General features: G+C 41.9%; 2 protein-coding genes across 5 annotated transcripts; both read right to left on the minus strand.

Moving 5' to 3' along the window:
- Positions 1–5,125: 5,125 nt before the first annotated feature.
- Positions 5,126–34,477, minus strand: LOC122787039 (E3 ubiquitin-protein ligase RNF31-like). 3 transcript variants are annotated; one of them, XM_044053587.1, is made up of 7 exons: positions 34,318–34,477; positions 33,593–33,791; positions 28,235–28,381; positions 26,724–26,879; positions 24,637–24,693; positions 13,219–13,417; positions 5,126–5,193 (listed from the first exon to the last, which is right to left on the minus strand). In XM_044053587.1, exons 2-7 carry the CDS (start codon positions 33,788–33,790, stop codon positions 5,147–5,149), a joined length of 804 nt encoding a protein of 267 aa, XP_043909522.1. In that variant the 5' UTR covers position 33,791; positions 34,318–34,477; the 3' UTR covers positions 5,126–5,146. The 3 variants fall into 3 exon arrangements, with proteins under 3 accessions (XP_043909522.1, XP_043909531.1, XP_043909539.1); XM_044053604.1 differs by lacking the exon at positions 5,126–5,193 and adding an exon at positions 13,729–13,787 and having other exon boundaries at positions 13,350–13,417; XM_044053596.1 differs by lacking the exons at positions 33,593–33,791; positions 34,318–34,477 and adding an exon at positions 32,812–33,586.
- A 3,896-nt stretch (positions 34,478–38,373) lies between these two features.
- On the minus strand, positions 38,374–56,168 carry LOC122786952 (potassium voltage-gated channel subfamily B member 2-like). Of its 2 annotated transcripts, XM_044053525.1 has the most exons (4): positions 56,029–56,168; positions 55,888–55,972; positions 53,759–54,467; positions 38,374–41,305 (listed from the first exon to the last, which is right to left on the minus strand). In XM_044053525.1, exons 3-4 carry the CDS (start codon positions 54,341–54,343, stop codon positions 39,308–39,310), a joined length of 2,583 nt encoding a protein of 860 aa, XP_043909460.1. In that variant the 5' UTR covers positions 54,344–54,467; positions 55,888–55,972; positions 56,029–56,168; the 3' UTR covers positions 38,374–39,307. The 2 variants fall into 2 exon arrangements, with proteins under 2 accessions (XP_043909460.1, XP_043909458.1); XM_044053523.1 differs by having other exon boundaries at positions 55,888–56,168.
- Between the last annotated feature and the right edge of the window lie 88,011 nt (positions 56,169–144,179).

Here is a 144,179-nt window from a genome sequence, read left to right on the forward strand (position 1 = left end):
TTTATAATTACTGAGCAAATGAAGAATGCTGGAACTTCTAATAATAATAATAATAACAATAATGATAATGTACTTTTGATTTGAATGAAATGTCCCTTTAAAGTTCACATTATCATCATCAGTTTCCATAGCAACAGGAGTTCTGCTGCTGGTTGTCAGGTTGGTGTCTGTGTGTTTGTTTTAATCATGGATCGGTGTTCTTCTCCCTCTGACTCAGTCACGTGACTCGTTTCCATGGAGACCACATGTTTGTGAATTTAATCCTTAGTTATTTAAGTGTTACATTTTTATTGTAATTTATGCACAAACTTTTAATAAATTTCAACAAAATATTTTCTTAGTTGACGTCACTCAACTAACTTAACAACTGATCTGACTTACCCACTTTTAACTCATTTATTTAACTTCTGTTAACTTAAACTTAAGTGTATAATTACTGATCACTTACTTTACTTCCTTATGTATCTTACTTACTGTATCACTTTACTTAGTGATTTACTTAATCCTAATCTGTAACTTTACATATTAAGTTTACTTAACTTTACTCTGTTTATGTACTTTATTCACTCACTTACGTACTTTACTTACTTATTTTATTGACTTACTTGCTTTATTTAGACGACTTCCTTACTTTACTAAGTCCATTTGATTTAGGAACTTACTTTGCTATGTGTACTTTATTTAGGAACTTTATTTACTAAGTGTACTTGATTTAGGAACTTACTTTGCTATGTGTACTTTATTTAGGAACTTAATGTACTTCTTTACTTAGTCTGATTGGTTTAGGAATTTACTAAATTGACTTCCTTACTTTACAAACTTACTTTACTTAGTCTGATTGGTTTAGGAACGTACAGTTTATGTACTTAATTGATTTAGTCTGTTTACTTACTTTACATCTAACTTAACATCCATACTTTATTCTATGAGTACACTTACTTACAGTCACTTTATTTTGTTGACTTGTTTTGTTGGTTTTCTAACTGTAACTGAGTCACACACAGTGTGTGTTCATACACACACACACACAGAGCTCTGTTTTGGTGTGTTTTCTTGTGTAATGACATCACAGAGATGAAGTGTGTGGACAGTGGTGTGTTCATGTGCTGATGTCACTGATGTTGACTGAGTTTTTCTTCACTCTGTGGGAAAAACTCACAAAGTCAAAGTGATGATGTCATGTTTCAGTCTGGACACACACACACACACAGTGAGTGTATTGATTTGGGGGTTTCAGTGAGACACTGACCGTCACTGTGATTGATGTCACTTCCTGTCTGTCTCTTCATGTCACAACATGTCTCTTATCATCAGTAATGTGTTCACACTGTCATATGTTGTGCTTAAAAAAGAGTGTACAGTTTGTAAAGCACTCACTCTCTCACACCAAAGTCCAGAGAGAAAACCAGTGATTTTAGCTGCGGGGGACACAGGAGCTTCTGGTCCTCTGCTGCCTCGTGTGGTCACTCTGTGTCACTGAGGTTAATCAGAACAAAAGATTTCAAATGCCGAATTTACAAAATAAGACGTATGAACTTAGTGATGGAGGCAGCAGTGTGTGTGTGTGTGTGTCTGTGTGTCTGTGTGTGTTTGTCTGTGTGTGTCTGTGTGTGTCTGTGTGTCTGTGTGCCTGTGTGTGTGTGTGATGTTAAAATCACTGTTTTTTCCTGTGGGCTTTGGTGTGAGAGAGTGAGTGGTTTGAGTCTCTTTAGTGCAGACATCATCAGCTGCTGAAACACAGTCATGTAATCTGTCTCTTTACAGTTGCCTGTCTCTCATCGCCGTGACGACCGCGTGTGGACGAGTGCGTCTGTCAACAACCGCACTGGAGACGGCTCTGTTAGAGCTGAGTGACATGAGAGGCCGACATCTTGTTTTTACAGCCCTGAACAGTTGAACCAGCCAGAGTTTGTGTTTTGTGATTTTTAACAAACATCTGCTGGATCCAAACCTCGGGACCTGATCTCAAACATCTGCTGGATCCAAACCTCGGGACCTGATCTCAAACATCTGCTGGATCCAAACCTCGGGGACAAATCACCCAAAACACAAGGTAGATGATGCATGCTCAATATGATGGCGTAGAGTTACATGATGCTGCCATGGTAATGATGCAAAGTCGGATTTTTGCGACAAAAAAACAAACTGCTACAACTTTGCGAATCCTAGTCCAATCTGAACCAAACTTGCTAGGATTGATGATAGTCCAGCCCTGAAGACGTCTATATGAAAATATTCACTTTCAAAAACAGCACCCCCTGGTGACGGAGACAATATGACCTCTGGTATTTGGAGGAATTAATCCTAGAGTTCTTGTGCGATCACCTTTAAACTCGGTGAGGTCACTGTGAACCAGTTGAGGAGCTTAAGTTATCAAAAGTTTTTTAAAATGTCTCATGGTGTACGAGATAGGGGGCGCCAAAGTGGGTGTAAATTCCTATTTTTCAGAACAAAAAGCAAAACTCTTATAACTTTGCGATGGAAGATCCAATCCCAACCAAACTTCCTATGATTGATAATGGGTAGTTGCTGAAGGCGACTATATTGCCTAAAACAATACATTTTGAAAACAGCGCCTCCTGGTGGTGGTAGAAAATACTACAAAAAAAAAACTGTTACAACTTTGCCAATCCTGGTCCAATCTGAACCAAACTTGCTAGGATTGTTGATAGTCTGGCCCTGAACAAACCTATGTGAAAATATTTCAAGTCAAAATCAGCGACCCCTGGTGAAAGTGGACGGGCCAAAAAACTGCTCCACCCCCTAAAACCTGTGGTCCTGAGGAGCACGTTTAATGTACATGCACAAAACTTGGTACACGCGTTCCTTAGGTCACGCCGGTCCAAAAAGTCAGCGTAGCCTAAGCTCTAAAACGAACAGGAAAGCCGCCATCTTGGATTGAAAGTAAATGCTTTGCTGATTTTGGCCATTTTGCACCAATGATATTTGAACAGATTTGTCCTAGAACTTTCATGGGATCACCTTCAAACTTGGGGAGGTCACTTTGGACAAGTTGAGGATCCAAAGGTATCAAAATCTTTTCAATAGGTATTATGGCGTAAGAGTAAGGGGCCGGCAAAGTTGGTGAAAATTTTAATGTTTCGGCACAGGCAACAAAACTCTTATAACTTTGCGATAGAAGGTCACATCCCAACCAAATTACCTAGGGTTGATGATGGACCATTGCTGAAGAAGTCTGTGGAAAAACTGTACATTTTTAGCACAGCGCCTCCTTGTGGTAACAGAAAATCCAAAAAATAAACATTTCTGTAATAACTTTTACAGAGTTAATCGTATCAAACTCAAAAATTGGGAAAACATTCAAAACACATGGTCGATGATGCTAGCTTTATATGATAACAAATCGTTCAACGCTGTTGCCACAGCAACACTGAAAAGTCAGATATTTGTGACAAAAACCAAACTGCTACAACTTTACGAATCCGAGTCCGATCTGAACCAAACTTGCTCTGATTGATGATAATCTGGCCCTGAAGACGCCTATATGAAAATATTCACTTTCAAAACCAGTGCCCCCTGGTGACAGCAGACACTATGACACCTGATATTTGAATGAACTAATCCTAGAATTTTTATGCGATCACCTTGAAAGTTGGTGAGGTCACTGTGAACAAGTTGCCGAGCATAAGTTCCTGAAAGCTTTTAAAAATATCGCTCGGTGTACGAGATAGGGGGCGCCAAAGTTGGTGTTCATTCATATTTTTCACAACAAAAGGTGAAACTCTTACAACCCGTAAAACTTGTCCTCCTGAGGAGCACGTTGAATGTACATGCACGAAACTTGGTACTCACGCGTGCCTTAGGTCCAGACGGTCAAAAAAGTCAGTGTAGCCGAAGCTCTAAAACGAACAGGAAAGCCGCCATCTTGGATTGAAAGTACATTTTTTGCAGATTTTGGCCATTTCACACCAATGGTATGTGAACGCACTTGTCATAGAGCTTTCATGGGATCACCTTCAAACTTGCTGAGGTCACTGTGAACAAGTTGAGGATCCAAAGGTATCAAAATCTTTTCATCAAGTATCACGGCTAACAAGAAGAAGGGCGGCAAAGTTGGCGAAAATCACGATTCCTCGCAACACACAACAATCTCTCATAACTTTGCCATGGAAGGTCAGATATTAACCAAACAAGTGACAATCGATGATGGGCCCTTGCTAAAGAGGTCTATGCAAAAACTGTAAATTTTGAAAACATCGCCTCCTGGTGGTGGCAAACGCTATGAAGTCTGGTATTTCGCAACACACAACAAACTCTTATAACTTTGCGATTGAAGGTCAGATCTAAACCAAACTTGTGATGATAGATGATGGGCTTTTGCTAAAGATGCCTAAGCAAAAACTGTAAATTTTGGAAACAGCGCCACCTGGTGGTAACAGAAAGTACAAGTTCACAATTTCCCTTATAACTTTAACAAATTTCCTTGTATCAAACTCAAAATTTGGGAAAAAATTCAAAACACATGGTAGATGATGCGTGCCTAATATGATAACAAATTGTTCAACAGTGTTGCAATGACAACACTGCAAAGTCAGATATTTGCGACAAAAAACAAACTGCTACCACTTTGCTAATGCTATTCCAATCTGAACCAAACTTGCTAGGATTGATGATAGTCAATCCCTGAAGATGCCTGTATGAAAATATTCACTTTCAAAAACAGTGCCCCCTGTTGACGGCAGACAATATGACGTCTGGTATTTCGCTACAACAACAAACTCTTATAACTTTGCGATGGAAGGTCAGATCTTAACCAAACTCGTGACTATCGATGATGGGATCTTGCTGAAGATGCTTATGCAAAAACTGTACATTTTGAAAACAGCGCCTTCTGGTGGTAACATAAAATACAAGTTCACAATTTCCTTTATAACTTTAACAAATTTCATTGTATCATACTCAAAATGAATGAAAACATGTAAAACACATGGTAGATGATGCTTGCTGAATATGATAACAAATCGTTCAACGGCGTTGACATAAGAACACTGCACAGGATCTACTCTACTGAGTGGTTCTTCAGTGCAGTAACCTTTGTTCGCCACATGATGGAGGCATTTGCCTACAAATCTATCAAATCTAACATTTACAGTTTCTCATGCTGCTCTAATTGGGATTGCTGTATTCACTTGAAACTTGATATGTGAGACCTCAAACCCGCCCGGAACATGTCTGTAAAGCAGTAATGCCAAAGTCAAATACACGGGGGGCCAAAATAAAAACAACAAGTGGAGGGTTAAATTTTTATTAAAACTTGCAATTACTGCACATATTGAACCAATACCAATACCAATACCATAGCCTATATTGCACTTAATCATAAAATTAAATTAAATTAAATTAAATTAAATTAAATTAAATTAAATTAAATTAAATAGGAAAAAGAGGAAGTCTGCCATTTTAAACAGGAAGTGCCCTCTAACTTAACACATGGACGCTGAAAATAGTCCAAGCTGAAAATAACTACTACCGCAAGCAATGAATGAACGGAAGATGAGCTAGAGGACTCGCACGGCGAGGTGGGCGCAGGGAGACCCGCGAGCCGTCAAGCTCGAACCCGTTGATTACCGCTTGCGGTACTAGTTATTCTTATTATTCCCCCAAATGAATCGCCTTTTTGAGGCCTTTCCCATACCCCAAAACTCACAGATTTTTGTGACCGCATCAATCCTGGTGTAAATTTACGTCTGAAAAAGGTTCGGGGAATGTGCGTCGAAAATTGAATGTGGGAGGGGCCAATAAGTGCGGCGCCACCTGTCCAAATTCACCATGACCAACACAAATATCGCACATGCACAAAATTCGGTACACATGTGTAGTGGGTCAGGATGAAGAAAAAATTACATTATGACCATGATCCAAACCCAACAGGAAATCCGCCATCTTGGGTTGATTGGCCATTTTTTGGCGATTTTTGCGAATTCGCAGCAATGGTATTTGAACTAACTCCTCCTAGAGTTTTCGTGCGATCCTTCAAACTTGGTGAGGTCCCTGGGGACCAGTTGAGGAGCTCACCGTATCAAAAGTTTTTTCAAATGTCACATGGCGCGCGAGATAGGGGGCGGCAAAGTTCGTGATGATTCTGATGTTTCGCATCAGAAAAACAAAACTCTTATAACTTTGCGATGGAAGGTCCGATCCGAACCAAACTTGCTATGATTGATGATGGGCCATGGCTGAAGACGTCTATGAAAAAACGGTGAAGTTTGAAAACAGCACCTCCTTGTGGTGAAAGAAAATACACCAAAAAAAAGTTTTTTTACGATTTCGGAAATAACTTTTACACAGATAATCGTACCGCACTCAAAATTGGTGACAACAGTCAAAACACATGGTAGATGATGTGTGATCAATATGATCTATTAAATCGCTTAACGGTGTTGCCATGGCAATCCACTCCAAAGTCGGATTTTGGACAAAATCAAATCCGTTAACTTTCAAATCCTGATCTTGAAACTAAACTTCTTGCTAGGATTGATGGATAGTCCCGCCCTAAAGACGCCTTATAAGGAAAAATATTCAATTTCTCAAAACAGCTTCTGGTGACAAAGCAGACAGTATGACAGCTTGTATTTCAATTATCTCCTCCTAGAGCTTGTGCTATCACCTTCAAACTTGGTGAGATCAATGTGGACGAAGTTGAGCATCAAAAGTTATCAAAAGTTTTTAAAATAATAGCGGCGCATCAGATAGGGGGCTCAAAGTTGGAGATAATAATAATTTTTCACAACAGACAATGAAACTCTTATAACTTTGCGATGGAAGGTCTGTTCCCAACCAAACTTGCTATAGTTGATGATGGTTAGCTCCTCCTGAAGACGACTGTAATGCTGAAACGGTACATTTTGAAAACAGCGCCTCCTGGTGGTGGTAGAAAATTCTAAAAAATCAAACTGTTACAACTTTGCCAATCCTGGTCCGATCTGAACCAAACTTGCAAGGATTGATGACAGTCCGGCCCTGAACACGTCTATATGAAAATATTAATTTTCAAATACAGCGCCCCCTGGTGACAGCAGACAGAATTACATTTATAGTTTTTGATGCTGCTCCAACAGGGATTGTTGTATCCACTTGAAACTTAGTATGTGGGACCCCAGACCCTTCCTCAACATGTCCGTAAAAGGTCACCTCCCTACAGGAAGTGGAAGGCCCAAAACAGGAAGTAAAGTCTTACATTGTCCGATTGACACGAAACTGGATATGTGAGTTACGGGACCTTCCCTGAACATGTTTCCGGAGACGAACAGGAAGTCGGCCATTTTAAACAGGAAGTGCCCTCTAACTTTGCCGTACATTGTCCGATTTGCACAAAACCTTATATGGGACACCAGGGACCTGTCCTGAGCATGTCCGTAAAAGGTCACCTCCCTACAGGAAGTGTAACACCCGAAACAGGAAGTAAAGTCTTACATTGTCCGATTGACACAAAACTAGATATGTGAGTTACGGGACCTTCCCTGAACATGTTTCCAGAGACGAACAGGAAGTTGGCCATTTTAAACAGGAAGTGCCCTATAACTTTGACATACGTTGCCGATCCCCCCCGAAATTTGGATCGACATGTGCGGGGACGCCGCTGAAAATAACTAGTACTGAAAATAACTAGTACCGCGCGCGGTGAATGAACGGGTGAGAGCGCGAGGCGCGCGGGGAGCCGTGGCACACGGCGACTCGCGCGGGTCGGCTCGAACCCGTTCAGAACCGCGCGCGGTACTAGTTATTATTATTCTTATTATTCCCCCAAATGAATCGCATTTTTGAGGCCTTTCCCATACCCCAAAACTCACAGATTTTTGTGACCGCATCAATCGTGGTGTAAATTTACGTCTGAAAAAGGTTCGGGGAATGTGCGTTGAAAATTGAATGTGGGAGGGGCCAATAAGTGCGGCGCCACCTGTCCAAATTCACCATGACCAACACAAATATCGCACATGCACGAAATTCGGTACACATGTGTAGTGGGTCAGGATGAAGAAAAAATTACATTATGACCATGATCCAAACCCAACAGGAAGTCCGCCATCTTGGGTTGATTGGCGATTTTTTGGCGATTTTGGCTAATTCGCAGCAATGGTATTTGAACTAACTCCTCCTAGAGTTTTCGTGCGATCACCTTCAAACTTGGTGAGGTCCCTCTGGACCAGTTGAGGAGCTTACGGTAGCAAAAGTTTTTTCAAATGTCGCATGGCGCGCAAGATAGGGGGCGGCAAAGTTCGTGATGATTCTGATGTTTCGCATCAGAAAAACAAAACTCTTATAACTTTGCGATGGAAGGTCCGATCCAAACCAAACTTGCTATGATTGATGATGGGCCATGGCTGAAGACGTCTATGAAAAAACGGTGAAGTTTGAAAACAGCGCCTCCTTGTGGTGAAAGAAAATACACAAAAAAAAAGTTTTTTTACGATTTCGGAAATAACTTTTACACAGATAATCGTACCGCACTCAAAATTGGTGACAACAGTCAAAACACATGGTAGATGATGCGTGATCAATATGACGACAAATCGTTTAACGGTGTTGCCATGGCAACGACGCAAAGTCGGATTTTTGGGACAAAAAATCAAACTGCTACAACTTCGCAAATCCTGGTCCGATCTGAACCAAACTTGCTAGGATTGATGATAGTCCGGCCCTAAAGACGTCTATATGAAAATATTCAATTTCGAAAACAGCGCCCCCTGGTGACAGCAGACAGTATGACAGCTTGTATTTCAATTATCTCCTCCTAGAGCTTTTGTGCGATCACCTTCAAACTTGGTGAGATCATTGTGGACGAGTTGAGCATCAAAAGTTATCAAAAGCTTTTTAAAATATTTTATGGCGTACGAGATAGGGGGCGCCAAAGTTGGAGATAATAATAATTTTTCACAGCAGACAATGAAACTCTTATAACTTTGCGATGGAAGGTCTGATCCCAACCAAACTTGCTATAGTTGATGATGGTTAGTTCCTGAAGACGACTGTGTTGCTGAAACGGTACATTTTGAAAACAGCGCCTCCTGGTGGTGGTAGAAAATTCTAAAAAAACAAACTGTTACAACTTTGCCAATCCTGGTCCGATCTGAACCAAACTTGCAAGGATTGATGACAGTCCGGCCCTGAACACGTCTATATGAAAATATTAATTTTCAAATACAGCGCCCCCTGGTGACAGCAGACAGAATTACATTTATAGTTTTTGATGCTGCTCCAACAGGGATTGTTGTATCCACTTGAAACTTAGTATGTGGGACCCCAGACCCTTCCTCAACATTTCCTCAAAAGGTCACCTCCCTACAGGAAGTGGAACGCCCGAAACAGGAAGTAAAGTCTTACATTGTCCGATTGACACGAAACTAGATATGTGAGTTACGGGACCTTCCCTGAACATGTTTATGGAGACGCCGTTGACCGAACAGGAAGTCGGCCATTTTAAACAGGAAGTGCCCTCTAACTTTGCAGTACATTGTCCGATCTGCACAAAACCTTATATGTGACACCAGCAACCTGTCCTGAGCATGTCTGTAAAAGGTCACCTCCCTACAGGAAGTGGAACGCCCGAAACAGGAAGTGAAGTCTTGCATTGTCCGATTGACACAAAACTAGATATGTGAGTTACGGGACCTTCCCTGAACATGTTTCCAGAGACGAACAGGAAGTTGGCCATTTTAAACAGGAAGTGCCCGCTAACTTTGCCGTACGTTGTCCAATTTGCATGAAACCTTATATGTCACACCAGGGACCTGTCCTGAGCATGTCTGCAAAAGATGACCTCCCAACAGGAAGTGGAATGCCCGAAACAGGAAGTCAACTCTAAGATTGTCCGATCTGCACAAAACTTGATATGTAAGACAAGGGAACTTCCCTGAACACGTTTACGGACGCGCATTTGACCGAACAGGAAGTCGGCCATTTTAAACAGGAAGTGCCCTAAAAAACTTCTATTAGGTCAACTCATGTCGGGTTTAACGTAAGTGAACGAAACTTGGTACACACGTTCATTAGGTGGGGACGGTCAAAAAAGTCGATGACGACTTTCCCGTGAAACCTACAGGAAATCCGCCATCTTGGGTTGATTGGCGATTTTTCGGCGATTTTGGCGAATTCGCAGCAATGGTATTTGAACTAACTCCTTCTAGAGTTTTCGTGCGATCACCTTCAAACTTGGTGAGGTCCCTGTGGACCAGTTGAGGAGCTCACGGTATCAAAAGTTTTTTCAAATGTCGCACGGTGCACGAGATAGGGGGCGGCAAAGTTCGTGATGATTCTGATGTTTCGCATCAGAAAAACAAAACTCTTATAACTTTGCGATGGAAAGTCCGATCCGAACCAAACTTGCTATGATTGATGATGGGCCATGGCTGAAGACGTCTATGAAAAAACGGTGAAGTTTGAAAACAGCGCCTCCTTGTGGTGAAAGAAAATACACAAAAAAAAAGTTTTTTCACGATTTCGGGAATAACTTTTACACAGATAATCGTACCGCACTCAAAATTTGTGACAACAGTCAAAACACATGGTAGATGATGCGTGATCAATATGACGACAAATCGTTTAACGGTGTTGCCATGGCAACGCCGCAAAGTCGGATTTTTTGGACAAAAAATCAAACTGCTACAACTTCGCGAATCCTGGTCCGATCTGAACCAAACTTGCTAGGATTGATGACAGTCTGGCCCTAAAGACGTCTATATGAAAATATTCAATTTTGAAAACAGCGCCCCCTGGTGACAGCAGACAATATGACAGCTTGTATTTCAATTATCTCCTCCTAGAGCTTTTGTACGATCACCTTCAAACTTGGTGAGATCCATGTGGACGAATTGAGCATCAAAAGTTATCAAAAGCTTTTTAAAATATTGTATGGTGTACGAGATAGGGGGCGCCAAAATTGGAGATAATAATAATTTTTCACAACAGACAATGAAACTCTTATAACTTTGCGATGGAAGGTCTGATCCCAACCAAACTTGCTATAGTTGATGATGGTTAGTTGCTGAAGACGACTGTGTTGCTGAAACGGTACATTTTGAAAACAGCGCCTCCTGGTGGTGGTAGAAAATTCTAAAAAAACAAACTGTTACAACTTTGCCAATCCTGGTCCGATCTGAACCAAAGTTGCTGGGATTGATGATAGTCCGGCCCTGAACACGTCTATATGAAAATTTTAATTTTCAAATACAGCGCCCCCTGGTGACAGCAGACAGAATTACATTTATAGTTTTTGATGCTGCTCCAACAGGGATTGTTGTATCCACTTGAAACTTAGTATGTGGGACCCCAGACCCTTCCTCAACATGTCTGTAAAAGGTCACCTCCCTACAGGAAGTGGAACGCCCGAAACAGGAAGTAAAGTCTTACATTGTCCGATTGACACAAAACTAGATATGTGAGTTACGGGACCTTCCCTGAACATGTTTCCGGAGACGAACAGGAAGTCGGCCATTTTAAACAGGAAGTGCCCTCTAACTTTGCAGTACATTGTCCGATCTGCACAAAACCTTATATGTGACACCAGGGACCTGTCCTGAGCATGTCTGTAAAAGGTCACCTCCCTACAGGAAGTGGAATGCCCGAAACAGGAAGTAAACTCTAAGATTGTCCGATCTGCACAAAACTTGATATGTAAGACAAGGGAACTTCCCTGAACACGTTTACGGACGCGCATTTGACCGAACAGGAAGTCGGCCATTTTAAACAGGAAGTGCCCTATAACTTTGCCATACGTTGCCGATCCCCCCCGAAATTTGGATCGACATGTGCGGGGACGCCGCTGAAAATAACTAGTACTGAAAATAACTAGTACTGAAAATAACTAGTACCGCGCACGGTGAATGAACGGGTGAGAGCGCTCGAACCCGTTCAGAACCGTGCGCGGTACTAGTTATTTTTCTTATTATTCCCCCAAATTAATTGCCTTTTTGAGGGCTTTCCCATACCCCAAAACTCACAGATTTTTGTGACCACATCAATCCTGGTGTAAATTTACGTCCGAAAGTCGTTCGGCAAAAATGCGTGGAAAATTGGAAGTGGGAGGGGCTAAAACGTCACACTAAAAACTTCTATTAGGTCAACTCATGTCGGGTGTAACGTACATGAACGAAACTTGGCACACACGTTCATTAGGTAGGGACAGTCAAAAAAGTTGATGACAACTTTCCCGTGAATCCTACAGGAAATCTGCCATCTTGGGTTGATCGGCCATTTTTGGGCGATTTTGGCGAATTCGCACCAATGGTATTTGAACTAACTCCTCCTAGAGTTTTCATGCGATCACCTTCAAACTTGTTGAGGTCCATGTGGACCAGTTGAGGAGCTTAAGGTATCAAAAGTTTTTTCAAATGTCGCACGGCGCACAAGATAGCAAAGTTCGTGATGATTCTGATGTTTCACATCAGAGAAACAAAACTCTTATAACTTTGCGATGGAAGGTCCGATCCGAACCAAACTTGCTATGATTGATGACGGGCCATGGCTGAAGACGTCTATGTAAAAACGGTGAAGTTTGAAAACAGTGCCTCCTTGTGGTGAAAGAAAATACACCAAAAAAAACCTTTTTATGATTTCGGGAATTACTTTTACACATCGTACCGCACTCAAAATTGGTGACAACAGTCAAAACACATGGTAGATGATGCGTGAAGAATATGACGACAAGTCGTTTAACGGTGTTGCGACTTTGCAGCAAAAAATCAAACTGCTACAACTTCGCGAATCCTGGTCCGATCTGAACCAAACTAGCTAGGATTGATGATAGTCCGGCCCTAAAGACGTCCATATGAAAATATTCAATTTCGAGAACAGCGCCCCCTGGTGACAACAGACAATATGACAGCCAGTATTTCAATTAACTCCTCCTAGAGCTTTAGTGCGATCACCTTCAAACTTGGTGTGATGACTGTGAAATTCTTTGAACACGTTTACGGACACGCATTTGACCAAACAGGAAGTTGGCCATTTTAAACAGGAAGTGCCCTATAACGTTGCCATACGTTGCCCGATCCACCTTGAAATTTGGAACGACATGCGCGGGGACGCCGCTGAAATTTTTTTTGTCTGTATCACACTTATACTGTATGTCTCCCATCTGGAAACAAAGGACGACACCGTCTATGTTTTAACCATAGTCATACATTTATGTATGATATATTTTTTCTCTTGTTGTGTAGACTGTTATAGCGTTGTATGTGTTTTGCAGCTCTGCCTCCTCACCTGGGTGTTTGTTTGAGGAGGTGGAGAAGACTTGAATGGACCTGAGACCTTGGTGGTTGGAGGACAGAGAGTGGCTGTGACTGCTCCCCCTGGTGGAATGATGGTGCAGAGGGAAGGCGAGAGACTTGCTCTGACCGTCAGAGTTGCATGAGATGGCAGAGGAGTAGTAGACCACAGCATCAGTATTTAGACCTACGTCCTGAAGGGCAGAGGTGAAAGGTCAGGGTGAACTATACAAGGGTTAGGATTAGCAATGTCACTAACAAGCATAATCTTCTACCGTTGCTATTTTCTACAACCTACACATTTTTGTTCAAACACGTGTATTTGTGGTTAAGCTTTCATGGTTAGCTTTCGTTGTTCTCCGGTCAGAAAGTGAATGGTTGCGACAACTGTCAAGCGATTGAAAACTAGCACAAAAAAAACACCCGCTACACGAATAACTGTGACTTCAATAAGACCAGCTGACACACAGCATGTTTAATTTGTAAACAAACAAAGTCTACTCACTGGTCCAAGAGTAACAGGGCCAGATCGCCATCATCATATGCACCGATCCCGTGAAAAAGCTGAGCACCGGCCGGGGGATAGCCATCAAAAAAAATTTAATAAAAACAAACTAAATAAATAAATAAAACTGCATCTTTAAAATGAACTGCACCTATCTGAAATCGCCGACGACTTCAATAGGCGCACAGCCGCCAGAAAAAACACGTTCCTCCTTCGGCGGTAGACAGCCGCCAGTGGTGTGACTGACTCAAATATTTTTTGTTCTTTCTGTAAAAGTAGGCCTGTCACGGGGCCACCTGCTTAGGGACTGTTTTTGTTTATTTTTCCTGTGTTGATCTACCTTCACTAACTCTCCTGTCATTGCAGATCTTGAGTCTCCCCGCCCACTTCCACACCTGGCCCTCATTATCCTTATCAGCCTCCCATTTGGTCTCCCTTACAAATACAACCCATTCTCATTCACCCCCTGTCAGATCGTCATGCCATACGTCCTGCTCTCATCCTGCCAGTTTTGCTCTGCCTAAGAGCTTTTGCCTGCTACTGCCAGAGGTTTTTCTGGACCTCTCTCCCTCAGTTAGTTTACTTCCTTTGTTTGCTACTTAAGTTTTTGTACTTTAAATAAAAACCCTTTTTTGGACACTTTGAATCGTGCTCTTGGGTCCAGTGTTTTTTCCAGACATTACAGTATGATCTCACCAAGAAATAGACCCAGCCGATTCAGACCCAGTACCTCATTCAGTGTTCCCTCCTCTTTGAGCTCCAGCCCTCCTCCTATCCGTCGGAGAGATCTCGAGTGGCATTCATAATCTCCCAGCTCTCGGGTCGTGCCAGAGATTGGGGAACCGCGGAATGGGAAAGGCAGTCAGCTGTTTGCTCCTCCGTTCAGCTTTTCTCTGCTGAACTGAAAAAAGTTTCTGATCACGCCACAGGAAGAGAAGCGGCTACATGTATTTCGTCTGCGCTCAACCTGGTTGGAAAAGGAGTGTTGCAGACTTTTCCATTGAGTTTCGCACCATAGCTGCTGAAAGTAAGTGGAACTCTCCTTCACTTTTTGATGCTTTTTATCATGGCCTCTCCGATGAACTGGCCACTCAAGACCCTCCTGGGGGTTTGGATGCCCTGATCGCTCTCGCTATTCGAGTGGATGGGTGCCTCAGAGAGCGAAGAAAGGGGAGAGCCCGCTCAGCTACTCCCCAAGGTCCCCCACATCTGCCTGTCGTGGAACCTGCCGCAGCCCCGCCCTTCACTTCCAGCACCTCATCTGACTCTATGGAACCAATGCAGTTGGGGCAGACTTTGCTCTCCCTGGAGGAACGTCACTTTGTGGCTTCTTGCCCAGCAAAAGAACAGGCTCACCAGTAATTCCAGGGGTGCTGGTGAGCCGAACTTCCAACCAGAGAATGCCCTCTCGTCCCCTGCACCATGGACAATTCACCGTGGCTGGTCAAACCTTGGTGGTCGTAGTCTTCATTGATTCCTGAGCCGATGCCAATTTCATGGACAAAACCTTGGCTGACCAGCTGGGGATTGGCCGGGAGCCCCTACTCAGACCTGTCCCAGCCAGCGCTCTCGATGGCCGCCTGCTCTGCTCTGTCACACACCGCACCACCCCTGTTCACCTGGAATTGTCAGGTAACTACCAAGAAACTCTCTCTTTTCACCTAATTAACGCACCCAGCATACCTGTGATTTTGGGTTATACATGGCTTAAACTCCACAATCATCACATAGACTGGTCCTCCAGAGTCATTTCGCAATGGAGCTCTCATTGCCATGCCGTTTGTCTCAGATCTGCCTTGCCTGTAACTGAGTGTAACCCCCGTTTCTGAGCTCCCAGACCTGTCAGGAGTGCCTTGGGAGTCCATGGACCTTAAGGAGGCGTTTAATAAGGCTCAGGCCACTTCCTTACCCCTGCATCGCCCCTATGTGCCATAGACCTCTTGCCTGGCACGTCTCCCCCTAGGGGTCGCATTTTCTCTTTGTCCGCTCCAGAAACCCAAACCACGGAGAAGTACATCAATAACTTGTTGGCAGCAGGCCTGATCAGATCAGAGGGGCGGTAACGTATTGTGTCACTTCCTGTGCTTCCACTGGTGTTCCGCTGTGTGTCTCCTGCGCTCTCTGGAGTTTTATATCTACTGGAACTATCGTTTCACTGAACAAACACTCGTTTTATTACTAATACTAGTACTAAGACTAATACTTTCACCCGCTACGTTTTCGTAAACTCTATCGTTTACGTAGATCACATACGGTGTTTCTTTCTAGCTAACTTTGCTAGCGTAAAGTTAGCTTAGCAGCGATGGCTTCTCTCTCTCCCTCTCCTTCTCCTGCTCTGTCCTGTGTTGTGTGCCACATGTTTAGTTACTCCTCTGCCTCCTTTAGTGATAAAAGTACTTGTAAAAAATGTAGCTTGCTGGCTAGGGTGGAGGCGAGGCTTAGTGAAGTAGAAACCCGGCTCCGCACCATAGAAGCTAAATCAGTTAGCCAGTCCCCTCTAGTCGGTGCGGACCACATAGCATTAGCTCCCCCAGCAGCTCCCGTGCAGCCGGGAGACAAACAGGGCAGTTGGGTGACTGTCCGCAGTAAGAGGCGTAGTGTTAAGCCTAAGAGTCCTGTCCACCACCAACCTGTTCACACCTCAAACAAGTTTTCCCCTCTCAGCACCACACAGACTGAGAAACCAACTCTGGTAATTGGTGACTCCATCCTGAGGAACGTGAAAATAGCGACGCCAGCGACCACAGTCAGGTGTTTTCCCGGGGCCAGAGCGGGCGACATAGAGTCTTATCTGAAACTGCTGGCTACAGATAATCGTAAATTCAGTAAAGTTATTATTCACGTCGGCAGTAATGACACCCGATTACGCCAATCGGAGGTCACTAAAGTTAATGTTAAATCTGTGTGTAGGTATGCACAATCTATGTCTGACAACGTAATCTTCTCTGGTCCTTTGCCCAATGTAACCAGCGATGACATGTATAGCCGCATGTCGTCATTCAATCGCTGGCTGTCGAGGTGGTGTCCAGAAAACAACATTGGGTTTTTAGATAACTGGCAAAACTTCTGGGGGAAACCTGGTCTCATGAGGAGAGACGGCGTCCATCCCACTTTGGATGGAGCAGCTCTCTTATCTAGCAGCTTAGGGCATTTTATTAGAAACCCATGACAATCCAGAGTTGAGACCAGGACACAGAGTTGCAGTGTTTCATGCTTCTCTGTGCTTCTTTTCGAGCAGTCACCTATTAAAAACCCCATAGAGACTGTGTCTGTCCCTCGACCTACTAAAGTAAAAACTAAAGTAAATAAAGTAAATAAACCAATAACAAACAGAAGAGGAGTTAGACATTCTAACTTAATAAAGATTAATACCAACAATAAAATAGAGTCAAATAATACCACTTTCAAATGTGGACTATTAAATATAAGGTCTCTCTCCTCAAAATCTGTTTTAATAAATGATCTTATCTCCGACAATTGTATTGATTTATTCTGTGTAACTGAAACTTGGTTACATGAAGACGATTACGTCAGTCTAAATGAATCAACTCCACCCACTCATGCTAATACCCATATTCCTAGAAGCTCAGGCCGAGGAGGAGGAGTAGCAGCCATTTTTAATACTAGATTATTAATCAATCCCAAGCCCAAACCAGGATATTCATCGTTCGAAAGCCTTATTCTTAATCTATCTTATCCTAGTTGTAAATCACAGAAACCAATTATAATAGTCACAGTTTATCGTCCACCTGCACCTTATTCAGAGTTTCTATCAGAGTTCTCTGAGTTCTTATCTGAGTTGGTGCTTAAAACAGATCAAATCATAATTGTAGGGGATTTCAACATCCATGTAGATGTTGACCGTGATAGTCTTAGCTGCGCATTTAACTCGCTGTTGGAATCAATAGGTTTTATTCAACACGTTAATAAACCAACTCATTGCCTTAATCACACCCTCGACCTTGTTTTAACTTATGGTATTGATATTGATAATTTAAACATAGTTCCTCAAAACCCTCTCCTTACTGATCATTATTTACTCACATTTAACTGTTCAGTAATGAACTACAATAACATAAATAAGAAATACAGCTACAGCCGGTGCCTGTCTGATAATAATATTAATACATTCAAAGAGACAGTGCAACCTTTATTTAACTCGGTGCCATATGTCAGTACATCTGAAGGTACCTTTTGTGATTTTACTCCCGCCCTCATAGATAACCTTGTTGATAGTACAGCAGCCTCACTGCGTACTACATTAGATTGTGTTGCCCCTCTGAAAAAGAAAGTGGTGAATCAGATGAGACGAGCACCATGGTTTAACTCCAATACTCGTGCTCTTAAACAGACGTTACGTAGATTAGAAAGAAAATGGCGTTCCAGTAACCTAGAGGAACTTCATATAGCCTGGAAAGATGGTTTTGTAGCTTACAAAAAAGCCCTACACAAAGCTAGAGTTGCCTATTATTCTTCTCTAATTGAAGAAAATAAGAATAATCATAGATTTCTTTTCAGCACTGTAGCCAGGCTGACACAGAGCCACAGCTCCACTGAACCATCTATTCCTTTAACACTGAGCAGTGATGACTTTATGAACTTTTTTGTGAATAAAATAACATCAATTAGAGAAAAAATTGATCATCTCCTCCCTCATATTGGGACTGACTCATCTTCTAGTACAAGAGCTTTAGAAGCACCAGGTGCACAGTTAGACAGTTTCTCCCCTATAGATCTCCCTGAGTTAACATCATTAGTTTCATCATCTAAGCCATCAACCTGTCAGTTAGATCCTATCCCCACCAAACTGTTTAAAGATGTGTTTCCTTTAATTAACAACTCTATATTAACTCAAATTAATCTATCCTTATTAACTGGATATGTGCCCCAAACGTTTAAAGTAGCAGTTATTAAACCCCTTCTAAAAAAAGCGACCCTTGACCCAGATATTTTAGCTAATTACCGACCGATATCTAATCTTCCCTTTGTCTCTAAAATCTTAGAAAAGGCTGTTGCCAATCAATTATGTGAATATCTGCGCATTAATGGCCTGTTTGAAGATTTTCAGTCAGGTTTTAGATTAAACCATAGCACAGAAACAGCACTAGTTAAAGTTAGTAATGATCTTCTCTTGGCGTCAGATAATGGTCTAGTTTCTTTACTTGTCCTGTTAGATCTTAGTGCTGCATTTGACACCATTGATCATGATATTCTACTGCAGAGATTGGAGCAGACTCTTGGTATCACAGGTGCTGCCCTCTGCTGGTTTAAATCATACTTATCTGATAGATTCCAGTTTGTTCACGTTAATGATAAAGCCTCATTACAAACACAAGTTAATTGTGGAGTTCCACAAGGCTCAGTGCTTGGGCCTATACTTTTTACCTTATATATGCTTCCTCTAGGGAACATTATTAGAAAGCATAACATACACTTTCATTGTTATGCAGATGACACACAGCTATATCTATCGATGAGGCCGGATGAAATAAATCATGTTGTTCAACTCCAGGAATGTCTCAGAGACATTAAGTCCTGGATGACCTGTAACTTTCTACTTTTAAACTCAGATAAAACTGAGGTCATTATACTCGGCCCTAAACACCTCAGAGAAAAACTTTCTGCCCACATTGTCACTTTAGATGACATCACCCTGGCTTCCAGTTCCACTGTGAGGAACCTTGGAGTTACTTTTGACCAGGAAATGTCATTTGATTCACACATAAAACTAATTTCCAGAACAGCCTTCTTCCACCTGCGGAACATTATGAAAATTAGAAACATTCTGTCTTTACAGGATGCTGAAAAACTAGTTCATGCTTTTGTTACATCTAGATTAGATTACTGTAACTCCTTATTAGCAGGATGTTCTAACAAGTCTGTTAGAATCCTTCAGTTAATTCAAAATGCTGCAGCACGAGTTCTGACAGGAACTAGAAAGAGAGACCATATAACTCCAGTGTTAGCTTCTCTACACTGGCTCCCCATACAGTTTAGAATTCAATTTAAAATCCTCCTCCTCACGTACAAAGCACTTAATGGTCAGGCCCCTTCATACCTGAAAGACCTAGTCTTACCCTATCATCCTAATAGACCACTTAGGTCACAAAATACAGGTTTACTTGTGGTTCCCAGAGTCTGTAAGAGTAGAATGGGAGGCAGAGCCTTTAGCTACCAGGCTCCTCTCCTGTGGAACCAGCTTCCAATGATAGTTCGGGAGGCGGACACTCTCTCTGTATTTAAAGTTAAACTTAAAACTTTCCTTTTTGATAAAGCTTATAGTTAGAGCTGGTTCAGGGAAACCTAAACCATCTCTTAGTTATGCTGCTATAGAACTAAACTGCTGGGGGATTTTCCGGTGGTACACGCACATTCACTCTCTCACACTCAGCATTTGATTATGACTTTTTATATGTCATTAACCTTGTCTCTTTCTCTCCCTAGTTTGTGTCCTTCCTTCCTTCCCTCTCTCTCTCTCTCTCTCCGTATTCTCATCATGCAGGTTGAAGGATCAAGATCCAGTTTCCGAGGCTACGCTCATCGTCACCATTATTATTATTTTGTAAATTAAAAAGTCGATATCAGTAACTGTATAAACTTGTAACCTGATACAGTTGTTGTGTATCTGCTGCTGGTCTCCCTCTCTCTCTTCTGTCTCTCCCTCTTGTCCTTTCTCTCCCCCCATTTTCTGTCCCCCACCTCTCCACTATCCCCCATTTTTCCTTTCACCCCAACCGGTCGAGGCAGATGACCGCACATCTCTGAGCCTGGTTCTGTCAGAGATTTCTTCCTGTTAAGAAGGAGTTTTTTCTCTCCACTGATGCCTAGTGCTTGCTCATTGTGTGAACTGTTGGGGTTCTCTGCTCTCCTTGATGTTGTCTATGTACAGTGCCTTGAGATAATGTATGTTATGATTTGGCGCTATACAAATAAAATTGAATTGAATTGAATTGAATTGAATCTGCCCTTCTTCGTCTCCTGCTTGGGCCGGATTCTTCTTTGTAGAGAAAAAGGACAAGTCGCTGTGCCCCTGCATTGATTATCGAGGTCTGAACGACATAACCGTGAAGAACAGGTATCCTCTCCCACTCATCTCCTCTGCTTTTGAACTGTGTCGACCTTAGGAATGCATACCATCTGGTGCACATTCGAGAGGGGGATGAGTGGAAAACTGCCTTCAACACTCCTCTGGGTCATTATGAGTATCTTGTCATGCCTTTTGGACTCACTAATGCCCCTGCAGTTTTCCAGGGCCTAGTGAATGATGTGCTCAGGGACCTGCTCAATTCCTGTGTTTTCGTTATATTGGATGATATTCTAATTTTTTCAAAGTCCAAATAGGAGCATGTTCAGCATGTGTGGTGTGTTTTCCAGAGGCTCCTGGGGAACAGACTATATGTGAAGGCCGAGAAATGTGTGTTTCATGTCTCTGAAGTGTCTTTTCTGGGCTTCATCGTCAAGGAGGGGAGCATCCAGATGGACCCCAGCAAAGTCAGTGCTGTCTTGGATTGGCCTCCTCCACCTCCCGCAAGGAACTGCAATGATTCTTGGGCTTCGCCAATTTCTATCGGTGGTTCATCAGGAACTACAGTGCCGTGACGGGGCCCCTCACGGCTCTCACGTCAGTCAACTGCCCCTTTGTGTGGTCCCCTGAGGCAGAGAGATTGTTTGGTGAGCTAAAACATTTATTTACATCTGCTCCGATACTCACCTTCCCTGATCCCTCACTTCAGTTTGTGTTGGAAGTGGATGCTTCCGATTCTGGAGCAGGGGCTGTCCTCTCTCAGTGGTCCACCAAGGACCAGAAACCTCACCCCTGTGCCTTTTCTTTCCCACAAGTTATCTCCCACTGAGAGGAATTATGACATAGGGAACCGTGAACTGCTTGCCGTTCAGATGGCTTTGGAGGAATGGAGGCATTGGCTGGAAGGGGCGGAGCTGCAATTTGTGGTATGGACCGACCACAAGAATTTGGAATAAATCCGTTCTGCTAAAAGACTGAGCTCTCATCAGGCCAGGTGGGCCTTGTTCTTCAACCGGTTCAACTTTGTCCTCTCCTATCGCCCGGGGTCCAAAAACACCAAACCAGATGCCCCGATCGAACCAGAGGGGATTCTCCCTTCTGCCTGCGTGGTGGGCGCCATCACCTGGCCTTTGGAGAACAAGGTCAAACAGGCAGGTTCTCAGTTCCCTGCTCCTAGCAAGTGCCCCAATAACTGTCTCTATGTTCCAGACGACCATCGCTCCCAGGTTCTTCAGTGGGGGCATTCCTCACCCCTAGCCTGCCACACGCACCCTGGCGCTCCTCAAACAGCGGTTCTGGTGGGCGGCCATGGAGAGGGATACCCGAGAGTTTATCGCTGCCTGTCAGGTCTGCTCCCAGAACAAGAGTCTCCGCCAAGCTCCAGCTGGTCTGCTTCACCCTCTACCAGTCCCTAAGCGACGTTGGTCCCACATCTCCTTGGACTTCGTCACTGGACTTCCTCCCTCAGACGGTAACACAGTAATACTCACAATAGTTGACCGTTTCTCAAAAACTGCTCACTTCATACCATTACCCAAGTTACCCTCTGCTAAACAGACTGCTGAACTCATGCTACAACATGTATTTCGTCTGCACGGCCTCCCCAGATATGTTGTTTCTGACCGGGGGCCCCAGTTCGTGAGTTTTGAGTCTCCTTGGTGCCTCCATCATGATGGCTTCCACCCACGGCCAAACTGAGCGGATGAATCAGGAGATGGAGACAGCTCTGCCTGTGCCTCTCGTCCAACAACCCTTCTTCTTGGTCCAAACAGCTGCTGTGGGTGGAATATGCCCACAACACCTTCCCAAGCTCCACCCCCCCTCCAGTGCTCTCAGGGTTATCAACCGCCACTGTGCCCTGCACAGGAGCAGGAGGCCCGGGTTCCATCAGTCCAGGCCTCATTCGCGGATGCCACCGCACTTGACTTCAAGCCGGCTCCACTCTGTTTTGCACATCGGGCCAGTATCAGAGAGATGCCAATCGACGTCGCGCTCCTGCTCCTCACTACACCCCCAGTCATTACATTACATTACATTACGTGTCACTTAGCAGACGCTTTTATCCAAAGCAACTTACAATGGAATTGAGTACAATCAGCGAGGGGTGGAATCGAACTTGTGACCATTGCGACCATGATGTTTTTTCGCACATAGGGTACCGGTCTTAACCACTGAGCCACTACACCCCTCAGTCAGAAAGTATGGCTTTCAACCCAAGACTTGCTCTTAAGAGTGGAGTCCAGGAAGTTGGCTCCACGTTCGTGGGCCCCTTCTCCATCGACAGAGTCGTCAACCCGGCTGCTGTCCGACTCCGTCTGCCTCGCACCATGAGGGTTCATTCCACCTTCCATGTTTCTCGATTAAAACCTGTCAAGGAGAGCTCACTTCACTTGCTCTCGTCCTGCCAGTTTTGCTCTGCCTAAGAGCTTTTGCCAGCTACTTCTGCCAGAGGTTTTTCTGGACCTCTCTCCCTCAATTGGTTTACTTCCTTTGTTTGCTACTTAAGTTTTTGTACTTTAAATAAAAACCCTTTTTTGGACACTTTGAATCGTGCTCTTGGGTCCAGTGTTTTCCCAGACATTACAAGGCCACTGTGTTAGCTGGAGATTTCATGTGTCAAAAATGGTGTAATGATGACTATGTGAGTTTGTGCTGTGAATTAATAAGTGTGTATGGTAAATAAATAAAAAATTAAAAAATGTCCCTCTATTGACGTAAACGACGTGAAGTGAAGAGAGTGAGAGAGCGAGAGAGACGAGCGGTGGCTCCTTCCCGTCCCAGGACCTTCTCTCTAGCTCTGACCTACCGGAATAGAGCAGCACCCTCTCGGTGTTCCGAGTCCATCAAAATAGGCTACATCATGAATTAGAAAAGGTTGTGGGTTTGATTCCCCGGCTCCACTATATTGTTAACCCCATGTTGCCCCTGACGGTTTTGCAGGCAGTGTGTGAAAGATGAGTGATTCCCCGGCTCCACTATGTTGTTAACCCCATGTTGCCCCTGACGGTTTTGCAGACAGTGTGTGAAAGATGAGTGATAGGCGATGCGCTGAGTAAAATGGGTAAATGGCAAAACTATAGCTTTTTGAGTGTCATGATCTGTCACTTCTGCTAAGTATCTTGTTTTGTTTCTCCCTTCATGTTCTGTCTTGTCTTCCTGTTTTATTTTGAAATCACTCACCCTTGTCTCTGTTTCAGGTTCCTGTCTACCCCGCCCCTTTCCTCGTCTGTGTGCACCTGATCCCTGATTGTGTCTTCCACACCTGCATCCAATCACTCCCTAATCAAGCACTGCTTATATTCCCCTCTGTGTCTTGTCTCATCGCCAGTTCGTTGTAGTTCATAGCTCACGTTCCAGCACTCTTGATTCACAGCCATAGTTTAGTCTACTCGTGTTTTTTTGAACCTATCCTGCCTTTTTTGACCTTGCCTTTTTGCCTGACATTTTTGTACCTCTGCCTGATCTCTTTGACCTTCCGCGTACCGAACCTCTGCCTGGAATTAAACTCTGTTACTGACTGATTCGTGTTCTGAGTCCTGCATTTGAGTCCCTTGTTCTGCTCAGCCATAGTTCATGATATTGAGCAGCTTTGAGTGAGATAAAGCGCTATATAAATACAGACCATAAAAATTCACGCCACTCAGTGTTTTGAGTGAAGGCAGCAATGTATGCAGTAAAGCAGTTGACGAGGTGACATAGGTCGTAGGGAATAGGATGTAAAGTTTGGGGAGCGAACCGAAACCACAAGTTACCACAAGACGCAGACCCTCTCAGGCTCAGATGAGGCTACTATTCAAACTGTGTTGAGTTGACAATAAGTTGAAAATATTCTTGGCGATATTATTTGAAGGTTGAAATACGGCACTGGAGAGACAGACTCTTACCTTGTGTCTCAGCGTAGCAAGGATTCTCTCATAGAACTCAGGGTGAGGGTGAGTCTCCTGGAATCAAGCCACAACACAGGTTATTCTCTCTTTCATTTATTCCATTTATACATACAGTTGCAAGAAAAAGTGAACCATTTGGAATTATCTGGATTTCTGCATAAATTGGTCATAGAATGTGATATGATCTTCATCTAAGTCACAACATTACACAAACACTGTCTTATTAAACTAATACCTCAGAAACAATTATATGTTTTCATGTTTTTATTGAACACACAATGTAAACATTCACAGTGCAGGGTGGAAAAAGTATTTGAACCCTTGAATAACTGATTGACCCTCCTTTAGCAGCAATAACCTTAACCAAACGTTTCCAGTAGTTGCAGATCAGACCTGACCTGTTGTAGTCAGGAGGAATTTTGAACCATTCCTCTTTACAAAACTGTTTCATATCAGCAATATTCTTGGGATGTCTGGTGTGAATCGAGCGATTCACACCAGACATCCCAAGAATATTGCTGATATGCCTCAGGGCCTGGACAGATTGTCATCATCAATGGAAAAATGAATTCTGAAGTTTATCAAGACATTTTGCAGGAGAACTTAAGGCCAGCATTCCGTATGCTGTATTATGTATGACCTCAAGAGAGCTCTTGAGGTCATACCATAGCATCTCAATAGGGTTGAGGTCAGGACCACTCACACCTTCTGGATCACTCCAGAAGGTGTATTCTATTGAAGCCATTCTGTTGTTGATTTACTTCTGTGCTTTGTGTCGTTGTCTTGTTGCTTCGACCATCTTCTGTTGAGCTTCCGTTGGTGGAATGCTGGCCTTAAGTTCTCCTGCAAAATGTCTTGATAAACTTCAGAATTCATTTTTCCATTGATGATGACAATCTGTCCAGGCCCTGAGGCAGCAAAGCAGCCCCAAACCATGATGCCTCCTCCACCATACTTCACAGTTGGGATGAGGTTTTGATGTTGGTGTGCTGTGCCTTTTTTTCTCTGAACATAGCGTTGTGTTTTCCTTCCAAATAACTTTGGTTTCATCTGCCCACAGAATATTTTGCCAGTAGTGCTGTGGAACATCCAGGTGCTCATATGGATGTTCCATATGAGCTTTGTTCATATTCAAATGTGCAGCAATGGGGGTTTTTTGGACAGGAGTGGCTTCCTCCGTGTTGTCTTCCCATGAACTCAATTCTTGTTCAATGTTTTAAGTATCGTAGGTTTGTCAACAGAGTTGTTAGCATGTGCCAGAGATTTCTCTAGGTCTTTAGCTGACACTCTAGGATTCTTCTTCACCTCATTGAGCGCACTTACAGTCATTGTTACAGGAAGGCCACTCCTAGGCAGAGTAGCGACAGTGCTGAACTTTCTCAATTTGTCTTACCGTGGACTGATGAACATCAAGGCTTTTAGAGATACTTTCATAACCCTGTCCATTTTTATGCAAGTCAACAATTCTTACTAGTACGGCTTCCGAGAGCTCTTTTGTGTGAGGCATGGTTCACATCACGCAATCCTTCTTGAGAATAGCAACCTCAAAACTGGTGTTTGTTTTTATAGGGCAGGGCAACTTTAACCAACACCTCCAACCTCGTCTCATTGATTGGACACCAGGTTGGCTGACTCCTGACTCCAATGAGCTCTTATTTATTATCTTTATCTTTAGTGTCCTTGCTGCTGTAACAATGTAAATTTCCCCACTGTGGGACTAATAAAGGACTATCTTATCTTATCTTGTCTTATGTTAACTGCATTCATGCACTTATTATTCTGGTTTTAGAAGTGTGCACACATGTCAACATGAATATGAAGTAACATCAGAGTACATTTTCACTTTAAATGATCTACTACATCATGTGCATGCCATACATTACCTTCAATACAGAATGATAGACAGCCAAATATGCAGGAAAAAGATGCTTCCAGTAATTTGTGATAAATACCCTTGTACCAAACATGGCAACAAGATCGTTTTCAATCATTTATTTACATTATGCTCATTACATTTAAAGCAGCAACTTTTACAACAAGCCTACATAGTTATTTTAAACTGTGTTGTTAAAGTGGGCACACACCTTGATAAGCATTTCTAGTTCCATCCTCAGACTCATCACCTCTAACGTTACCGCAGCAACTCGGCCCACATCAGGATCAGTGACATCATCAGGGAAGCTGAGCCCATCTGGCTGCTGATTGGAGTAACCATAGAGACACAACACGGCTCGTCCTCCCTGCCAGTGGAAAGATAAGGGACGTAATCCTCAGCATTTACTTTTCCAAACTGTTGGGTATGCAATGAGACCTTCGTACATATTTGCTGTGACTTCGTTTTACAAGCGACAAATACATATACACACACAACAGTGACTAGTGACTTGTAAAGCAGTTGTTTTCAGTGCAACTAAATCATTAGAATCAGTTAATTAAAAAAAACATTTGTTCAGTACTTCCTCCATGACCGGAGCACAGAGTCCATCTGACACAGTCACTGGACTGAAATACAGCAGTAGGGTTTGTGATGCCGGTCACAATCAGCAGTGGTGTCACTGAATACACCAGACTCCTCTGTTAAATCTTGAGATTTTAGACATTTCCCTGGTAAATGTCGGAGATTAACCCACGTTGTTAAGTTGTTTTAACTGTTCGGCTTGATTTCTGTGTCAGATGTCACTTCCTGTGACTGCAGTCCGACCAATCGGTGGCCGGCAGTCTGGCGACGATACGCAGAGAACCTACTCAGTGCACTTGGAACCTCGCCAGAGCACAGGGGTGGACTGGCCATCGGGAGAACCAGGAGTCTGACCAGTGTTACACTAAAGATAAATACACTATGTCCCCGGGCCTGCCTGGGAGAGTTACCGTAGTTTTCAAGTCAAGGCGCGGCAACATAATAATCCATCATCATAAACATCCATCCTTTGGCCGGCTCAAAATCGATCGGCCCACCGGGAAAACTGCCCAATGGCCCTAGGAGAGGCTACAAAGATTACACATTTTTTATGTGTAATTTTGTTCAAACTTAACCTATTCCACACTACTCCTCTACTTTTCATGTCCAGATTTGTGATAGGCAGCAGGCAGCTGTGTGATAATGAGTGATAAATAAACCCTCTCGAATCTTAAATCCTTTCTCCAGTATCCTTCTTAAGAGCAAGTACAGTAAGCAACACACTGTATATTTATCATTAATTTATTCAAGGCTCCAGAATATAAAGGGATATTGCTCAGTATAGTGGTGTTATTAAGGGCTTGCATGTTTGTTTGTACATCAATGGGGCGAGTTGGCACAGTATAGTATCAGTAGCGCAGATTATAGTTATTATTATATTATTGTCCCAGTCCACCCCTGTCAGAGCAGGTACTAAAAAAAAGTACCTGCTACCCGGTGCTATGCTAGTGGAAACACAACTAGAGTAGAGCCGGTGGAAACACACCATTAGTGGAGCCACCATAAGACACCCTGCTCTTAGAGGAAAACAGCTCATGTATTCACTGAATGAACATGTCATCAATTGTCACGTTGGGTTAATGTAACGATCCATGCAGTCATTGGTTATATTTAAGTTTTCTGATTCCTTGCTGTTACCTGAATGGCATCGACGGTGGCTCTGAACACTGGGTTGTTGTGTTTGACAGTTCTCCAGTACTTTGGCCTGTTGGGATTAGTCAGGTTGCAGCCATACTTTTCCAGGATGTTCAGTGCTGTAGACAAACGCTGCAGCGATGCAAGGGTCTGAAGATGCAGACAGAACAGTAAATGTCAATCTAAAATACAAATCTGCAGTGAACATCACATCTAACTGCACCACGGCTGCGCCATACAGCTACATCATATCAGTTGGTGAGAAGCAGTCACTTTGGTGCGCTTATGGACAGACTGAGAAAAGCTTGGAACCACTGCACCATTCACCCAATCACTGAGCCACCGTTGCCCCCTACTACTAGTCTGACCATTGTACACTGAAGATAAATACAGTATCACTTAATTTTGACATTTGCTGGTTGTGCAGTCACAGTGGAATGCTAGTATAACAATAGCATTTCATATAATATTATCATGATAGTAACAGCTGTTATACTTCAGAATACACAGTTCACACAGAATAGTTGGTCTTAGAATGAAAATTCTAGAACTGCACAACTAGGGGGAAAAATGTAATTGTGAATATTATAGACAACATTGCTATTTGAGATTTTAATATTATAATCAAACAGTGTTCTGAGATGGACTGGTGAACTGTCCAGGGTGTGACACCGCCTACCGCCCTACGTCAGCTGAGATTGGCACAGCACCCCCCACGACCCTCATGTGGAGGATAAAGCAGTAGAAGATGGATGGATGGATTAACAGAAAATTAACAGTCATCATTTTTTAAAAGTATATTTTTTAGCTTCATTCAAAATAACAGCTGAAGCTGAGTGGACAGTAAGAGTCATCTCTGAACTGCAAGGTCTCAAGTTTATGATGCTATTGTGTCTCTCATAAAGACATATTATCCAAAATGATAGCTGCGCTGGCAGCATGTAAATGTGTATAGATAAATAGACGTGCGATGGAAAACACAATGCACACACAGAAACAAATGTGGTTTAGAGTGCTTTGAGTGGTCATCAACACAAGGAGAATCTTATTGCTAAATATAGACCCATTAAGTTGAACACACAAACGTTAAAACTGAAACAAAACAAAAACAAACAGTGCAGTGCATTAGTGTTGAATATCCTACAGAGGACATTGAAAAAAAAAAAAAAAATAAACGTTTCTGGTGCGCACAAGATACTTTCGATCTCGTGCTCATGAGGAAGTATCTTGTGCGCACCAGAAAGCATTGTATGTAATTTCACGCCTCAAATGATCTTAAAACTGCGTTCGGGGACATCACGCCCGCATACAATACTTTCTGGTGCACACAAGATACTTTTTCGTGAGCACGAGATACTTTCAGAAACGGTTAGTTTTTTTTGTTTTTTTTCGATGTCCCTTTAGGGGCTCCGTAATATCCTCCTGAGAACCAAAGAAAAAAAAAGGCTCTACCAGTTTATTTTTTTGTATGATTTCCCATCTATTTAGGCCTAAAAAAACTCCTTACAATGTCCAGTGTAGTGGACAACAGCATGATTGTAGTTAAACTGACGGACTGACATAGAACATATTTGCTGACTATCCAACAGCTCTTCAGCCAGGTGCAGGTTGAATAGTAGGTACTGCTTGGTGTTCGTATCGGGTCGATTGAGCTCTTTCCTGTCAGACATTACATTACATGTCATTTAGCAGACGCTTTTATCCAAAGCGACTTACAATGGAATTGAGTACAATCAGCGAGGGGTGGAATCGAACTTGCGACCATTGCGACCATGATGTTTTTCGCACATAGGGCACCGGTCTTAATCACTGAGCCACTCCAACCCACTCCATACAGACTTGTATCAGCTCCAAGTGTTTGTGATGGCAGCATCAAAAAAATTATGGCTCACACGTGATGTCCATTGTAACATGTACGCTACCCTAGTAAGGTACAATTAGTTTAACAGATAGCTATTATTTAGATACGTTATAGCTTTGAAAGTCTAAGTTTGGGCCGGGTTCAGAAGAACAGGTCTGACTCTAGGAGTGGAGAGGAAGACACAGAACGCAGTTTAAGTTTGGGGACACCATATAATTGTGAACCATTACCAGAAAATATTTAACAAAATACAAATGGCCATTCATACACAACAACAGTTGTACAGTTCAGATCATGTATATACAAATTGACAATAAATAAATTTAGGGAACAGTCTGTATTGTCGGGTGAATGTGTGTAATGTAGATGTGGGATGTTAATTGATTGTAAGCGCAGAGAGAGAGGAGCGGCTGTGCCAAGGAGCCTCCTACCAGCCCGACCAGAGCAGTGGAGGTTTCCAAGGATCTTCAAACTTGACTATACTTCTATACTTCTCGCCATCACCTGGCCTGTATGGAAAACAGGTCCTATTAAATATCTCATATGCACAAAATAATCCCAATACATATCAGTATATCAATCAATATCAATATTGTACAATATAATTAAATCAATATAAATAAATAACAATATTTGTTATATTAAAATATTTATCAATCATTTATCAATCAAACAATATAATACGTACAATATAATTAAATCAATATAAATAAATAACAATATTTGTTATATTAAAATATTTATCAATCATTCCAGTATCACCAAACAACCTAAGCATGCTTAACATTTCCTGTGGTAGGACATATTCAAAGAACAGGCATATACCGCACCAAGTAATAGGTAGCATTAGCACAACTCACCAATTCCGTGATTCATTAAGCCTAGGTCTCCTATGTTTCAACATTATGTTACCGCAATGCATTTAGTTCCAGAGTGCTTTGATTACGATATTCGGCGGCGTACTACAACGTACCTCCTGCAAACATTTCCCCAGCGTGCTCCTCTCACTGCTGCCGGCAGCGAGCCCCAACGAAGTTATGTTACGGGGCAATGTGATGATGTATCGGCGCGACGTAATGATGTAACGGCGCGATGTAATGACACACGGCATCATTTTACGCTTCACAAAAAGGGGATAATAATAACAATGGGGTTTTTCACCCGGGTTACACCATTTCTTGGTCCTGGTTAACATGCGATAAATGCATTCGGTCCACCCATGTTGTCATTGTATTCTCTGATCACTCCCGATCGTCTCACCCAGACATAAGCTTTTTCTTTGTTGGAACATCTGCTGCAGTTATCTTCTGGGTCTTTCCCACACACAGTGGAAGCCATCAGAACTGATTTATTGTCAAACCATTGACTGCCAGCTCAGGCCCCCTCTGGACCACCGTTCTCTCCCCTATTTTCACAACTGCTTATCCCCTGGTAGCTGGCATGGCTTTGGTACTCAGTCAGTCATTATCTACCGCTTTATCCTCCACCAGAGGATGGAGGATAGCGGGGGGTGCTGTGCCAATCTCAGCCAATCTCAGCTACATCGGGCGACCCTGGACACCCTGGACAGTTCGCCAGTCAGACAGACAGCTAGAGACAAACAACCATTCACTCTAACACTCACTCCTACGGTCAATTTAGAGTGTCCAATTCACCTAATCCCCACATTGCATGTTTTTGGACTGTGGGAGGAAGCCGGAGAACCCGGAGAGAACCCACACACACACGGGGAGAACATGCAAACTCCACATGCAAACGCAGAAAGGCCCTTGTTCCAACCGGGGCTTCTCGCTGCAAGGCGAGAGTGCTAACCACTACACCACCGTGTGGCCCACTTTGGTACTCAATTCTTCATAATGGTTCCAGTTGCTGAAAGACCCTTTGCAAGCAAAGCATCCATGAGATTGATTGTTGTGAAATATCAATCAAAGAATATGCAAGTTCCTGTGGGACCAGACTCAACCAATCGCAAAATTGCTGCATCTCCAACTCCCAGTCTTTGGTCCTTGAATGTGTTCTTGCCTTGGTACACCTCGAAATCCAGCACCAGACCATTAGGAGAGGCAAGGACAAAGGCCAGTAGGGTGTCTGACTGGACAGCGGCCTGTGACCTTGGTAAACTTCTAGCTTAGCTGGGAAAAGATTTTGTTGTCGATATACTGCGAAAAGTACTGGACTCCAGTCTGCACCTTGATAAACAGGTAGCCCAGGTAACACAGGTGTCAATCTATTGTTATGGATGAAAAGAATCATGTTAATAATAGGAGTAAGTGTTAATCTTATCTTTAAGATATCTATTGTAACAATACAATAATAATTTCATACGATAATAGAATTGAACATATTAGCCATAAACTAAATAAAACATGGCCCACATAGCACAAGGACGTTGCTGCTCCTTCTCTGGCTCTGAGTCTGTCTCCACATTAGATTCTCCTGCATCTTCTTGCTCTTCTTCTTCACCAACTTTTCATATCAGAGGCTGATACTCATCCTCATCCTTATCCTTTTTCTCATCTGACAGCTCCAAACCTGACCCTCCCTCTTTCACTTCTTTGAGTCTTTAAATACATTAGAATTGTCCTGGTGTCCTGGTGTGTTATTTCCAAACAGAATTTATGAAACACATGTCAACAACAAAATATTGTTATTGACATGAATATACAAGCATATATACAATTATCACATTAAAAATAGCAATAGATAATATTTGACTTACCATAAAATGTGGTTGTTGGTACTGTATGTCAGCCATTTTGAAGAAAAAAAACATGACTGAAAAGCCCAGGATGTCCAAACTTGTGAACAAAATGACATTGACATTTATTGCACTAGTATCACCATGTTTTGAGGATTTCATGAATATCATATCCTGTTGATGTTCTTTATGACTCACTGCAGAGCTGAAACTGAGATGAAATACTAACAAATAAATCAAAAGCACTGAGAGAGCGTAGATCTCTACCGAGGTTTGAATACTTCAGTGTCACCAGAAGACTGTTTGGATCTGTATTGAACATTACCTGCTTATAGCTGTTACAATCTTACACAAGCATGGCAAAATTCCTCCTGATCTGTTTAAATGTCAAATATGAAATATACACATGTGAACAAAGCCGTATCAGTATGAACAAATAACACATCACATCTTGAAGCTGAACAAGTTCATTTTTACAGTTACAGATTTGCCCATTACGTGGGGAAAATGTAGATTTATTTTTGATGTCATCAGTAGGTAGATTCTTACCTAAATTAATGGGATCATACTTGGATGATCACCTACCCATCGCTAACACACAAGGACAAACAGATGACAGATAAACCCACAGCCATGAAAACAGAACATGCTTGGCATAGGATAACAAACTAACAGAGATGTTGATAATCATTCCAGTAAACCATGTATGTCATTTTACTTTTATTTACCCGTGTTTAGGACCCTGTTCTGGTCTCTGTCTGGTATTTCTGGGGATATTTGATGAAAACTTGTTCCCTCTCACCTCCTTTCTGTTGCTGCCAGAGCTATTTTCTATGACCATGGTCTCTGCAGAGATGTGTTGATATTTGGAGCAGGGTGGTAAAGGCAGATTAGCAATGGCCATCACTCCAGCTCGCACCTCCACCACCCTGCCCCCTGAGTAAAGACCCACTTCAGCCCGACTCCGTACCTCCTGGAGCTGCTCAGACAGAGAGGGCATCCTACACACACACACACACACACACACACACATACAAACGTACAATGTCAGTGAAACCTTACACTTGCTAATCAGCTTACATCATGCGATCATGTACTGGCAGAAAATGCCATGTAAATTCTCATTATTTCGATAGTTGCCGCAACAGCAAGGTGTTAATGATCAAAAAATGAAGACTGCAAATAATTAACATACAAATTAATTTGTATTGTAATATGTATATATATGTGTGTGTATATATATATATACATACACACACATATATGTACATATAGGTATATATATAGATATATAGATGTACATATATATATATATAGGTATACAGCACTGTGATACATAATAAGATGCCGTTAAATGTGTAACTGCATGTTCAGCAGCAGGTACACGATATGGAGCAATGGTTGAGCTGTAGTAGTAAAATAATACATCACGAGAGTGGAGTTTGTCTGTTGCGACGATGCTACTGCTGCTGCTGATGATGATGATGCTGCTGCTGATAATGGTGATGGTGATTTTGCTATTTTTACCTCTGCAGTGGAGTGAACGCCGTGTCTGCTCCGTCAAACAGCTGATTTCAGTCACTCGGTCACGTCTGTCACTGAATGAATCGCTGCTGCTCCTCCTCCTCCTCTCCTCACCCCCAGTGAAAACACACTGTGCTCTCATCATCCATGGCTCTCATCATGACTCTCCCCTGTACTCAGGCTCTTGCAAACATGGCCGCAGCGTCGGTGACGTCATGAACTGGCGCGCAGCTACGACATCCGTTATTACTAAAACGAACAAATCTCTGTATTTTCAAAATTGGGTCAACAAGAAGATGGTTTTGATTGAAGAGTTTTTTGAAGGTTTTTTGAAGACAATGGTGAAGTGCTGAGGCTTTTTTAACAAGGAAGGATTTCCTTATGGTTTAGTTTTCTATTCCTAACTAATGAAAGGCAACCTGTGAATCCATGCTTATCAGTGTAACTTTACATGCATGGAGTTGAATTAATGAGTAACAAATGTGCCAGAATGTCAGAAAAAGGAAAATAACACAGAACTCTCACTTCAAAGACGTCAGTGGTCTTCTTAAAATGTACTATATCGAAGGAAATGAGAGAACTTTATCTGATTTTACTCTTCAATCCAACAAATGTTTATCCAAGGATTCCAAATGTGTTTCCAGGATTTTAGATATCAGTGACAAATGTCTGTCTGTAAGATCGCAATAAGAACATGTATTAAAGTGATACAATGTAGTATCTCTAACCTTCAAATAATGTCTCCAAAGACATCTTGAATTGTTTGTGACCCTAAGCCCTGGTCATATGCTGTTAAATTAAATTTGTATACGTGCAGAGGGTGATCCACACGTATTTCTTGATTTGTGTTTCATGTTTTGAGATCCACAAATAAAAAAAACATTTGTAAATTGTATATTGATTTTTACAAATATAGATTTGTATTTTTAAATAATATGACATTTGTAAAACTGGAAATTGCATTTGTGAATTGGAATTCCGCATTTGTGGATCGCCAGCACACGCATCCCTCTCTTTCCACAGTTACGGATTTTTGAGACGTTATATTTGTCTGAATAATTCCTCCCTGCATCAGCAGGTGGCATTGTTTTACAAGTAGAATCTAAAGGCTTAGGCACATAGATGTACATAATAAAGGCTAAATCTTCTTATGTCTTATGGTGCTCTGCTACTCACATGCTTTGTAAGTATGTACTGATGTGTGGTTAGCTTTGAAACGGTTGTACATTGTTGATATTTCACCCTTCAGAGCAGTGATGGGGATAGATACAGTGCACATACACATACAGTATGTTCACTGTCCAGTGTAACAAAGGACACCATGTGTGTGTGTGTATGTGTGTGTTCATAGGTGTGCTTCTAAACTCAGACCATATTTTGAGTGTTTTTTTTCTTAAACTGCACAAAAAGTAAACGTTAATATGTATATTTTATTAAAATATATGAATGTGAATAGACAATGTGCTCTTGCATGTTAAAGTGAGTAAGCGTGTGTTTCTTTTCTGTGATTTTCTTACAGAATGCAGCGTGAGCAGTCACGACTGGTGACAACAAAATGCACACAACAAAAGAAGAAATCACATGAACATATTTATTTGTCTTGCATATCACGTCCCTAAAATTCATTACCTATCATTATGTTGACTTAGAAATAATGCATTGACTAATCATCAACACACAGGCTAATGTTTAACAAAGTAGATGATAATGGAAGAGACATTAAGAAACAAAAGAATGAGAGCAGAAGCAGGTTTGTAAGGTTGTACCTTATCTAACTGTACAGAAACAACGTTTACAAGAACAAATACAAATGGATTGTGTGGAGATTCACCTACTGTAGTCACTGCAGTGCAGCAGCGACAGAACTGTACGTCACATTGTGATAATCTGGGTGACACTGTACACACTCGACCACTTTTTATAATCGATTCATCAATCATTAGTTTCCCAATTCATTGATTAGTTGTTTGGTCCATAAAATGTCAGGAAAGTCATTATCCATGAACCGAAATGATTCCGTTTGAATGCTTTATTTGTTTTCTACAGATCAAAGAAACCGTCAAATATTCTCATTTGGGAAGCTGAAAAATCAGAGGACTTGTTTTAATGACTAAAAAACACTCAAAATGATTAATCAAAGATTCATCATTTCCCACACGTGCATATGGTTACTTTCTATATGCTGTGGTGGGGAATCAGACATGGATTGTATAGAATATTGCTGCTGTGATAAAAAAAAATTCCACAAAAACCAGAGCTTGGACCTGGTGTGGTTTTCTGTAGGAAAACTATAAAGTGGCTGAAAGTAAATGCGGTGAGTGAAGTATGCATATCTCCAGAACCACATCAGATTTTTCTACTATACAGAGACAAAAACACATGAAACAAAAAACAAGAGAGAGCAAACGAAAATAAAAGCAATCATCAGCTCATACTGTGCAGGGTTTTTTCACCTTCTCATAAATTATCTGTTTTTTTATGAAAAGGCACGCCTTTAATGTACTGAGATGTTAAAAGCAACACATGGCTCTTAGTTACTCTTATAAAAAAAAAAAAACGCAATCATGTAGTAATAATAATAATAATCATCCCATTCAAATCTTCACCTGGAAAGAAATGTCTGTGTGTAGTGTGTCCAAATGCTGTGTCATTCCAATGATTGCACAGCTGATCCTATAAAAACAGGACTGTACACAGTCCTGATGAGACTGCAGCTCCTTTGATTCAAGTACCTGAAGAATGCCAGTAGGGTTCACTGTTGTGCTACCTTTATAATACCAATACTTTGGTAAGAAACACAAAACACTCCACAGGTCAGTTAATTCAACAATATTCAACCTGAATTCTTGCACATAATTCCTTCGTACACGTTTTAATTCAACTAAAGATTTGAATGTATTTGAATCTATGGCTTAAGCATTTTGCCTAACCTGTTGTGTTGTACCCAAACTGTCTGACTGTGTTTTCAGACATCTAGCCAGCATGTCCATGTTGGCTTATATGTGGGCTGACAATGTTTGCCCACCTCAAGCCCATGTCCACAGCGTCCTCTTTCCAGACTACCTGGGTACTAAGTTGGCACCAAGTGGGCATGGACTTGAGGTGGGCAAATTCCAGAGGTCCTGTATGGTTTCAGTAACATGTGCCCCACATGGGAAGCCACAGACAAACCTGCCTGTCATCCATGTTGTCATCCTGAATATAAGCCCTCATGTTTCCAGACTTCAGAATGGAAAAGCTAAAAAAAAAACTAAATAGAAAAAAAAAATGATGTTCATTAATCAGCAGCAGCAAGAAGACCCGGGTTCACAACCCGGTCGGAACGACGGTCTTTCTGCATGGAGTTCACACGTTCTTCCCTGTGTGTGTGTGTGTGTGTGGGGGTGGGTGGGGGTTGGTTTCTCCAAGTTGTCAGGTTTCCTCCCACAGTCCATAAACATGCAGATTTGGGTAAATTGGACACTCTAAATTGACTGTAGGTGTGAGTGTGAAAGTGAATGGTTGTTTGTCTCTATCGGAGCGTTTCCACCGACTTGCCTCGCCTCGGCACGGTTAAGTTGTGTTTCCACGAGCATAGTATGTTTACTTTTTTTTTAGTACCTGCGCTGACTGCCGACCACTGATAGGTCAGAGTGATGTCACAGGAAGAGACTGAATCAAGCTGAACAGTGCCAAACTGTAGATCAGTTAAAAAGACTTAACAATCCTAAAAACGTGGGTTAATCTCCAACAATTACCAGGGAAATGTCTAAAATCTCAATATTTAACACAGGAGTCTGGTGTGTTTAGCGACAGCACTGCTGATCATGAGCGGCATCACAAACCCTGCCGCTGTGTTTCAGTCAGGTGGAGTCTGTGCTCCGGTACTGAACTAATATTTTTAATTAACTGATTCACACCCTGGAACCCTGACATAGTGTAGGTGGGTCACACCCTGGACTGGCGACCAGTCCAGGGTGTGACCCACCTACACTATGTCAGCTGGGATCGGCACCAGCATCACCCACGACCCTCATGTGGAGGATAAAGTGGTAGAAGATGAGTGAGTGAGTGAGTGAGTGAGTGGATAAAACATCTTTAATAAGATACCAGTCTCACAGAGACCAAAACCAACAATGTTTTCTTGGGTGATCTGTAAACTCTGCTGACCCTGCCTGGACACAATACTTGAACAATGGCTAATCAGTTTGTTTGGATTGAAAATATGGTTACAATGTTCACCCACATAGGAAGCGTCATTCAACTGTAATAACGGTCATCAAAATGAAGGAGGAGCCACTGACAGACAGTGTTGTTTCATTGTAGAGACATGTGCAAACATGGCTATTTCAGGACCCACAATTCATTCTGTTCTAAGAGTGATAGGAGCAAGACTGTTCTCCTGTATCATGTGCTTGTGTTTAATTTGTGTCCCCATCACAAAAAAATGTTATATTGAGATAATAGAAGTAAGCAAACCAAAGGTTCAAAATAATGACTTCTTATTGTTTTTCCAACCTTGAAAAAGATATGTCCATTTTGATTTTTGAGATTTATGAAGCAATATAAAACTGAAAGTTAGACCTGAACACATGAACTCTCCAGAACACTCTGATTCACACAAGGCTTTGTTTTTGCTCACGTCCACTGTTCTTCTAGTGCCAGACCCAACCTGAAATCAAAAATCAAAAATCAAATCAGACCGATATCTGATATCAGATATCTGTGAGACAGATATGACCAAGACAGTGGACATGTGCTCCTGACTCTCCTCCATGTCCCACAAATGCCACACTGCTTTTGTCACAATTTTGTGACAATCGTGCATGCCAAGACAAGGATTAGAGTCAAAAAGTCTTGTGTGATATGACAAACGTGCATTTCTCCACAAAAACAACTCTTCACACTTTAATGCATCTTTGTCCACAGCTGCAGAGCCCACAGATTTATTTATCATCTCTTTATCTCGCCCCTCAGCATCCCTGTTTGTAAACAAGCATTGTGACCTCAGAGGTCACATGCTTGTTTCACAGGGCGGAGACACGCTTCCATCCATAACTATGTGGTTCTCTGGTTTTCCTCCACTCTGTTCTGCTCCCTCTGCTCCTCCTCTTTCCTCCACTCCTTCTATAGTGAGCAGCTCCTGAGTGCAGTTGAGGGGGCTTGCTTTGCCTGACAGTGGGCAAGAGCTGCTGCCTGGCCCGGTGGCAGACCTCTCCATGTGATTCCTTCCCTGGTGGCTTAAACCCGTGAGCTGTCCTTCACCTTCTAAGCCCTTGGCTGCTGAGCTCTCACCTCCCCCCTGGGAGGAGCTTGGACTCACGGACTGCCGGGCCAAAGATGGAGATTGCAGGATTGCTAAAGGAGATTTAACTCCCTGAGTTAAAGAACTATGAGGTGTAGAAAACCTAGAAACGATGTCATCGTGAAGTAGCTGAGCCACTTTGGCTGAGCCTGTAGGGGTCGCCGCAGGTGTCATCACAGGCATCAGCACATCATCCTCAGAACTGATGAGGTCGACGTTTAGAGCTCTCGTCTTGTGAGGGTTGCTGTGACCTTGCAAGGAGCTGCCGATGTGATCATAGGTCCTTCCAAAGCTCTCCTCACTCTGTGGCTTTAAGTCCATATCTCCAGTGGCACTTACTCCGGAGCCTGACACAAACTCATACAAGCCCTCTTTTATGAGGGTCCCTGTCTGGACGCTGTCTGAGCCCCCCGTCACTTCCATAGCGCGTATTTGGCTTAGAACCAAAGGAGGGGGGATTGGATGTTGTCTAGATCCATTTTGATTTCGTTCAGCACTATGTTGAGGAGAACTGCTTTCTCCTCTTTTCACTGGAACGTCCCCGGTCGCGTTGGAGAATGTCTTGATAACGCTAAGCTCAGGCGAATTCTGTTGCACTTGAGTCGATGTAATTGTTTTCATCTCCAGTGACACTTTGCTGACATTTGCCGTCTTGTTGTACGCCTCTTCCAGACTTTTTGCGCTGAGGTGTTGAGGGGTTGTTTTGTTCGATGAGAGCTTGACTCGCTCCGGAGAGCCCTGCTGAGCTACTTCCTGGTAATGAGAATGTTGAGACCTGCCTGGACTGCACACCTCTGCGCTGGGGTATTGCCTCTGGTAGCTGTAGCGGCTGGGTGAGAGGTGGTTCTCCACAGGACACTTACTGTCCTCTCTCTTTTCTACCAGCACATCTGTGAGTTCCATACTACGTGCAAACGCATCCTTAAGGTTAATTGAAATAATGCTCCCGCTCCGTTTGGCCCTTTCAAGAGCTTCCCTCCTCTTGATGGCCTTCTCCTGCCTTTTCTGCTCACGGTAGAATTCAGAGAAGTTGTTGACAATGATTGGGATGGGAAGGGCGATGACCAACACACCGGCTATGCAGCAGAGCCCTCCTACTATCTTGCCCAGCAACGTTTGAGGGTAAATGTCTCCATAGCCAACAGTGGTCATAGTAATTGTAGCCCACCAGAAGGATGCAGGGATACTGGTGAATTTGGTGGCGTCCTCGTCCTTCTCAGCAAAGAACACCAAACTAGAGAAGATCATAATGCCCATGGCTAAGAAGAGGATCAACAGACCCAACTCATTGTAGCTCCTTCGCAAAGTGAAGCCTAAAGACTGGAGTCCAGTTGAGTGCCTGGCCAGCTTCAGTATTCTCAGGATCCTCATGATTCGAAAGATCTGAACGACACGGCGCACATTCTGGAACTGCATCACGTTCTTGTTGGACTCAGTTAGGCAGAGGGTCACGTAGTAAGGCAGAATAGCCAGCAGGTCAATGATGTTCAGCGGTGCTTTGATAAAATTCCACTTGTTTGGTGCAGAGAGCAGACGCAGGATGTACTCCATGGTGAACCAGGCAATGCACACAGCCTCCACATGTGCCAGGCTGGGGTTGTCATTGTACTGGCCAAATTCATCCACCACCTGCAGCTCTGGCAGCGTGTTGAGAGACAGTGAGATGGTGGAAATGACTATGAACAGGATGGAGATCATGGCCAGGACCTGCAAGACAAAGACAACATTGTAAGTTAAATAATTACTTGTCACTTTAAGGATGTCAGTGTGGTCTTGACTGTATCTTTACAACCTTTGTTCAAATTGAAATGGTTTGTCAAATTCTCCAGAAGATTAATGCTGATGATTCATTTTACATTAAAGACGACGGCTGGGTTTGGAGTTAAATATTGGACGTAACTGAGCCAAACTGGGGTTTGCTTGTGGCCGACTATTCATTAAACTGATCAACCCATTACATTTTGTGTAACTGTGATTAGCCATTTACAATTCACACATGCTAAATCTGTCATTTTTTATTGTCGTATTATATTGTTATTTGTTTTTTATGTATTATATTGTTCTTTGATTACATATGTCATGCATTTATACATGATTGTTATCTAAAATACAAACATGCACTGCAGTGCAGACACAAAATGAAGATTTCAGATAGTGTTTTGAAATATATTTATTCAAATATTAATTTCTCAGGACCATATATAACCAAATCCATTGCATATCATATATATGTATACATATATATGTATATATACATATTACTACATACACAAATCTGAAACCTATTTGACATGTTTGTGTTATGCTACCATTTATGTATCTGCATGAATATTTTGAGTCAAATGCAGACAGAGAGGATATTTAAATGCATGTCTGTCAAAGAAAGAGGACTGAGGGGATTCAGCAGGCGCATGCAAACATTCTCCATTCTAAAATGCTAACGATGAAGAAGAAGGCAAGCAAAGTGAAATCGCTGAAGCATGTGGACTCTGACTCTGACTCTCTGCAGCTCTTGCAAGGACATTTCAGGATAATTGTAATAGGATTGTGTTGCTATCTATAGAAAGGATAGAAAGAGGTTAGAAGTGGTTACTCATTCTTTCCTCCTGCAACAGGAAGAATCAGGCAACAGTCTGACACCACAAACAACAACATTTAACAGTGTAAGGATGGTATATACAGTATAATGGCTGAGAGGTGATGTTTTTGAATGGACTTTGAAAACGTTTATGTATGCTGAGACATGACGAATGTTGCATTCAAAACCGAATGGATTGATCATGAGAAACATAGTAAACTTTCAAACATTTCAACTTCAAGTGTGTGTGTGTGTGTGCGTGCGCGCGCATGTTTTTAATATGCCATTACTTCTCTGTTGCTTGTAGGATAAAAATATGCTTAATACAATTCCATTATTCATGAGCGTGGATAGTAAGAACGTTATTGATTAATCTGTGAATAGTCTACGTTTATAAAGCATATTTCTAATCTTAATGGCCACTCAAAGCTACTTTACACCACACTTTTTATATTTCATACAGTGCAGTGCTGTTTTCTATCACACATCAATCGTTTATGCAATCGATGCAACGCAAAGTGCTTCACAGGACAGAGACAATCGACAAGACAACAAGCATCTCAACCCACATATGGCTGGTATTTTGTATTATGTATTAAAAATGTACTGGGGAAGTGAAGAAGTGAGTAAAAGGAATCAGGAAAGAAGTGAGGAAACTCACAAACAGCAAAGGGAAAACAAAGGACTAAAATAATTCATTCTAAAATGGGGTAAAAGAGTTCAAATAATTAAAAAGGTAGCGCTTAAGTTTGCTTTTATAAATGTTAACATTGTCACACATGGTCCACACATGGCTCAGCAGCTTACCCAGGACAACACTGACATACAAACAAAGACAAAGACATACTTCACAATGGAACTCTTCAGCTGAGTCTGCAGGGAGGGACAGTTAACTGAAGAACAAAAACACGTGGTCATTGCATTTAAATATATATTACATACAGTTTTAAGCTGCAATGACTTCAGATGTATCTTCTATAAATTATAAAGCTTTTATGAATGTTTGATTGATTTTGTGTTCTCTTCTTTTGTTTTCTCTTGTTTTATGATGTGTTTTTTCTTCATTTGTGTTCTTTTAATTCCTTAGAGTCAGTTGGGTCACTGTGTAACCTTGATTATATCACAGCATAACGATTCATTTTGTTATTGCTTATACTTTAACATTTACTTTTGATTCCATGATAAGCTCAATGTAAATGAGAGCTTTCTTGAACTTCGGGATCCCTCCAAAAACATGTCCCAACCCATTATTTGGGAATGACATTGATTTTCTGTGTCTCACTCTCAGGGCTTTTATCAGTGCCATGCCAAAGGACACCCATCATTACATTACACAGTGCACACAGTGTTTCCACTGCTTGGTTTCCATTATTCAGACTTTGTATCAGACACATTTCCAAAAAGAAGCAGGATAAAGAAAACTGAGAGAGAGAGAAGACAGAAACCATGGCGAGTCAGTGAGAGATAGAGAGAGAGAGAGAGAGAGAGAGAGAGAGAGAGAGAGGACAGAAACCATGGAGAGTGAGTGAGAGATAGAGAGAGAGAGAGAGAGAGAGAGAGGACAGCGTCTTAATGGCTTAATGGCTGCCAAATGCTATGACATTATCACTGAGAGCAGATTGGAAGCAGTACCAGGAACACACAAGCTGCTTTAGAGGCTCTGTGCTGGAGGAGGAACGACTGCAGGGCCAACATTTAGCATTCAGTCAATCAATAACACTCTGAGTTCATATCACAGTGAGTCCCTGATCATATCTGCGTTAGGTGTTTCTTCAACCCTCCCCCACGTCAATGTTTAGTCTAATGTGACCGACTGCTGCTCTTAATAAGTAAAATAATAATGTATTATTTAATTGTGGGAGTGTTTATAACCCCCATAAGGGTCATAGTTGGGTTTATCTGTGGCCCCACATGTGTTTGTACTGAAACCCTATAGGATCTGCGTCATTTGCCCACTTAGTACCCAGGCAGCCTGGAAATGGTACAAAGTGGGCATTGGCTTGAAGTGGACAAACGTGCTTGTGACTCATATTGTCAGCGAACATGAACATGAGCCTTATGGGCCCACATGGACATGCTGGCTTTTTTAAATCTGAGTGCACAGTACCTGGTACCAATTTTGAGTGGTTTATTCAACTTGATCATACATTTAATGTTTCAGGTCAAAAATGGCCATCATACAAAATGAATGGGTATGACAATATTTTGTTTGTTTACAGTTTTTCTCAATTGCTAAAACACTAAACCCTATTATCTGAACCAAATGCTCAGTTGCCTGAACCCACTGATTGAATCAATCACACTTTTGGCAAAACCATAAGCACTTTTCACCTGTTTAGACACAACTTGCCAACACATTTTCATTGTGATGCACCTGTGCTCACCATTATGCAGCACGGGTGCATAAACGACAAACGTCAGACACAGTTAAAGCACAAGTGTCACCATTTGAACACAACAACTCAAAACTGATCACACTTGTGGCTGATGATGTGAGGGAACATATAAGCCATTTCAGAGAGCACTGGTTTGTGAGGCCCTGCAATGGATAGAAATCTGAGAGGAAGAGTTTGTGTGAGAAGTTGAGGTGGTCAGTGAAGACAAAGAACAGTAATATCTGATCAGTTCAGAGCTACTGTGATTGACCATGTTCTTGTCCATGGTATGAGCATAAGAGAGGCCGTACAAACGGTACAACCAAACACACATACAGTATACTGTAAGTAAATATATGTTTCAGTACATCACTGTACCAATGTACTGTACTATTGTAATGGAGGGTTGGTCTAACTGTTTGTAGGCCTAGTATTCCATGTATATTTTTTGTAACTGCATGTTCTCTTTTTGTAGAATTGAAAGACTGCCACATGGGGGTGGGAGGACAGGTATGTTCTCCCCACACCAAGAGACCCTAATTGTTGATATGGTCAATGAGAACAACGCCATTAAACTGAGTGAAATTCAGCAGAAGATCATTGAGGACCATTTAAATTTTGAGGATATCAACAGTGTCAGCCTCTCTACTGTTGATCGTGTCCTCAAGCGCAACAGACTGTGCATGAAACAGCCTGGATACGGCCTGGCAGAGATTTTTTCCCCGTTGCCTGGCCAGACAAAATGTGGCCTGTGATGTGGATGAAGTCCTGTGGCCTGACCCAGTACGGAGACATGATGATGTGGTTGAGTAATAAACTTATTTGTATATTTGTGTACTTTATTTTTACATGGGCTTACTGTACACAAGTGGCAAATGCATAAGATTTCTGTTTGTTTTTACAAGTGCTGCGTGTAAAGATTTCTGTTTTTTTGCCTTTTTGTACAAGTGCTAAATGCACAGGTTTTTTGTTTTGCATTTAGCCTACAGTGAACAATAAACATTTATTTCTCCAGCTTCATGTCCTGAGCATTGTGTTTTCTATTGAGCATAAGTGTTTAGTGACTGTTCAGTAGTGTTTTTAATTTTGATTGACTCGGGGCACGATTTGACAACATAGTCCAACTTAGTCCAACATAGTTTTGAGCACAGATTGAACTGTTTTGAGGTGAAAGTTTGGTTTTGCAAGAAGAGTCTGAGGTTTTGTGAACGTAGCTTGAAAATTGTTTTTTGTGTTTAGAGAAAAGGAGAGCAGCTTTCAAGAAATGTGTCTTAGCAATCGAGAAAAACTTTAACAGTGTGGCCAAAGGTCACTGAGACCTCACAAACCCTCTTTGTGGCCCTCTGAATGCATGATTTTCACAATCTTTTTAAATGTGTCACATTCACTTAGACTTAGATGTGGATCGGCAAAGGTCAGGGGTTGTGGTGAAGTCCATCCATTTATCCTGCAGCAGAAGATAACTCAGTCACAACGTAGGTAACACATGGTAAACAACTGCTCCTGTAGATTTTAACTGTTTGCTCTCTTCTTTTCAGCTGCACTGCACCAAACTCAGGATGTGAATTACAGGCCACACAGAGAGATAGACAGAGAGAGAGAGACAGAGACAGAGAGAGGGAGAAAGAGAGAGAGAGAGAGACAGAGAGGTTTGTTAAGCTATTCTTTTTCTTCAGACTTTGCATTCATTCAGACAGACTTAGCAAAGCATTATCCCTAACTTTAACCAGAACCAGTTAATGTCGATCCACTAAACTTAACCAGAAATGAGGTTCTGCCTCATTAGGACCAGGTTTGGTTTCCATGAGAAATACTGTTCCTCACAAGGTCAGTGTTTAGGCCAGGGAAGGTCTTAAAGAGGCAACAATACAAGAACACACACACACACACAGAGTAAAGACAGACAAAATTATAGTAATTAGTCCAAAAGAAGCCTCAACATTTCTGTGTGATATACTGGTGCTTTAATTAGCCAAAGCTGCTCTGCTATTAGGCGCAGAGGTACAAGCATCATGACAACAACAGCCAACCACATAACTATATTCACTTTTATTCACTTTTAAACATTTGACCACCACCACCATCATCATCATCATCACCATCACCACCATCATCATCACCATCACCATCACCATCATCATCATCATCATCATCATCATCACCATCACATCATCATCATCATCATCATCATCATCATCACATCACATCATCACCACCATCATCATCATCATCACCATCATCATCATCATCATCATCATCATCCAAGCATCCAAAACAAGAAGAGATTTTTCTTTCCTTCTTGGCTTCTCCCTCAATCTCCAAATTTGATTTGGCAGTGCTGGATAAAACATTATAAGACATTCATTTGGTAAAAACAAAGCCGTTTGAGAGGAGAACATTGCAGTAAAAGCTATAGTGCTTGATGTCTGTGAAGGCTCTCAGTCATCCAGATAATATTCTCTTCACAAGTTAGTTGCTAACTCCTGGTGATTTACATAAAACCTCTGCAACCATCATGTGGGAAACTGAATTGCCAAAGCAAAAAACTGAATCCCATTAAGTTACCATTGTTTATCATCCACCTTTAATTTAATATCTGAAAATAATGTTTCAGTAAAACTATAACAATACCTCTAAAGAAACTTTGTATATGAGCTTCAGAGAAGACAGAGAAGAACCCTGAGCTTCAGACAGAGGAGAACTCTGAGCCAGGCTTCAAACTGAGGCAAACAAGTTTCTAAAAAGTACTTCATACAGTCTGAGCCAAAGAACAAGCCTTACAGAAGAAAAAAGAAATGTTTTAACAAAGCAGAATTAGACAAAACACAACAATAACAATTTGTATTTCCCTAAATAAACTCAGATGACAAATGAAAAAAAAGTCTCACACTATCAATCACATAACACTTCAATTAAAGTCAACATTGAAATATAAGCTTCTATTTGGGTGTCATTTATTTATACATCCGACTCAAGTGCCTCCCCAGTCATGATCCTCACTGCAGGTCACTGAGTACAGTATAGATTACAGTAAACAGTACAGTATATCAGTATTTCAAGAGCAAATGAAAAACAACATTAAAGACTTTACAAAGTATGTGTAACCAGAATCAATGAGAAGTGCAATCATTTGCTGTAACATCTTTTTTTCTATATCTGTTTTGTCCGCCAGCACGTTGACTTTCCCACTTGTATAGTCCAGTGTTTACCATGGAAATGTGCAGGCAGCGTTTGTATGCCGCTGTAAATGACCTCAAAACTATTTCAGCACGTGTGCGTCCTCGTTCTTCAAAGCAATATATAACACAAAGTTGAAGAAAATCTTTACTCAAGGGTTTGACATGTATACATTATTGTAGTAGTAGTGCAGCAGCCCCCATCAGTTAGTGCAGCAGTGGTCCATCTGATTCAAAAGAGCGTGGCCACAGCAGCCATCGGAATTTTGGCGAATTTCGGCGGCTCGCCACGAAACAGGAAGTGCGCTATAACTTTGCCATACTTTGGCCTATCCGCACGAAACTTCATATGTGACACCAGACCCCTCCCCTGAACACGTCTACGAATTCGAGCTTGACCCCAACACGATGTTGGCCATTTTGAATTGCGCGTTTCGCCGCTAAACAGGAAGTGCCCTGTAACTCGCCCAAAAATTGACCGATTGGCCCAAAACTTGATATGTGAGACCATGTGCCCGCCCTGAACACATATGCAAGACATCACCTGCACACAGGAAGTAGATCCTCTGAAACAGGAAGTGCTCTTTAACTTCATCAAACATTGACTAATCGGCCTGAAACTTGATATGTGTGACCAAGGGCCCGCCCTGAACACGTCTGCAAAGTATGACCTGCACACAGGAAGTAGGTCTTTCCAGGCAGGAAGTGACCCGTAACATTGCCATACGTCGACCAATCTGCACTAAACTTCACATGCGAGATGAGTAACCCGGCCAGAGCCCACGTTATACATGACATGCCGGTAGAGGGTGGTGGCCGCGAGGTCCCGTACAACGCTGCTTGCAGCTTTAATTTGTTTTGATTTTGGTAAAATATTGCCATGGAATAAAAGTTGCACTTCAGTCTACAGATTACTTACATATTAGTATATTAGCAGCTGGAGTCGTCCTGGTGAAAGCCCCAAAAGAGATTAAGTCTCACGCTGTGTGTGTGTGTGTGTGCGTGGGTGGGTGTGTGTGTGTTGTTATAGGATTAAAATGAGGTTTAGGTTAGGGTGACAAGCATTAATACTAAGTGAAAAGCAACATATCAAAAATATGTCAGCCAAAACTAAGATGACACAGGTTATGTAAAGTAAATTAAACTAATCTCTATTACCTTGTTGAGTTTGTTACCTCTTTACTAGACCACTAGTCCCCATGGAGACCAAAAAACTGGTCCTAATGAGGCAGAGCCTCATTTCTGAAGAGCTGGTTACATCTTGGGCTAAGATTTGAATTTCGGTTAGGTTCAAGTTTGTTTGCTTTGTTTAGTGTGTCCACATGAATGACAGCTGCTCAGACCTGCGTGTGGTATCCAAATAGCAGGTAATGCTTCTATTCTAATCAGCAGTTGCACACTGAGCCATTCATGTCATCATGAAGGAGCCCTCTTATTGGTTAAGAGGCCTAAGCTGCTTCCATCCTCCTGCTGACACTACACTTCCAACACAGTGAAGACCTCTATTCACCACAAAGCTTTTCAGTTGGAACATGCTGTGGAGTCAGATAACTGTCAAAAAGATGCACATATGGCTGTGATTTATTCAACATGAAAACAAATTGACAACCGTGAGAATACATTTCAGTGTCAATGAGAATATCACTCAAAAAGTGCCAGGCTTTGTGTTTACAGCAGAAAGTTCATCCATTTTTTTTACGCTCCACAGTCCACGTCATCATCCTTGTCACGATGTCTGGGGACTGAACAAAGTGATAAAGTCTCCTCCTCCACTGAACCACAGGATGTTGACACCCAAACTCTCTCCTCAGGGAATCCACACGACATTCATAACTGTGGCATTGTGTTAGCATTAGCAAAAGTGGTCACTTTTTGAACGTTCTTCTTATAGACACTGAATCGTATTCTCACGGTTGTCAATTCGTATTCATGTTGAATAAATCATGTGCGCATCTTTTGACAGTTATCTTACCCCATACATGAACTAAAATTTATTGAAATGTATTTTTAAGTAAAATACCAAAAACCCAACTAATAAATGTATAAAAAAAATGAAATACTGTATTTTTGTATTTTCAAAATACTAAAAATCCTTTCCCACTCTCTGTCCCCTCACTAGTACACTGGCTGACGAGAGGACGACGTTTGAGAGTCAATATAATCAGTCAACAGATTAAACATGCAGACTCCCAATGTAACACTGTCTAAATAAAGGTGAAGTAACTCAGGTTCAAGGAAGTCTTCCTGAAGTATCTTTATTTACTTTCAAATATGTAGATGGCTGATGTGTTTCACGACAGTCCATAGCTGGAACTTTAAACTTTAATGACAACAACACACACACAAAAACACCTGAATATTAGGTCAGATCATTACAACAGTGTACTTGCATATATTTGAGTGATTCTCCTGCATCTAAAACAAAAAAGTAATCGGAACAAATTTGTATGGAAACAAGAGATGGAAAGTCAGATATCAGTTGACACTTATCTACTTAAATGAGATGGTCCTGACACACATTTACGTCCTCATCAACAGATTTGATGTTTACTTGACAATAAACATATTGTCAACACACAATCAAATAAGAATTGATCGTACTTGCGATCATATGTTGACGTGACCCTGTCCACTTATCGGCAGTTAGTTCATTGTGTCATTTATCAATTAAATAATGCCGTATGTCCACCGGCCAAATCACTGGAATCAGTTCATTAAAAATATTTGTTCAGCACTTCCTCCATGACCGGAGCGCAGACTCCGTCTGACACAGTCACTGGACTGAAATACAGCGGCAGGGTCTGTGATGCCACCCGCAATCAGCGGCGCTTCCCTAAATACACCAGACTCCTCTGGTAAATATAGAGATTTCCCTGGTAGTTGTTGGTGATTAACCCGTATTTTTAGGATTGTTAAGTAGTTTTAAGTGATCTACAGTTCGGCACTGTTCGACTTGATTTCTGTGTCGGACGTCTCTTCCTGTGATGGCACCTCTGACCAATCATTGCATAGTACCTACTCAGCCCGTTTGGAACCGCGGCAGAGTGGGTACTAAAAATAGTCAACAGTGGACTATCAAAATAAAGTGTTACCTTGTGTTTTTGGTTCATTGTAACTGAACTTATCTTACACTCACTCATTTATCTTCTACCACTTTATGGAGGACGTGGGGGGGCGCTGGTGGCAATCCTGGACAGGTCACCTGTCCATCACAGGGACACCTACTGTCAATCTAGATTGTCCAATTGACCTCATTTTAAAATCTGCATGTCTTTGGACTGACGGAGGACACCAGAGAACCTGGAGAAAACTACACTGTCTTACAATTATATCTAATTGTAAGGCAAGTTAATGTCCATAACTGAATGATAAATGGGTCTAAACGTGCAGAGAATCTATGAAAATTACTACAAAGATTAAATTCAGGATTGGCAATGATAACATGTTCAACACTACCTGGTGAGGTGTCACTTGGAGACAGGTGCTGCCATGTCGTGTTGGTGAGATCATGTGGGGGCTAAACTAAAGATGTGGCCACACTCTGAGCAGCCCATGGCCAAGGGGAAGGGCATTGGGCTTGAAACCGCAGGGGTTTGCCAGTTCCCCGTCAGGTCAAGGGCTAGGCCCTGAGCAAGGTGCCCGATCCCAGTTTTATCATTGTTACTTGGACACTCTTAATTTACCACATCCATGGCAGGGGTTGTGTCACAAAAGGCATCCAGTGTAAAAAAAAAAAATCTAATATGTGGATGTCCACTCTGGCATCCCCTGGAGAAAAAAATTATTAAAATTAATTACAATTAGGAAAGCTTTGTTATCATTATATGTGGCATAGAACAAAATTACATTTCATTAGATGTCATTCAGCAGACACTTTTATCCAAAGTGACTTACAAGGGAATTGAGTACAATCAGCAAGGGGTGGAGTTGAACTTACGATCACGATGTCATTTGCACACAGGGTACCGGTCTCAACCACTGAGCCACTCTACTTGTGAAATCATAAGTGCTGCCCATCTCTGCTTTAAAAAACACAATGTGACCATTCACTCTCTCAAAACAGGATAAAAACTGGACAAAAGACTGGACAACACATGGAAAGTGAGATGGGATAAAACATAACTGGAGATATTGTACATAAGGTGAACCAGTGGTAAGTAATAATATCGTAAAGAGAATTCTGCACACACACACACACACCCTTCCATGATGATTGGTCACAATAATAACACTGATGAATACACAATTTTTTTCCTGATGTTTAAAATAAATAATATTTCATATTCCAGCAGCGTGAGTAGAGCTTGACTTCACTCTCACTCATGCAGACACACAGATACATTAACGATAAAGCGTCATACCACTCAAAGCTGCTTTACACTACAATGTTGCCATTCACCCATTCACCCATTCACTCACACATTCATACTGGTCAGATATGTGCAGCCTATTTTTCTACCACACATTTTGGAAACGCAGACGAGCGGAGCCAGGACTCAAACCCACATGACTCGCTCTGATCCGCCGTCACACACATCCACGGTCAGACTTGTTAAAAAACATTGTGTATAAAATACGGACACATCTGATCTCATGTGATCACAGGAGAAACATATTACTGAGGACAGACGCCAATCGCAGGTCGGATCAAACTGCAGCTTTAAACACTAACATGTTGTTAGTGTTACTCATAAATAAGAGTCTTCAGATCATATGTGTGAATGTGGCTGATTAAAGACTAGAAACACTGACTGCACCTCACTCATCACTTACAAACATCAGACCCACTTCCTTGTCCTCCTCGATCACTTGCGTTGGTGTGTATTTCTCTTTTCTCAAATATCTGCATTTTTTTTCTTGCTCCTCTTCTCTAATTGATCTTTGTGTCAACAAGACAAATGAAGCACTGACCTTTTCGCCAAACCACTCACTTATCGAACTGCGTCTGGATTTCAGAGAGATTTGTAATGGGGGGATGCAACGAGCACACACACACACCACAGGCTTGTGTATATTTTTGTCGTTTCTCAAAGCTGTGATCAAGAGACCAACAAGATCAAAGACACGTTAGCCCATGCTGTCTGCATACATAGATTTTACATACATAGTCTTTGCTCTGGTGTTGTCTTGTGACAACTTGTGAAGCCCTCATTTTAAGAGACATCTGGTGGCCCCACGCAAAAAAGGGACCCAGGAGCAGTCCTTAGGGCCCAGCACAACCGCCGACACAGTTGCTACACAGATCACAGTTACTAATGGCGCATTTCCACCGGCTCTACTCGGCTCACCACGGCACGGTTTAAGTAGCATTTCCCCTAGCATATATATACTGGTACCAGGTATTTTTAGTACCTGCTAAGACGAGGTTCCAAGCATGCTTAAAAGTAGGTACTATGCGATGATTGGTCAGACTGCCGGCCGCTGAGTCCCATCACAGGAAGAGACCTCCCACACACAAATCAAGCCGAACAGCGCCGAACTGTAGATCACTTAAAACTACTTAATAATCCTAAAAACATGGGTTAATCTCCAACAACTACAGAAGTGTGATGTGAAGTCACGAGACTTCTTTGTCGAGACTTTTTTGTAGTGGAGATGCAACCTAATCATGCGAGTGAGCAATATTTGTATTATTATTATTATTATTACAATAAATTATTATGATTATCATATTCATTATCATTATTATTCTTATTATTATAATGATAAGAATAAGAATAATAAGAATAACAATTTTTATATATATACTTAATATATGTAAAAAAAAAAAATACATATGGACAACTATTAACAATAGTTGTCCATATGTATTATGTTATTATTTCATTTTTTATATCATTTAAATTACAGACCGGATAGTAATTGTGGTTAAGGTTAGAGTAAGTCTCCAGGAAATGAATGTAAGTCAATGCAATGTCCCCTCAAGTCATGAATGTCCAACATGCGTGTGCGTGAGTGTGTGTGCTTGTTTGTGTGTGCTTGTGTGCGTGTGTGTGTGTGTGTGTGCGTGCTTGTGTGCAGCTGTTGTTACCTTCGCAGCCACAGATGAGCTGGGCTTCTCCAGCAGATCCCAGAGCTTCTGTCTGTTTTCAGGACAGCATCCCTGCTCCTCCTCCTCACCGTCCTTATCCCTCAGTGTCTCCGCCTCCCTCCTCAGCTCCTCGTTCATCTGCTCCTTCTTCTGGTGGTACCGTGCCTGGCAGCACGACTCCAGGTAGATTTCATCGATACCCCAGTAGTCCAGCTCCTGGCCAAAGGACAGGGCGCACATCTCCTCCATCATGTGCAGCTTCCCCGTTCTGTAGAAGTTGAGGATAGAGGAGAAGGCCATGGGGTGCCGGTCGAAGAAGTACTCGTTTTCAGTGAGGCTGTAGTCATCGCAGATCTCCAGCAATGATTCATGGGTGTTGCAGTCTCTTAGGCGTCCCAGACGGGTTCGAGGCAGCCGGTCTAGTGTTCTCCAGAGAACTTCATGTGTGAGGCCTCCGACGTTGAGCCTGACCCGCCGGGAGCGGGCCTTGACGCGGATGATGTCGATGGGCTCGGGGGGGAGCACTGGAGGTGCAGCAGTAGGCCGGGGGGCTGTTTTGGGGGTGGAGCTCACTCTGTCTGTCATGTTTGCTGCCGTCTTTCTGTGGTGAGGTGTGCGAGTGTCTAGGATGTTGTAAGAGAGACTGCTCAGGCACCACCACGCTGATCCAGCTGTGTTCACACCAGCAGGCGTGCGGCTACACCCATGGCTGGAAAAACAAGACAGTATTCAATTATACAAAGGCACTGATACACAATGAGTGCCGACTGCCCTGTGAGCACCCACTGAGCCAAGAACTGTGTTCACGCTCACACGGCTGCCAGAAGGTAAAACAGACATTTTAGTCTCACCTTAAATCTATGCCCCCTTTATTTTGCTGTTAAATGGTCTTTTCAGACTGTTTTCATTCATGTTTGTTAACTGCTTACTCTCCTGCACCATGGAAGTCCATGGAGAAAACTTGAAAATTTAAACTTGCGGGGACACAACTTTCGACTGCTGCCTTGTTCAGGTATCACAAAAAACAAGACATTTGAATTTAGTGATGGAGGCAGCAGTGGATCAGTGACAAAAACAAGGGGGCAACTGTGGATCAGTCATTTTTCAACTGAGCGGTTGTGGGTTCAATTCCTGGCTGCCTCTATTAGACACTTTACCACATTTCTCCTGATGGCTACATCAGCAGCATGTGACGATGTAAATACAGACCATATGTAACAGTGAAATGAACAAGCATGGATTTTTTCCTCCATGTCTCAGATTGATCCTTGGTGCTTCAAAAAATCTGTATCCATGTATCATGTGATGGTTTATCAGGATTTGTCCTCACTCACTCATTTATGAAGACAAAATAATAAATCTTAAATCTTCATCCACATAACCACATGAAACACATGAAACACGCTACTGGCCCTTACAAAACCCAGCCTGAGGGATCATTAAACCCTGAGAGGATCAACACAGAACATGTCACACAACAGTTATTTTTAAACACAATCCTCCACTGAAAAATTAAACAATGAAACGGCTCATTTTTCACAATCCATTTCCACAGATCTATCCAGGATCCTCTCCGTCCCTCATGTCGCTCTATAAAGGCTCATGTTGCTCATTTGAGGTCCACTGACTGCAGCTCCTTTATCTGATTGTGTAATGGAGTTCCACAAAATCCCAGTAGTGGCATTAGACCTCGTCTCCCCTGGCTCAAGTCTCCTGCAGTTAATTATAGACCGTCTATCTCCTTGTGGGACACTCTTAGGACATATGTTATGTCAGGAAACAAGCTGCTACATCACAGGTTTAATCCAGTCCATTCATTGATTTATTTAGTCTAATAAACTGACTTTATACCCTGGGTTTATTATGCCAAGATTCATTTTCATCTCTAAAAGTTGAATAGGTTAACATTAAAACAACTCAACTAAGTTGTTTTGTTTGCATCCAACACAAGACTTACAGACTGACAGCAGAGATGAACAGTGAGTCCAGAAACTGACCGTAAAGTTACAAAGTTATCAAGAGATTAAAGGCACTCAGGCTTAAACCAAGAGTTTAAAAGGGTCACAGTGGGTTTGACAGAAAGTATACGTGATCAAATGTGTTCTGCTCCTTCTAATCATCAAACCAACCTCAATGTAAAGTGCTGATGTTTGGGAACAGCCGGACTCTTGCTCCTCCAGGAGCTCCCACCGCAGCTCACACTCTGCTAGCCAGCTGCCGTGCCTCATTTCCGGCTGCTGATCCATGAAGCCCCTCGGCAGCGACCACACCTGGAGATCCACATTTTTGGGCCACAAAAGAAACTAATAAATCAGAGCAAGAGAGGAAATGTCCTGGGAGGAATCATTGCTGAGCACCATGTGGAAGCACACACACACATACACACACATGCACAGCAGATACAAAGAGAGAGAGGAAGTGAGCTGGCTGTGTGTGTGTGCTTGTCCCAGAGAGGAAAGTGAACTGACCACAGAGGAACTGTGAAGGGATGAGAGAGAGACAGAGAGAGAGAGAGAGAGAGACAGAGAGAGAGCGAGAGACAGGGAGTGAAGGGGAATAATTGGATTTGGCATTCAGTACCATGGACAGCTCCAGGAGGACAGCTTGCTTCATCGTCTATTCTTTTCTTTATTATTTTCTTTTCTTTTTTAATTTCTTTTCTTTATTATTTTCTTTTCTTTTTAATTTCTTTTCTTTATTATTTTCTTTTCTTTTTTAATTTCTTTTCTTTATTATTTTATTTTCTTTTTAATTTAGTTCCTTTTCTTTTTTAATTTCTTTTCTTTTCTTTTTTCTCTTGACACATCACATTCATTTGCCTCAGAACACACATTCACCCAGAGTGACAGCTTTGTCAGCCTTTGTCAGAGAAAATAAATGTTCCACTCACTCACCCACTCACTCACTCACTCACTCACACTTATGATTACATTGCTGCTGTTATTACTGGTTCCTTTTACATATTTGGATGAGAAATTAGATATTTTTTTCACACAAAAAAGGAAGAAGAAGAAGTAAAATATACATGAATATAATCCATCATCATCTACCACTTTATCCTCCACCAGAGGGTCGCAGGGGGTGCTGTGCCAATCTCAGCTGACATAGGACGATAGGCGGGGTACACCCTGGACAGTTCGCCAGTCCATCGCAGGGCCACACAAACATAGAGACAAGACTCACACCTATGGTCAATTTAGAGTGTCCAATTTACCTAATCCCCATATTTCATGTTTTTGGACTGTGGGAGGAAGCTGGAGAATGCGGAGAAAACCCACACACACACGGGGAGAACATGCAAACTCCATGCAGAAAGGCCCTTGTTCCAACCGGGGCTCGAACCCAGGTCTTCTTCCTGCAAAGGCAAAAGTGCTAACCACTACACCAACCGTGCAGCCCCTACATGAATATAATAATGAGTGTTCACACAGAGGTCATTTATTTTTGCACGCCCCCTGGTGGCAGCAGGCCATTTATGCAGAGTAATTCCTGTTTGTGTTGAACTCAGTGCACATTTCAAAGTATTTTTATGGAGGACACTCATAATCTGCATAATCATAATCTCCTGTGGTCTGTGGTATGGTGTCCATGGACATGGAGTCAGTTATTTTTAGAACTCTTCTGTAGGCTTGAATGTTAGATAATGTCATGCTGTGTAGCCTAGTGACGATGACAAGTAGATGACACAACAAAAATGAACTGTGCCTCAATCTCTCATCTCTTTAATTACATTTTTTTTCACTTTGAAGTAAAACCAAAAAAAAAAAAACAATTGTCAGAGAGCAGTAATCGTGATACGAAGAAACTATTGCAGACATCTGATTTGTATATAAATTATATTTTATATATTATACTGAAGTTAGAATCCAGCTCTCACTGATCTATGACTTCAGGTGTCAGGATGCCAACCTGTTTAAAAGTGGCCCTCTGTGTTTAATGATTTGATGTGCTGTTGGTTTATGAAATGTCAGAAATGTTTTATTAGTGTTTCTTGAAGATTTTTTTCACCCACAACCCAATATTATTGGGTTGTGGGTGACCACCATACTGATATTCAGTATGGTGGTCAGAGCAGTTTATTCCGAGTCATAAACACTGTGTCATCCTCACAGCACATCCATGTACTTCTACACGACGACAATGATTCTTGGCTTATCTACGCCGCTTCAACTAGCTGGGACTTGTTTATAGTCTTAAGTCTCAATGTGACAAATATGGAAGTGTTTTGTTTGTTTTCCTTAAAAAAACTAGTTGTGTGATGTTTCAGTCAGATGACACTCACACTGTTACGACGACGCAGATGATCACAGCATGTGAATGACCAGGGGAGTTTTGGAACAGCTGATCAGCATTAATTCACTCAGTGCTGAACTCAGAGTTCAGCGTTGGGAAGAAAAATCCATCATCATTGGAGCTCTGATGCCACTTTTGTGGGGGGCGTGTGAAAGGGGGCGGGAGGGGTGACAGCCGTTAATAGTGACAAAAATTTCAAATGACAAATGAGTCAAGTTATTGGTTGAGTACAAAATCACAGTAATGATATTAACAAGTTAATCCTTGTCTGCTTTGTCCACGACCAAGACAAGACCGAGTAAAAATGCAGTCGATTCTGAACTCGAGTACTACAACACTAAGTCCTTCCATATGTTATATGTTATGTCATTTGATTTGATATTTATTCAGCTGTAACCTGACGAGACACAAACTGAAGATGAGAATATGGATCAAACTGAGAAAACATAGTTTACTTATGGACCTATAAATATAAAGTCCAACTGAAGTGTCCATGTTCAAACTAACTCACTTTTTTTGACTCTATTTTACATTAAAACATTTTGCTCAACACTATTTCATGACTATATTTCCACGTGTAAATATAAACACAGTCACTGAAATGCTGTCAAACATTAAGATTTTGTCTACAGCGAGATTCAAAAAGTCACTTCTAAACTACACTGAAGTTAAAGTGTTTCCAGCTGCATCAGAAATATTCACATCAGCTATAATCTTCATCATGATGTGATCTATGACAGGAACATTTCACAACAATGTCTACAGTACCAGAGAGCGTCTACAGTGATGATAAGCCGACAGTAACACACGCTAACAATGAGACATGATCTCCCCTGGAAACATGATTTGTGAGATTTTGGGGGCGTCTCTAAAATACAGTTTTTTGATTGACTTGATTCAGATGTGATGGGTGAGTGGAGGTTGGATTCGATATGTGTTGATAAGTGCTGACTTAAGGCGAGTAGACGTAATGGATGTGTTAAGTATGTACTTTTTTTGTAGTGGAGATGCAACCTAAACTGTGTTGTGCCGAGGCAAGTAGAGCCGGTGGCAATACACCACAAGTCCTCGCTCTGAGGCATGTACAGTTGAGGCCAAAATTATTAGCCCCCCAGGAATTATGGAACATTTTCCTAAAATTCTTCCCAATGTTTGCGGCATTGATAAAACTTGATATAATCAAACATTCACCAGTGCCATTTAGTAGCTTTTGCTACATTTTGGATATAAAATAAATTTTTTGGCTTGCTTTATATCATATATAGTGAAAAATGGGGTGGTCAAAAATATTAGCCCCCATATGAATTTTTATTTTCAAAACAAACCTAATTAACCAATCAGGTTTCAAACCACACCTGTGCAGTCAATTGGCTTCCTGACAACACCTGAGCATTAAATCAGCATAAAAGGAATCCAAGGAACAGGGCACATGTGCACATTGAGAGGGATTACTTTTACTCATCATGCCAAAGACAAAGGAAATCAGTTTTGAGCTCAGAAAGAAGATAGTGGAGGCTCAGGAGAAGGGGGAAGGTTATACTGCCATTTCCAAGTGTTTCATAGTGTCTAGAACCGCTGTACGTTGCATCATTGCCAAGTACAAGGAGACAAATTCAGTAAGAAACACACCTGGGCGTGGTCGTAAGCACAAGATTTCAAGAACTCTGGAGAGAAAACCTCTGGAAAATCATCAGAGATGTCAGCAAGAACCCCCAGACATCTGCCAAGATGACTGTTGCTGACCTGGCATCTTCTGGAGTTGATGTTTCAAGGAACACAGTTGCGAGGTGCTCTTCATCGTGATGGGCTTCACGGCCATCGTCTGAGAAGAACCCCTTTACTCAAAGAGCGGCACATCACAGCAAGACTGAAGTTTGCCAGTGAACATTTGAAAGGTAAAGATGAGTTTTGGAAGTCTGTGCTTTGGTCTGATGAGACTAAACTGGAACTGTTTGGGCACATGGATGTGGCGTATGTTTGGCGAAGAAAGGGAGAGACCTTCAACCCAAAGAACACAGTTCCCACAGTTAAACATGGTGGTGGGAGCATCATGCTGTGGGGCTGTTTTGCAGCCTTGGGCACAGGGAGCCTTGTTCGGGTGTATGACATGAGGAAAAAAGAAAATTATGTTGAAATTTTGAGGAACAATATGCAGAAATCTGCTCGTAGTCTATCCATAGGTGGTCACTGGGTCTTCCAACAAGACAATGACCTGAAGCACACATCGAAATTGGTTCAACAATTCATTAAGGATACCAAAACCAAGGTCCTGGAATGACCTGCACAGAGCCCAGACCTCAATCCTATTGAGAATCTGTAGCGGGTGCTCAAGGTGAATGTCCATGCTCGGAAACCACGCAATTTGGACCAGCTGGAACAATTTGCAATGGAAGAATAGGCCAAAATCCCTCAGAAGACCTGTGCCAACCTAGTAAAGAACTACTTTAAGAGGTTGTTGTCAGCTGTGGCTCAGAAATGGTACACTATTGACTATTAATGGCCAGGGGGCTAATAATTTTTAATAATGTCTCATTTTTGCCTTTTCTTGTTTCAATTCAGTGTATCAATAAAATATTCTAATCAAACTTAGTGGACATTTTGTCTTTGTCATTTTGGAAACAAATGCAATACAAGCACTTGTTGTTAATGGTAATTTCCAGAGAGAAATAAAGAGTTTTGTCTAATTTCACAAGGGGGGCTAATAATTTTGGCCTCAACTGTACAAGCATCCATCCCACAACCCTGCGAGCCCCCCAGAAAGCCATGGTATAGTTTGTACACTGGAAGTAACATCTGATTGGGATTTCAATGTTTTGAAAGACGTAAATGTCATTTGGCAGGTTAATGCGTTCTGTTAAGTGTTTTGATAGCGACTGTATGATTTGATAGCGACTGTATGAATGACGACATGACATGTTTCCCCCAAAGCATTATAGCATATTAGATCAAATGTTTTCCAGAGGCAAACCCTTCGAAAAATAAACAAACAATCCAATATAAGTTTAAGCCACATGCCAAAGGTCAGAAGTCACTGAAATAAAAATGCTCCTGGAAAAAAATTAAACAAATCTCTTTCCTGCATGACAATAATATACAGTAATTAATTCAAACGGACTTAATAAAATCGGAACAAACATGACTAATAAAATAAAAATTGTATCTATTAAAATTAATCCTTAATTGGATTTGAACAATTTTCTCATTATTATTTCACATAGATACTAGAACCACTAGATTAACACAGCTTGTTGATATGATAATTAAATAATGTCTTATATTTTATTATCAATATTGACAACTTCGGGCTTCCATATTTCCAAAAGTGACTGACAGTAATGGAAAATAAGTCAAAACTCTGTGAGTGTGTGAACTATGAACCAGCGAGTTCCCACCTCCTCAGCACAAGCTGAACCATAAATCTAACACACCAAGAGAGGCGGGACTTGAGGCAGAACAGTCAATCATCAGCCATCAGTCACACTCAAAGCGAGAAGGGTCTAGCTGCAGACCCGCAGACCACTCAACGACACACCCCTCCACGCACGACACACCCCCCCACTCAACAACACACCCACTGACACTACACGACACTCTGATTGGGTCACAGAAGAGACTGCGTCTGAAACGTGATGACGTTACTTTTATTGAATAGTGTTGACAAGCGACTTTAATCCCGGTGTGCGACAGGAATAGAGAAGAATAAACACTCGTGTTTTATGAACACAGAAATGTTCTTTCTGTGAAATTTGTGAATAATTAATGTCACTTTGTAAACTATGAAATGTTATAGCCAAACTGCTAAAATATATAAATGCCGATTGGAAACAGGCACGCAGTTCTTTCAACATTTAATTAACACGTTTACACAACATACTATCACATTTATATGATATAATTATCACGCTGATACAATATAGTATCACATTATAACGTGATACTGACCCCCAAAATTCCACTGTGAACATGCTTCTGTACAATGCAACGTTTTGAATAATTAGGGACCGAGCACTCACACAGTGTGCAAGGACCTATTGTAATTCTAGCAACAAGGACCGAGCACTCAGACAGCAGTGTGCAAGGAGCGAGGACCGGGCACGCACACAGCGCGCGTAACATATTGTTATTCTAGGAATTATTATTATTATTATTATTATTATTAGGGACCGACCACTCACACAGTGTGCGAGGACCTATTGTAATTCTAGCAACATGGACCGAGCACTCACACAGCAGTGTGCAAGGAACTAGGACCGTGCACAAACACAGTAGTGTGCAAGGACCGGGCACGCACACAGTGCGCATATTGTTATTCTAGGAATTATTAGGGACCGAGCACTCACACAGTGTGCGAGGACCTATTGTAATTGTAGCAACATGGACCGAGCACTCACACAGCAGTGTGCAAGGACCTAGGACCGTGCACAAACACAGTAGTGTACAAGGACCGAGTACCGGGCACGCACACAGTGCGCGAGGACCTATTGTAATTCTAGCAACATGGACCGAGCACAAACACAGCAGTGTGCAAGGACCTAGGACCGTGCACAAACACAGTAGTGTGCAAGGACCGAGGACCGGGCACGCACACAGTGCGCGTAGGGCGTATTGCTATTCTAGGAATTATTAGGGTTCGAGCAACAAGGTTGCAAGAACCCTCTTGAAACTGGAAGGATTATTAGGGTTCGAGCAACAAGGGTTGCAAGAACCCTCTTGAAACTGGAAGGATTATTATTAGGGACCGAGCACTCACACAGTGTGCGAGGACCTATTGTAATTGGAGCAACATGGACCGAGCACTAACACAGCAGTGTGCAAGGACCTAGGACCGTGCACAAACACAGTAGTGTGCAAGGACCGAGGACCGGGCACGCACACAGCGCGCGTAGGGTCGTTATTTTATTTTATTGTTATTCTAGGAATTAATATTATTATTATTATTTAGGGACCGAGCACTCACACAGTGTGCGAGGACCTATTGTAATTCGAGCAACATGGACCGAGCACTCACACAGCAGTGTGCAAGGACCTAGGACCGTGCACAAACACAGTAGTGTGCAAGGACTGAGGACCGGGCACGCACACAGCGCGTGTGGGGTCCGAGCCCACGCAGTGGGCAAGGACATATTGTTATTCTAGGAATTATTATTAGGGTTCGAGCAACAAGGTTGCGCAAGAACCCTATTGTAATCGTAAGAGTTATTAGGGTTCGAGCAACTTGGTTGCAAGAACCCTATTGAAACTGCGAAGATTATTCTTATTATTAGGGTTCGAGCAACTTGGTTGCAAGAACCCTATTGAAACCATAAGGGTTTTTCTTTTTAGGGTTCGAGCAACTTGGTTGCGCAAGAACCCTATTATAATCGCTAAGATTATTAGGGTTCGAGCAACTTGGTTGCGCAAGAACCCTATTATAATCGCTAAGATTATTCTTATTTTTATTATTCCTCCAAATGAATCGCGTTTTTGAGGCCTTTCCCATGCCCCAAAACTCACCAAATTTTGCAACCCCATCAGACCTGGTGTAAAATTACGTATATCAATGTTTCAAGGAATGTGCGTCAAAAAATGGAAGAGGGCGGGGCTAAAAACTGACGCAAAAAACTTCTATTAGGTCATCTGCTCTCTGGTTTAACGCACATGAACGAAACTTGGCACACATGTTCATGAGGTGGGGACGGTCAAAAAAGTCGATGACAACTTCCCTGTGAATCCTACAGGAAGGACGCCATCTTGGATTGCACGCCAAAACAGAGGCGATTTTGGCCATTTCGCACCATCGGTATTTGAACGAACTTGTCCCAGAGCTTACATGGAATCACGTTCAAACTTGGTGAGGTCACTGTGGACAAGTTGAGGATCTAAAGTTCCTGAAAACTTTTTAATAAGTATCATGGCGTACGAGAAAGGGGGCGTCAAAGTTGGTGAAAATTTAAGATTTTCGCCACACGCAACAAAACTCTTATAACTTTGCGATAGAAGGTCCGATCTTAACCAAACTTGTGGCGATTGATGATGGGCCCTTGCTGAAGAGGCCTATGCAAAAACTGTCAAGTTTGTAAACATCGCCTCCTGGTGGTGGCAGAAAATTAAAAAAAAAAATTACTTTTACAATTTCGGGAATAACTTTTACAGAGATTATCGTATCAAACTCAAAATTGGTAAAAATCACCCAAAACACAAGGTAGATGATGCATGCTCAATATGATGGCGTAGAGTTACATGATGTTGCCATGGTAATGATGCAAAGTCGGATTTTTGTGACAAAAAAACAAACTGCTACAACTTTGCGAATCCTAGTCCAATCTGAACCAAACTTGCTAGGATTGATGATAGTCCAGCCCTGAAGACGTCTATATGAAAATATTCACTTTCAAAAACAGCACCCCCTGGTGACGGAGACAATATGACCTCTGGTATTTGAAGGAATTAATCCTAGAGTTCTTGTGCGATCACCTTTAAACTCGGTGAGGTCACTGTGAACCAGTTGAGGAGCTTAAGTTATCAAAAGTTTTTTAAAATGTCTCATGGTGTACGAGATATGGGGCGCCAAAGTGGGTGTAAATTCCTATTTTTCACAACAAAAAGCAAAACTCTTATAACTTTGCGATGGAAGATCCAATCCCAACCAAACTTCCTATGATTGATAATGGGTAGTTGCTGAAGGCGACTATATTGCCGAAAACAATACATTTTGAAAACAGCGCCTCCCGGTGGTGGTAGAAAATACTACAAAAAAAAAACTGTTACAACTTTGCCAATCCTGGTCCAATCTGAACCAAACTTGCTAGGATTGTTGATAGTCTGGCCCTGAACAAACCTATGTGAAAATATTTCAAGTCAAAATCAGCGCCCCCTGGTGAAAGTGAACGGGCCAAAAAACTGCTCCACCCCCTAAAACCTGTGGTCCTGAGGAGCACGTTTAATGTACATGCACAAAACTTGGTACACGCGTTCCTTAGGTCACGCCGGTCAAAAAAGTCAGCGTAGCCTATGCTCTAAAACGAACAGGAAAGCCGCCATCTTGGATTGAAAGTAAATGCTTTGCTTATTTTGGCCATTTTGCACCAATGATATTTGAACAGATTTGTCCTAGAACTTTCATGGGATCACCTTCAAACTTGGTGAGGTCACTTTGGACAAGTTGAGGATCCAAAGGTATCAAAATCTTTTCAATAGGTAATATGGCGTAAGAGTAAGGGGCCGGCAAAGTTGGTGAAAATTTTAATGTTTCGCCACAGGCAACAAAACTCTTATAACTTTGCGATAGAAGGTCACATCCCAACCAAATTACCTAGGGTTGATGATGGACCATTGCTGAAGAAGTCTGTGGAAAAACTGTACATTTTTAGCACAGCGCCTTCTTGTGGTAACAGAAAATCCAAAAAATAAACATTTCGGTAATAACTTTTACAGAGTTAATCGTATCAAACTCAAAAATTGGGAAAACATTCAAAACACATGGTCGATTATGCTTGCTTTATATGATAACAAATCGTTCAACGGTGTTGCCACAGCAACACTGCAAAGTCAGATATTTGTGACAAAAAACAAACTATTACAACTTTACGAATCCGAGTCCGATCTGAACCAAACTTGCTCTGATTGATTATAATCTGGCCCTGAAGACGCCTATATGAAAATATTCTCTTTCAAAAACAGCGCCCCCTGGTGACAGCAGACACTATGACACCTGATATTTGAATGAACTAATCCTAGAGTTTTTATGCGATCACCTTGAAAGTTGGTGAGTTCACTGTGAACAAGTTGCCGAGCATAAGTTCCTGAAAGCTTTTTAAAATATCGCTCGGTGTACGAGATAGGGGGCGCCAAAGTTGGTGTTCATTCATATTTTTCACAACAAAAGGTGAAACTCTTACAACCCGTAAAACTTGTCCTCCTGAGGAGCACGTTGAATGTACATGCACAAAACTTGGTACTCACGCATTCCTTAGGTCCAGACGGGCAAAAAAGTCAGCGTAGCCGAAGCTCTAAAACGAACAGGAAAGCCGCCATCTTGGATTGAAAGTAAATTTTTTGCAGATTTTGGCCATTTCGCACCAATGGTATGTGAACGCACTTGTCATAGAGCTTTAAAGGGATCACCTTCAAACTGGTTGAGGTCACTGTGGACAAGTTGAGGATCTAAAGTTATTAAAAGTTTTTTAAAATGTTACATGGGTTTTGAGATAGGGGGCGCCAAATTTGGCGTTCATTCATATTTTTCACAACAAAAGGCGAAACTCCTACAACCCGTAAAACTTATCCTCCTGAGGAGCATGTTGAATGTACATGCACTAAACTTGGTACTCACGCGTTCCTTAGGTCCAGACGGTCAAAAAATTCAAAGCAGCTTATGCTCTAAAACGAACGGGAAAGCCGCCATCTTTGATTGAAAGTAAATTTTTTGCTGATTTTGGCCATTTCGCACCAATGGTATGTGAACGCACTTGTCATAGAGCTTTCATGGGATCACCTTCAAACTTGCTGAGGTCACTGTGGACAAGTTGAGGATCTAAAGTTCCTGAAAACTTTTTAATAAGTATCATGGCGTACGAGAAAGGGGGCGTCAAAGTTGGTGAAAATTTAAGATTTTCGCCACATGCAACAAAAATCTTATAACTTTGCGATAGAAGGTCCGATATTAACCAAACAAGTGACAATCGATGATGGGCCCTTGCTAAAGATGTCTATGCAAAAACTGTAAATTTTGAAAACATCGCCTCCTGGTGGTGGCAAACGCTATGAAGTCTGGTATTTCGCAACACACAACAAACTCTTATAACTTTGCGAGTGAAGGTCAGATCTTAACCAAACTTGTGATGATAGATGATGGGCTTTTGCTAAAGATGCCTATGCAAAAACTGTAAATTTTGGAAACAGCGCCACCTGGTGGTAACAGAAAGTACAAGTTCACAATTTCCCTTATAACTTTAACAAATTTCCTTGTATCAAAATCAAAATTTGGGAAAACATTCAAAACACATGGTAGATGATGCGTGCCTAATATGATAACAAATTGTTCAACAGTGTTGCAATGACAACACTGCAAAGTCAGATATTTGCGACAAAAAACAAACTGATACCACTTTGCGAATGCTATTCCAATCTGAACCAAACTTGCTAGGATTGATGATAGTCAATCCCTGAAGATGCCTGTATGAAAATATTCACTTTCAAAACCAGTGCCCCCTGTTGACGGCAGACAATATGACGTCTGGTATTTCGCTACAACAACAAACTCTTATAACTTTGCGATGGAAGGTCAGATCTTAACCAAACTCGTGACGATCGATGATGGGATCTTGCTGAAGATACTTGTGCAAAAACTGTACATTTTGAAAACAGCGCCTTCTGGTGGTAACATAAAATACAAGTTCACAATTTCCCTTATAACTTTAACAAATTTCATTGTATCATACTAAAAATGAATGAAAACATGTAAAACACATGGTAGATGATGCTTGCTGAATATGATAACAAATCGTTCAATGGTGTTGACATAAGAACACTGCACAGGATCCACTCTACTGAGTGGTTTGTCATTGCAGTAACCTTTGTTCGCCACATGATGGAGGCATTTGCCTACAAATCTATCAAATCTAACATTTACAGTTTCTCATGCTGCTCTAATTGGGATTGTTGTATCCACTTGAAACTTGATACATGAGACCTCAGACCCGTCCGTAACATGTCTGTAAAGCAGTAATGCCAAAGTCAAATACACGGGGGGCCAAAATAAAAAAAATGGTACAGGTGGAGGGTTAAATATTTATTAAAACTTGCAATTACTGCACATATTGAACCAATACCAATACAAAAGCCTATATTGCTCTCAATCATTAAATTAATTTAAATTAAATTAAATTAAATTAAATGAAGCAAAATATAAATAAAATCAGTTGCAATATTTTCTTAAGGCGCTTTCAGTAACAAATTGAAAACATTTTTCCTTCTTCTTTTTAACAGGTAAACAGCAAAATGTTATTTTCCTTCAAAGCTCAATGGCAAGATAAATGCAAAAATGAAACAGCATGTTACAAAACAAATCAGTGTGCTGCTCTGATCCTCACCAATGTTTGTCTTTTATAATAAAATTAGAAGTTAATGCAAACTTTAAAAGTGCAAAACAGTTGCAAGTTTCATAGTGCCTTCTTAAGTTATATTCTTTCATAACGACACACTGTCTCCACACACAAGACACACAGGCTTTCCTTTTACTTCGGTGAACATTATTCTGCCTCCCACCTGTCTTGAAAACCCTGTTTTCACCGTCTACTTTTCTATTTGTCTATTTTGGGGAGAGGGAGATGAAAAATGACAGCAATGTTTAGTCCTCCACTGTGACTGTGATGCTGTTCATGAATGATGACACGGGATCGCACTCGCAGTGCATCTTGGGATTTGTAGTATTATGGTGCTGAGGGCACATAATAGTGCAAGCCGGTTTTAATAGTAATTAAAAATCATCCCGTGGGCCAGACATAACTCATTCACGGGCCTTGATTCTGACATATGTGCTGTAAAGGATATCCTCCCTACAGGAAGTAGAACTCCCGAAACAGGAAGTCAAGTCTAACATTTTCCAATCTTCACAAAACTTGATATGTGAGTCAAAGGAACGTCCCTGAACACGTTTACGGACACACCTTTCACCAAACAGGAAGTCGGCCATTTTAAACAGGAAGTGCCATCTAACTTAGCACATGGACGCTGAAAATAGTCTAAGCTGAAAATTACTACTGCCGCAAGCGGTGAATGAACGGAAGATGAGCTAGACGTCTCGCACGGCGAGGTGGGCGCAGGGAGACCCGCGAGCCGTCAAGCTCGAACCCGTTGATTACCGCTTGCGGTACTAGTTCTTCTTCTTCTTCTTCCGCCTCCCAAATGAATCGCATTTTTGAGGCCCTGAACATGCCCCAAAACTCACCAATTTTTGCAAGCGCATCAGACCTGGGGTAAATTTACGTTTGTTAGTGTTTCGGGGAATGGGCGTTAAAAAATGAAAGTGGGCGGGACAAATAACTGCTCCACCCCCTAAATATTGTGGGCCTGAAGAGCATGTTTAATGTACATGCACGAAACTTGGTACACGCGTTCCTTAGGTCGGGCCGGTCAAAAAAGTCAGCGTAGCCTATGCTCTAAAACGAACAGGAAAGCCGCCATCTTGGATTGAAAATTCATTTTTTGCCGATTTTGGCCATATCGCACCATCGGTATTTGAACTAACTTGTCCTAGAGCTTACATGGGATCACGTTCAAACTTGGTGAGGTCACTTTGGACAAGTTGAGGATCTAAAGTTGCTAAAAACTTTTTAATAAGTATCATGGTGTACGAGAAAGGGGCCGGCAAAGTTGGTGAAAATTTTTATTTTCGCCACAGGCAACAAAACTCTTATAACTTTGCGATAGAAGGTCACTTCCCAACCAAATTACCTAGGGTTGATGATGGACCATTGCTGAAGAAGTCTGTGGAAAAACTGTACATTTTTAGCACAGCGCCTCCTTGTGGTAACAGAAAATACAACAAATACACACTTTCGGTAATAACTTTTACATATTTAATCGTATCAAACTCAAAATTTGTGACAACATTTAAAACACATGAAAGATGATGCGTGCTTATTATGATAACAAATGGCGCAACGGTGTTGCCATAGCAACACTGCAAAGTCAGATATTTGTGACAAAAACACAAACTGCTACAACTTTGCGAAACTGAGTCCAATCTGAACCAAACTTGCTAGGATTGATGATAGTCTGGCCCTGAAGACACCTATTTGAAAATATTCACTTTCAAAAACAGCTCCCCCTTGTGACAGCAGCCACTATGACACCTGATATTTGAATGAACTTGTCCTAGAGTTTTTGTGCGATCACCTTGAAAATTAGTGAGGTCACTGTGAACAAGTTGCCAAGCATAAGTTACTGAAAGCTTTTTAAAATGTCGCTCGGTGTACGAGATAGGGGGCGCCAAAGTTGGTGTTCATTCATATTTTTCACAACAAAAGGCAAAACTCTTACAACCTGTAAAACTTGTCCTCCTGAGGAGCACGTTGAATGTACATGCACGAAACTTGGTACTCACGCGTTCGTTAGGTCCAGACGGTCAAAAAAGTCAGCGTAGCCTAACCTCTAAAACGAACAGGAAAGCCGCCATTTTGGATTGAAAGTACATTTTTCGCAGATTTTGGCCATTTCGCACCAATGGTATGTGAACGCACTTGTCATAGAGCTTTAATTCTATCACCTTCAAACTGGTTGAGGTCACTGTGAATAAGTTGAGGATCTAAAGTTATTAAAAGTTTTTTAAAATGTCACATGGTTTTTGAGATAGGGGGCGCCAAAGTTGGCGTTCATTCATATTTTCACAACAAAAGGCGAAACTCTTACAACCCGTAAAACTTGTCCTCCTGAGGAGCACGTTTAATGTACATGCACTAAACTTGGTACTCACGCGTTCCTTAGGTCAGGACGGTCAAAAAATTCAAAGCAGCCTATGCTCTAAAACGAACAGGAAAGCCGCCATCTTGGATTGAAAGTAAATGTATTGCAGATTTTGGCCATTTCGCACCAATGGTATGTGAACGCACTTGTCATAGAGCTTTCATGGGATCACCTTGAAACTTTGTGAGGTCACTGTGAACAAGTTGAGGATCCAAAGGTATCAAAATCTTTTCATTAAGTATCACGGCTAACAAGAAGAAGGTCAGGAAAGTTGGCGAAAATCACGATTCCTCGCAACACACAACAATCTCTTATAACTTTGCCATGGAAGGTCAGATATTAACTAAACAAGTGACAATCGATGATGGGCCCTGGCTAAAGATGTCTATGCAAAAACTGTACATTTTGAAAACAGCGCCTTCTGGTGGTAACAGAAAATACAATTTCACAATTTCCCTTATAACTTTAACAAATGTCATTGTATCATACTCCAAATGAATGAAAACATGTAAAACACATGGTAGATGATGCTTGCTGAATATGATAACAAATCGTGCAACGGTTTTGCCTGGCAAAAATGCAAAGGATTCCCTCAACTGAGTGTTTTGTTCATGCAGTAACCATTGTTCGCCACATGATGGAGGCATTTGCCTACAAATCTATCAAATCTAACATTTACAGTTTCTCATGCTGCTCTGAAAGGGAAAGATGGGGCAAAAGGTACTGCAAGAGGGGCCAAGGAAAAAAAAACAGGGAAAATGGGAAGAGCAAAAAAGTAACAGAGGGAAAAAAGAGAAAATGCACCCTAAATTCTTATACCATCAGATGTTCTATCACAAAAATAACTAGTTATTTCTAAAATTCAGCTTCAATTCTGATACCATCAGTTGTTTTTCACAAAAATAACAACTTATAGACAAAATCACACTGTTAGACCTCAGACCTCAGACCGGCCCTGAACATGTCTGTAAAGGATGACCTCCTTACAGGAAGTACAACTCACGAAACAGGAAGTAATGTCTGACATTCTCCGATCCACACGAAACTTATTATGTAAGTCAAGGTACCTTCCCTAAACATGTTTACGGACACGCCTTTCACCCAACAGGAAGACGGCCATTTTAAACGGACACGCCTGACATTGCGCGGTGATGCAGCTGAAAATAACCAGTACCACAAGCAGTGAATGAACGGAAGATGAGGAAGAGGACTCGCGCTGCAACGTGGACGCACAGGGACTCGCGAGCCGTCAAGCTCGAACCCGTTGATTACCGCTTGCGGTACTAGTTATTATTATTATTATTATTCTTATTATTCCCCCAAATGAATCGCCTTTTTGAGGCCTTTCCCATACCCCAAAACTCACCAATTTTTGTGACCGCATCAATCCTGGTGTAAATTTACGTCTGAAAAAGGTTCGGGTAATGTGCATCGAAAATTGAATGTGGGAGGGGCCAATAAGTGCGGCGCCACCTGTCCAAATTCACCATGACCAACACAAATATCGCACATGCACGAAATTCGGTACACATGTGTAGTGGGTCAGGATGAAGAATAAATTACATTATGACCATGATCCAAACCCAACAGGAAATCCGCCATCTTGGGTTGATTGGCCATTTTTTGGCGATTTTGGCGAATTCGCAGCAATGGTATTTGAACTAACTCCTCCTAGAGTTTTCGTGCGATCACCTTCAAACTTGGTGAGGTCCCTGTGGACCAGTTGAGGAGCTCACAGTATCAAAAGTTTTTTCAAATGTCACATGGCGCGCGAGATAGGGGGCGGCAAAGTTCGTGATGATTCTGATGTTTCGCATCAGAAAAACAAAACTCTTATAACTTTGCGATGGAAGGTCCGATCCAAACCAAACTTGCTATGATTTATGATGGGCCATGGCTGAAGACGTCTATGAAAAAACGGTGAAGTTTGAAAACAGCGCCTCCTTGTGGTGAAAGAAAATACACCAAAAAAAAGTTTTTTTACGATTGCGGGAATAACTTTTACACAGATAATCGTACCGCACTCAAAATTGGTGACAACAGTCAAAACACATGGTAGATGATGTGTGATCAATATGACGACGAATCGTTTAACGGTGTTGCCATGGAAACGACGCAAAGTCGGATTTTTGGGACAAAAAATCAAACTGCTACAACTTCGCAAATCCTGGTCCGATCTGAACCAAACTTGCTAGGATTGATGATAGTCCCGCCCTAAAGACGTCTATATGAAAATATTCAATTTCGAAAACAGCGCCCCCTGGTGACAGCAGACAGTATGACAGCTTGTATTTCAATTATCTCCTCCTAGAGCTTTTGTCCGATCACCTTCAAACTTGGTGAGATCAATGTGGACGAGTTGAGCATCAAAAGTTATCAAAAGCTTTTTAAAATATTGTATGGCGTACGAGATAGGGGGCGCCAAAATTGGAGATAATAATAATTTTTCACAACAGACAATGAAACTCTTATAACTTCGCGATGGAAGGTCTGATCCCAACCAAACTTGCTATAGTTGATGATGGTTAGTTGCTGAAGACGACTGTGTTGCTGAAACGGTACATTTTGAAAACAGCGCCTCCTGGTGGTGGTAGAAAATTCTAAAAAAACAAACTGTTACAACTTTGCCAATCCTGGTCCGATCTGAACCAAACTTGCAAGGATTGATGACAGTCTTGCCCTGAACACGTCTATATGAAAATATTCATTTTCAAATACAGCGCCCCTGGTGACAGCAGACAGAATTACATTTATAGTTTTTGATGCTGCTCCAACAGGGATTGTTGTATCCACTTGAAACTTAGTATGTGGGACCCCAGACCCTTCCTCAACATGTCCGTAAAAGGTCACCTCCCTACAGGAAGTGGAACGCCCGAAACAGGAAGTAAAGTCTTACATTGTCCGATTGACACGAAACTAGATATGTGAGTTACGGGACCTTCCCTGAACATGTTTCTGGAGACGAACAGGAAGTCGGCCATTTTAAACAGGAAGTGCCCTCTAACTTTGCCGTACGTTGTCCGATTTGCACAAAACCTTATATGTGAGTTACGGGACCTTCCCTGAACATGTTTACGGAGACGCCGTTGACCGAACAGGAAGTCGGCCATTTTAAACAGGAAGTGCCCTCTAACTTTGCAGTACATTGTCCGATCTGCACAAAACCTTATATGTGACACCAGGGACCTGTCCTGAGCATGTCTGTAAAAGGTCACCTCCCTACAGGAAGTAGAACGCCCGAAACAGGAAGTAAAGTCTTACATTGTCCGATTGACACAAAACTAGATATGTGAGTTACGGGACCTTCCCTGAACATGTTTCCAGAGACGAACAGGGAGTTGGCCATTTTAAACAGGAAGTGCCCGCTAACTTTGCCGTACGTTGTCCAATTTGCACGAAACCTTATATGTCACACCAGGGACCTGTCCTGAGCATGTCTGCAAAAGATGACCTCCCAACAGGAAGTGGAATGCCCGAAAGAGGAAGTAAACTCTAAGATTGTCCGATCTGCACAAAACTTGATATGTAAGACAAGGGAACTTCCCTGAACACGTTTACGGACGCGCATTTGACCGAACAGGAAGTTGGCCATTTTAAACAGGAAGTGCCCTATAACTTTGCAGTACATTGTCCGATCTGCACAAAACCTTATATGTGACACCAGGGACCTGTCCTGAGCATGTCTGCAAGAGATGACCTCCCAACAGGAAGTGGAATGCCCGAAACAGGAAGTCAACTCTAAGATTGTCCGATCTGCACAAAACTTGATATGTAAGACAAGGGAAGTTCCCTGAACACGTTTACAGACACGCACTTGACCGAACAGGAAGTCTGCCATTTTAAACAGGAAGTGCCCTATAACTTTGCCATACGTCGCCTGATCCCCCTCGAAATTTGGAACGACATGTGCGGGGACGCCGCTGAAAATAACTAGTACTGAAAATAACTAGTATAACTAGTACCGCGCGCGGTGAATGAACGGGTGAGAGCGCGAGGCGCGCGGGGAGCCGTGGCACACGGCGACTCGCGCGGGTCGGCTCGAACCCGTTCAGAACCGCGCGCGGTACTAGTTATTTTTATTATTATTCTTATTATTCCCCCAAATGAATCGCATTTTTGAGGCCTTTCCCATACCCCAAAACTCACAGATTTTTGTGACCACATCAATCGTGGTGTAAATTTACGTCTGAAAAAGGTTCGGGGAATGTGCGTCGAAAATTGAATGTGGGAGGGGCCAATAAGTGCTGCGCCACCTGTCCAAATTCACCATGACCAACACAAATATCGCACATGCACGAAATTCGGTACACATGTGTAGTGGGTCAGGATGAAGAAAAAATTACATTATGACCATGATCCAAACCCAACAGGAAGTCCGCCATCTTGGGTTGATTGGTGATTTTTTGGCGATTTTGGCGAATTCGCAGCAATGGTATTTGAACTAGCTCCTCCTAGAGTTTTCGTGCGATCACCTTCAAACTTGGTGAGGTCCCTGTGGACCAGTTGAGGAGCTCACGGTATCAAAAGTTTTTTCAAATGTCGCATGGCGCGCAAGATAGGGGGCGGCAAAGTTCGTGATGATTCTGATGTTTCGCATCAGAAAAACAACACTCTTATAACTTTGCGATGGAAGGTCCGATCCGAACCAAACTTGCTATGATTGATGATGGGCCATGGCTGAAGACGTCTATGAAAAAACGGTGAAGTTTGAAAACAGCGCCTCCTTGTGGTGAAAGAAAATACACAAAAAAAAAGTTTTTTTACAATTTCGGGAATAACTTTTACACAGATAATCGTACCGCACTCAAAATTGGTGACAACAGTCAAAACACATGGTAGATGATGCATGATCAATATGACGACAAATCATTTAACGGTGTTGCCATGGCAACGACGCAAAGTCGGATTTTTGGGACAAAAAATCTAACTGCTACAACTTCGCAAATCCTGGTCCGATCTGAACCAAACTTGCTAGGATTGATGATAGTCCGGCCCTAAAGACGTCTATATGAAAATATTCAATTTCGAAAACAGCGCCCCCTGTTGACAGCAGACAGTATGACAGCTTGTATTTCAATTATCTCCTCCTAGAGCTTTTGTGCGATCACCTTCAAACTTGGTGAGATCATTGTGGACGAGTTGAGCATCAAAAGTTATCAAAAGATTTTTAAAATATTGTATGGCGTAGGAGATAGGGGGCGCCAAAGTTGGAGATAATAATAATTTTTCACAACAGACAATGAAACTCTTATAACTTTGCGATGGAAGGTATGATCCCAACCAAACTTGCTATAGTTGATGATGGTTAGTTCCTGAAGACGACTGTGTTGCTGAAACGGTACATTTTGAAAACAGCCCTGGTGGAGGCAACTGTAAGAAAACAAACTGTTACACCCTTGCCAATCCCAAACTTCATCTGAACTAAACTTGCAAGGATTGATGACAGTCCGCCCCTGGAACACGCCTAGTATGAAAATATATTAATTTTCAAATACAGGCTCTGTGACAGCAGACAGAATTACATTTATAGTTTTTGATGCTGCTCCAACACGGATTGCCAAAATCACCACTTGAAACTTAGTATGGACCCCAGACCCTTCAACATGTCCGAAAAGCGTCACCTCCCTACAGGAAGTGGTTCTTTTCCTAAAACAGTGGGGCGCAAAGTCTTACATTGTCCGATTGACACTAAACGATATGTGGGGAGTTACGACCTTCCCTGAACATGTTTCCAGACGAATAAAGTCGGGCCATTTTAAACAGTGAAGTGCCTCTAACTTTGGCTTATCGCTGAAGTCCGGTCGGAACAAAACCTTATATGTGAGTTACGGGACCTTCCCTGAACATGTTTACGGAGACGCCGTTGACCGAACAGGAAGTCGGCCATTTTAAACAGGAAGTGCCCTCTAACTTTGCAGTACATTGTCCGATCTGCACAAAACCTTATATGTGACACCAGGGACCTGTCCTTAGCATGTCTGTAAAAGGTCACCTCCCTACAGGAAGTGGAACACCTGAAACAGGAAGTAAAGTCTTACATTGTCCGATTGACACAAAACTAGATATGTGAGTTACGGGACCTTCCCTGAACATGTTTCCAGAGACAAACAGGAAGTTGGCCATTTTAAACAGGAAGTGCCCGCTAACTTTGCAGTACATTGTCCAATTTGCACAAAACCTTAACTGTCACACCAGGGACCTGTCCTGAGCATGTCTGCAAAAGATGACCTCCCAACAGTAAGTGGAATGCCCGAAACAGGAAGTAAACTCTAAGATTGTCCCATCTGCACAAAACTTGATATGTAAGACAAGGGAACTTCCCTGAACATGTTTACGGACGCGCATTTGACCGAACAGGAAGTCGTCCATTTTAAACAGGAAGTGCCCTATAACTTTGCCATACGTTGCCGATCCCCCCCGAAATTTGGATCGACATGTGCGGGGACGCCGCTGAAAATAACTAGTACTGAAAATAACTAGTACTGAAAATAACTAATACTGAAAATAACTAGTACCGCGCGCGGTGAATGAACGGGTGAGAGCGCGAGGCGCGCGGGGAGCCGTGGCACACGGCGACTCGCGCGGGTCGGCTCGAACCCGTTCAGAACCGCGCGCGGTACTAGTTATTTTTATTATTCTTATTATTCCCCCAAATGAATCGCCTTTTTGAGGCCTTTCCCATACCCCAAAACTCACAGATTTTTGTGACCGCATCAATCGTGGTGTAAATTTATGTCTGAAAAAGGTTCGGGGAATGTGCGTCGAAAATTGAATGTGGAAGGGGCCAAAACGTGCGAAGCGACCTGTCAAAATTCACCATGACCAACACAAATATCGCACATGCACGAAATTCGGTACACATGTGTAGTGGGTCAGGATGAAGAAAAAATTACATTATGACCATGATCCAAACCCAACAGGAAATCCGCCATCTTGGGTTGATTGGCGATTTTTTGGCGATTTCGGCGAATTCGCAGCAATGGTATTTGAACTAACTCCTCCTAGAGTTTTCGTGCGATCACCTTCAAACTTGGTGAGGTCCCTGTGGACCAGTTGAGGAGCTTACAGTATCAAATGTTTTTTCAAATGTCGCACGGCGCACGAGATAGGGGGCGGCAAAGTTCATGATGATTCTGATGTTTCGCATCAGAAAAACAAAACTCTTATAACTTTGCGATGGAAGGTCCGATCCGAACCAAACTTGCTATGATTGATGATGGGCCATGGCTGAAGACGTCTATGAAAAAACGGTGAAGTTTGAAAACAGCGCCTCCTTGTGGTGAAAGAAAATACACAAAAAAATTTTTTTTTTGCGATTTCGGGAATTACTTTTACACAGATGATCGTACCGCACTCAAAATTGGTGACAACAGTCACAACACATGGTAGATGATGCGTGACCAATATGACGACAAATCGTTTAACGGTGTTGCCATGGCAACGACGCAAAGTCGGATTTTTGGGACAAAAAATCAAACTGCTACAACTTCGCGAATCCTGGTCCGATCTGAGCCAAACTTGCTAGGATTGATGACAGTCCCGCCCTAAAGATGTCTATATGAAAATATTCAATTTCGAAAACAGCGCCCCCTGGTGACAGCAGACAATATGACAGCTTGTATTTCAATTATCTCCTCCTAGAGCTTTTGTGCGATCACCTTCAAACTTGGTGAGATCAATGTGGACGAGTTGAGCATCAAAAGTTATCAAAAGCTTTTTAAAATATTGTATGGGGTACGAGATAGGGGGCGCCAAAATTGGAGATAATAATAATTTTTCACAACAGACAATGAAACTCTTATAACTTTGCGATGGAAGGTCTGATCCCAACCAAACTTGCTTTAGTTGATGATGGTTAGTTCCTGAAGACGACTTTGTTGCTGAAACGGTACATTTTGAAAACAGCGCCTCCTGGTGGTGGTAGAAAATTCTAAAAAACCAAACTGTTACAACTTTGCCAATCCTGGTCCGATCTGAACCAAAGTTGCTGGGATTGATGATAGTCCGGCCCTGAACACGTCTATATGAAAATATTAATTTTCAAATACAGCGCCCCCTGGTGACATCAGACAGAATTACATTTATAGTTTTTGATGCTGCTCCAACAGGGATTGTTGTATCCACTTGAAACTTAGTATGTGGGACCCCAGACCCTTCCTCAACATGTCCGTAAAAGGTCACCTCCCTACAGGAAGTGGAACGCCCGAAACAGGAAGTAAAGTCTTACATTGTCCGATTGACACAAAACTAGATATGTAAGTTAAGGGACCTTCCCTGAACATGTTTCCAGAGACGAACAGGAAGTTGGCCATTTTAAACAGGAAGTGCCGCTAACTTTGCAGTACGTTGTCCAATTTGCACGAAACCTTATATGTCACACCAGGGACCTGTCCTGAGCATGTCTGCAAAAGATGACCTCCCAACAGGAAGTGGAATGCCCGAAACAGGAAGTAAACTCTAAGATTGTCCGATCTGCACAAAACTTGATATGTAAGACAAGGGAACTTCCCTGAACAAGTTTACGGACGCGCATTTGACCGCACAGGAAGTCGGCCATTTTAAACACGAAGTGCCCTATAACTTTGCCATACGTTGCCGATCCCCCCCGAAATTTGGATCGACATGTGCGGGGACGCCACTGATAATAACTAGTACTAAAAATAACTAGTACTGAAAATAACTAGTACCGCGCGCGGTGAATGAACGGGTGAGAGCGCGAGGCGCGCGGGGAGCCGTGGCACACGGCGACTCGCGCAGGTCGGCTCGCACCCGTTCAGAACCGCGCGCGGTACTAGTTATTTTTTTATTCTTATTATTCCCCCAAATGAATTGCCTTTTTGAGGCCTTTCCCATACCCCAAAACTCACAGATTTTTGTGACCGCATCAATCGTGGTGTAAATTTACGTCTGAAAAAGGTTCGGGGAATGTGTGTCAAAAATTTAATGTGGGAGGGGCCAAAACGTGCGAAGCGACCTGTCAAAATTCACCATGAACAACACAATTATCGCACATGCACGAAAATCGGTACACATGTGTAGAAGGTCAGGATGAAGAAAAAATTACATTATGACCATGATCCAAACCCAACAGGAAGTCCGCCATCTTGGGTTGATTGGCCATTTTTTGGCGATTTTGGCGAATTCGCAGCAATGGTATTTGAACTAACTCCTAGAGTTTTCGTGCGATCACCTTCAAACTTGGTGAGGTCCCTGTGGACCAGTTGAGGAGCTCACGGTATCAAAAGTTTTTTCAAATGTCGCACGGCGCACGAGACAGGGGGCGGTAAAGTTTGTGATGATTCTGATGTTTCGCATCAGAAAAACAAAACTCTTATAACTTTGCGATGGAAGGTCCGATCCAAACTAAACTTGCTACCATTGATGATGGGCCATGGCTGAAGACGTCTATGAAAAAACGGTGAAGTTTGAAAACAGCGCCTCCTTGTGGTGAAAGAAAATACACAAAAAAAAAGTTTTTTTTACGATTTCGGGAATAACTTTTACACAGATAATCGTACCCCACTCAAAATTGGTGACAACAGTCAAAACACATGGTAAATGATGCGTGATCAATATGACGACAAATCGTTTAACGGTGTTGCCATGGCAATGACGCAAAGTCGGATTTTTGGGACAAAAAATCAAACTGCTACAACTTCGCGAATCCTGGTCCGATCTGAACCAAACTTGCTAGGATTGATGATAGTCCGGCCCTAAAGACGTCTATATGAAAATATTCAATTTCGAAAACAGCGCCCCCTGGTGACAGCAGACAGTATGACAGCTTGTATTTCAATTATCTCCTCCTAGAGCTTTTGTGCGATCACCTTCAAACTTGGTGTGATCAATGTGGACGAGTTGAGCATCAAAAGTTATCAAAAGCTTTTTAAAATATTGTATGGCGTACGAGATAGGGGGCGCCAAAGTTGGAGATAATAATAATTTTTCACAACAGACAATGAAACTCTTATAACTTTGCTATGGAAGGTCTGATCCCAACCAAACTTGCTATAGTTGATGATGGTTAGTTGCTGAAGACGACTGTGTTGCTGAAACGGTACATTTTGAAAACAGCGCCTCCTGGTGGTGGTAGAAAATTCTAAAAAAACAAACTGTTACAACTTTGCCAATCCTGGTCCGATCTGAACCAAACTTGCAAGGATTGATGACAGTCCGGCCCTGAACACGTCTATATGAAAATATTAATTTTCAAATACAGCGCCCCCTGGTGACAGCAGACAGAATTACATTCATAGTTTTTGATGCTGCTCCAACAGGGATTGTTGTATCCACTTGAAACTTAGTATGTGGGACCCCAGACCCTTCCTCAACATGTCCATAAAAGGTCACCTCCCTACAGGAAGTGGAACGCCCAAAACAGGAAGTAAAGTCTTACATTGTCCGATTGACACGAAACTAGATATGTGTTACGGGACCTTCCCTGAACATGTTTCCGGAGACGAACAGGAAGTCGGCCATTTTAAACAGGAAGTGCCCTATAACTTTGCCATACGTTGCCGATCCCCCCCGAAATTTGGATCGACATGTGCGGGGACGCCGCTGAAAATAACTAGTACTGAAAATAACTAGTACCGCGCGCGGTGAATGAACGGGTGAGAGCGCGAGGCGCGCGGGGAGCCGTGGCACACGCTGTGCCTCACTGGAACTGTGTGTTTGCGGGACTTATTGTTTCGCCTTACTGCTCCGCCCAGTTTCTGATCCCCTTGTCCGTTTATTCGGCTGGCGATAGTGTACGTGCTTCTACCCGTTGCTCGCAGGGCGAAGCGGTTGCTTAGTAACGCTGTTTGCGATTGTTAGTGCAGCCACATCTTAAACTGTGTGTGTACTTGCATGAGAGGACGGTGTGGGAATATACAATTGATTTTGTTCTTTTCTGGTAATTTCTTTAATTTCGTTTGTAATTCGTTTTGCTGTAACCCATAAATACAATTATTCTGTTAAGTTTTGGGGTTATTATGGGTTGCATTTCAATTGTTGTCATATAGAATTTTGCTTATTTGTTATTGTTTAATCATTATAGCTTCTGTACATTTAATTCTTTGATTTCTCTTTTGTTATTAGTTATTGTTTTGTTTCATTATTTGTTCTTTTCTAATTGGTTGCTCTCTGGTCGCCCCCATTCAGGTGCTGAGCCTACGGTTGTGGATTGGTGTCCTGGTCACAGTGTCCCCTTTTTGTTGTGTTAGCACTTGGTAGCTTCTTTGTTTTGTTTACTTTTATTTGCTTCACGTGTGGTGTTCCTGGGATCCCCTTTTCTTTTGGATACGGTTTTTCGCAGTAGGTCTCAGCACTGATTGGTTCCCCTTATATGTCCCCTTACATGAGTAATTCTTTTATATTATTTTTAAAATAGAAATTTGTGTAAATAAAAGTGTTTTTGTATTATTGAACTGCCGTCTCTGTCTCGTTGCATAACAAACCTCAGTGCCTTCCTTTATTTGGAAGAAATCCCTGGGTGAAATTCCCAGGGTGGCGTTGTCTGGCAACAATTAAAATTTCTCGATGCTGCCTTAAACAGGAATTTTCCCATACCTTGTGTCGCTACACCAGCATCCTTCTACCAATATTCTCACTATCCTTCCTCTGTATGTGACCAAACCATCTCATTCTGGCCTCTCTGACCTTATCTCCAAAACATCTAATGTGCTGTTCCTCTGATTGACTCATTCCTGATCCTATCCATCTTTGTCACTCCCAAAGAGAACCTCAACATCTTCATCTCTGCTACCTCCAGCTCTGCTTCCTGTCTTTTCCTCAGTGCCACTGTCTCTACACCATACAGCATCGCTGGTCTCACCATTGTCTTGTATATATTTCCTTTCATTCTTGCTGATACTCTTTTATCACACATTACCCCTGACACTTTTCTCCACCCATTCCAACCAGCTTGAACACGTTTCTTCACCTCTTTTCCACAATCTCAACTGCTCTGAACTGTTGACCCTAAATACTTAAAATCCTACACCTTCTTTATCTCCACTCCCTAGCCTCATGGTTCCACTTGGGTTCCTCTCATTCACACACATATATTCTGTCTTGCTGCGACTAACCTTCATTCCTCTCCTTTCTAGAGCATATCTCCACCTCTCAAGCTTTTCCTCCACCTGGTCTCTGCTCTCACCACAGATCACAATGTCATCTGCAAACATCATAGTCCATGGAGATTCCTGTCTAACCTCATCTGTCAGTCTGTCCATCACCACTGCAAACAAGAAGGGACTCAGAGCCGAACCCTGATGTAGTCCCACCACCACCTTGAACTTCTCTGTCACACCTACAGCAAACCTCACCGCTGTCTCACAGCTGTCATACATGTCCTGCACTAGTCTAACATACTTCTCTGCCACTCCAGACTTCCTCATACAGTACCATCCTCTCTCTGCACCCTGTCATAGGCTTTTTTCCAGATCTACAAAGGCACAATGCAGCTCCCTCTGAACTTCTCTGTATTTCTCTACAAGCATTCTTAAAGAAAATACTGCATCTGTAGTACTCTTTCTAGGCATGAAACCATACTGTTGCTCACAAATGCTGACTTCTGCTCTGAGTCTAGTTTCCACTACTCTTTCCCATAACTTCATGGTATGGCTCATCAACTTTATTCCTCTATAGTTACTGCAGTTTTACTAATCTCTGCTACTTCTTGGTTCACAGTAGTCTTCTACCCTTTGGTCTCTTTCATTTTCCTCATTCATTAGCTCTTCAAAGTACTCTTTCCATCTTCCCATTACTTCTGTGGCACCTGCCAACACAAGTCCCTCTCTAACCTTAATCACCCAAACCTGCTGGACGTCTTTCCCATCTCTATCTCTCACCATCGTCCCCTGTGTTCCTGTCCTGGATACCAAACCTGCCCTTCACTTCTTCATCACATCTATTTCCTGCACCAACATGTCCATTGAAGTCTGCACCAATTACCAGAAAGTTTCCTTCTCCTCTAATTCACATCCCACCTATAAGGCATAGCCACTAATAACATTTAACATCACACCTTCAATTTCAAGCTTCAGACTCATCAATCAACACTATTTTCACTTCCAGGACATTCCTAACAAACTTTGTAAAGTAAAGTCTTTTCCTTGCCTTCATATTTGACCACAACACCCAGGCGCATGGTCCGATTTAATGTTAAACTTGGTGCCCATACAACCAAAAACTCATTCCACGTGGATCCTGGCATGAGCTAGTTTCCTGGTCTGTTCCACATCTTTTGCATCCAGTTGGCTGCGGCCCCTAGGGAATGCAGGGATTTTCAGTGTGGCACCCTGCTATCCACCTGTGTTGCCCATTGGAGCAGCATCCTCCTGACATGTCTGTGCCACTTGATCTGACGACCCTGTTTCCATCTCAGCTACAGATGAAGTGTTGTCTGATGGTGATAAGAATAAGAAATATTGTTGTTATACAATATCATTTCAAATCCAAAAAAAATCACAAAGTGCTGTAATATTTGTCATACAGATGCATTGATCAGTGAATCATCATATCCATTAATTCAGGGATAACAAAGTACCAAAACATTTACCTGAAGGGGCTGTATTGTCCTCGTTATTCGCTTGTCCTGCTGATGCTGTTTCCAACCAGGTGAGAGATTGTTGTTGTTTCACATTTAAGAAGCTGAAAAATTCCAGAAAGTAGAAAATATTCACATTTAACCTGAAAAATGACAAAAAGTAGAAAATATTGACTTTTAAGAAGCTGAACAATGAAAGAACGTAGAAAATATTTCACATTTAAGAAGATGGAAAATGTAAGAAAGTGGAAAATATTCACTTTAAGAAGCTGAAAAATGTAAGAAACTCGAAAATATTCACATTTAAGAAACTGAAAAATGACAGAAAGTGGAAAATATTTCACATTTAAGGTGACAAATGTCAGAAAGTATAAAATATTGACTTTTAAGAAGCTGAACAATGAAATAACGTAGAAAATATTGACATTTTAGAAGCTGAACAATGACAAAAAGTAGAAAATATTCACATTTAAGAAGCTGAAAAATGACAGAAAGAAAATATTCACATTTAAGAAACTGAAAAATGACAGAAAGAAAATATTCACATTTAAGAAGCTAAACAATGAAAGAAATTCAAAAATAGTCAAATTTAAGAAGCTGAAAAATGACACAGAGTTGAAACTATTCACATTTACAAATGTGAAAATGACAGAAATTCTAAAATATTTCCATTTTGGAAGATGAAAAATCGAAGTAGCAGTAACAGTAGAGCCTCATGTAAAGTAGCCATGTGTTTCCTCTGTGACTCGCAGCTGATTGACGGAAAACAAACAAACAAAAGCACTGGAATGTTCTGGGGGGTATTCCAGAAAGCAGGTTCAACAAACTCTGAGTTGACTTACTCTGAGTCGGGAAACTCTGAATATCAGCTGTTCCAGAACAGCTGATCTGAGTTAGTTCAATCAACTCTGAGTATGTTAACCTTGAGTTACGCGCATGCACAACCACTATAAAAAGCCATCATCAATGGAGCCCCGATACCATGAGTCACCATGACAACCGAGAAAAAAAAAGATCAACTTATTTCAGTGAGTTGGAGATCCTTATGCTGGCCTACGGAGAATATGAGCAGATATTTCGCCGCAAATGCAACACAGCTGCAGCAGCGAAGGAGAGATAGACCGCATGGGAGAAAATTGCTGCCGAGTCAACGTGTAATTTTGAATGTACTATTCCATTGACATAACATTTAACTGTAAGATCGTAGCATAGCCTATAGTTATGAATATAAGTAGGAATGAAATCTGAGTTTTTCATTTAGGTGCAATCCAACAGGAGAAAGGAGGACTTGGAAGCAGCTCAAAATGAAACATAAAAACATCATTCAAAAAGGTAAGGCATATTTTGCTAGGCTATGATTGCACCTCACTTTGATTTTTATTTTTAATTGACTTAGGCTATTAAACGTAGCGTAAATATTAATTCAGATTGCAAACATTGAGTTCTGCTCAGCCAACAGAAAGAAGGCAGAGGCCCGAAAAACGGGTGGAGGGCCACCTCCACCACCTCTGACAGAGGCTGAGGAGCTGGCTCTCAGCCAAAACAGGGGTTGCCCTGTGGCTGAAGGCATCCCCGGGGGAAGCTCATGTGCTCATGTATCATATATATATATACATATATATATATATATATATATATATAGCCTACTTTTTAACAAATGGGTTAGTTGTGGATGGTGTCATCTGCCTGGTTCAGCCTCCGACTGAAACAATTGTTAACCCTGCAGCTGTAAGTATTCCATACTCAGATCTTGCCTCAGATGGTAGTTCAAAGTATTCTGAAACAGTATCTTTTCCTGCATCACAGGAGGAGGAGGTGGAGGAGGATGATGATGAGGAAACGCTGTCTGCTGCCACAGGGAGAGATCCGGAGGGGCCTACTAAAGTGTGTCTTAATATTATGTATAGCTACTGGCACTGCTCTACCCATTCATATTCATTTACATTCTTGAGTGGAATTTGGAGTTTGACATGTACACTGAAGTGATGAGCATAGATAATGGACAAACTAGCACATTCTTGTCCTTCAACAGAACATGGCTGGGCATCACCAAGAGGAGGGTCCATCAACTTCTAGAGCACAGCTTGACACAGTGAGATTTTCGGTCAATACCATGTTAAATCTGTATGTAAAACTGCAGGAATTAAATGTCGTCCATATGTTTCCGAGTTGCCGGTAAAAGAGTTGTACAGGGTGCACCTAATGAAAACCATTCAAAAAACCGAGAAAGAAATGGTGTACCTGGAAAATCAGACTTGGAAATTCTATTACTTGAACGCCAGTTGAGATGGGTGCATTGTCATGGTGAAACAGGTCAATATGTGAAATATGTTAATAGTTGGAACTATATTACAAATCCTGACTGTTGCTTTTGTACTTTTAGGGAATAAAGAAGAACCAAATCACATGTGCATTTGTCTTTTATTTTTAATCAAAAGTGGTTTCGGGCGATGAGGTCCCTTACAGCCCTTCCATCCTGAACATCTGCAGGGATGGGATGGTCATCCTCAGAGTTGTTGATTTGTACGGCGGGTGTTGCTCTCCTCTAATAATTGCAATATTATGGAGAACAACACATGCCACAATGATGTCACATGCCCTCTCTGGGGTGACCCTGAGCTTACGCAGACACTAGAGCCGCGGTTTGAGTATGCCTGAATATATGATTTCTACATCAGTCACAACCTGCAATCCTGTGGAATTCCTCTTTGATGGCGCGAACAAGGTTTGTGTCCGGGGAACACCACCATCACTGGTAACAGGCGTTTCAGTGCGAGGGTTACTTTCCTCACAGCTCTACACACTGTTGCCTTTCCGTAATGCTCTGCATCCCCGATGTTATAAAGAAAACTGCCGTTTGCAAAAAAACATAGCGCTATGCATAAAATTTGCTCTGATGTGAGTGCTCGTCCGCGGTGTGTGAGGTTGGTGATATATGGCCAGAGAAGGTTATTGAGATAAATGATACTGTTGGATGAAAAGCGGTAGTGTTTGAAAAGAAAATCCTCGGGAAATGATAAAATGTCTAATCTGGGTCGAAAGATTCTCTCACGACGTAATGCATTTCTAATCAATAGGGCTTCGATGTCGATTGGATTTCTAATGAATGGGCAATCCATGTCTAACTGCTTTCTTCGTGTGGGAGGAGACAGGTAGAAACTCTGGGTTTCTTATAGTAAACCTGCCAGCGAGCAGGTTATGTTCCGTAGTAACAGACCCAGAGTTTAAGTTACCTCTCTTTCTGGAACGGATAACTCAGAGTTTCCCTCATCTCAGGGTTAACAAACTCAGAGTTCTCACATAACCCGCTTTCTGGAATACCCCCCCTGTTCTGTCAACTTGGACTCAGTTCACAGTGATTAAGCAACCCAAATTCAAATACAAAGTGTATGGTTTTGTCTAAATAAAGAGCATCTAACGTCACCAGCAGAGGTCGCTATCACCCACAGTCAAGACTGACACGGCTTCAAATTCCAATAATAGTATTAATAATCCTTTGAAAATGAGAACTTGTGTTTAAGTTATGATGACGTCAGTGTTGATGTTTAGCCACAAGGTGACGCAGTCGTTAGCTACGTGAAGAGTAGACCTGAACTACAGAGGAGGCTCAGCATAGCCAGGCTCTGTGTTCATGATCCTGATCATAATATCATCTGAAAATAATACAAAGACCAAAAAAAGTGTCCTTGACATAAAATAACATTATTCTGTTATAAACTGTTCCATTTAGTTTCAATATTTAGTTGTGAGCAGTTTGTTTTTTCTTTGTCAAATCAGTGAAGTCAGTTTTTTAGCCACAAGTCAAGTGGAAAAGGTTGTTGTACAACTACCACACTGGAGTGTGACACAAGGGGAGAGAACACCCAACAATGTTCTGTGGTGCTTTGATTACGTCCTGAAGCCTCTTCCTGTTGGTCTCAGTGCAGGTCCCAGACCAGGTCCCAGACCATACTGTGATACAGTCTGCCAGCAGGCTCTCAATACAAGAGTGGTAGAAGGTCTTCAGCAGTTTGGTGTCTAGATTATTCTTCCTGAGGACCCTGGATGGACAATGTGGTGGTCCTCCTCCTCACTGCTGGGTCCATGTCTGGATCGCTGCAGATTACTATAACACGCACACACACTAATAACAATTTAAACCTTCACTTTTACAACTATGTCTAAATAAGTAACAAAAATAAACTATGAACAACTATGAACAAAATATATTAAGATTCTCAGTTAACTGATAAACCATATATCTCCCTCTAGATTTGCTATCTCCGCGAAACAGAGATCAGCTACATCACAGCAACCTGGAAGTGCCGAGGCTGTTGATTCACAGCACTGTCACACACACTCCCAAATGCTGAATCCCTGGTCAGGTTTGCCCCCCTCTCTTACAGGTAGAGGTCAGCAGCCTCTGCTGAACCTGGCAGAAGTTCTTCTGGCAATGTCACCTGACAGCCGCCCTCGGCCAGGACATTTGGGATCCCTCTTCCTTATGAAAGACAAAGGGAATGTTGAATCGGTTCATTTTTCTTTTGGTGTTGAGACACATTCTATTGTACTACAACTAACTGCCAATATTACAGTATCAGTATTGTTAAAGCCTACTTACTCTGACATAAGCCGTCTGTGCTGGTGTATATGTCTGATTTGGCCATTAGGCAACTGTAATTCCACAGTATTGTGTTGTCAGCTGCCAAAGTTATGTAATATCCGATCCATGTGAATGTGTCACAGAGAAGGAACAAAGGATATGGAGCTTAAAAACAATACATGAGCTAGTTGATCAGTTATTATGTAAATCTTTAAAAGGGATTTTTTTTTATTTATGACAAAAAATATATATAACTGCTATTTATTTAAATCAATTCTCTAACACAAAAAAGTGTAATAAATGAAGGGCTCTGAATACTTTACAGACTCACTGTATTTACACATGATCTACTTCACACATTTTGAATTTGAAAATGCTCAGTGGGACCTGAGGTGTTGCCAAGGGGAAAATAATCCTCACAGCAGGCTCCCTGCTAAGTGAAATTAATTTTTGTGTTGGGGATACAACTGCTCAAATGGATCAAATACCTGAAACTGTGTGAGAATTCCAAGCATCAACTAGACAATGCCGTACCGAAATTTGGAGCATGTCTGCTGTTCTTGCTACATATGTTGTTGGGTGCAGGACTTGTGCTGGTAAAGGATTAAAGAACTTGTATTTTGGTGGAATCACCCTTTAAAAGAGAATTTGTGTGTGTATCTGCGTCATTACCTCATTTATAAAACCCTAAAGTTTCAGAACAAACAGTTCAGCCACTGCTGAGAAAATAGTGTTGTATTGTTTTCCTGGGCTCTGCGAAGCGGATCGGCACTTCCTTAAATTGATGTCGTCATCAAAAATCCTCACCACTCCTCTCACCACCGTAGCGCCTCCTGGTGTGGGCACTAGTCCGGGCACATCCGGTTGCGTACATTCAACCGCAGAAGAAGAAGAACTACTCTCGTTGTAGCTGCTGAGATGCAGAGCATCCACCGTGCCAGAGGGGGAGCTGTGTATCTGAGAGCTGGCCTATCTATTACGTCACTTCCAGGTACCTGGCCAATCACAGGACAGTGGGAAAGCTCTTGTTGGCTGGCCAATCACAACACAGTCCACATTCTGGGGGTGTGGTTTTGGTCTGAAACAGCGCGGCTGACGAGCAGTGAGGAGATATTTTGATCGGCTCGTTTGCAGCGATTAGGAGGTTTTTAATCATGAAAACAAGTTCATATATGTAACTAGACCTCCATAACTAATAATGTGATACAAGCATTCTATGTCACCTTTAAAATCAACCTCGGGTTGATTTTTCCAAAACTCCAAAGCAGACTTTTTAATATGGGAGTGAATGAGAGCTTTGACCAGAACTCTCTGCGCTTTTAGGGGATTTTAAGAAGAACTACAAGTCATATGAAAATGAAACACACATGGTTGGACGACAACCATGGCAACGTTTTGATGTAAAATTGTCTGTGTAGGTTGGAAATTGTGGGCAGGAGAAGAGTTTGTTTAGAGATTTTTGTGATTATTTTGCTGGATCTCACTAGAGTGTGTCACTCGTCCCACCCACACACGCAATACCCACCCATTGTAAAATCAAAAAACGTCAAAAAAAAGTACAAAACATAAACTACAATTGTTTAAAAACCGTAAAATGTATCAAAACGTTGACTTTGGTCAGAAAGGTTTCGTTTAAACTTCCAACCACGTTTCTACGTTAAAGTATGACAACATTGTGATGCTCCAAAGTGGGCTTGGTTTTCTTGGTTTTCTCCTTCTTTCGACCGTTTCACATTCATTTTAATAGGGAAATTATTCGCAGTTTTTCGCAATTTTTGTCGCCATGGTTACTAGTCTTAGAAAAGCCGCACGTTTTGATATAAAACGTGCAGCTCTGATAATACGTACGTTCATTCTGATAATTCTGATAATGAAGCTCCTTATAATCTCTCCAGTGTTAACATGTGTGGGGGTTTTATCAAAACTGCGGGAGGAGTTACGATCAAATTTGTGATCAAATTATTAGGAACAATAACAGTTAAAAGTAGTTTCAAAAGCAGCCTCCCAGGGAATCTTTGATGAAGAGCACAGGTCTCAGTGCATCACACGGTCACAGCTCCACTCCACACCATCATCTGCCTCGTGTCACGATTTCTGGGACTCAACATGCTAACAGCTAGCTGCTAAGGGGCTGTCAAAAAGGAATTTTCACCATGGTAAATGAATGTGGTGATGTCATGTGCGTATCTGTGATAGTCTCGTTTATACTGTGGTTTATCATTTTTGCGATGAGCTGCCTGCTAAACTGGAAACCACCAGAAGCTGAAAGGGGGTTTATACATATACATTACATACAGTATGTATCTGTATTTGACCAACCGTTTCCTACTGAGCATCGTACTGAGTCACACGTCTCCAGGGTTAAAGAAAATAAACACCATGTGAGACTTAATGAAGTGAAATGTTGTTAAGTTATACAACTGAAGTTGACTTTACTGGGACCTACACTGTGGTGAAGAATGTGCTACTTCCTATATGTAGCTTAAATGCTACAGATGAGATGCTTGTGGAATCTTTTTATCTTATGCCACAATAGTAGCACATGTCCAACACCATAACAAGCTGTGCTGTGTGATTTGTGTCCTTCAGGGTTTTAACTTTAACTAAGGTTGTTGGTTTGATTCCCAGCATCACTAGTCTACATGCCGATGTGTCCTTGGCAAGACACTTAACTCCATGTTGCTCCTGACAGCTGTACCGGCAGTGTGTGAATGGGTATGAAAGATGATGCTCTGTGGCAAAACTGTTTTGTAAAGCAGCTTTGAGTGGTCACACAATGTTCCGCAGGTTCTGGAAATTAATTCAATGTGTGAATCAAATGACAAAAATAACTCCAAGGTTCCTCACAGTAGAACTGGAAGCCATGGTGATGTCATCTAAAGTGACAATGTGATCAGAAAGTTTTTCTCTGAGGTGTTTCGCTGAGTATAAAAGTTTAAAAGTAGAAAGTTACAGGTCATCCAGGACTTAATGTCTCTGAGACAACCTGATTTATTTCATCCAGCCTCATTGATAAATATATCTGTGTGTCATCTGCATAACAATGAAAGTGTATGTTGTGCTTTCTAATAATATTCCCTAGAGGAAGCATATATGAAAGTAAATAGTATAGGCCCGAGCACTGAGGCTTGTGGAACTCCACAATTAACTTTTATTTGTAACACACCTGAACACACATCAGATGCAACACATCTGAGTAACACAACAGCAACACAATACACCAGAGCAACACAAAACACCTGAGTAACACAACACACCTGAGTAACACAACACACCTGAGCAACACAATACACCAGAGCGACACAACACACCTGAGTAACACAATACACTAGAGCGACACAATACACCAGAGTGACACGACACATCTGAGTAACACAACACATATGAGTAACACAATACACCAGAGCAACAAAATAGACCTGAGTGACACGACACACCTGAGTAACACAACACACCTGAGCTACACAACACACCTGAGTAACACAACACACCTGAGCTACACAACACACCTGAGTAACACAATACACCAGAGCGAGACAATAGACCAGAGTGACACGACACACCTGTGTAACACAACACACCTGAGTAACACAATACACCAGGGTAACACAACACACCTGATTAACACAATACACCAGAGCAACACAACACACCTGAGTAACACAACACACCTGAGTGACACAACATACCTGTAAAGGTTCTATCTTCTATGATCTGATGTAAAAGCCGAAATGTTCATGTTTTCATGTTTTTCATGTTTTCATGTCTGTTGTGATTCAACAAGAGGAAACTGTGACTGATGACGACAAACTGCACAACGTTACACAGTCACAATTATTGTCAAATGATAAATATTAAACATAATCAGTACAATAAAATATGCTAAGGTAAATGATGAGGTCATGGGGTAAATGATGAGGTCATGGGGTAAATGATGAAGTCATGGGGGTAAGTGATGAGGTCATAGGGTAAGTGATTTCTGCACATATGTGACAGTCATCATCTTTGTGGCAGCGAGGATCAGCTACAACATGGTGATCAGAGAAGATGACTCCACCAACCGCCTGAGAGAATCTCTGGACCTGTACAGATCTATATGGACCAACAGGTTCTGCTCTCACTGACTCTCTGCTCTGTGATTCACTCTCACTGACTCTAGTCTGTGATTGGCTGTGACTGACTCTCTGCTCTGTGATTGGCTCTCACTGACTCTGCTCTGTGATTGGCTGTGACTGACTCTCTGCTCTGTGATTGGCTCTCACTGACTCTGCTCTGTGATTGGCTGTGACTGACTCTCTGCTCTGTTGGCTCTCACTGACTCTCTGCTCTGTGATTGGCTCTCACTGACTCTCTGCTCTGTGATTGGCTCTTATTGACTCTATAAGACTAGAAAACTATTTACCATAAATACAACAGACATTGTAGCTGTTTCCTTGTTCTCTCTTTTTGTTCAAATTTTTCTGGAAACAGTTTGACAGAAATAAACCGCTGCTATCGGGAAGATTCCAGTCTGGCCAGAAATGGTCTTCATGGAAGAGTTGCAGCCAAAAAGCCATACCTCCGATGTGGAAACAAGGCCAAGTGATTCTAGTATTCACGAAAACATAGGAACTGGGGTGCAGACAAATGGCAGCAGATGCTCTGGACTGATGAGTCAAAATTTTGAAATATTTGGCTGCAGCAGAAGGCAGTTCGTTCGTCGAAGGGCTGGAGAGCGCTACAATAATGAGTGTCTGCAGGCAACAGTGAAGCATGGTGGAGGTTCCTTGAACGTTTGGGACTGCATTTCTGCTCAGGATTAATGGTGTTCTCAATGCTGAGAAATACAGGCAGACCACCATGCAATACCATCGGATGATTGGCCCCAAATTTATCCTGCAGCAGGACAACAACCACAAACATACGGCCAAAGTCATTAAGAACTATCTTCAAGAAGTACTGGAAGTGATGGTCTGGCCCCCACAGAGCCCTGATCTCAACATCGAGTGTGTCCGGGATTACATGAAGAGACAGAAGGATTCAAGAAAGCCTACATCCACAGAAGATCTGTGCACTGAAAAAAGTGACTTTTTGGTGCAGTAAACTCTATTAGAGTAACTGTCATAATTTCTACCTTGTATTTTTAAGATTCAGTGACAACTAGAGTTTCTTAAGTAAAAATTAAACATTTTATTAACGTAATACATGAATTATGGGAGAAGAGTAAGTTTTACTTTGGTTTTCTCATACTATTTAAATGTTTAATAGTTGTAAATACATAAACCTAGAAATACTACATAAACTTTACTCTGAAAATGTAGCATTTTGAAACGCACGCACGACGCATGCGCACAGTACAACAGGACTGGCGCTGCCGCTCCGGACGTTACAGGATCACAGAGCTCGGTGTAGCACGTACGACAGTCATTTCGCAGGTAAGTTATTACCGTTCTGTTAAATGTTTGACAATAGATTTAAGTGGCATGTATTTTGATAGTTTGACGCAAGATATGTTACTGTTCATAAGTTAATTTAAAGTTGGCATTACGCCACATTGGTCCGTGCTGGCATGTAAGTGGGAAGGCTGCAGTTTTTTCGGCTAAGATAACTAAATAAATAATAAATAACTAAAGCTATGATATTAAAAAAGCACCAATATAACGGTATAACGTTAATCAACTGACGTCAGCGTAGTAGAAAATGTTTTTTTCTGTAAAACGTTTGGTGGCGACACTGAAGTAACATTATGTTAGTGAATTAACGTTGTGCATTGAGAATAAGGGGGAGATAGCCTACTGATGAATGTTTGACTTCGCTGGCAGTTTTCTTTCTTTACTTTTTTTTGACAAGAAGCTAGTTAGCACGGCTAACAAACAGCATGGCTGTGCTGTGCAGTCTGAAGCCCACAGCATCTCAGCATTCATGTTTTTGTAGTTCAATGTAGCTCAAGTTCTACTAGCAAATAAATCTGTTGAAATGTCATGTATTAATTGCTTTATTTAGCATAGACAAAACAAAAATGTTCATTTACATTTGATCGTGATACAGTTTATTTCTTATTAAGTCTTATTAAAATATTTTTCTATCCATCAACAGGAAGCAAATCAGAACCGAAGATTGTTCTCATCATTCAGGCAAGTAGAAAATAATGTATGCATGATGTAATATTGTTTTGTTATTTTCCATTATTCATCCATCATAACGTAATATTAAAATTGTGGCTGCATATTTTAGATCATTGTTGTAATACCACAAATTGCCAGTAGACTTTGTCGACAATTAGAGTTTAGGTCTAGTGAGGTGGAGAAATTCATCAGGGAGAAAGAATAGGCCTCTTGTGATATGAGATGGTCATGCAAAAGATGCAATTTTAGGTCATCAAAACGTTTAGAGCTCATTAAACATTATAGGTTGAAGCTCTATGAAACATCACATCTGCTTGTCAAACTAGGTAAAGTAACCCAAGTCCTTCCTACATGTTTTTCTACTTTTTCCTTCCTCAATAATTAACATAAAATAGAATTATCACCTTTCAGACAATGTTTCATTAAATCAACAATCATAAACAATGTCCTCTTTTGTAAAAAAAGATTTATTTTATACTTTGTCTGATTTGTGTAGGGCATGTATTAATTAGGGTGTGAAAATATATTATTTGTTTTTTAGTATTTTGTTTATTATTTGTTGTTTTATCACACCATGTCTTCTTTTTTTCTCTTGTAGTTCTGCTTGCCCAAGACTGTGATCATGTCTGCCCCAACTCAACTACGTGTTGTTATTGAAGAGACACAAGTTTACAAGTTAACCCTACCAGATGGAATCCCTAGCACTGTAGACGAACTTTTGGCAGCTGCGCAGAATCATTTTCAACTTGAAGGGAGTTATACTGTAATGCATATGGACAAAGATTTCGATAATCAATTCTTCACATTAACATCAACCGATGTGGTTAATGACAAGGACACAATCAAACTAGTTCAAACAGAACCATCTGTTATTTTAACACTGACTTCTGTCAGTGAGCCTTCATCTTCCTCCACACCAGTGCCGCTGGATCAGTCCCCTCAAGATGAGAGTTCCTCAGCTAGCTCATCTGACACCATTATTTTACAACCTTCAGCAGAGTATCGATCAGAGCCTTGGCCAACCAATTTTGTGATACCCATCTTTTCATATGGTGTCGAAATGATTCTTGAAGCTGGAAATCAAGCTTATGAACGTGATGGCTCACTTCTTCAGGATCCAAGTATCTACTCTGACATTCTAGAGAAACTTGCAGAAGCAATCTACCACTACCAGGCCTATCCCAGTGCTCTTCAACAACTGGAAGTTGTAGAAGCTCTACTAAGCAAGCACCCATGCTTGAGGGAGCCTGGAACCTCATATTCAGGCACATACGGGTGGCAGAATCGTCTCAAAATGAAGATGGCCAATTACCGAAGTAAACTGAAAAGACGCAATGTCCCTTGTCCTGAGCTTCACATCAACTCCTTGAAAAGGAAGGCCCCTGGCGAGAGACATCCTGCAAAAAAATGCAAGAAACCGAAGAGAGCCGAGGTGAACTTCCTTCCTCCACATCCAAGTGGAGAAACCAATGACAGTCTGGAGAGGGACAGACAGGAGCTCCTTAACGAGGTTAAGAAGAAGAACAACGCTAAATTAATTTCAGAAAAAATGGCCAACACATTTTCCTATCGAAGACTCGAGGTTGTGAGTGATAGTCCTGCTGCTGCTGACTTCAAAGACAGATGGCCTGCTTTGTTTTGTGAAGCTGAGGTAGGTGAATATATAAAGCCTTAAACATTTCACTTGCTTTATTGAGCTGTAACAATAATTAATGAATTATTTTTTCAATGATCTAATTGATTTCTTTCCTAACATGTAAATTTATATAACATATTGATTACTTGTGAATCTTTTCTCCATTCAGATCAAGGAGGAATTCAGGAGAGTAACTACCATTCCCCTGGAGCAAACCTTCATGCACAAACTTGACGAATACACACCAAAACTTATTACGCTGATGAAAGCCAAGGGAGGTGCCGTGGGGATCAAGATGAGGCCGCTCCTGGACAGACTGAGTCAGGTGTGCTTGTTTTGCTTATTCATATGTTTTACAGGGGGATGGGCCTCACTCACAGACAAACACATATACAGCCTAAGCCTCACACTTGGTAGATTCAATGCCCTTGCACGCTCTGGGTCCCTGCACTTAAAACACAAGAGCAAACATATGCACATATGTTTTCACTTGTTCATTGTGTATGTATAATTGTTATGTTCATGTTCTTAATCTGTTCACAGAAACAGAGCATTGAGATGAGGCGTGAAACTGTTATCCGCAGCCTTATACTGTACCTTGGCGAGAAGGAAGAGGAACTTTTTGAAGACTGCTTGGTATAGCATTATTTAATCATTAAATAATAATGTTGAATGACACGGGTTAATTTACTGTTAGATTTAAGAGGACAGCAGACAAAGGTCACTTTGAATGATTCATGCAGGTCTATTATTTGTTTATCAATAACATTCTTCTTTTTTGTTGTACATCATATGCAGGAGGACAGCCGGAGTGATGTCAGTAACCACATCCTCAAAATACTCGTCGTCCATGGTGCTGATGAGGATCCAATCGATGTCTCCATCCTTGTTGAAGGCCATGAGATTTTGCCGGGGTGCAACAGTACTGCGAAAGCTTGCTCACTGCTCATGGGACTGATTTATGCCCTTAACTTGGCATACCCTCCCACTTTGCGCTACACTTTTGAAGTTTTCCAAAAACTCTTGCTGGAGCTGGATGGCTTTAAACTGTCCCCAAAAGTAAACACCCTGAAGTTGAAGTTGCTTTCCTAAATGCATGTCATGACTTTGTCATCCTAGAAGAGAAAAATGTGACATCATGCATGGACCCTTGTTGAGGACGTAGCATCATGCATATGGACCCTTGTGAAGAAATGCCAAGAATTAGAGTTCCAGTTCATCTTCGTTTACCAGTGGGAAGTTGCCTGTCATATATGTTTTACTTTGTTTGTCAAATAAGGTATCTGTTAATTACAGTAAAGATTTTATTCTTCATCTAGAATGTTTAGACATCTTGAGCTGTTAATTGTTAAATAAATCTGTTGATTTTATTTCATGAATGTTTTAATTGCATTCTTAAAAGTGCACTAGTCTAGAGGACTGGTTTTATTGTTGAAATTTCACTGTATCAGAGTGTAGGTTTGTAAGGTAATTGTATATTTGAGAAGTGACTATGTTACCAGATCTATGTTGGATGTGGTGTATAATCTATTTGTATTTATAATGTATTTACCAGTCATACCAACGTTTCAAATACAAATTTGGATATTTTTCTTTCAAAAATATACTTAGTCTTACTTTAAATACATTTTAGTAGAGATATACCTTTATACCTATATATTTCTGTAATGAATGTTGAAACTCTGTTTCAGAGGGTTGTAAGTTTTTCACTGCATATTTGAAAAGCACTTTTCCAGATCTGTACTGTATGTACAAAAGTATGAGGACACCTGCACAATCTAATGCAATATTTATTTCCAGTACAAAAGTCTTCTTTTATTAAGTTTCTACATTCTCAGTTTGTATTTACATTGTTAGAAACGTGATATTTCGACTTTATGTTTATTACTGAAGTTGTGGTTTATGGTGCTGGTCTACCTTTATAGAGCATTATATTGACAGTGTTCCTAATATTTTTCCACAATAGTGTACATTGGATGTCTGTTATTTTCATGTCAGTCATGCCAATGTTAAATTTATGGCTACCCCCATAAAGGTTTGGGCAATTCAATCCACATTAGTTGTGGATTTACTTTGATGGTTCTTGTTTGTTGAACTGTTTAAAATGAAAATTAAACGGTTTAATTGCATTGTAATTTAGTTGTGTGATTTATTTGGTAACATTTATCAAAAGAAAACTGGCAATGATTACCTAATTTTAGTGAGTAATGTAACATAATGGAACCAAGTAAAATCTACTTAATTACTTCATAAAAGCAAATACTACAGCTATATAAAATTGACTTAGAATTTTGAAGAAAATGATATTCCTGCCTATGAAAAACAAGTAGACTTTACTTAATTTGTTTAAATAAATACATCTTAAAACTTGGATGTAATTAAGTAAATGTTACTTAATATCTTTACAACTGTTATGTTTTATGGTAAGTAAAATTTACTTGATACTGGCAAGTTAGTTTTACTTGATATTGCAGCATTAAATTTTACTTGAATCATTTGCGTGCAAATACTTACAATATATTTTTTAAGTAAATCTTATGAGTTGTTTTTTTCAGTGTGGTTAGTTCTCCAAGAGGGTTGGAACAACCTACCAGCTGAGTTCCTTCAAAAGCTGTCTGCAAGTGTACCTAGAAGAATTGATGCTGTTTTGAAGGCAAAGGGTGATTTAGAGTTCTCTTTTGTTCATTCACTGCATTTTGTTGATTGATGAAAATAAATGATTAACACTTTCATTTTTGAAAGCATTCTTTGTTTACAGCATTTTTTCACAACTGCCTAAATCCTTTACACAGAGGACTGTGTTGAAACTCTGGTTTGACCCTGGAAGTGGTCTGCTGCAGGTCAGGTGCCATTACCTGTCTGTGTGCACGTTTCAGTCATAATATCATTGTCAACCAATAGCAAACACACAGTGGATCCAATAAAAGCAACACACGGTGCAAATCATAACCCATTGCGATGGACAATGTAGTGCAGGCTCAGACTGTTTGCTCCCAGAAATAACTATGATGGAACAAAAGTCAGACTTTTTTGTTTCCGGTGCGTTCTCTCCGGGAATTTTAGGTTTCAATCTGTGTTTGAGTTTTCTTGTCATGCAACTGTAGTATCTGATTCAGCTAAATTGTCTAGACTGTGTTAGAGATGTGCATTGAGAAGTAAACAGGAACTTCCTCATGAGAGAGTTGACTTTGCATCACCTACAATCTGGGTACAACAGAAGTCTGTATGCCAGACCTGAAAACAATGCTTGTAAAAGAAGCGCAGATGCTTCCTGTGTTGACTGAATGGCACCAATGTCAAAACCTGAGCACTCTGAGCACTCGGAGATGTACGATCGTGAGAATGTATAGAATGAGCTGACACAACTTGTTTCCCAGGAAAAGGGAGAACCGTCAAATGTGGGGTTTAAGATAAGGATGTTAGAGAAACCCTTAAAAGTATGAACCTGCTCCTAAGCTGGCAGAATTGTTCAGAGATTCAGCAAGAACATTCTTCCGAGCTGCTGCAGAGCTCGGTCTGATGCTTGACTTAACCAAATAAAATCCCTTTTGTTCTGTACGAGTCTTGTGTCAGAAGGGTTCTTTCTACACCATCAACTCATCACCTATCATTCGTAAGAAGACAGAAGCCTGACAAAAACGACACAACCTGTGTGTGTGTGTGTGTGTGTGTGTGTTCATGTTCAATTTAGAATTAAGTTTAACGTCATAATCTGCAATCAAATGTTGTCATGATCTGTCACTTACGTTAAGTATCTTGTTTTCTCCCTTCATGTTCCATGTCTTGTCTTCCTGTTTTATTTTGAAATCACTCACCCTTGTCTCTGTTTCAGGTTCCTGTCTACCCCGCCCCCTTCCTTGTTTGCGTGCCCCTGATCCCTGATTGTGTCTACCACACCTGCATCCTATCACTCCCTAATCAAGCACTGCTTATCACCCTCTGTGTCTTGTCTCGTTGCCAGTTCATTGTAGTTTATAGCTCACGTCCCAGCACTCTTTTTCACAGCCATAGTCTTGTCTTCTTGTGTTTTTGAACCTTGCCTGCCTTTTTCGACCTTGCCTTTTTGCCTGACGTTTTTGTACCTCTGCCTGATCTCTTTGACCTCCCGTGAACCGAACCTCTGTCTGGTATTAAACCCTGGTATGTTACTGACTGATTCGTGTTCTGAGTCCTGCCTTTGAGTCCCTTGTTCTGCTCAGCCAAAGTTCATGACAGAACGAACTGGCCAGACATGGACTCAGCAGATTCAGACTCGTTTCGCCTAGCCCTTTGCGCACAGGGGCAAGAGTTGGCTCAAGAGCAGGAGCAGCTCACGTCCTTGTGCGCCAGGCTGAGAGAACTGGCAGCTCGCCAGGACTCAATTATGACATCTTTGGGCTCACAGTTTCATGAACTACTCTCTCGCCTACCACGAGAGGCGCCTGCTGAAGCAACGTCGGACCGAGCCTCTCCCCCTGCCAGCACTGTGCCATCATGCCTGCAGCTCTCCCGTCCAGAGCGCTTCTCTGGGGATTCAGGAGACGTGAGACCATTCCTGACGCAGTGTGAGCTGCACTTTGAACTACAGCCATCGGCTTTCCCGACAGACCGGTCTAAGGTGGCCTTCATAATCTCCCACCTCACGGGACGTGCAGAGGCGTGGGCTACTGCCGAATGGAGCCGACGTTCAACAGCCTGCTCTTCACTCGTCAGGTTCACACGGGCTCTCGAGCAGATTTTCCAACACACCGCGCCAGGCAGAGAAGCTGCTAGATCGCTGCTCAAGCTACGGCAAGGAAGGCGCAAGGTAACGGACTATGCCATAGACTTCCGCACCCTCGCCGCCGAAAGCGAGTGGAACCCTGTCGCCCTGTCGGACGCATTTTTTCAAGGACTCTCTGAGTCAGTAAAGGGCCAGCTGATCAACATCGACCTTCCGGAAGATTTGGATTCCCTCATCGCGCTGGTGGTAAAGATTGACAAGCGTCTCACTGAGCTCGACCAGGAGCGGGGACGTCTTCGGGCTCGTTCATCAAGACAAGCTACGAACACCCAACAACCAGCCCGCCTTCCTCTCCTCCTCCTCCTCAGGAGCCTATGCAACTGGGACGCGCTCATCTCTCCGCAGAGGAGTGTCTACGTCGACAAAAAGATGGAAGATGCTTCTACTGTGGCCAACTGAGTCATGTGGTGAGTGCCTGCCACATCAAGGGGGGCGGAGCACTGACCAAAAGGCCTCTCACAGTGAGTCGTAGCCTGGTGATAAACAGTCCTGCCCAGCACCAGCCACAGGTAAAAATTATTTCTGGCTCTATGCTTGTGCCTGTTTTCATAGACTCTGGTGCAGACACGAGCATTATGAACTCTTCTCTCGCCAGGAAACTCGGACTGAGAGTGTTCACGGTCCCACGCCCCATCGAAGTGAGAGCCGTTGATGGCAGCCCTCTCACCCAGTCCGTGACATTGGTTTTTCCAGACTCTCACACTTAAAAAAGCTAAACTTTCATGTCTTAGACTCAATGGCTGATCAGGTCATTTTAGGGCTCCCGTGGCTTGTCACCCATAACCCAAATTTTGACTGGGCTAGTGGAAGGGTAACCTGCTGGGGGCCAAAACCTGCCTGCCCAAACCCCACAGCTCACTTCCTACTTCCCACTCCACTAATTCTGACCTCACCAACGTACCACCTTGCTATCACAACCTGGCTGAGGTTTTCTGCAAGGCAAAAGCCACCTCCCTGCCACCTCATCGTCTTTACGATTGTGCCATAGACTTGCTACCAGGCAGCACCCCCCTAGGGGCAAATTATATTCCCTTTCAGCCCCAGAGCGCAGAGCCATGGAGGACTACGTTAGTGATTCCCTAGCCATCCGTCCCTCTTCTTCCCCTGCTGGAGCTGGATTTTTCTTTGTGGAGAAGAAGGATAAGGCCCTCCGGCCCTGCATAGACTACCGGGGTCTCAATGCTATCACCATCAAGAACAGGTACCCCCTCCCCCTCATCTCCTCAGCCTTTGAACTGTTGGAGGGGGCAAAGATCTTCACTTAACTAGACCTACGTAATGCCTACCATCTTGTCAGGATCAAAGAGGGGGACGAGTAGAAGACCGCTTTCAACACTCCCACTGGACATTATGAGTATCTGGTTATGCCTTTTGGTTTAACAAATGCACCAGCGGTATTTCAAAATTTGGTTAATGATAATAATGTTTTTGTCTTTGTGTACCTAGATGACATCCTGATCTTTTCCCCCGATGAGGAGACTCACACCCGTCATGTCCGCACTGTGCTTCAGCGGTTACTCCAGAACCAGCTGTTCGTGAAAGCAGAGAAGTGTGAGTTCCACAAAGCCCTCAGTCTCGTTCCTTGGGTTCGTGCTTGCCGAGGGGGAGGTCAGGATGGACCCTGAGAAGGTTTTGGCAGTGGCGGATTGGGCCACTCCCACTTCACGCAAAGAGGTTCAGAGGTTTCTGGGGTTTGCAAATTTTTATAGAAAATGTATTCGTAACTACAGCACCATTGCCTCACCCCTGCACAAACTTTCCTCTCCACACAGACCATTTATCTGGAGCCATGAGTGCAAAACTGCATTTAAGAGCCTTAAGAGGGGCTTCACCTCCGCCCCTGTCCTCATCCTCCCGGACCCCAGCCAGCAGTTCGCGGTAGAGGTAGACGCCTCAGACATTGGTGTTGGAGCGATCCTCTCCCAATTTTGCTCCAAGGATGGTAAACTACACCCTTGTGCCTTCTTGTCCAAGAAACTCACTTCTGCCGAACAAAACTATGATGTTGGTGACCGCGAGCTGCTGGCAGTTAAGGTGGCCCTGGAGGAGTGGAGACACTGGCTGGAGGGAGCCTCCCAGCCATTTCAGGTCTGGACCGATCATAAGAATCTGGAATACCTCAAATCAGCTAAGTGGCTAAATGCAAGGCAAGCTAGATGGGCAATTTTCTTCAGCCGCTTTAACTTTACCCTCTCATACCGACCAGGTTCCAAAAATCTCAAGCCTGACTCCCTGTCCCGTATATTCACCTGTGACCAAATTAATCCTGAACCCAAGACAATCCTTCCCACGACATGCTTCATATCAGTTCTTTCATGGGAGATAGAGGGTAAGGTTAAGGCAGAAGCCGATGGTGTCACTGTTCCTCCTGATTGCCCTGCGGACAAGCTTTTTGTGGTCCAGGCTCTCAGGGGGGAAGTGATCCATTGGGCCCACACGAACAAGACTGTCTGTCACCCGGGTATAAAAAAAACCCTGTTTGTAATACAGCAATGTTTTTGGTGGCCTAAGATGGTCTCTGATGTCACTGATTATGTCAATGCCTGCTCTGTTTGTGCAACTAACAAAGCTTCTCATCAGAGACCGTCAGGAGAACTCAGAAATGTGCCAGAATGTGTACAGATATGTTGGACTGCAGCAGCGGAGACAGGCAGGTACACACACGCATGCAGTCAGAAAGACAGGAATGACACAGAAATGATGGTCGGCTGTGGAATTAACAATGAAAATGTTTTGGGTGTGTCTAGATCTTCACTAAATAGTATCTTGAGAAATTGTAGGCTAAAAGTGTGCAAATGTTCAACACAAGATTACAGGACTCACAACCTCGCGTGTGTGTGTGACACTGTGTGTGAGAGAGAGAGAGAGAGAGAGAGAGAGAGAGAGAGAGAGAGAGAGAGAGAGAGAGAGAGAGAGAGAGAGAGAGAGAGAGAGAGAGAGAGAGATTGTGTGTGTATGAGACTGTGTGTGTGTGTGCTGATTGAGTAATATGAAGTTTTAAAACAGCGATGAAAGACTAGTTCATTCATCTTTTACATGTCATTTAGCAGACGCTTTCATCAAAGCGACTTACATCTTGATATTTATGAACACCAGCATGTTTTCCTTTCTGTCTGTAGATGAGTGGGAGCCACTGATATCACAGCACCTCCACACACAAGTGTTTGGCACCTTCAGTTTGACTGGAAACACTGCTCCTATTGAACCATATCAGCTTTTTGAAATGTTGGCTCCTGATTGGAGTTTCTCGCAGATTTACAGTGACTGACAGCAGCCTTTCCCTTTTTGATTTTAAATAAATGTCCTAAAATGGTGACAAATTCCCTATATCAGTTTTTTACTTGTTTATCATTATGTATAATTGTTTATTAACGGCAATATAAAGAGAAATTTTCTGAAAATTATACAAGAACACTAAACCACTGTGGAAAGATTATAAATGCTGCCTGTGGTACCTGTAAACATGGTTACATGGTGAACTGTGCCCTGGCAACTGTCTTATATTTATGCACTTTGAAGCCCTCGCCATGTGAAGCTGCTGCACAGCAGGTTCAACACCTCACTTGTTTACTGAAACTTTAAAAAAAGAAAAAGTGCCACCAAATCATAAAGTGACTGCACTGTCTTCAAGTCCACATTGATTAATTTTTATAACACACAGGACTGGACCCAGATGCAGAGCGGTGGTAATAAACAAAGTTTATTTTGACATTTTAAAAAAACAGAGGCAAAAGGTACAAAACCTGAGGATCCTCAATTAAACGGCAGGAAGCTGTCGGCGCGAGATCCATGGTCAAAACAGAGTCACACTGAAACGGGTAAACACACAGAGTAACCCACTGAAGCACAGAGGTGCAAAAAAAACACAGAATAAATCCAAATGGACAGGGAGAGAACAGACAGGTACATGTTACACTGACGACAGACAAAGACAAACTCACGATCAGACAAAGGAAGAGGGAGTGGTTATATAGACTGAGGAATTAGGGAGACAACAAACAGCTGAGACGAACAAGACACAGGTGAAACGGGTTGGGAAAACACAGAGGGGAAAAGTAAAGTGCACACAGACAAGGGACGAAAAAGACTTCAACATAAGAGGGAATTTCACAATAAAATTAAATGGACGAGAGAACATGACAATTTTCTCCACACATTGGACTTAAATGAGCCTGGAATGCGAGGACCATTATCCATTTGGAGCTAATTAAACAAATTTTTACCAGAGGCAGATAGACTGAGTCTACACATTTTTTCACACATAAAAAAACATGCACTGTAGTTGACTTGAATGTTTAGACATATCTGCCTTCATTTCAACCAGGTAGTCAGTGAGTGAACATTTGTTTGTCAAAGGATCATCTTGTGGCCTTTTTTTTTCGATGACACATTGTTAAATTATTGTTGTATATGTTCTAATCCATATGTATGTGCATATAATTTCTAATGTATAGATTATATTGCTTATCTTTTATGATCTGTTGTATGTTCTTTCTTTTACATGCACTTTAAGAAGTCTTACTTTCCTTTATGTTGTCAGCGCCCTTTTTACGTAAAGGCTTCTTTTCTATATACGTGGGAGCGACATTGTCAGAAGGCGCTGACGATATGAGAATGGGATAAACAAAACCTGTCAACATTCAAGGTGTCATTGTTTGAATCATGGCAGATGAAGTAAGAAACCCAACACGCATTCACGATGCATTAAGTAAAGAAGTCACAGTGACCTGTCCAGGGTGCACCACAGCTTACATCCTACGGTTCGTGTTCACACTGAATGAGATAAGTTGTAATACAAGACCAGAACAGGATGTTTGGAAAAATAAATAACCACACTTGCTCTCTTTTTTTGAAAAGTGTGGGCTTCTGGAAATCAATTCACACATGCAACAGACTTCTTATTAAAAAAAGGCAAGTTAAAAAACACAAAGAAACTTGACACAAAATATTGAAGTGAATTTATTTTAATGGTTTAGGGTACGTTTACATGGTGGCGATCTGAACAGAAGACGCAAAAGTGGCATTGCGTCTTCTTTTTTTGTTCCGCGTTTAGACGAGCGTTTTCGGGAGGAAATGTGCATGCATACGGTGACGCAAAAGTGTTTGGAATTCGATTGGGTATGCATGCATGCGGCTAGGTGGCACCGTGATACGCTATCACACAACACCGCCATGTATGAGCTCATGCACAGAATCTTCCTTCCTCTCCACGAAAAGCAAAACATGGCAACCGCCTGGAAAAAGAATTTCATCTGGTCAGATGAAGAATTTAAACTACTACTCCAGATTACGCTGGACTACAAAACAACGAAGGCGCAACAAGGCGTGGACTGGGAGTCCTGCCAGAGCAGCTAGAAGGTCTGTCCCATGGAAATAATCTGACATGTTTGTTTATTTACCTGTACTGGCGCATGTATGTGTCGTAAATGCGTACGCAACGTGAGCAGATCTGAGCAGAGTTTTGCATCTTGGCAGTGTAGACAGAGATGCGACGGCGGAGCGTATTCAAGTTTTCCACTCTGGAGGGTGGATTCAGATTTTTGCGTTTTTAAGCCCCAAAAATTCCAATAAAATATTTTGTTGTTTTTACCTGCAAGTGTTCTCGTGTGAACGGGGCCTTAGAAGTGATTGAGTTTCTTCAGCTAAATAAAATATTCTGTCTGTTCAGGCTCTGTGGGTCTGGAAGTGCTTCCATAGCAACCTATCTCTCTCTTGTCCAGCTCTTTAAACATTCTTCTTGTTCATCTTTTCTTCACGCCGTTAAAGTGCAGGTTTATTGAAGTGGGGTTGTATTTTAGCTACTTATCCATGGTTACCACTGTTAAGACCTGTCCTTTTTGTTGTGTTCTGTTGCCTTGATTTTAAAAAAATTCAATCCTCTCACCACTCTACCAACCACACATTAAGCTCCTTCTCTATCCTCTTTCTCCCCTCTATCTCAGGATCAAGTTCTTTCCCTAATAACCTCTGCCCGCCCTACCTCCTGCCCCCTTGACCCTATCCCCTCTCACCTTTTTCAGTCAATTGCTTCTGATCTTCTTCCTTTCCTCACCCACCTCATTAACACATCTCTATCATCTGGTTGCTTTCCGGACTCTCTTAAAGTGTGACCCCCCTCCTTAAAAAACCCACCCTTGACCCGTCTGAAGTAAATAAATACAGACCTGTCTCTCTTCTTACTTTTCTCTCCAAAACTCTGGAGCGTGCTATCTTTAATCAACTCTCATCCTCCCTTCACCGGAACAACCTTCTTGATCCTCTTCAGTCTGGTTTTAAAGCAGGTCACTCGACCGAAACTGCACTTCTTGCTGTCACTGAGCAACTCCACACTGCCAGGGCTGCCTCTCTCTCCTCTGTGCTCATCCTCTTGGACCTTTCTGCAGTGATTGACACAGTTAACCACCAGATCCTTACTTCCTCCCTTCAAGAACTAGGTGTCTCAGGCTCTGCACTTACCCTACTCTCCTCCTATCTTCAAAACCGAACATACAGAGTAACCTGGAGAGGATCCGTGTGTGTCGGAACCCTGTCCTCTAGCTACTGGGGTCCCTCAGGGTTCTGTCTTGGGCCCTCTCCTCTTCTCTCTATACACCAACTCTCTTGGTTCGGTTATTCGCTCTCATGGTTTTTCCTATCACAGCTACGCCGATGACACCCAACTCATTCTCTCTTTTCCCAGCTCCGACACACAGGTAGCAGAACGGATCTCCACTTGTCTGACTGACATCTCTCAGTGGATGTCTGACCATCACCTGAAACCCAATCTCGACAAGACTGAGTTTCTTTTTCTCCCAGGAAAGGGTTCTCCCACCACAGACCTAACCATCACCCTCGACAACTCTGTGGTAACTCCTTCTCATACCACAAGGAACCTGGGTGTGACACTTGATGACCATCTCTCCCTCACTGCCAACATTGCTGCAACAGCTAGATCTTGCAGATAAATGTTGCACAACATCCGAAGGATACGGCCTCTTCTAACCCAGAAGGCGGCACAGGTTCTGGTCCAGGATCTTGTCATCTCACGCTTGGATTACTGCAACTCCCTCCTGGCTGGTCTCCCTGCGTGTGCCATACGACCTCTGCAACTCATCCAGAATGCAGCAGCTCGACTGGTCTTCAACTGACCAAAATTCTCCCACACTACACCGCTCCTCCGCTCCCTTCACTGGCTTCCTGTAGCTGCTCGCATCCGCTTCAAGACTCTACTGCTTGCGTTCCATGCTACAAACGGATCCGGTCCAGCCTACATCCAGGACATGATCAAAACCTACACCCCAGCCCGCCCACTCCGCTCTCGCTGCCCCCTCACTGAGAGGATCGCAGAGGCACTCGCAGAACTCGAGACTGTTCACTGTCCTCGCTCCCAAATGGTGGAACGATCTCCCCATCGACATCCGGACAGCTGAAAGCCTCCACATCTTCCGCCGCCGACTAAAAACACATTTCTTCCGACTCTACCTCGACTAAGACGACAAAAAAAAAAACTTGTACATCGCACTTATGACTAGCACTTCATAGTTTGATCTACTTGAAGCTCTTACTTACTTCTAGCTCTTATTTGTACCCAAATGTTTAAATGCACTTTTGTATGTCGCTTTGGATAAAAGCGTCTGCTAAATGACATGTAATGTAATGTAATGTAATGTAATGTAATATTCTGGGTCTTTTGCCACCCCAAATAACCCTTGATATAATTTTATTCCCGCTCATAAATTGGGGTTTGGGGGACCTCTACTGGTAGGACTTGGAATAGGTATAGCGAGTCGGCCGCACCCTGCTGCAGCAGAGAGCCCCCCTTACAGCAACAACTTTGGCTCTTTCTCTCCCACTCCTGAATTCCCCTCTCCAGAGCCTGATGATGATCTTGAAACACCTTTTGTAGAGGTAAAGAAAAATAAAAGAAAAGCTTGTAGTATAAGTTTTAAAATGAATAATAAGTGTTTTGACGACAAACCCACACCATAGCTTCTCCATCAAACATTTATGACCTTCCCCAAAGTTTCATCTTGGAATGCCCGTGGCATCCAATCAAGTTCTTTTAGAGCCCAACAAATTAAATTCTTGTTGAAAACTGACTTTGACATATTATGTTGTCAAGAACTGAGACTGAACACAAGTAAAGAGTAAAGGTATTCAGCATGTGGAACAAAGGTCTAAGTGTAATTTCTATTGGCGAAAGTAAAAGCTGATTGTTATGTCCCTGGCTTTGGCTCAGGGGAGAAAGGGACAAAAAATTAAAACTAATGTAGGGCAACAGAGGCAGTTAAGAATTCAAAACAAAAGGTCTTACTTTATTTTAAAGTAAATACAATTAATGTTAACGTTGAAGAAACTTAAAGTGCTGGTCTCCAAACAAAAAGGAACAAAAGAACCAGGTTACAACACCTGACAACTGGAGGGAGAAAACACACAACACACTACAGCAAGGTAAATGCCCCGCTAAAAACACCCTCCTTTCCACAGAAAGGAGTATCACACCCACACAGACACAAGCACACAAGCACAAAGGCCGTAACACTGATGGTGTGGGGATCTTTTTTAAAACTGGTGATGTCACTATTATTCGTAAAACGAATTCATTCTTAATTCAATTCCTGACAGATTACTCATGTTGGACTGTTTTTACCGTACAGTATTTTAAATAAGACACATAATGGAAATATACAAAATATGAAGGAATTTTCATCATCTCAAGAAAAGAGCATGACATTTTGTATATATTTGAAATACATGTATCAGAAATACTTTCCATCCCTGCTTAGAGACAGTATGTGAAGGTTGAAAATTGTGTCGCTATAAAGGGGACATATTATGCAAAATCAACTTTTTAACCATTTCAATACTTATATTTTGGACTCTGGAGGCCCTACCAGTCGCCATAGTGTGGAAAAAGAATACTGTCATGTTTTCGTGGTCCCCCTTAGTGTAAGTATAGGCGATAAAACACTCCCTGCGCTTATGACGGCAGCATGCGCATTTCACCACGAATGTTACCGCCCCACCAGTAAGTTTACTTCGAGGGCTCCACCTTAGCTCCACCTTGTCCCTGCGAGAGTGCAGGCAAGGGAGGAACAGCGGTATTATGTCAACACGGAGGGACAAGTGTGCTGTTGGTGGCTGCACAAACTTCCAGCCTCAGAGGATTTTATACATGAAGCTAATGTGCCGGATAAAGTCAGCAAACGTGTGTTCGTGTGTTCGCACCACTTTGCATCAGACTGTGGCCAGCAGTTGCCGTATTTAGTCAGCGACCGTATTTCACCGACGTACAAACACACACATTGTGAAGAAAAGGTCACACAGAGCTCATAACTGACCATTCTAACACGTCCTAATTAAAATTATTTGTTCAGTACGTCCTCCATGACCGGAGCACAGACTCAGTCTGATACAATCACATAAAGCAGCTGCCTAAACTATCGCTGTATGTGTGAGTGCCATCACAGGAACAGACCTCCGACACATGGATACTTAGGGACAGCACCGCTGCTCGCCGGAGCACCGGCGGTGGCGAGGTCTCCGGAGCACAGTCACCGGTCTGATACAGTAACATACAGCGGCAGTTTATGCAGCTCGCCGCTTGCGATCAGCGGTGGCGAGGTCTCCGGAGCACAGTCTCCGGTCTGATACAGTAACATACAGCGGCAGTTCATTCAGCTCGCTGTGCGCCGCTGGCGATCAGTGGTGCTGTTTCTAAGTGTTTTTAACTGATTTACAGTTCGGCACTGTTCGGCTCGATCCTTATGTAGGACGTCTCTTCCTGTGACGGCACTCTCGCTGTTTTCTGCGCACGCTGCCATGTTGATATTGTCAGAGAACTAGTGGAGGGAGGGGAGAGGAATGGAGCTGTAAAGCGCTGTAAAGCGGACAAATCAGAAACCCCCTGGAAGAAGTGGGTGTGTGTTTGCCTGCGTCTCATTTGCATATAAAGGGACCATGCACGAAAACCGAGCGCTCTGAAAGGGGCGGGTTTAGCAGGGTTATTGAACTACTATGATGCTTCATCCTTATGGTATTTTGACCAAAGCATGTCACAGACATGTCCACTTTAAATAAAACCCATTTAATGAGAAAATAAATTGTAGCACAATATATAATGACTATGTATTGAAAATGCACTCTGAGTTGAAGCACAAGAATCTGGATCTTTGCAAAACAAATGTCATCTCTCCGCAATTCCTATCCTCCTATTCCAAATATGTTTGTAATTTAAACAGCATTTGTCTAGTGTAACATTGTTGTAAGGTGTCTGATGAAGAAATAAAGTTTAATCAAAAGTTGATTGTTGAAGCGTGGTTTATTCTTTGCAAAGAGAGAGTCACAGATGAACAACTGCTCCAAGGCAAGTCAAAGATGGCTCTGAGAAAAACAAGAGGAAATCTGTGTATAGTAGGTGTGTGTTTGTTCCCTAAGGGTTGTCTGTGTAGCTGGTGAGAATGACCTTGGGTTTAAGGTTTAAGAATCAGATTTTGTCTGGGAATAACTAAGCTTGCTAGGTGTTTAGACTAAATATGCTTGGGAGAGAGATATCTTGGAAGAGCAACAAGTGTGTAGGTCAAAGGTGAATGGCCAAGTATGAAGCTACAGGAATGTGTATGTGATCAAAATGTTGTGAAAGAAATTTTTGAGTCATCAGTGTTGAGTAAATCATATCTTTACTGCATGCATGGATTTTTGCATGGAGAGACACTGTCACCAAGGACGGTCTAAAATTGTTACTCCCCTTCCTCCAAAAAACTACACCACTTATACACAAACATCAAAGTTACAAACAAAACAAACACCATACCTAATGTTTATGACGCCAGTAAATGTTATCTGATGTTTTACCAGATGCCATCATGTGCAACCCTCACGTTGACCTTTTCTGGTGACCTTTCCCTTGACTGTTAATTGTTGTCTTAGAACGTTACAGGAAGCAACAAGAAATCCAGTTATTTCCCACAATGTAGAGACATGGAAAATGTTATTTTCCATAACAATTCCCCCCTTTTGATTGTATATTAATCACTATGCTAAAGAAAATAACATTTGATAAAAATACACTAACAAAAACCCATATAAAAAGGCATTAAACAACCTTAAAGTAACCATGTATATAAACTTCAAAAAGCAATACAAAACATTTCATAACATCAATATATGATATGGAAATATGAAAGTGATTACACTAATAAAAAGGTAAAAGCAAGCAAAACATTAAATCAATCACATTATCATTTTTGTTTCTTTTTTTGCTAAAATATCACAGTAGTTATGCTAATCTATTCTCAAGAAAAAAAAAACATCAATCAAAATCAATCAACATAATTAATCAAAGAATCAAAAAGAGCATAACAAGGCATAAAAAAAACATAACAGCCAGTTTGAAGATGTTTCATCAAAAAGTTACACAACATTAAGAATCAAAGATTGCTGTTGAAGGAAAAATAAAAACTAACAGTCCAGGTTCCATGTCATGGTCGATTTCAAAGTCCCAGTTAGAGTCATAATTATAACACCAATCACTTCAGTATAACTGTCCAGTCCAATCTGTCATATCTTGGGTAAACTCTTAATAACCATCTGTCAATCATTGACAATTTTCGAAAGTAACTTGGCTCAGTAGCTTGAACAATGTCTGCCATGCTAGTATAGGGGTCAATGCAAATGTACACACCATTGAGCAAACAGGCTCAAAAAGCTCCTCAAAAACACAGAAAATAAATCTACAGCCAAGCTGCGAAAACTAGAAAATAAAACTATAGACTTGAACTCAGGGAGGGAGCAAACAGGCTCCAAAAACTCCTCAAAAAACACAGAAAATAAACTTACGGAAAACTGAAATCAAAACAACAGCCTTGCTGCGATACTACTATGAACGTGGAAACTATGAGATACAAACGCTTAAATCGATAACTTGGTCTTCTCTGAATATTCATCTGTGACACACTGACAACTGGAGCGTGAAGCCTTTAAAGGTGCAGGGGTAATTATCACCAGGTGCAAGTGGTTACTAATCAACGGGGCATGGTGAAGACAAAGACAGTGAACACAGACAGTGGAAACCCATCACCAAAATAAAACAGGAAGTGACATAACAAAACCTGCTGCTTCGTGACATCAGATTTGTAGCATTGTCAGGTGGACAAGTCAAGTTTGAGTTGTCAACAGCATAATGTTCCTCTCATACCACACAGTTGTCGGAAAGGATGCCAAGGCTGCTTTCTGCGCTCCCAAGGATGTTGTTGTGGTTCCATCGGTGAGGCGACGACATCGACGTCGGTTACACCATGTGTGGGTGTATGTTGTCAGTATTGTGTATTCTGTCGTACTTATGTCAGTGTGAGCAGCGTTGGTGTACACTCACCCTGTGTTATTCAACGGCGCTGACAGTGACCTTGCCTTTCAGGGTCTTTGATGAAGGGGCGTTGCAGTGTGGTGTGATGCGTGCACTGAAAGGGTGTGAGTCGATCTTCTTGAAGTGTGTAGCGTGTATCCAGGTATCTCTTTCTGCTATCTTTACTGCCGTGTGTGTTGTGAGCAATACCTAGAATGGTCCTTGCCACTGTTTCTGTTTCCAGTGCTTTTGTCAAAGTTCTCTGATGAGTATCCACTCTCCAGGTTGAATGTCATGCAGCAAGTTGGATGCTGGTTTTGGCAAAGCGGTTTTTACCTGTTGGGAAATTTGAGAGGACAAGTTTTTGCAATAGTTCAACTTTGCATCCTCACATTGGTCAGTTGAGGGCAGAGATCGTTTTGGTGGAGCCACTCCTAAAGAGGGCGGTCGACCAAACAAAAACGCTCAACTCCTCCACTGGCTGGATAATAGGCACAGTGTTTTCTGATGTCAGTGCCCAAAGATTTGCATAACTCATCCAGTATTGCATTAGCAAAATGTGTGCCATTATCACGACTGATTCTTGTAGGGATTCCCCACCTTGGAATTATCTCAGTAAGGCTTTGGCAACTACTGCATTGCTTGCATGTTTAGATGGAAAAACCTCAACCCACATGTCCACATGTCCAAATTTCCCTCAACTAGACTTAGTTCAATAAAATCCATCATGAGGTGATCAAAAGGTCTTTCGGGTGGTGGATGTGCCCCCTGCTGTTGTGCAGGTGGTTCGCCTGGATTGTTAGTAGCACAAATCATGCATGAACAACAGAAACTGTTAGCATAGCTTGAAAATCCTTTTGAAAACCAGTGCTCATTTAACATAGACACCATCCCTCCTTTTGACACATGATCCAATGTGGGGATTAGGTAAATTGGATACCCTAAATTGACCATAGGTGTGAGTGTGAGAGTAAATGGTTGTTTGTTTCTATGTGTGTGGCCCTGCGATGAACTGTCCAGGGTGTACCCCGCCTATCGCCTGATGTAGCTGAGATTGGCACAGCACCCCCCGCGACCCTCTGGTGGAGGATAAAGCGGTAGATGATGACTGACTGACCGACCATCCCTCCTTTTGACACATGATCCAATGCATGTGTCAATTTAGCAAAATATGGAGAGAATTGTGTAGAAAGACAAGGTTTGTTATCTGGCCTCCTCCATACGCCATCACTGTGAAAAGAAGCTATTTTCTGCAGGAGTACCAAAAGATTGCATTTCAGGCAGTGAATGTGTGTGTGTGTGTCATCAGGAATGGAAATAAGATGGATGTTTACATCAACAGGGAGTCGAGCTGCTGCCTTGGCAGCAGTGTCTGCTCCTGCGTTGCCAAGAGACACAGGGTCAGATCCACCTGTGTGAGCAGAGAAATGACACACAGTGATATGTGACAGCAACAAAGGCAGTCAACAGGTCAGAGACAAGCACATGGTTACGAATAGGTGACCCTGAGGAAGTGAGAAATTGTCTTTCCTTCCAAAGAGCACCAAAGTCATGTACAAAACAGCAGACAGCAGATTTCAGCACTTCATGCTGAGAACAAACAGAAAATCCAACTCTGTTTTGTCCATTGTTGGGATCACAAGATGCTGAACCATCTACAAAAATAATCATGTCAGGATTAGTCAGTGGCACCTCCTATAAATCTGGTTGAGGAGTGCACACCTGTGAAATAGCAGAAACACAGTCATGTTCCTACCCATCATCTGGGGTGGGCAGAAGCGTAGCAGGATTAAGCACAGTACATCTCTTAACTGTAATTATTCTGTCCTGGCTGATACAAACTGTATTGTTAGACAGATAGCGAACATCAAGAATAAGACTCAGTAGGCTTGACTCCAAGCTGAGTGTTTCCTTTACTGAAATCCTGGTTGTTTTCTTTTTTCATAAAACTGCAATACAGTATAAAATAAACAATATATTACAGTCAAATATGTGCAACATCAACATAAGCACAATGAACACAGCATATTCACAATATTCACAACTAACATATAATTAGCCCAGCTAAACCACTGCTAGCGGTTAGCATCGTGATTAGCGTTAGCGATTAGCATTAGCCCGACCCTAAGAGAAAATAAAGCTTCTAGTAACAGTAGTACAACCTCTACACATTTTTTTAACAACATCAACAACTATGAGTGACCATACTCACTGATGGATCTACTCCAATGATAGACAGATAACTCTGGTGGTGGAGCATGTACTGTTGATCTCCTTAAAACGCAATTATTTAAATCACCACTAGGTGTCACTGCATGACATTAACAACTGACACTGATAGGAGTCAGAACACTCCCTGCTTGGTATAATTATGTTATACCACCATCTACTCTTTTACCCTTGGTAACAGTAAGACAACATCACTAATGGGCCTAAGATACTCCTTAATTGTCCCTTGGAGAAAGGTCTTCACCATAACCTTGCGGATCTTGCCGTCAAAGCTGGGAATGGCCTCAACTATCAGTCCGAGAGGCCACTGATTGCGTCTTGCATGAACGTCCTTTATCAGAACAACGTCACCGTCCTGGAGATTGGGTTTCTCCTTGGTCCACTTTCTCCGTGGCTGAAGAGTTGCTAAGTATTCCAGCCTCCACCTTTTCCAGAAGGAGTCCGCCAAGCTCTGGACCTGGCGCCACTGTCCCTTGCATAGGTGGTCCAATTTGAAATCCCCTAGGGGTGCGGGAGTAACACTTGCCTTTTGGGTTAGTAACGTGGCAGGCGAGAGCATTTCAGGTATACCTGCATCATATGAGATTGGGACCAGTGGTCTGGAATTCATAATGGCCATAACCTCAGCCATCAAGGTTGTTAGGACTTCATGGGTAAGTCTGGTACCTCCATCCTTCACCAGCAGGGTATCCAGAATCCGTCTAACCACTCCTATTAATCTCTCCCAAGCTCCTCCCATGTGTGAGGAATGAGGTGCATTAAAGGTCCATGTACAGCCCTGGTCTTGCAAGTAGTTCTTGACCTCAGGGTCACCAGTGTTAATCTGAAGCTCTCTGCATGCACCAATGAAATTGGTGCCTCTATCTGACCTGAGGTGTTTGACAGGTCGCCGTATGGCCAGGAAACGCCCCAAGGCGTTGATGAAGCTTGAGGTCGACATAGACTCAATGACTTCCAGGTGGACGGCTCTGGTACTTAGGCAAGTGAATATTACAGCCCACCTTTTGCTCTCAGCAGCACCAATTCGACATTCTACGGACCAAAAACATCAAGTCCTACATGGGTGAAAGGTGGGTCCATAGCCAACCTGTCAGTGGGCAGATCAGACATCTTTTGAACTTCAGGCTTCCCCCTCAACTTCTTACAGATGACCCATTTGAATATGATACTGGAGATGAGCCTCTTCCCTCCTACTATCCAGACCCCAGCGGTGCGTAGTGCACCCTCTGTAAAGTGGTGACCTTGGTGTGCCACTTTATCATGATAGTGTCGGACTAGCAGAGTGGTTACATGATGGCCAGCTGGAAGGATTATTGGGTGCTTCTCCTGATCTTCCAGATCTGCTTTGTGTATGCGACCTCCCACCCTAAGCAGTCCACTCTTGTCAAGGAAGGGATCCAATCTTACAAGGGGGCTTTGCTTGTGAACTTTGATGCCCTGGGTTAGACATCTTAGCTCCTCCTGATACACATCCATCTGCACTGCCTTGAGGATACTTGTCTTGGCTTGACAGCGCTCTGTGGTGTGTGGCTGCCTACATTGATGCCATCCCTTACATTCATCATTCTCAGTCTCACTGGAGAATGACTTGGCTACATGAATGAGACTTGTCATGCCTCTTACTAGACTCTTCCAAGTAGAGAAGTGTTCGAATCTTTGTGATCCAAGAGACTGCTCTGTGACTTTGGTTGCAAGAGAGGTGACTTCGGGCCGAATTTCTTTGTCTGTATCTGGTTGCACAAGCTCGAATGATTCTGCCTCATCCTTTTGTTGTGTGTTTGGCTGGCAGAGAAAATGAGGGCCAAGAAACCAACTGGATGAGGCCAGGTTGGCAACTGGAATCGGCCTGGTTCCATGGTCTGCAGGGTTCTCATCAGTTTGCACATACTGCCACTGTGTTGGTTTGGTGGAACTCCGAATGCGAGATACTCGGTTAGCTACATAAGTATGGAACCTTCTTGACCTGTTGTGGATGTAGCCCAGCACGACACGACTGTCTGTGTAAAACCTGACTGCTTTCAACTCAACATCTATTTCAGATTAGATGAGTTCTGCCAGCTCGACTGCCAAGACTGCTGCACACAACTCCAGGCGTGGCACCATGTGCATGGGGTAAGGAGCCAGCTTTGATTTTCCCATCACAAAACCTTCATGCCATTTTCCATCAGATTCCAAGACACACAGGTAGGCTACAGCCGCTATTGCCTTAGTAGATGCATCTGAGTGCCTCTTTCTCCTTTGGGAGAGGTGTGTCCCATTCATACTGCTCGGAAGAAAGGACTCTTACAAGTGCTTTGCCTTGCACTGTAATCAGGGAAGCAAATCCAAGGGGATCATAAAGACTATTTACAGTGGACAAAATGCCTCTCCGAGTGAATGGTTTCACACCTCTTGACACTCTGAAAGTGAAACTGTCAGTCTGGAGTTCCCAGCTTACACCTAGACTGCGTTGGAGGGGCAAGGGGTCTGCTCCTAAATCTAGATCTTTAAAGTCACTTGCTCGTTCTTCTGGAGGAAAGGCCTCCATGACTTTTGTACTATTTGAGGCTATTTTGTGAAGTCGTAAGTTGGACTCAGCTAGTAGGCCCCTGGTGGGTTGCAGGAGATCAATAGTGTCAACCTCCTTTGACACTGAGGCGAGGCCATCATCGACGTAAAAATTCCTGTAGACAAAATCCTTCGCATCCGTGCCGTGTTCAGCTTCTCCATGTTCTGCAGCCTTTCTCAGCCCATATGTTGCTACAGCGGGTGATGGGCTGTTCCCGAACACGTGTACAGTCATCCAGTACTCAATGATCTCCTTATCTGGATCGTTATCTCTGTGCCACAGAAATCGTAAGAAATTGCGATGGTCCTCTCTGACCTTGAATCCATAGAACATTTGTTCTATGTCAGCTGTGATGGCTATTTGCTCCCTCCTAAACCTTAGTAGTACTCCAACTAGAGTGCTGTTGAGGTTGGGTCCACTGAGGAGCATGTAATTCAAAGACGTTCCCTTAAACACTGCACTGGAATCGAAAACTACCCTGATTTTACCAGGCTTCTGCGGGTGATAGACCCCAAAGGTAGGTAAATACCAGCATTCTTACCCTGGCTGCAATCGAGGTGCTGGTTCTGCCTGCTGGTTGTCAATGACTTTCTGCATGAAGTCAAAGAAGTGCTGTTTCATGTCAGGTCTCCTTCTGAATGAGCGCTGGAGAGTGGAGAGTCTCTGGGAGGCCTGTTCTCTGTTATTAGGAAGGGGCTTGCGAGGTGAATGAAAAGGTAGCGGTGCCACCCAGTGATTTTGGTCATCCATGTACACTTCGCTTTCCATTATTCTGAGAAAGTTGTTGTCATCTACTGACATGGCTAGCTTCTCATCTTCAGGTGTTTTTTGAAACACACTTTCCCCTAAACCATCTTGACATGTGTCCTGAAAGATCTCCTCGCTGTAAGATGATGTTTGAAGACTAGGCTGCACTGGACCCTTTACTCTCTCCTTTATGTGGATCTTGTTGGTACATGGCTTCAGGAAAGAGGAGTGTCCATTTTGAAGGACATGTGTCTTGTAGGCATTAACTTCCTCGTTCTTGTGAGCACCACTCAAGCATAACTCTCCGACTATGACCCAGCCAAGGTCAAGGCGCTGGGGTATGGTGAGTTATGAGGCCCGTTACGCTGTTCACGCACCTTATGCAAGCTCATAATGTCTCTGCCTATAAGAAGGAGAATAGGAGCATTAGTGTCTGGAGTGAGATGAGGAAAGTATTTAGTGCACTCAGGTGTTGGAATCTCTGATCTGTCGTCAGGTAGGTTGTTACATTCTAGCAGAGTAGGAAGATTCACCTTGATTTTACCGTTGAGTGACTCCACTATAATGTTACTTGCTCTCAGCCCTGCAGTCTCAACTGAACCTCAGCATGTTTTAAGAGTATAGGGGGATACACTGCTGTTAACGTCTAGCAGATCCAAGAATTGTGACTTCACTAACGACCAGCTTTGGTCATCTAGTATTGCATACACCCGGTGAGTCTTACTTGGGTTGTCGACGTGATAAACCTTGACCAAGCAGATTTCTGAGCATGATCTGGCTTTGGGGGAGCCACCACATATTTCTGTACACTTGGACGTGACCATAGGGGGTGTTCGCTCTTCACGCTCCCCGCTTTGCTCGTCCTCGGATGCATGCTGAAACGCCTCACCAAGCGACCAAGGGGCCGGACCAGGATGCATCGCCGAAATGTGTCTGTCGCTTTAACATTCCTTACATTTGAGTGTTGCCCTGCAATCTTTAGCCATGTGATTGGTGCTGGCACAACATCGAAAACAGATTGAATTCTCCTTCAAGTATGTTTTCCTCTCATCAAGATGTCTCCCTCGAAACCAACGGCATTTTGATAGCGGGTGTGGCTTATTATGTATAGGACACTGCTTGTCTGGTTCATCCTTTGCAGCTGCATTAGCCTGTGTAGTGGTCGTTGCAGCAGTGACTGCCGTTTTTCTGACTGTCACAGTTGTTCTGGGGAGGTGCTTTGGTGACCTTTCAACTTTGGCATGGCTTGGGGTAGAGGAGAGGCTAAATGCAAAACTGGGGTCATTACGGGTTTTGGCCTGGCAACATACGAAGTGGACAAAAAAGCTGAATGGTGGGAAGGGGACATGAAAATCCTCCTTTTATTTGGATCCCTGCACTATCCAGCATTCTCTGAGGGAGAAAGGAAGCTTTTCCACAATAGGATTGACACCACTTGATGTGTCTAGATATGCCAGTCCAGGCAAGTAGCCCTCCGCTTTAGCAGCTTCTAGCTCTCTTAGCAAGTCACCTAATTCCACAAGCTTGTGTGTGTCTCTGTTAGAGATAACTGGGAAAGACTCTAGTCTTCCCAGTAGGGCATTTTCTATAACCTCTGGCCTTCCATACATTTCCTCTAGATTCCTCTGGATTGGCTGCTGTGGCGTAGCATCATGAAGCTCCTGAAGCCTGTTGTTCAAATGGTTGAGTTTCTATATAGTCTCTGGTGCGTTTTGTTGGATTTTCAAAAGACAAATCCTGAAGCTCACCAAGAGGGTCTCTTTCCATCTGTTCAGCTGCTGCTGCCTCTTTTGATGCTGCTGCAGCTTCCTTCTCTTGCTGCAACACATCAATATTTGCCTCTATCGAAACCTTTTCCTTCATGATGGCTGCCTCCTTCTCTGCATAAGACACCTTTATTTTTGCTGCCTCTGCCTTGGCCCTAGCCCTCGTCGCAGCGGCACTGACAGATGTCCGATTAGAGTTTCTGGAGGACTTGAGAGAAGAGGAGACTCTGGACCTCGTCTGTAATCTGAGACTGACGTGTGCCTTCATCGTTGTCACTCATCTTTGCAATTTATCTTGATTGAGTCTGAAGGTTTATGCTTCTGAGTGCTATTCACAAAGTTATTTTGCTGTCTTTTCCCGCTGTGTGGGCATCATTTTACTATTCTGTCCTGGCTGATACGAACTGTATTGTTAGACAGATAGCGAACATCAAGAATAAGACTCAGTAGGCTTGACTCCAAGCTTTGTGTTTCCAAGAGTGTTTCCTTTACTGAAATCCTGGTTGTTTTCTTTTTTCGTAAAACTGCAATACATTATAAAATAAACAATATATTACAGTCACATATGTGCAACATCAACATAAGCACAATGAACACAGCATATTCACAATATTCACAACTAACATATAATTAGCCCAGCTAAACCCCTGCTAGCGGTTAGCATCGCGATTAGCATTAGCCCGACCCTAACAGAAAATAAAGCTTCTAGTAACAGTAGTAGAACCTCTACACATTTTTTTAACAACATCAACAAATATGAGTGACCCTACTCACTGATGGATCTACTCCAAGGATAGACAGACAACTCTGGTGGTGGAGCACTCAGTCTGCAGGTGCATGTACTGTTGATCTCCTTAAAACGCAATTATTTAAATCACCACTAGGTGTCACTGCATGACATTAACAACTGACACTGATAGGAGTCAGAACAGTAATGTTAGGCAAATAAAGCAACACAGTCAAATATCTGAGCCAGTGAGCTGTGGAGAGATGTGACGTTTTCTGCTCCAGGAGCAAAAGAGACACAGCATGGGGAACAAGAAGCGTTAAATTGCCATAAGCTACAATGTCACATGAGGCTAACACAGCTTTTTCAGCTGCTGCTACTGCTTTGAGAAATCTTGGGAGTGCAGCTGCTACAGGGTCAAGTTTATCAGAGTTTTTCCAGCTTCAGGATTCCAGGTCAAACTGGCGCTACATAATTAGGAATAAAAGTCCTGCAATATGAACTCATTCCCAAAAATGACATCATTTGTTTCTTTGTTTGTGGTTTTGGAATTTTCTGAATTGCTTCAATGTGTTTTGGGGACAATGTTTTACCTTGTTCAGAAATCATGTGACCTAAAAAAACATGACTTCAGGCTGACTAAACTTAAGTTTAGACAGGCTGACTTTGTGGCCTTCTGTAGCCAGGTGCTTCAGCAAAGCAATAGTGTCAGCTTGACACTGTTCGTGCAGATGAGAAGATCATCAACATACTACAGGAGGGTGGAGCCAGGGCGTGAATCCAAACTTCTTTTCAGACTGCTGTTGTAAATGGTGGGGCTTTCACAATAACCCTGACATAAACGTGTGAAAGTGTAACTTTGACCCTCAAATTAAAATCTAACCAAAATTGACTGTCTTCATGCACAAGAACACTGAAAAACGCATTTGAAAGATCCACAACAGAAAACACAGATGAATTCTGAGGAATTTGTGACAAAACGGTGTACTGATTTGGGACATATAGAGCAAAGCAGCATTCACAGCCTGCAAATCCTGTACAAAATGCCATTCTGTAGGTTGACCATCTCTGATTTTCTTAACAGGGAAAATAGGTGTGCGCACAGGATAATTTTCACATGGAATGATTATTCCTGCATCCAGGTCAAGGTCCTTCCTGTCTTCGTTATGGCTGGAAGAGTATCTGGAGTGCTGCTTGATGGCTGCTCCTCATCCACCGGAGGAAGTGGCTGTGGGAGTGGTGGTCGGTTTTCCACATATTGAATATCTTTCTGTGTTTTTGTATCTCTCGAAACACTTTCACTGATCTTCCCTTCATACATTTTTCCGCTTTTTCATCAAGTTTTATCAGGCTAAATGAGCCTTGTTTAGGAAACCCAAATTCTACACTCCAACAATGCAACAAACTTACACTTTCTGATCCCCACTTCTTCCTCATGACCATTGGCACCTCAAGCTTCTTACTTTGCCTGTTTCCCATTTTCCTGAGCTGGCAGTGTGCACACTTTTACCACATATACCACACAGACGTCTCTGTGCTGGCAAATCCTCTTGTTCAGTACAAAGAACAAAACTGATGAATTGTATATTCAGACTTTGGTTCATCTTGTTTTAGTACAAAGGACAAAACTTTGATTCCTCTTGTTCAGTACAAAGGACAAAACTGCTGAATTGTATTCAGACTCTAATTCCTCTTGTTCAGTACAAAGGACAAAACTTCTAGACAAAACTTCTAGACCAAAAATCGCCAATCTTGGAATACTCTGGGAACCAGAAAATTAAGTTGTTTTTAATTACTAAAATTGGGTTATTTTCAATTTTATTTAGTTATTTTTAATTTTTAACTTATTTAACTTATACTAAAATTTACAATGAAATTTCTCTCACCAGACAATCTTGGACAATGCCCTCTTTACGTTCACAGGATCTCTCTTTGGCCAGCATGGAGAAGATCTCCATGCTGGCTTTCCATCCAGTTAAGATGAGACTAGGTAGCTGTCACGTGACCTGAGGACGAACGTTCAGTTAAGTGAATCCTGAACTAATCATTTCTGTTTCCTTTGCTGCAGAGCTTATGCAGCTGCCTGCCATGTGGTGAATGAAGGTACTGCATGAAAATGAACAAACAAACCACTCAGTTGAGTGAATCCTGAACTAATCATTTCTATTTCCTGTCCTGCTGACTGAACTTATGCAGCTGCCTGCCATGTGGCGAAGGAAGGTACTGCATGAAAATGAACGAACGAACCACTTGGTTGAGTGAATCCTGAACTAATCATTTATGTTTCCTGTCCTGCTGAGCTTATGCAACTGTCTGCTATCGTGTGGCAAAGGAAGGTACTGCATGAAAATGAACGAACAAACCACTCGGTTGAGTGAATCCTGAACTAATCATTTCTGTTTCCTGTCCTGCTGACTGAACTTATGATAACACCCCCCACACTCACACACACGCAAGTAAAGGTAATGGTTGGGATTTGGTATAACCTTTCATTAAGTTTTTCTTTAACTTTAGGGGTTAATAACTGTTATGTGATGATTTTCTCCACCAATCTTATACTCTTCTGTGTGTCAGCCCGTACATAAATTTTAATCAGTGATCCATTTATGTTGCTACTGCTATGTACTCCTGTTTAAAGTTGAATACAGGTAGAGAACGAATGATGGAGGTTCAAAATGGATATATATATACATGGCAAGAGTTAGAAGGGCACTCCGACCCTTGGTTTGGGAATAAGGAGTCAGACCATCCAAATTGGTTGATTCAATTGTTTTTTATTTTTATTTTTTATTTTTAATTAATTCCATTGTTTTGTTTTTAATTTCATTGTTTTATTCAATTCAATATATGTATATATTTACAGTATATATATCAATATTTTATTTTATTTTCGAACTAATCTTGCTTTCTTTATTTTTTTATATTTTAAAATATATGTATATGTCTTGTGTATTGGTAAGAGTGTACATATGTGAGGTTTGTGTATATCTGTATGTACTGTATTGTTTAAAATGTCAGAAAATAAATAAAGAGAGTTTAAAAAAAGAATATATTTTTATTTTTTTTAAAAAACAAAAAACTTTATTGATCGCTAAAATGTTATGGGAACTGTGTGCCATTGTAAAACCTCACCAAAAGAAACAAAGTAACGCAGCGTTTGGTAATGGAAACAGAGTTACTGAATTTAAAAAACAATGTGTTACATTATTAAATAAATATTATTAATTAAAGGAAATAATTATTATATGGTTGTCCCTTGGCCAGTCCGTCAGTGCCATTATCACCAACTTTGAGGCACTGATGATCTACCTGGAGGATGAGGCAACCAGAGGGGATCCAACATCCATTGGCCTGAGGGTACAGTTATCCAGCTACAATTTTTTTTTTAATATTGTAGATGCTTTATTAATCCCCTTAGGGAAATTATTCTCTGCATTTTCACCCATCCTAGAATGAGGAGCAGTGGGCTGCCACACTGAGTAGCGCCCGGAGAGCAATGGGTGTTGGGTACCTTGCTCAGGGGTACCCCAGCCCTTTCGACCTGGTGGGGTCTTGAACCAGCGACCTTCCAAGTTCCCTCTCCACTTTGCCACAGGCTGCCCTCAATTACTTGGTCCTTTTCCATCTAGCTGCTGATGCCCTGGACCTGACCAACCACACCAGCAAATTGTTTAAGTACCGGGATGTGAGCTTCTGCAACATGAAAAAGGATGTAAGTACAGTGCATTTTTGTGCATTAAGTGATATGGCAAATATTTGTATTTGTATATAATTTTGATGGTATATGTGTATTTGATTATTTTCAGGTGGATACACTGCTCACTGGCCTCAGCCACATGCAGGCCAATGATGGGACGAAGCTGGCCATGTTCCGTGCTGAGCTGGCAGCAAATGGAAACTACAAGGGAGTGAAACTGAGCTTTGAGCCCAAGCGTGGGGACCCAGGCCCCAGGATGAGGTGTTCAGGGACAACAGGGAGGCCCTGCTGACAGCACTGGTGCGGAACATCAGGGCACGATTCCCCATGATGCAGCCACTGAATGCCATTATATTATTCTTTAACAAAAGAAATAATATATTGTACAATAGAATTATTTTGTTTCCAGGTATTTGACCCACATAGCTATCCGGACGATGACAATGTCCTTATGTACTGGGGCATTGATTACCTTTGTGAGCTCATTGACCACTATGAGGAGAGGAAGACAAACAAGGCTGGTCAAGCCTTGGAAACTCTGATCAACAGGCTGAAGTGTGAGGGAGAGTTTTACACATTCAAGACTGTTATGAAGCAGCATGCCACCTACACTGACAGCCAGGGAACTCTCCACTTCCGCCAGCCAGTGGAGCTGATGGAGGAGATGTTTGGCCCCAGGAACAGGCACAACCAAAGGATATTTGAAGGTAAGAGTACTGGAATTGCTAACATTGAAAAAAAACAAACAACTTCATGTCAATTATTACAGTATCGAATGTGATTTGAATGAGATGAGTGCTCTGGAAAACATCCTGCCTTGTTCCAGTGCCCCAAAAAGGACATCCTGTGGCACTTGATGACTACAGGCTGATTGCAATGACCTCTCACATCATGAAGGTCATGGAGAGACTAGTCCTAGCACACCTCAGACCCCTGGTGTGCCCATCACAGGACCCCCTGCAATTTGCATATCAGCTTCCCTGCAACTGGACTGAATTGAGTTAATTAGGGTTTACCCTCTCTCTCTTACTCACACACACACACACAAACATACACACACACACACTCTTCTACTATCACAGACTATTATGGCAGTGTGACAAAACCCCAATTTGTTTTGTTTGTTGTTTGTTGTCCTTTTCTGTTTTGTTTTTTTTAGTGCCTGTTGTATATGTTGGGCCTCCTTCTGTCTGTCTTCCTCCTCCAAGTATTAACAGACTATCAAACAGACACATAAATATTCTGTTTCTGAAATCAATTTAAAAAAAAATCTTGTTAGAAATATTGTTATTAATTGGTGTGTAACACAGACTAGGAGGCTCCTAATTCTGTCAATGGTAATGTAACATAATTACTCAGTCTCAACACTAGTTTAACCACTAATTGCTTAGTTAATGACTGTGGTTTAGAAACTGTATTTCAGGATCACTAAGGCCGTTATTTCACAACATAATCATAAACATTCTGTCTCAAACAGATACACCCTGTCAGTCCTTTAAATTAGGAATATCTGATATTGTTTTTTTTTTACCGATATTTGATATGCCGATATTGTCCAACACTTAATCTATGATTACGATATCAACCAATACTGATACCGATATACACAGGCTTTTTTTTCCTGCAAAACTAATTTTAGGTCAAATCTCATATCTCCTGTGAGTGCTTAAGCCTCATTATCGCCACCTACAGACCGAGCAGTGTCAGAGCTCGGTCCGCGTTGATGACAATAAGTCGGATCCATTTCCAGTTGGAATTGGACTCCGCCAGGGCTGCCCTTTGTCACTGGTTCTGTTCATAACCTTTATGGACAGAATTTCTAGACGCAGTCAGGGCGTTGAGGGGGTCCGGTTAGGTGGGCTCAGGATTGGGTCTCTGCTTTTTGCGGATGATGTAGTCCTGTTTGTTTCATCGGGTCATGATGGGCCACAAAGGTAGGCTTATTGCCCAGGGACTGAAGGACGCCTGCGGTCCCTGGAACCCGTCGGAGCATCATCTGATCTGCTCTGAGTGTAAACGGGTGGCCCAACCTCCAGTGCCATGGACACAAACTGCACAACACTATTGGTAAGTCTAACAATAAGTCAAATAAATGAATCATTTTGGTAGTCCAGTTTGTACCACATAAGGTGTTTTTTTTTTGCTAGCGTAACAAGTTAGCTTCGCAGCAAGGCTTATCTCTCTCACTCTCCTTTTCCTGCTCTCTCTTGTGTTGTGTGCCACATGTTTAGCTACTCTTCTGCCTCCTTTAGTGATGAAGATACATAAACGTACGTAAACAATACGTAAAAAGTGTAGCTTGTTGGCTAGGATGGAGGCGACATTTATTGAGGAAGAAACTCTGCTTCGCAACATAGAAGCTTCAGTCCCCTGTAGTCGGTGCAGACCACATAGCATTAGTTCCCTCAATAGCTCCCGTGCAGCATGGAGAGAAACTACAGCACCACACAGACTGAGAATCCAACTCTGGTAATAGGTGACTCTATCCTGAGGAACGTGAAAATAGCGAAACATTTAGTAAAGTTACTATTCATGTCAGCAGTAATGACACCTGATTACGACTGGAGGTCACAAAAGTTAATGTTGAGTCTGTGTGTAGGTAAGATGGGGGGTGGAGTGACTCAATGGTTAAGACCGCCTGTGGTTAAGACCCTGTGTGCAAAGACTTCATGGTCGCAAGTTCAAATCTACCCCTGGCAGGTTGTACTAAATTCACTTGTAAGTCACTTTGGATAAAAGTGTCTGCTAAATGTAATATCATGTAAGATAAATCAATGTCGGACACAATCATTTTCTCTGGCCCTGTGACCAGTGATGACATGTATAGCCGCATGTCGTCATTCAATCGTTGGTTGTCAAAGTGGTGTCCAGAAAATAACATAGGCTTTATAGATAACTGGCAAACCTTCTAGGGAAAATCTGGTCTCATCAGGAGAGACCGAGTCCATCCCACTTTGGATGGAGCCGCTCTGTTATGTAGAAGTTTAGTAAAGTTTATTATAAACCCATGACAATCGAGAATTGAGACCAGGAGCATGGGAACAGTTCTCACTAATTGACCTGTATCTTCGACTCCCTTGTGTGCTCTGCAGGCAAATTGCATGGGATCGAGAGCCTGGTTTGTTTGCCTTGCCAACTCTGTGCACAATTTGCACAATCTTCGTATGACAACCCAGATAAGTGATGGCATTAATGTTCTTAAATAGACCAAAATTAATGAAGATGAAACTGTACAAAAGTCAGTGGCCATTTAACTATTCAAAAGTTTAACCATACATTATTAGTCTAACCTTTTCAAAATCGAAACAAGAAACAAAAATTATAAACGAGAGACACTGCAGATGAGAGCACAGGCCAAGAAGATGACTCAGAGGAACAGTGGAATTGGTGAAAGTCAGATGAAGTATATGTTAGCTGGGATCAAGTTCCATATGGAGTCCCATCAGAGCATGAGGCTATAGAGATTCAAGATTCAAGATTTCTTTATTGCCATACCAACACACATTAGACATATAGGAGATGCTTGGATAAAATCCGGACGGGAGCAGGTTTTTTCTCCTTCATTATCGCACAATACATAGCCAGAAACAGTAGATGGGATAATTATCTATGGTATAACCAGCAGAGATTCATAAATTATACCATAATTGCATTCAGTCTGGTAATAGAACAGTTACATGCCACATTAGTAATGGCACTACAAAATAGATTTGTTTTGGAATCACTCATGGCAGGAGATCAAGGAGTATGTGACGAGATAGGGGATGAGTGTTGCAGTGAAATACCGCTGCACACTGGAAAGACAGGTAACCTTACTCTTCTCCTAAACAACATGAAAGAACTCCAAGACGAGCATGTCAGGCATTCTAATTGGAATACACAACTAAAAGGTTTTTGGGATTGGTGGAACAGACTGGGATGGAAGAAACTGTTGAAAATAATAGGGTTAGTAATTGTACTTGTTATGGTTGTAGTTTGTTGCATTTACCTTTAATGCAAACACTGATCACACGTACGATGAACACTATGACAGGATTTTATCCACTAAGAGATGAAGATATGGGTCAGACAGAAGAGACAGGGGCAATTGAACTGAGAACCATAATAGAACCCAAAGACAGAATAGAAGCAATGACACGTCTCGACCTAGAACATGAATATGTTAATATGGACCAAGAACATGAGTACGTCACTGCCGACCCTATCATAGAAAAAAACTGTGTGAACCCAGATAGAGTATATCTGCATGGACGAGGGGTTCATAGAACAGAAGCAGGGAAAGTACCATCCTCTCCCTACAGTGCATGTAAGTGTTTGATTTTGTAAATACATAGGCTAATAAGTAGTTTAAAACCTGATGTGTAAATGAATGTATATATTGAAGTAGTAATTGCATCGTCTCCCTCACAGACTGTAAAAATGGCGGAGGCATACTTAACCAGTCAACAGCACCTGGACATCCTACAGAACACTGAGATGAGTAGAGCACAACCCACACACGTATCCATGGGGGAACAACCATCAACATCACACCAGATGGGGCCACGTATATATGCAACATATAGCTAAGCCCCTGGGGGGGGTCATACAAAGGCAGGAGGAACATGTTGTGCCCAACCAGGTCGACGTTGAGGGATCTCAACGACTGGTTTCCATGCATGGAGACGACTCCATCCCTGGGAGTGATTCACCATCGTTGTCAGCATGGGATCCTGCGTGGGAGAAGATCAGTTTAAAATGATGACAAGAAAGGTAATAACAATAATAATAAGTAATAATGTTCTCAAAATGTTCTGTTTTATTAATGTAAACTGTTTATATGTCATTTCATAATTACTGTGTAGAAAAGAGCATCTGATAAGGTACGCTTGAAAGGTTAAATACAGGTCAGTCGGAAGACCATGTTCACCTGTCAAAAAATTATGTAAAGCATCCCTTGGCAGTCACCCAAGAACAGGTTCATGTGTCAAAAAATGATGAAAAGCATCCCTTGGCAGTCACCCAAGGACTGGATGAACTTGCAGGTGCTGGGATGGCACCTAATTATACCCATTATACCAATTATACCTCATGAGCAAGTTCTTTCCCTAATAACCTCTGCTCTTGACCCTATCCCTTCTCACCTTCTTCAGTCAATTGCTTCTGATCTTCTTCCTTTCCTCACCCATCTCATTAACACATCTCTATCATCTGGTTGCTTTCCGGACTCTCTTGAAGAGGCCAGAGTGACCCCCCTCCTTAAAAAAAACACCCTTGACCCGTCTGAAGTAAATAACTATAGACCTGTCTCTCTTCTTCCTTTTCTTTCCAAAACTCTGGTGTGTTCTATCTTTAATCAACTCTCTTCCTACCTTCACCGGAACAACCTTCTCGATCCTCTTCAGTCTGGTTTTAAAGCAGGTCACTCGACCAAAACTGCACTTCTTGCTGTCACTGAGCAACTTCCCACTGCCAGGGCTGCCTCTCTCTCTTCTGTGTTCATCCTCTTGGACCTTTCTGCAGCGTTTGACACAGTTAACCACCAGATCCTTACTTACCACTTACCCTACTCTCATCCTATCTACAAAACCTGGAGAGGATCTGTGTCGGAACCTTGTCCTCTAGCTACTGGGGTCCCTCAGGGTTCTGTCTTGGGCCCTCTCCTCTTCTCTCTATACACTAACTCTCTTGGTTCTGTTATTCACTCTCATGGTTTTTCCTATCACAGCTATGCCAATGACACCCAACTCATTCTCTCTTTTCCCAGCTCCAAAACACATGTAGCAGAATGGATCTCCGCTTGTCTGACCGACATCTCTCAGTGGATGTCTGACCATCACCTGAAACTCAATCTCGACAAGACCGAGTTTCTTTTTCTCCCAGGAAAGGGTTCTCCCACCACAGATCTGACCATCACCCTCGACAACTCTGTGGAAGTTCCTTCTCATACTGCAAGGAACCTGGGTGTGACACTTGATGACCATCTCTCCCTCACTGCCAACATTGCTGCAACAGCTCGATCTTGCAGATGCATGTTGCACAACATCAGAAGGATGTTTAAATGCACTTATTGTAAGCTAAATGAAATGTAATGTAATGTAAAATTCACAGACTGGTGTCGTGGTGGGGTTTCTAGATAAAAATCAACTAAGTTTGTTATCTTGATACATCAGCTAAAGTTGCAACAAAAAGTAATAAAGAGTTGAAGCCGTTGTCCTTCACATCAAAAAGTATTTAATTCTGGATCCACAACCAAACACCAAGATGAGCACACAGCAGGACGCTGTGATACTGACCTTACAGTCGCTGAGTATCCCTTATTTATAACATGTACGTTATAACATGAATGTTATAACATGAATGTTATAACATTTTATAACATTCCTTGACAATTGTACGTTGATTGGTCACTTTGATTGCCGAATCAGCAGTTTTGGGAACATTTTAGGTACTCCCCAAGCACGTGCAAGTTCATCCTGTCACTCCCCAAGCACGTGCAGGTACGTACATCCTGTCCTTGGGTGTTTGCCAACCAGGTGCTTTGCCTCCTCTTGCAACACACGCCTGTCGTGGCCTTCAAGTGAACCTTATCAGATGCTCTTTTATGCACATTAACATTGTGGAATAACACATCAAACAGTTCACATTTATAAAACACATAATATGTATGATAATATTATTATTAATACCTTGCTTTTTCCTCCAACACTGGCCTGGCTCTGCCTGTGTCGAGTCTGTGTGGTTTAAACTGCCATCAACTCACGTACGTGATCCTGTTGTTTAATTCACAGTACATGCTGTGCCTTGAAACACACCTTTGGTCTGCACACTATTGAAATTGAATTTGTGAATGAGCGTTTCCTCATAGGCGCCATCTTGCGTTGAACACGTTCGTCTACAGCCATGCTGTCGGGTGTTTGGCCCAAGATCTGCGACCTCATTTTAATGTGTTTTTGGTGCCATCGTGGAGGTGTGCGCCTACAGTCACTGCTAATGTGCATGCCTCCTTCACTTTGGTTTCAGATGTGGGAGTGGCTTAGCTCAGTCACATACATACACACACTGGTGTTTATGTTGTATATATAGCTTGTGTGGTTTTAGATTTAGCAAGTGATTTTTTGATTCAAATTAACAGATATTCATTATACATTAATGTTCACTTTCAGTGAATATGATTGTTGATTGATTTTTGTTGATTGAATAAATGATTACTTTTATTCACCTGAAGGAACACTGTGTCTTTTGTACATGAATACTGTGACAAATGGGAGTTGAGAGAGTCGGTGCTCGGATTCATACCTTCAATACTGTTCAATTGGTTTATCTTTAATATCATAGTCAATTACAGTGATTATTTAGACTGATTTTAAAGGCAAAGATTCATTGTCTTTTCCCTGTTTTCAGGGTGGTGCCCCAATTTTAAATTAATTAATTTATCAAAATATTTAATACATTTTGTTATTAAAAAAATACGTATATATATATATATATATATATATATATATATATATATATATATATATATATATATATATATATATATATATATATATATATATATATACATATGTATATATATACATACATATATATATTATTGCCACAATATACGACGGAATATTAGGGCCACATTGAGGGGGAAAAAAAATCACAGACACAGAATAAACTACCGAACGCTATTCAGTGTTCAGTAGACACGGGACTGATACCAGTCCAATGGAAGCAGTCCCTAATTATACTAGTACCTAAACACAATAGGCCTAAAGAAATTAATGACCATAGACCAGTTGCACTAACTTTAGTTCCTATGAAATGTCTTGAAAAGATACTATTAAAACATCTGTTAACTGAAGTCACACCATGCCTGGATTCACACCAGTTTGCCTACCAACCAGGTAGAGGGGTGGACGATGCACTGCTGACAATGACTGACAGTATATTGGAACGTGTAGAAAGGCCTAGTACTTTTGTAAAGATTGTTTTTATTGATTTCAGCATTACACCATACAGTCCCACCTGTTGGTGGATAAACTGGCAGAGCTAGGTGTTAACCCAAAGCTAATTATCTGGATCGTAATAATAGTTTTCTAACAAACAGGACACAACAAGTCAGGTTCAATTCAGTCACTTCCACCTCCAGGCCCATAAATACTGGTGCCCCTCAGGGGTGTGTTTTATCTCCTATACTCTACACACTTTATACCAATGAGTGCCGAACTAGCACACATATATGTTACACTTTTCAAATAAGTGAAACTGATGCAACAAAAGATATTTATTCATAAAGTTCTGCTCTCTCTCCAACCTGGGAAAACACAATTACAGAGTTGTTAAATGAGAGCGCGAACCACCTCTGAATCTCAGTCTCTTTATTACAAACTTCAAAATTAAATATTTCATAAACAATAAACATTCCCTTGTGCAATTCGGTTTCAGTTTCAATGTCCATTTGTTGGTTCAAATCTAAATAGATCATTACAGTTATATCTGCATTTCCCACATCAATGGTTTAAGCAGCTTCCACATACACATATACAGAAATGCATCTCTTTATGAAAATAAACATTACTATTTATTCTCTTAGGTGCAGCAATACCCAACAAATATATAATCTGTATTAACTGAAGAAATCTGCCTTTCTATTCACTTACCGTAAATAAACCATCTTTGGTTTTAACTAAATATTTAAATTACATTTGTATCAGTAACATGAAACACAATACACATAGGGAGAACTGACACAAACCAAACACAAACCAAACATAAAACTATGACTGATTATGTCAGGTTTAACTCTCTTCCTTGAACATTTGCATAACATGTCAGAATACCTTGACAAAATAAGATTAACAATTAAATAAATCATACCAGGGAATAGGGACACCAGCACAGCAAGTTACAGATTCACTGTCACACACACACACACACTACAATGGCCGTTCGCTGCATTTTCGTTCACTCGCGTTTAAAAACATGGCTTTATAACCTGTTTTTTCTCCACAAAAATCCAACAATAGATTTCTCACAGTTATGACCAACAACTATAAATTATAGGAGGACACAATTTTAATACTTTTAACGGGTACCAACCTGGGAAAACACAATTACGGAGTTGTTAAATGAGAACGCAAACCACCCTCTTTTCCTCTGAATCTCGGTCTGAGGAGAGGAGGGAGGTGCGCCTCACCTTGAGTTGCAGATGTTCTTCTTATGTAAGCTCAACTACTTTAGGGTGGACTGTATCATTTTAGAATTATTCTATAAAACAGTCCTTCAGAGCTTATTGTCCTTTGGCTCAGTCTGTGTATTTGGGAACATGACAAGACAAGGATAAACTGCAACGTTTAGTGAAGACAAGTGAAGCAAAATTATTGCATGTAGTCAGACATCAGTCACAGAGCTATGGTCAGATCTTATTTTGAATAAAGCTGAGCAGATACTTAGAGACCCTTCCCACCCCTTATATAGGAGGTTTCAATGCAGCAACTGGGGCAGCAGTAGGCTGCTGCAAAGGCCAATTGGGACCAAAAGGTTTAGCGTGTCATTTGTCCCCTCTGCTATCAGTGTTTGGAATAAAGCCGTTTAAAAGAACGGTGTTAGGTAACTGCGTTATTTTTTCAGTAACGGGGTAATCTAACTAATTACTTTTCTCGTCGTTACAAAGCCGTTTACGTTACTGGACGTAAAATGCGGTGCGTTACTATGCATTGATTGAATAAACTGTGTAATCCAAACGCACCCCTGGCTCACAGCTAGTGATGAGGCGGGTTAATAACGAGGTAAGCGATTATGATTGACCAAGGCAGAGTCACGTTTCACGCATTCCAGCATACGCGCCACACACACACACACACACAACAGCTAAACAGAGAATCAATGAAGCAGCAGAGATGGCGAGTCAGGACTCCGACGTAAAGTTGGCATTTTCAAAGTGGCGATAAAATCACTTCTTCAAGTTCATGTAATGTGTACATTATGTCCCGGAGCAAAAACTTTGTCGACATCCATTGTAAGCAATTTTAATTTAATGAAGCATCTCACAATGGCACACACATCTACAAAGTTAGTTGCCAAAAACACCGATTATTGAGAGTTTGATTTATTTAATTAAGAATAAGACTACAGAGCTAAACACACTTTTTGTTGTTTAAAAGTTTACATTTGTTGTCTCAGGTTGAGAGAGTTTGATTTAATTTGCTAGAGTTAAATGCACTTTATATGGTGTAACGGTTTACTTTTCTTACAAAGATAATACTTGAAGTGCAGGATAAACATCTTGCTGTCTGTCGATGTGCAATAAATATGTTCTACTCATTTCAACTGACTTGTGAAAACTACACAAAAAAAAACAAATTCTTTCACATATATATATATGTATATATTTGACATATTTTTTTTAACAGTAACGCAAATAGTTACTTTCCCTGGTAACAAGTTACTTTTATTATAGAGTAATTCAGTTACTAACTCAGTTACTTTTTGGAACAAGTAGTGAGTAACTATAACTAATTACTTTTTTAAAGTAACGTTCCCAACACTGTCTGCTATTAGATTTTTTAATGAAAGACACAGGTCAAGATAATGAATTGTTGTGTCCACTCTTGCAATTACTGTGTTCTTTCTTTTATTGTTATTTTAATTATGGAATGGTGTTTTAGACTTATGGGTGTTAAGCCTGCTACTGTGTGACTATTTATTATTAAATGTTGTTATTGTGTGTGTGTGTGGGTGTGGGTGTGTATGGGGCTGGTTATTTGTATGTCTATGTGTCTTAAATGTGCTACACTTTGACCAAACAAATTGCTTAACTATGGGATATTAAGGTATACTTTGACTTTGACCACTAATTGCTTAGTAATGACTGTGGTTTTTAAACTAATCTGTTCTTTGGGATCACTTAGACTGTGATTTCGCAACATAATGTGATGTAATTCTGTCTCAAACAGACACACCCTGTCAGTCCTTTAAATGGTTTAGTCAGGACTGTACAGGACCAGTGAGTTGCAACTTCTTGTACACAGGTAGTTGTGTCTATTGATCTGCAAGCTGGTTTAAAACATTTTTAAGGCTTTAGTCGTCATGGAGTTTGGTTTGAGAATGATTGTCCTTCTGCTTACAGTTACTGCAGCAGTAGGAGCAAAAGGTAAGTTGAATATTGCACCACAAGTATTATTTTTAGAATGTGTACTAGTTGAGCACTGTGATATCTTTTATTTATTATTTTCATATCAGTATCTATGTTCCTCCAAGTGTATTTTGTGTAAGATTTTATTTCAGAAAGGAGACAATATTATTGTCTGAATCCTAAAACTTTATTTTTGGTCTTATTTGTAGCCTGAAATATTATATATCCTATCCCAGCTCTGTCAGCTGGGATTTGCAACCCTCATATGGAGGATAAAGTGGTAGAGAATGAATAACTAAATAATACGCTGAAATATATTTAGAGCAAGCTGAAGTAACTATGATAACTACAGGTTTTTTTTTCAGGAAATTTAAAAAACAATAAAACAAAAAACAAAAACAAATATCCATCTTCTACTATCTATCTTCCACATGAAGGTTGCGGGGGGCACTGTGCCAATCTCAGCTGACATAGGGATGGATAATTGATTTATGTCATGTAGAATGTCCATAGAAAAAAAAGACTTATTTACGCCACTATATTTTTACATTGGTCATTTTGTAACACAAATGAAATGTGATTTGCATCTCTGTTTCACTGACTGATTTGTAACAGCTTTATGTTTTAATGATTAGATGATGATTCGTTAACATTTATTCACATGAGCTATTAATTCAGGCCCACAGTGTTCTGACTAACAAACAACAACATGATATGACTGAGAGGTGACACATTGGGTTTAGGAAGAAATGTGTCAATTGGTGAAGCCTTTTAAATCCACCTAACCTGATATAACTATAATACTGCATGTTACAACTGAGGGAGGCAGTGATCGTTAATGTTTTTTGTCTTTCTTAAACAGGGATCAATCTGTTTGAAATTCTTCGTGGCAGAGGTGAGTAACATCAGGTAACAGAACGTTATGCTACATAGTGTTAAAGCTTCTGCTTCTGCTTCTGCCAAGTCCACCACATTTGTAGATGTGCATTCAGTTTAGAGTAAAAAGAAAGAAAGAAAGAAAGAAAGAAAGAAAGAAAAAGAAACTTAAACTTGAAAGAGGCCTCTTTTTGCTGTGAATAAATAGTTAACAGGTGTGACAAAGTGACTGTCCTCCAATCAAACTTACATATAGGTCGTATGCAGGAATTACGACCTATGTTTACGTTTTCAAAACTAGCGCCCCTAACGGTTGTATACATAACAGCAACCACTTCCGCCTTGCACACGGTATCTAGTAGCTTCGCAGATGTCGGCACCGGCAGTCGGCTCAGTTGCGAGAGCACTGCGCTGCAGTGTGGTTCGAATCCTAACTATACCACCTTTTTAATATTTTTTAAAATTTTTACTGCCTAACCCTGTCTTTTTTGCCCTCACCCTAACCTCAGTAACATCTGTGCATCTTCGAGTTGGAAAATACTAGACATACCTTTACGTCGCATTCATGGGTTGGAAAAAACGACCTATATGTAAGTTTCAGTTGGAGGACAGGTTGCTTTGAAAACAAGTAATAGGTTGTAGCTGACCACTTTACTCCTAACTTTGTAAGAGTTGTCAGTCCATAAGCAGACAATGTTCTCAGGAAGATTGGAAAGAATGTGGGCCTTCCATGTTTATTGTACATCATTTTGTCAAATTGTTGAATTTGTTAAAAGAAGTGTATTTTGAATTATTTTATGTAGGTGGCTTCATTTAGTCAATATTTTTACAGCATTCCCACAGTATGGCCAGTAGCTCATCTATCTAGTGATCTGACTGGATAATATTCAGGCAGTCAGTCAGTGTTTCACACTCAGCAATGTGGCACACAGGGGTATCCCAGACCTTTGACCTGGTGGGGTCTTGAACCAGGAACCCACAGGTTACAAGCCACGTTCCCTTTCCAAGTGGACATCAACAGTGGCATTGAATCCAAGTTTTAACTAAATTGTGCCAAAGATAAAAAAAAGGCCATTAGACCGTTACCAAGAAATTCACAGAAAAATGTACAGAAAACATCATGGAACCTTAATATTTACATGCAAAAGTGCTATGAATCTTATCGGTCCCAAATAAAAAATGGATTGATGTATTTTTCAAACGTCAAAATAATCCTAATTCTTTTATAAATATTGTATCTTACAGGAGCCTCTTCCTCAGAGCCCAAACCCACTAAAGGCACTGAAGGAGGTAAGTGTATAGATCTAAATCTAATCTAAATCATTTCAATGGACAATTTAAATTAAATATATATACTGTCAATTAAAATAGTTTACACTACACAGTATTCAAGAAAGTGTAGAAGCATCAACATCTCTTTTACATGGGAGATCTGGTCGAAAAAGCACACTAGCTCAATAATGTAGACCTGTTTTCATTACACTGAAAATATAAAATGCCTGACAATCTCAATTGAATGTCTAAAAATATGTTCAGGGAGAGTTTGAAAATTTAGAAAGGTTGTTGACATTTTCTGATATATTGATGTTGATTTCCCGTAACACTACATTTGTATTTCAAAGATAGAAAAGCAGTACAATGTGTAGAATGCAATTGTGATTGCAAGACAGCAAGGGAAGCTCCGTTTCTTCTAAAATGTGGTCAAATATGTACCATGTTGAATCCCGTTTATCACGGATGACGGATCGTCTTCCCGTAGCAGCCTTGGTATTAAAACCACTTGAAGCTCAGCTTCAACTGTTCTCTATGGGAAGGCAGAAAATAGGTTTTATCACTGCAGTGAGTTTGACAGTGATTGGACAAATGTGACAAAATCTTTAAAGCCTAGAAGAAGTGATAGTTAAAATATTCATTTATTCTATATTTAGGTTTTTCTTAAAGATTCACTTAAAGCTAATGTGTATTAACCAAACAACGGCAAACTGTGAATTCACATATTTCAAAAGGAAGGCAAATAAAGATGTTAGTAACCCATACCATCCACCAGTCCAGATCTACAGGTGTATTTATGACAGACATGAACAACTGTGTAGTGGATAAATATATTCAGGAAACGCAACGAGGAAAGGGAAATTCACTCAGCTGAGCATCTCTGATTGTTCACTTGAATATTTAACTTTTAAATGGCAGGTCTACTAAGAGGACTTTCATTTTAAACATTTTAAACTTCTTTTTCCGAGGTGGCTTTAAATTCAACCTGGAGGATGCTCTACACTCAGGTAAAACTGTCAGCATTATAGGTCCCTAAAATATGTTGTGTGCATTTATACTACCTGATTGCAATGTGATCACCAAAAACACATTTTAATGCCAGGTATAAATCTGGCAATAAACTCTCATATTATATTTTGAAATGAAAAGTGACACATTGTTTCTGTTGCTCTTGGGGTCCCAAACCCTCCAAGACCCCTGGAGGAAGTGAGTCCAGAGAGATAGAAACAGAACAAGTTTTATTACAGCTCAAATCCAGCATTCAGAATGGTTGTTATCATTTGTCATTAATCATGGCCAAGTGGCCCTCTCCTCTTTACAGAGACTGCATGGCAAGATCACTATTTTAAATACAGGTTAGACAAAACAAAAATATGATATCTATGGCTTGTAACCTGGTTTGACTGACGGCCATGATACAAAATTTTGTATCACTGTGTTATATCTTATGTCACTGCTAAAATAATTATTTGCTGTAACACAGCAAAGAAAATACTGAATCATGTTTGAATTTTGCATAGGTTATTGCTGCAGTATTTATTTAGTGTTTTGTGTTTTTGTTCCCCCAGCTGCAACACCTACTTCTAAATCCAGTGAAGGTAAGTCAACAAATGTCATACAACCTTTTTTCTTTCTAATTTGAACCATATCTGTTTTTAAACATGTAGCATTGTAATATTTTTCTGTGACCACAGTAGTGACACTTTTCTGAACTTTCCCCCTAAGAATGTCAGAGGAATGTGGTCCAACAACTGGAGAGAGTCATTAAGAATCAAAATCAACAGCAGCGTCTGCTGATGCAGCTGATGGCTCAGTCATCTTCTCTGTCCAACAGGAGGTTCATGCACAAGTGAAAACTACATCATCCCATAGTGAGATTTTTTGAATGATATATAGTTCCTTGCCTCTTAATAGCAATACAGTTTCCCCTTTTCACTTTAACTATCTGATAGTGTATGTGTGTTTTTAGGCATGAAGAGGATAAGACAACAGCTGGCTTCCTCAATATGCCTGAACATCTTAATTTCTTGATAAATAAAGTGCTGCATTCTAATTACCAATCATTGTTGTGGCAAAGTCAAATCTTAGATTTTTTTTTTTCTATGAGGAGCAGAAAGACTCAGTGGATTTAAATCATCTACGAATATAAGAAACTCTGACAAAAAAATTAAATAATTTTCTTTAAGCGCAAGGTGGGTTCTAAATGGTTGCTTTGTGAGAAATACATCAGATGAATAAAGTACCTATCTACCTATTTATCCATTCTGAAATTTGTGAATTCTACTTTTGCATTCAGTGTTAGACCAGGTGCAGTTACTGGCTGAACATGTGCATCTGTGCTTTGTCATAAGATACTGCATATTTTGTAACTGTGGTGAAACGTGTCTGTTTCCATATTTTGAATAGAATTTATTTTCATTCCAGTGTGTAGGGGCTGGAGCTGTATTCATTTGTCGGCCCACTGACCACATTTTGCTAGGTATGTGTCATGCTGTGAAATGTGAACGAGTGGTCCACGTTCTCAACTTGCTCCATGAACAGCGGAAGGAGGATGGAAGTACGCTACTGATGTGCGCAAGCAGATTTCATGAATAGCGATACCAATTAATACCGAATAGCTTCAGGCTTTAAAGCCCACATAGACCGGAAGCTCCAATTAACGCTGCGTTTGTGTGTGTATCTGCGTCATTACCTCGTTTATTAAACCCTAAAGTTTCAGAACAAACAGTTCAGCCACTGCTGAGAAAATAGTGTTGTACAGTTTTCCTGGGCTCTGCGAAGCAGATTGGCACTTCCTTAATTTGATCAATCAGTCGTCATCAAAAATCCTCACCACCGTAGCGCCTCCTGGTGTGGGCACTAGTCCGGGCACATCCGGTAGCGTACATTCAACCGCAGAAGAAGAAGAACTACTCTCGTTGTAGCTGCTGAGATGCAGAGCATCCACCGTGCCAGAGGGGGAGCTGTGTATCTGAGAGCTGGCCTATCTATTACGTCACTTCCAGGTACCTGGCCAATCACAGGACAGTGGGAAAGCTCTCGTTGGCTGGCCAATTACAACACAGTCCACATTCTAGGGGTGTGGTTTTGGTCTGAAACAGCGTGGCTGACGAGAGCGTCAGTGAGGAGATATTTTGATCGGCTCGTTTGCAGCGATTAGGAGGTTTTTACTCATGAAATCAAGTTCATATATGTAAGTAGACCTCCATAACTAACATATATGTGTGATACAAGCATTCTATGTCACCTTTAAACCATGCATTTGTGTGGCGACACGAGGGTTATTACGTTATGTTATGCACCGACCCTTCCAACCAAACTCCTTTAGAATCACTGACTGGCCCACCACCAGTGGTTCTGACCGGACAGATTGGTCATGGTTTTCCTTCCGGCGTTGGGCTGCCTCCCCAGCCCGTCTCGGACGCCGTCAAAAGCCACATGTAACCGGGTCTGATGCTCTCGGACCCAGTCATTTACTGTCCCATCAACAGTCCCTGATGACCTGCGCACCAAGCAACTGATTAATGTGCTCCTTGACCACTTCGTATTCTGATGGGTCAATACGTCGATAGCGTTGACGGATGGGAGTGTCGTCAAGAAGAGGGATTTCATGTGCTATCAGGTTGGTGCACCCCAGGTCGCCATCGTGAGTGGAAAAGACAGAAGCATATTTCCAAAGAAGATGTCTGGCTTCCTTCTGTTCTTCAGCTGGCAAAGCAGATAGATCAACCACATCTATTTGGTCTTGCAGTGTAGGAATCACAGCTTGGGATGCAACGGTGGCCAGATAAGATGGATCCTTAATACCAGAAGGGAAGCTCACCACACAAACTTCACGCAATGCACCAACCTCTGTACGAGGGTAAAGCAGCACATCAGATGTTCCCACATTCACAACAGGTATATACACAGTACCTCCCTCAACTCGAACCAGTGCTGGAGATGTAAGCAGTCCAGCGGGGAGACCCCGATTTAAGGGCTCAAAGAGCACAGTAGTCCCAGAATGCTGTGCAGAACAGGTGGCTGGAACGAGCTGCATGGTGCCACCAAAGATGCGGAAAGCTTTCTTGCCTCGCAGCTTAACCTTGCCAATAGCATCAGAAGAGGAAGTCAGAGAGGCTTGATGGCACCTCTGCAATGCCTGCACCACTGACTTTGGTGATTCAGTGACGGTGGCTAACTTAAACAGGACAGAGCCATGTTGCCCAAACAAGGTGCTGTAGCACCTTTGTAAAATGTTCACCCCCAAGACACCCGGGGCAGGAAGAGATGCATCAGCTGGAGGGTCCTTGACCACCAATAACCCACACCCTGGCAAAATCCTACCACAGAGCTCGACTTTGAGTTCCAAGTAACCAAGGTATGGGATGGGCAATCCATTGGTGGCTTGAAGCTGAAGCCAATGGCAAGATTTAAGTTTCTCTTGGTCCCAAGTCTCAAAGTGTTGCCGAAGTGTGACCGTGGACACCATGGACCCAGTGTCCGATAAACAAGGAACTGTTACTCCCCCCATAACCACATCCAGGTGTGGACAAGTGCTGATTAGCTTAGCTTCTCTCCAATCCCCCCACAAGACAGGTGAGCCAGTGGCAACTCCCCCCGAACTTTGACTCCGAAGTTCGAGGGGCGCTAGTTTCCCAAATGCTGAGCTGGATCCCGCCGAGAGACTGGTCGGCTGGAAGCAGACACTGAAGGTTGAGGAGGGACACGCTCTCCTCTGCACTCCCTGGCAAAGTGGCCAGGCTGTTGCCGCCGGCAGATCATCATCATCAGTGTTTCCCATCTGGCACGCGATCGGCCCTAGGGCGCGGCTGCTTGGAGAGCGGCGGAAACCTGATCTCCAACATCCGCTCGAAGTCTTTCTTGATCATCATTGTCTTAAGGGCCTGTGGTTTGCTGACCCCAAGTGTTTCTTCTATTTTTCTCCACGACCTCCGTTTGTCAAACAATACTTTCTTCAGAATTTCATCATTTGGCATTTGGCATATATGGGCTACGTATCTCAAGGACTGTACATGGCAAAAGTTTTCAATTGGTTGTGATTGGGTCAGTGCATACAGCTTACTGTTCGAGATCTTAAACGCTCAATCTATTTTGCCATCGACAAAGGTTGCTGGGTCGGTCCCCTTTTTTCTTAGGTTTTGGGGGGGAACATTCTTGCGTGCATAGCCGCCAGCTATCATCTTACGTAGGAAACCATTCCACACAGTATTCAACTTCTGGAGCTCGTTGCTAGAAAGTTCCCATGCCTGTACACTATACAGTAGTCGGGACCGTACACACGCCATCAGGATTTTCATACGAGTGTTGAGATGTATCTCACGGTCGGTCAGCACATGTTTTAGCTCATTCCATTTCTCGTATGCTGATGCAATTTGGTGGTGTAGGAACTCTGATGACTTCCCAGCGTTGCTGATGAGATGACCAAGATACCGGAATTGCCTCACATTCTTTATCTCCACCTTGTTGGTAGACAATAGACTTGTTTGCGACTGGATGACTTCGTCCACATTGAACGCCATTGTTTCCGTCTTTGTATAGGACATCTGGAGTCCAAACCTTGAGAAGGTGTTATCGTATATTGTTAAAATCCTCTCAAGCTCATCTAAGCTCTGGGAAAACACGACCACATCATCTGCGTACATGAGCTCCAGGATTCTGAACACCCCATGTGATGTTCCGGTACGGAGTCCTCTGGGGGACACTTCATTTGGTATGACAAATTCGACACATGCTCCTGCCTCTGGAAATTGGCTCCTGATCTCATGATTGGCACAT

The sequence above is a fragment of the Solea senegalensis genome, linkage group LG2 (assembly GCF_019176455.1).
Source record: "Solea senegalensis isolate Sse05_10M linkage group LG2, IFAPA_SoseM_1, whole genome shotgun sequence".
Lineage (NCBI taxonomy): Eukaryota > Metazoa > Chordata > Actinopteri > Pleuronectiformes > Soleidae > Solea > Solea senegalensis.

Bases quoted from the DNA above. Each gene is read 5' to 3' on its own strand.
- LOC122787039 (XM_044053587.1), bottom strand. From the start codon at position 33,790: ATGCCCTCTCTGTCTGAGCAGCTCCAGGAGGTACGGAGTCGGGCTGAA. The intron at 28,382-33,592 runs GTGAGAGGGAAC...CTGCATCTTCAG, and splicing joins CTGGCAGCAACAGAAAGGAG to ACCCTTGCATCGCTGCAGCG. The intron at 5,194-13,218 runs GTGAGGAGGCAG...ACTGCTTTACAG, and splicing joins CTCCTCAAACAAACACCCAG to ACATGTTCCGGGCGGGTTTG.
- LOC122786952 (XM_044053525.1), bottom strand. From the start codon at position 54,343: ATGACAGACAGAGTGAGCTCCACCCCCAAAACAGCCCCCCGGCCTACT. The intron at 41,306-53,758 runs GTAACAACAGCT...TTTGTCTTGCAG, and splicing joins GCTCATCTGTGGCTGCGAAG to GTCCTGGCCATGATCTCCAT.